Source organism: Drosophila subobscura, chromosome U, assembly GCF_008121235.1.
Source record: "Drosophila subobscura isolate 14011-0131.10 chromosome U, UCBerk_Dsub_1.0, whole genome shotgun sequence".
Lineage (NCBI taxonomy): Eukaryota > Metazoa > Arthropoda > Insecta > Diptera > Drosophilidae > Drosophila > Drosophila subobscura.
Genome location: NC_048534.1, coordinates 11,051,175 through 11,173,070, shown reverse-complemented (window position 1 = coordinate 11,173,070; position 121,896 = coordinate 11,051,175). Strand labels below are relative to the sequence as shown.

At 40.7% G+C, this 121,896-nt stretch overlaps 9 protein-coding genes and 4 non-coding genes across 21 annotated transcripts; 7 read left to right on the top strand and 6 right to left on the bottom strand.

Moving 5' to 3' along the window:
* Nucleotides 1-755: 755 nt before the first annotated feature.
* On the bottom strand, nucleotides 756-1,408 carry LOC117900257 (NADH dehydrogenase [ubiquinone] 1 subunit C2). Its single transcript, XM_034810556.1, has 3 exons — nucleotides 1,225-1,408; nucleotides 993-1,136; nucleotides 756-923 (listed from the first exon to the last, which is right to left on the bottom strand). Exons 1-3 carry the CDS (start codon nucleotides 1,385-1,387, stop codon nucleotides 874-876), a joined length of 357 nt encoding a protein of 118 aa, XP_034666447.1. The 5' UTR covers nucleotides 1,388-1,408; the 3' UTR covers nucleotides 756-873.
* A 951-nt stretch (nucleotides 1,409-2,359) lies between these two features.
* LOC117900571 (protein mothers against dpp) lies at nucleotides 2,360-18,973 on the bottom strand. Of its 2 annotated transcripts, none has more exons than XM_034810980.1 (4): nucleotides 18,842-18,973; nucleotides 5,410-5,831; nucleotides 4,657-5,347; nucleotides 2,360-3,796 (listed from the first exon to the last, which is right to left on the bottom strand). In XM_034810980.1, the coding sequence occupies exons 2-4, from the start codon at nucleotides 5,677-5,679 to the stop codon at nucleotides 3,390-3,392; spliced, it is 1,368 nt and encodes a 455-aa protein (XP_034666871.1). In that variant the 5' UTR covers nucleotides 5,680-5,831; nucleotides 18,842-18,973; the 3' UTR covers nucleotides 2,360-3,389. The 2 variants fall into 2 exon arrangements, with proteins under 2 accessions (XP_034666871.1, XP_034666869.1); XM_034810978.1 differs by lacking the exon at nucleotides 18,842-18,973 and adding an exon at nucleotides 9,785-9,802.
* Nucleotides 14,733-14,804, top strand: Trnae-cuc. Its single transcript has one exon. It is a non-coding gene; the product is annotated as a tRNA-Glu (tRNA).
* A 451-nt stretch (nucleotides 18,974-19,424) lies between the features above and the next one.
* LOC117901657 (probable tyrosyl-DNA phosphodiesterase) lies at nucleotides 19,425-21,542 on the top strand. Its single transcript, XM_034812496.1, has 5 exons — nucleotides 19,425-19,602; nucleotides 19,662-20,199; nucleotides 20,256-20,645; nucleotides 20,697-21,294; nucleotides 21,358-21,542. Exons 1-5 carry the CDS (start codon nucleotides 19,527-19,529, stop codon nucleotides 21,487-21,489), a joined length of 1,734 nt encoding a protein of 577 aa, XP_034668387.1. The 5' UTR covers nucleotides 19,425-19,526; the 3' UTR covers nucleotides 21,490-21,542.
* Nucleotides 21,543-22,327: 785 nt separating this feature from the next.
* On the top strand, nucleotides 22,328-29,131 carry LOC117900611 (abhydrolase domain-containing protein 2). Of its 2 annotated transcripts, XM_034811033.1 has the most exons (5): nucleotides 22,332-22,750; nucleotides 26,819-26,988; nucleotides 27,052-27,406; nucleotides 27,471-27,820; nucleotides 28,162-29,131. In XM_034811033.1, the coding sequence occupies exons 1-5, from the start codon at nucleotides 22,596-22,598 to the stop codon at nucleotides 28,332-28,334; spliced, it is 1,203 nt and encodes a 400-aa protein (XP_034666924.1). In that variant the 5' UTR covers nucleotides 22,332-22,595; the 3' UTR covers nucleotides 28,335-29,131. The 2 variants fall into 2 exon arrangements, with proteins under 2 accessions (XP_034666923.1, XP_034666924.1); XM_034811032.1 differs by having other exon boundaries at nucleotides 22,328-22,750; nucleotides 26,819-27,406.
* Nucleotides 26,607-26,677, bottom strand: Trnag-gcc. The gene has a single exon. It is a non-coding gene; the product is annotated as a tRNA-Gly (tRNA).
* Nucleotides 28,006-28,087, top strand: Trnas-aga. Its single transcript has one exon. It is a non-coding gene; the product is annotated as a tRNA-Ser (tRNA).
* A 377-nt stretch (nucleotides 29,132-29,508) lies between the features above and the next one.
* Trnas-aga lies at nucleotides 29,509-29,590 on the top strand. The gene has a single exon. It is a non-coding gene; the product is annotated as a tRNA-Ser (tRNA).
* Nucleotides 29,591-29,719: 129 nt separating this feature from the next.
* On the bottom strand, nucleotides 29,720-30,253 carry LOC117901187. Its single transcript, XM_034811840.1, has 2 exons — nucleotides 29,883-30,253; nucleotides 29,720-29,829 (listed from the first exon to the last, which is right to left on the bottom strand). Exons 1-2 carry the CDS (start codon nucleotides 30,220-30,222, stop codon nucleotides 29,720-29,722), a joined length of 450 nt encoding a protein of 149 aa, XP_034667731.1. The 5' UTR covers nucleotides 30,223-30,253.
* Nucleotides 30,254-30,371: 118 nt separating this feature from the next.
* Nucleotides 30,372-30,854, top strand: LOC117900612. Its single transcript, XM_034811034.1, has 2 exons — nucleotides 30,372-30,639; nucleotides 30,707-30,854. Exons 1-2 carry the CDS (start codon nucleotides 30,396-30,398, stop codon nucleotides 30,826-30,828), a joined length of 366 nt encoding a protein of 121 aa, XP_034666925.1. The 5' UTR covers nucleotides 30,372-30,395; the 3' UTR covers nucleotides 30,829-30,854.
* Nucleotides 30,855-31,831: 977 nt separating this feature from the next.
* On the bottom strand, nucleotides 31,832-59,650 carry LOC117900609 (ras-GEF domain-containing family member 1C-like). Of its 7 annotated transcripts, none has more exons than XM_034811027.1 (12): nucleotides 59,118-59,469; nucleotides 52,159-52,901; nucleotides 51,740-51,850; nucleotides 51,441-51,554; nucleotides 50,462-50,658; nucleotides 50,250-50,383; nucleotides 50,020-50,153; nucleotides 48,922-49,053; nucleotides 48,337-48,480; nucleotides 44,356-44,849; nucleotides 42,577-42,743; nucleotides 31,837-32,095 (listed from the first exon to the last, which is right to left on the bottom strand). In XM_034811027.1, the coding sequence occupies exons 2-12, from the start codon at nucleotides 52,525-52,527 to the stop codon at nucleotides 32,025-32,027; spliced, it is 2,067 nt and encodes a 688-aa protein (XP_034666918.1). In that variant the 5' UTR covers nucleotides 52,528-52,901; nucleotides 59,118-59,469; the 3' UTR covers nucleotides 31,837-32,024. The 7 variants fall into 7 exon arrangements, with proteins under 7 accessions (XP_034666920.1, XP_034666922.1, XP_034666919.1 ...); XM_034811025.1 differs by lacking the exon at nucleotides 59,118-59,469 and adding an exon at nucleotides 59,632-59,650 and having other exon boundaries at nucleotides 31,838-32,095; nucleotides 50,020-50,160; nucleotides 50,254-50,383; XM_034811024.1 differs by having other exon boundaries at nucleotides 31,838-32,095; nucleotides 50,020-50,160; nucleotides 50,254-50,383; nucleotides 59,118-59,468.
* A 38,172-nt stretch (nucleotides 59,651-97,822) lies between these two features.
* Nucleotides 97,823-98,298, top strand: LOC117900939 (MICOS complex subunit MIC13 homolog QIL1-like). Its single transcript, XM_034811505.1, has one exon. The coding sequence runs from the start codon at nucleotides 97,853-97,855 to the stop codon at nucleotides 98,273-98,275; it is 423 nt and encodes a 140-aa protein (XP_034667396.1). The 5' UTR covers nucleotides 97,823-97,852; the 3' UTR covers nucleotides 98,276-98,298.
* Nucleotides 98,299-102,753: 4,455 nt separating this feature from the next.
* Nucleotides 102,754-106,193, bottom strand: LOC117901185. The gene is made up of 4 exons (XM_034811839.1): nucleotides 106,056-106,193; nucleotides 104,086-104,579; nucleotides 103,977-104,019; nucleotides 102,754-103,032 (listed from the first exon to the last, which is right to left on the bottom strand). The coding sequence occupies exons 1-4, from the start codon at nucleotides 106,191-106,193 to the stop codon at nucleotides 102,754-102,756; spliced, it is 954 nt and encodes a 317-aa protein (XP_034667730.1).
* Between the last annotated feature and the right edge of the window lie 15,703 nt (nucleotides 106,194-121,896).

Genomic DNA, 121,896 nt, shown 5'->3' with positions numbered 1-121,896 from the left:
AATTTTTCGGTATATTTCTAAGAAGCATATCTACACGATCAAACTTGCTGTGTGGAGCGAAAAATCAAAAAGTTATATATCCAATATGGCGGGCGCAAATTAGAAGAGAACAGCTAGTGTGCGCTTGAATGATACATCAGCTTTCCTCTTGCTACGGAATCTTGGTGACACTCCTCAATTCAACAGAATTATTAATTTGCTGAGAATAATGGCAATCGATCTGAACGCATTTAAATGGAACTCAGCCAGCCAGCAGCAGGCTCTCACCCCTGCACAGGAGTTGGCGAAAATAAAACTGTTAAAGGCGAAGTTGCAAAAACAAAAGAAAGAGTTTGAGCTCAAGATAAAAAAACTGCAAATGAAAGCGGAAAAAAGAACACAAAACAATAGATTTGAGTAAAAATGTGGCTGTAAAATTCCTCAGATCAATTCATAATTACATAAATTCATCAACAACAGGAGGAATGAAAATTCAGTTTTACATCAACCGACGTGAACACCACATACCAAAATCCAGAAGAAATAACCAAATAAAACCGAGTCTCCAGTGCAAAAAACATCATAAAGAAATATCTCATTGAACCAGCTTTAAAGATACAAAAATAAAGACCTAAATAACAGATGAAGCTGATAGAAAATAACTTATGGCCGACCGGCCCTGTGCAGCTCTCAAAAAATAGTCCCATACAATAACAATCAAATATTTGTCAACCAATAACGAACCGATTCGTCAATAAAAATGTAAAGATTTGACCGAATTACTTTCATTTTCGAACTCATTATTACAATTAAAGCTTCTTTATTAACTATATGGACAATGCGCTACAGGGGGCATCGTTTGAGTCACAACAAAACCGACTGCTGCCTGCAGTCTTAACGCACTGGAACCCAGCTCTCCAAGACATCGCCGTACTTTTTGCGATCTGTAATGTAAACACGAGAAGTTAATTAGGTATCCTTAGGCGAGTTATACAAGCCACTAGTCCACTCACCTTTCACGGGAAAGTCCTCGGGATGCAGCTCAATGTAGTGCCGCAGCACGGCATCGCGTTTGGCCAGATACTCGTTTCGTTTCTGGTCAAAATAGTAGCCGGCACCACCGCCAATGGCCGCAAAGGCAATATGTTTCTGTATGCCTATGGGAGAACATTTAGTAACCGTTTAATTACAAGATTAAACACACAAAAACAATGTTACGTCACATGGAGACGGCGAGGAACTTACCCGACATCACGGGCTTACGGAAGCCCCAGTTGACGAAAATGGCCAGGCCGAAGCCGGCCACGGTGCAGGTGAGGGGATTCCATATGGGCGACAGGAAAGAAGCCTGGCGGTTGCCCTTATTTGTCAATAATTCCAGTGGATCGTTTACGGGCGAGACGTTCATGGTGTTGACAGAAAAAAACAATAGTGATGGACTATCGCTTGAAATTAATGCTGAGCAAGTTGTTAGAATATATCGATTATTTGGTGCGATTTTGTGTGCAAGGTATAATTAATTTATTCCATCTCAAATTGTTGTTTCTTTAGCTTCATTTTATTTTTAGCAATTTAACTTATTTTGCCAAGAAATAATTGAAGCACTGTTAGATTTTGCTACTATCGACCAACAAAGTTACGACTTTTCGATAGCATTCACCAGAATATCGATACTTGCGTGCAATAAATACTTCGACACAACTTTACAACATTTGAAATGAAACAAACAGTTTATCCTTTAATATATTTTATAGTTTTACAATATTACATACATTAATCATTAAATGGCAAGCAAGGCATTTCAATAGAATGTGTTTAAGGCAATTCATATAGTTTTTTGTATGATGGTAGCTGCTAAAACTGTGTAAACTTTAAGGCTGTTTGCATATATTCTGCTCGAGTATTTTCTGTAGTGTGAGGTTGCGGTAGAATGACCTCTTGGATTATTCCGATTATTCAGTAAAAACTGACTATATGTCGTACAAACATCAAAGGCGCAAGTAAAATTTCAAATAGGCACAATTATTACATTATAGTTTATATAAGTCCGTGTCCTGCCCAAGCCTCTAATATACAGCTAAATTTACATTTTCATATTTAGGTATTTATATTTCATGGTAAGTGTTAAATTTTGTTTGCAAAATTCCAACAAATAAATGTTAAAGTAAACTGATAAGTCAAAAAACGTTTTTATTTCAAAATAAGGCATTTCTTGTGGGGTTTTGTTTGATTCTTTTTTCAACTATTGGTTTGGAACACAAAAATTTGAAGGATTTAGTCAAGAACGGATACAAAAAATCATAAAAACTAACCAAATTCTAAATTTAAGTTTATTAAAAATTATACATATTTATTTGTAGAAAAAAAAGGGATTCTTTCCAAATGAATTGCTTCCTTCCTCAATTAAACGTAAATAATGTACTTAAAATAACAAAAGATCATTGTTTGCAAAAAGTAATTAATTAAAATTAAACATTTTTCAATTGCAGTGTTTTTTATGGTTTTAGTTTTTTTTCGTTTGTTTTTCTATAGTACTTTCAACTTAAAATTAGTTAAACCATAAATTTAAATCAACTCTTGTAAAACATTGAATTCGTTGATCAAAAGCCAACCGCAAAGAATGAGAACATAAATGGGGGTTTCTTCTATAAAAAAATCATTTTAAGAAATGTATTGCATAAAGTTTTCATCGTGTTCTTTTGTAAACTCTCTCTTTAGTTTATGTACTTTAAGTGGATAGGTATAATTAGGTGTTTTTTTCTTCTTTTTGTTGCTTTTTTTATATATTTTTCATTTTTATTTTAAAGCAGTTTTTGCAATGACACATAAGTAGCACTTGAAATAGACTTGAACAACAACGTTTTTGCCAATGGGCATCATACAGCATTGCATTGCATATAGGTAGATCATTATTTTATATAGATCATGTGTGTATATAGTTATAACCATTTTGTAGCTGGTTCCTTACATAAATGTTTGTTCATTTTTTTGCGTTTTTTCTCGTTTTGTTTTGTATTAGCGTTAGGAATGACATTCGCACAGAAAATCATACGATCATAAACTATAAAATATAGGCAAAGGGCGGGTTTTTTGAGTAGCTTTCCATATACATACGTCTGTATATCCACAAATATATGGATAGATCTGGATAGTGTTTATATGGGGCATATAGATCTATGCTTACACATACACATAATATAGACATCAAAATGTCAACTCTTATGATCATCTTCAGGCACTAAATATACTTCTTCTCTTCACTCCCCTTTAGATGGGATCTCTTTTATCTTTTCTGTCCTGTTTCTACGTCTTTTACATACTTTGCTCTTGCGTACACACACACATACTCATTTAGCTACTGGTTTTTTTTGTTTGTTTGTTTTTCTGTGTTTTTGTTTTGTGTCTTAAACTTAGGATACCGAACTAATTGCATTATGCGGCGACCCCATCTGGGTGAGCACCTTGTCCAGCCATTGCAGCGGGCCGTGTAAGTGGATCTCGATCCAGCAGGGCGTCGACGTCACATCCTGGCGATGGTACTCCGCCCCCCAGCCCTTGACGAACGACATGCGAATCGTGCACATTTTCGTCAGCTCGTAGACGGCCTCGAAGCCATTGTTCACCGACTGTGAGAGGAGTTGAGCAAATTCCTGATTGTTGAAGATCTTGAGCGAGCATCCGGGCGGTATTTTGCACACGGTGCTCGGATGGAACCCATGGTGGTAGTTGCAGTTCCGGGACTGCACGAATATGGCGGAATCGGAGAGACACTCGGCATACACCTCGCCGGTCACATAGTACAAATGAACGCCTTTACCTGAAGATGGGAGAAACGAGAGATACAAAATTAATAACATTATAAAACAGTTTACTTTGGAGATGGAAATATAAACTTTAGCATATCTATAATTTAATCTTTCTATAAGATTAAAACATTTTTTGAAGGACAAGTAATCAAAAATGAATACATTTATGTATGACTGCGAAACGCAGATGACAATGTAACAAATATAATAATATTTTTAGCACTAAACACCTCTACGACAATTGGAATCAGTCTATCAACGATGCTATTATTGGGATCTTCACATTTGCTTTTCCTCTGGGGCTGCGTATTTTAAATACAACTTTATCTATATTACGAAGGTATTTTCTGATGCTATTGATTGATTAATAAAACAAAAATTAAAAGTATCTGATTTAAAACGATTTAAATATTAGATCCTATCTTTAAATATACGAAAAAAGTGTAGTTGATTAATTCTTTTGAACCTACACCTACTTTCATCGTAGTTGGTTATTCATTCTCCTCATAAACTTGACCTATTTCTAGTTGAACCTACCATTCCATTCGGAAACACATCTCTGAATGAAGTGATAATAGCATTCGATGAGTGTTTAATTATAGAACCATTTTTAGTTTCTAATTTAAGACCATTCATAAAATAATCTAAATGAGTTATGGTGGCACTCGCAATCACTTTTACTTATCGGGAATTCTTATGAAAAACTGAATTTAGTTAAGTTCTAAGCAAAAGAATGATTATAAATTGAAAACTTAAATACTTAGAACTTCAATAGACAAAAATTTAGACCGCGTTTGCCTGGGAACAAGCTAAATATTACAAAATACTTAATTTGAAAACTACATAATTAAATCAAATAAAATAGACCCACCTATATGACGTCGCGTATTCTCTATGGTACTATTCCGATTCACATTGCTCAGCTGGCCGAGACAGCAGCGGTCCGAATTGTTGGATGGATTTGTGAAGCCATCGACTATGACGGAGTTATTGTTGCAGTGGAACACCTCGCCCACCCGACAATTGAGCTCATAGTAGGCAATGGAGGCCCAGAAGGCCGGCTCCGAGTAGCTAACCTGCGCCACATCCCCCATCTGGGCGTCGAGCAGCTGATTGCCATCGTTCGGATTGTTGGAATTGCCATCCTCCGAGGGACTGTAGGCAGGTGGTGGTGTGCCAGCCAGGCTGTCGTATGGCGAGTTCGGATTGGAGTTGACGGAGCTGGGGCTGCCCACCGATGTGTTGCTATTGCTGAGACTGTGCGAATTGAAGCCGGTGTTCGAGTAGCTCACATTGTGCGGCATACTTGGCTCGGCCACGTGATTGAACTGCAGCATCGAGTGTCCTGGTGCGAATTCCGAGTGGCGCGGCACTAGGACGGGCGGCAGGACGGGACTCTCCACGCGCTTGTAGTGATACGGATTGATGCAGACCTCTTTCTGTTTGGCGCTGAATGGATATTGGCAAATTTCGAGCGGTTTCAGTTCATGATGCGACTGCAGATCGGGCCAGCGCCACACGCGGCAATATATCACATGTGGCAGGCCTTTGCGATGTGAAACCTATCAAGAAACAATACAAATTAGTTGGATATCCATGGAGTAATGTATCTGATGGCACTAACCTGTAATCGTCCATCCAATGATCGTGGAATGGTCACACACTTCGACGGTTGGCCGGGACAGGACAGCGCTCGCTCCAGCTCCTCGATGGCTCCCTTGCGTTTCTTCAGCTTTTTCACAAGACTATCGACCGCCTTCTCAGCCCATTTCTCCTCCTCGTCGCCCTGCTTCCAGCCCAGCAGCTTCTTCACCGCCGGCGATGTGAACGAGAAGAGTGTCCCCAGGGTGGACATCGCGCTGCTGGTATTCGATTCCACATCGTCGGTGTCCATTCTGTGGCTGTTGTTGTTACTGCTGCTGCCGCTGCTGCTGCTGATGTTGTTGCTGTGATTATGGTTATGGATATTGCTATTGTTGTTATTGTTGTTATTGCCTTGGGGTGGAGTCACCCGATAACCGGTATAGCTATCAGCGGGCGGATAGTCTGTAAAAAAAGAGTAAAAATACAAAAATTAACTATAATACATTCATCATCGAGTTAAGATTGGTGCGCGGAAACGCCCCCAACGCATGCAAAAATCTAACGACTCTTGGCCATGTGCCAAGCAAGAGACAGCCTGCTGCTGCTGCTGCTGCATCATGAATGAAGTCGCTGCTGGGAGGGAGGTGGTTTCGATCATGCCCGATTCGACTCCTCCCACCTTTCGTTAGTTCGTTCCGGGCCGGGCAGCCAATTGCATGCAAATTACTTGCAACATTTTATATTTATTGAGAATTATTATTGTGTGTTGCCCCCTAGAGTATTGTTTGATCTACGGGCCCTCGTTCCCGTATTAATGGGAACTCTGTTTCGACAGAAAAATTACGTGTTTCTATAAAATACTGATCATTTGACCATTGAAGTCACATCTGTGACAAGGCAGACAAGGCCAGGGCGTTGTAGGGGAGATTGTGAGAGATCTAAAGAAGCCCATGGTAGAGGGTAAAGCTGGTTAAAAAAGATGCATATCTCCAGAGAGATCTATAAACCGACACCCAACAAATAACTTCAGCAAATCAACTAAATTGTGTTTGCCGATACTGAAACTATTCTGTCTGCTTCCCCATTAACTTTGACTCACTGTTTTCCTGTGGGAAATGTCAAGGATATCATTCCTAAAGGTTCAGAGTATTTATTTCTTTAACATTCCATTAAATCTTTGACTATCGGGAATTCCACCATCATTTCTTTCCATTAGAATATCTTTGGCAATCCCAGACCCCACCCATTACCACCGAGTATTCCCCTTAGAATTTCCATTTGTACAGCATCCCACATGTGATTCGCTTCACTGTACCCCGTTGAGAGCTGCCTGGCACTGGCATTTCATAATTAGCACAAATGATAACCAAATGGTTTGCAACTTGTCAGCACTACAAATGTGGGTCTGGCTGCTGCTGCCGCTGCTGCTATTTTCTACCTTCCACTACCTTCTCTCTATGTGTGTGGCATTTCCACCCTTGATACGTCATTAGGGGCAACGGTAAAGACAACAATTCAATTTCAATTATGACATTTCAATGTTAACAGCATTTCCGAAGAGATTTTTGTCGCCGCAGGTTGCAGCAGCCACCCATTTGCATGAAGGAAGGTAAGGTCTGGTCTGCCCCACCGCTGTAATCTCGTATTTCTCCGCGAGGTGTCAAAAGATTTTAATTAAATTTAAAAGTGACAAAATCTAATTGAATGAAAATTTGTAGTAGCAATTAATTTGTGCAGGCTGGAGCACCAAAAGTGTAGCACCACCACACACGAGGCGCCTCTGACTCTCAACTTCACATTCCCTGTATCTTTTTTGTGCTGCAAGTGGCAGGCAGTCAGCAGCAAGAGGCAGGCAGACAGGCAGGCAGGCAAGTAGTGGCAAGTAAATCCAATTTCAAAAGCAATTAAATGCCGTCTATAAATCAACAAGTGCAGAGCACTTCGGACAACAAGAAAACACCTCTACCCGTACCTCCCATGCCCATACGCCTCGCTCTATGGCTACCAGACCAAATGGCGCATATTTCTGGCCAAATTAGCCGTTGCGTGAATTAATTTCGATTTTTCTCGGGGCGTTGCCCGACTTTGGCTGCATTGACAATTTTGCTGCTGATAGAACGAACAGCAGCAAGAGCAGCCACGGTTCGGGGCAAGATCTCTGGGACTGCAAACTTCGGTTCTGGGCAAGTGTTTCAGTGTTCGCGAGGAGACTGGGCGGGACCCCAATTTTTTAATTGCCCAAAGTCACCCAGAGCCTGAGGCGTTAAACGAGTAGACAAGATACTCTCGATTGAATTGGGTGTACTCAGAAGATGAAGAAGTTTAGACATTGTTGAATGGGAATCGAATAAGGCGAAAAGGGATTTTAGGTTTTGAAGATCTATGGTTAAATAAAAGATTTAATTCCCATTGGGTTGGACTGTAAATTGTCACAAGAGAAGATTCATTTTTTTATTGAAAACTGCCTCCCGAAACCATCTATCAGCTCTTAAACTTAATGTCAGAGCATTCAACTACCGCTTATTTTTCCAGCGTTTCGTTTTTTAGAGACCCAAAGAGATACACCAAGAGTGACACTTGGCAGGGTGTCCGGGGACTCGAAGTTATCATACTGTGTGTGTATGTATGTAATTATGTGTATATTTGTCCAGCTGAATGGCTTGTTTCGTGTGGTTTTTAGTGGCAATTGTGGTGCCTGGTGGATTGTGGAATTCGATTGATTGTGGGGGTAAGCATACAAATTTTGATAATGTCTTTGGCATGTTTGTGCAAAGCTTTTGACGCAATTGATTGCAGGTTGAGGTTCTAACGTAGGGGGGAAGTTGTTTTTCTGGCAGTTCTTTAACAAGGGATCCTACATAGGAGTTCCTAGAAGCCATAGACCTTGTTGATTACTTAGATTCTTTTGGCTTTAAATGGATTTTATTGTATTTGACAAGGAATCAACTTTATGAATAAGTAAACTTATTCCTCAGACAGCATAAATGATTATTATTTCTTGTATTTTCAGTTCCTTAGGCCATTGCCTTTATGATACATTGTCCGCTGGGGGGACATTCCCCCAATCAATTAAAGTCCAATAATCGTAATTCTCAATTGCATATTACCTGAGCACGTCCACTCTTGTGCACGGCACAGCCCCACCCAAAACTAGCGCACTCTCTGTGGCTCCTCTTTTCGAAGAAGCACAACCACCGATCAGTGATCAGCGATCACCCGATCATAACTCAAGTGCGAGACTGCGACCAAGTCCCAGCGACGCCAGGCACATCTCCTGTATGGTGGGCACGCATTCGCGCATGCGTACGCCATACGACCGAGAGTATCATATAATTCCAATCAATAATCAATCATTAATGCTGCAATGACAATAAAGCGTAAATCATCCCACGGCCAGGTAGCAAACCGGCAGTCGCGGCAGATGGGGTAAATGCAGTTGCAGTCGCAGGGGAAGAGGGATTGGGGATACAGTAGCCAACTTATCGCAGCACTTCCGCTGCTTGCCATTGAAAAACGGGCAAAAAAAGGAGAAGAGAGAGCAGAAGTATCGACAGACAAAAAGATAAAGGGACTTGGACATGGCTGTTTAAAAATAAACAAACAATGCAACACACACTATCGAAAAGGCAGACAAATTATACAGATAAAGAACGGGAGAGCAGAAGGCAAAGAGAGGCAGAGACCGAGCAACGAAATCCCAGCCAGAAATTCTTTTCAAATCAAACAAAATTGAGGAAAAGCTGATGATTCAATCGAAGTTTAGAGACCTTAATAGCAATATAAAATTTAAGAATTTACACTTTTAATTTCTTATCGTACCCAAACAATGATTTCCGAATCACTTTTTTCATGGAAACTTGACCGATTACCAACTAGATTTCATATTTAGTCACTAAAAAAATTATTAGGTGTCAAATTGTATTTCAACTTTCTTACGCACTCATTCAATTTTCGTAGGTTTCTCTAGAAATGGTAAAAAGATTAAACCTTAGATAATGTTTAGTTGGCAAAACAAATAAGATTCTACAAAAAAAATCCAATCATAAAAAATCGTAAATTTACTTTTTGCTTTTCCTAAAAAAAAAACATTTGAAGCTCTTGATATGGAGACAGGAAAGAATAAATTCAGAAATCTGTTCGAGAATTTATAAGGTGGAAAGAGCAAGAGCAAGGGAGCAATTCTTCAATAGTTTTATCCATCTCAGATGATCCGTTTATATGAGGAAAGACATATTGCTGATGTGGATACCTCTAAGGAAATGTCTCCGTATCCCACTATCGTCTCTCAAGAAATACCTGTATTTTCCGCCCAAAAGAAGTTTTTTCCCTACGTATAATCTTAAGATTTGAAGGTACACAACACCTAATCCAACATAAGACAGTCTTTCCCCAAATGTATGGCAAGGGAAACGTACACATGATGAGTATCGTTGTTGGCTCTTGTTGTTGCTGCTTGACTTTTAAAATGAAAGACTGCAGATATAATATTATTTATTTATATTGCACGCACACACAGGCACACACGCGCTCAAAACACAACGCGCAGGCACGCACACTGGCGTGCTTGAGAGAGGGGCAGGGTGATTACACGATAGCGATACGACAGAGCGAGATGCACAAATCAAAAACGAAATCAAAATGTTATTTGTATGTAAATGCGACGACCCTCCACGATGACCGATTTGTTACGATCTGCATTTCCGACTCAGTAAAACCGAATTTCAATCACACGCACCAAATGTTATCATTTCATCTCACTTTTTAAGAATATAATTTATTAGCGCTATTTCAATATTTTTTGCGGGAAATTCCGCAAGTATTCAACGATCGCCGCGATCTGCGACAGCGAGAGAGGAACCGTGAGTCAAAAAAATCAACTGCACGACACGAACGATCAACGACGAATGCCCCCGAACGAGCCTGAACAGTGAGTCCGGAAAGTGTTGACTGACTCTCTTGACGAACAGAAAAATGCACTGCATTGGGTGTGCGCCCATGTGTTTGTGTGAGCACGACTGTGTAGAGGTGTTCCAGGGATAGAGTAAGTACCGAGAGCATAACAAACACGTTCTAAAAAATTAAGGAGATACATTACATATTATTTAAACTTAGGCTTTTTTCTTTGAAGTTTTTTTTTTCTAAATTTGCAACATTATGTTAATTAAATATTTCCTTTTTTATTTAATGTTAGTTCAAGCATTGAAAGCCCTTTTTAAATTGTTATTACCCAGCCCTGGACACCCAATCACCGTTGAGTGACGTATTCTTGTCGCTGCCTCTAAAGCTTACGTGTGTTGGTGCTTATTTGATTGACGTGAGACTGTGCCTGTGTGTATTTGTGGAGCAAAGCCACAGCAAAAGGCAGCGCAGCAGCAGCAGAAACAGCAACAGCCAAGTGCACACAAACATACACACGAATAAAGTTTAGTTTTTAAACAAATCAAATGCTCTATCGACAGTGGGAGGTGGCCAGGGGGCGCCTGCACGTGAACGCAAACGTGTTTGTGTGCAGGCGGCGGTGGTGGCGGCGGCGTCGGCCCACAATCAAACTGTAAACACCCCAACCGCAGCCACAACAAGTGAATGGAGGGGTAGGGGCAGTGGCAGCGTCGTGCGTGGGACGACGGATGGAAGGAACGACAAGAGAGGAATCAAAAATTATATGGATCCCTCTGGTGGCAGGGTGTACATTCTGTACAAGAACATATGTACATATGTAGACGTACGTGTGCATGCGCAATATGTATGTGTTGGTGTGCAGGGCGCGCATTACAAAAATAACTGTAAGAACAAAAGAAATGCGTTGCCAACTATTTTCGGTGGATGGGGTATGGCGTGAAACAGCTGATGGGCGTGCCGAAAAATAGCATTTAGAGTTGCCAAACCAACCATAAAATATGTACTACGGCAATCTTCGAGGTATTTAAAAGCTATGGATTTGTTTATGGATTATTTTCAGGATACTTAGTGCACTTAGTATAAATATGGAAGTCTCTTGTACTTGACTCCCATAATTCTACAATTGATAAAACATGTTTGCGCTTAAAATGTATGTGATATTCCTTTTTAAGGGGTCACACTGCCCGCTCCTCATATTTCCCAGTGTTGTTTTTATAGCGTGTTTAACACTACTAAACGCGAATTTATTGCCAACATGGGTAACATTACACAGTCGTCGTAAAATCGAAAATAGTCATGAGGCGCGTGCACCCCACGAAAAGAACGACAAAAAAACATACATAAAACTTTCAGTACCATAATTATGTAGTACAGCAACAACAACAGAAACAATAAAAATGTATGCACACAAATTATACACACATATGGAACGCTCTCTTGCCACAGCCACGTGCCAAAGTTCAAACCTCAATGGGTGGAAATATGCAAACAACAAACGGTAAAACAGGAAAAATCCTTTTTTAAGTAAATTAACTTCATTCAAATTGCAAATAATTGCTGCGATAATTGCAGTGTAGCACGCGCAACTCTGCTCGGGCTTTGTCATGTAATTGAGCTGTCAACACTGGCCACGCCACCTAAATGTTGAGGATGGTAAGGGATGAAAGCTACAGTGCATATCGGTTATATCCACCACACGAAACACAAGTTAAACATATTATTTAACGGTTCTATGCCCCAAGAAAATGACAAATTTCAAATTAAAAGAAATCATCGAAAGGCATTCGCAAGTATTGGATTCTAGTATTCTTCTAAAAATATTAAAAAGTCATAGAAATTTCAAAAAATTACATGTTTCATCAATAGAAAATAGATAGTTGTATGTCATACGTGGGTTTACATTGAAAAGCATCAATCATGAATGAGTTTGAAGTGCACGGAAGCTAGAAAATTATGGATATTTGCTTTTGAGCAGCAATCGATTGTGTAGAAATTAAAATTGCATTGTAGAGATCCTATATTAATATGTACCAAACTTATTTCAAAAGCATATTCATATTATTAGTATAGGAAATGATGAGTCAATTTTGACAATGGACTCAACTTTGCCGTTGATTTGTAATACAAATGACCCAAAAGATCTCCGTTTTGATCTTGGGTAATTTTTCCATAAAGATCATCATCTATTTGTAAACCAGTATCTACTGTATTTTCTATTACTGGGTGGTCAAGCTTCTCAAAATACAAGAAATCGACACAATTTGTATGTGAGCTTGCAGCCAATTAAATAAGCAACAAAATGCACGCCAAACATGTGACAAAAGGCAACTTCAACTGCCACAAACAGAGATTGTGGCAGTGGTGGTGGTGGCTGCTGCATCGTCATTGTCGACGCCTGTACATGCAACAATTGTTGCGTGTTCAACTGCCAATCAATGCCAATGACTGGCGGACCACAAAAGTAGCAGCAACTGCAACCTGCAACCAGGAGCAGCCTCCGCCACGATCATCATCTTCGTCATCGGCGGCATCCACGATTCGTTCGGTTCGCTTAAATAGCCATAAATATGTGGAGTATGCGCCAAGTCCTCTTAGCTGCACTGGCAGAAACTGCACTAGAAACGAGTTCTTGAATCTGGTTTTGAGAGCTCTGCAATCCTGAGAGATAGTTTAATCAAAGCAGGAGATAGTTTTTAAATTTTTCCTTACTGTTTTGAATGATTTGTTCATTAAAACTAAAAGTTTTAAATATTGGAACACCCAACGTGTTCCCCAAAATTTCAATGAATCTTAGCACGATATTTTCTCTCTGTGTGCGATTGCCCCTCTGCCTCCTGTTCCTGCGCGCTGCAGCTCCTCCTGGCTGGCGGGTTAAACGTGCTGCTGCTGTGTGGCGCCTAATGCGTGCGCCAAAACAAAACGTAAAAGAATTCTTAGAAAAGCGTCGCCGCGATGAGCAGCAGCGAGCTCTTTTAGATCCAAAGCAGGAGGTAGGGAGAGGGAGCTGCACAATCGAGTGGATTAAATGGCACAAACATGGCTAATTACATGTATTTAACACGCACACACATGCCTCTGTGTGTGTGTTTGTGAGTGCAGGCTGTACTTAAGTTGGCAACGCGACACAAAACAATGACAAGTACAACAATTATGGTCAAAAGCTCAAAGCGCAACACTGTCCAATGGAGGAGACACTAGCGCCAGGCGAAACAAATGCCCAAAGAGGAGCTAGAAAAACCAAAAGAATCGCAAAAAGTAGAAGATAACGACTAGATGGATGACCAATAAAGACATGATGGAATGGTGGAATAGAAAGTGATTACCAAAAAGAGCATGCTGGAGCTTTAGGCACGATCTGTAAGAAAACGGAAGAACAAACACAAGCAATACAGCACTAAAAAAATAATATTATGTCATATAAGCACTAGAAGGTATCCATGTGGTAGTATATACCCGCAGCTACTGCTGTAATTATTTACTACTGATGGATATCTACACTATTAAAATAGGAGCGGCTAAGTGTAGAGTTGATGTTGCCTCCAATCGAATACCCATCCTTCTTCCACGCGCACACAACATTTGTAGACTCCGCGTTGTCAATGCAAAAATTTATTAGATTTTAAATGCAACAATTATTAGTTTTATATGGACAATGAAGCGCCAATCCGAAGCGATGGGAGCAGAATGCCTGAGCAGTCCCCTAAAGAGGGAACCGGGAGCACTGTGTGTGGCTGTATGGATGTTTAATATGCAAGGGGGAGCGACTTCGTCTACGACTACGAATGCGAATACAAATGGATCGACGGTAGCCAGTAGCTGCACAACTGTAAAACTCTAGTTACGGGCTAATTTCATTCAAGACGATCCCGCAGCTTTGTGTGGGTGTTGGCTGACTGCCTGCCTGCCAGCCTGTTGCATGACTTGGCTCCAAGACCCTGGGTCTCCCGTTGCCCGCGCTCCGTACTTATTACCATTCCGATTCCCCCCACTGCAATGCACTTCACTGACAGTTTAGCGACAGAGATTTATGCGCTGTAATTTCCCACTTTATTACAGTTTAAAGTTGCGTTTTCATAAGTTTTCGCGCAGTTTGTCTCCTTTAGCTGCCATTTTCATCGATTTTGTGCACTGAATGTGGCACTTTTGCTGGTTTATAGAAAAAATCCAGAGGGAGTTTCTGCTTGAGGATTGAAGATTGAGTTGTTTGCAACTTGAAAGTCTTTATTCAACGTTGAAAAGGTTTTATCTTCAAGTTTATTTGAGTGAAATGTTGAAAATTGCAACATTTTTGGATTATTTTTTTTCGAGAAGATTAATAAGTAAGAGTAAGAGCCAATGCTTTTTGCCAATTTATTTAATCAGAGAATTTAATAAGTTACAAAATTAGTTCTGATTTATACTGCAAGTTTCTAGAAATAATTTCTGAGCTAATTCCATAGACCATTAGAAATGGGATATTTAATATCCCATATTGTCTAGTGGTTAGGATACCCGGCTCTCACCCGGGAGGCCCGGGTTCAATTCCCGGTATGGGAAACTGTTAAGTTTCTTTTGGAGTATTTTTTCTAAAATATACAAAAACAAACCCCAACTTTGTGTTCAAATGTGTTCAAATGTACACTTATTTAAAAAAAACAAAAAAAAAACACAGAAGTACACCAGCTCTATCGCTTTCATAACTCTAATTCTTATGCATATCCATTTGGTAAATGTTCAATGGCATTCACAATAATTGACTATACATTTAGAATTACTTCAGTGCCCAATTGAATTTATCACATTAAAGGGTACAATTCAAATCGACTGTTTCTAAAACCTAAAAACTCGTTTGATCTTCGATTTGAAGCCAATGTTCGAGTTTTGTCCCAAAAGCCAACGCCATGGATGATGATAGCAATCTGCTCCCAAGCACTTCTTAATAAAGTCGTTGTCGGCATTATAACAATAAAAGAGAAAATCCTATTGCGCCAGGGTCTAAAAATAAGTTCAAATTCGTGTTGACAATTTTTTTGTTGTGTTTCTTTGACGTTTTATTACCATTGCGCGAACGGATTATCGCGACAAGAAGATCAAGAGCAGGAGGGCAGACCCGGGGTCTGCGAGGAGCCCCAGCGGACGGAAACAAAAATATTTATATGGATATCAAAAAATAACAAGAAGTGGGCGGCCCACTGACACTGACTGGCTGACAAAAAAAAATATACTGGGGGATACTGAAAACTGAAAAGCGTAAATCACGCTTTCGATAGATCTAAAATTAGTTGGCAGCGATAAGCCATAGCCAGATATGCAAGGGACTGTGCGTTGCACAACTGTAATTACTTTTGCTGTTTAAGAGTTGGTAATTTAGATAAGGAATTATGGAAAATGGTGTATGGTATCTCTAGACCCACAAATTTGACAGTTCAAATAAATCTCAATCTTAAAATCATCTAACTTATAACGAAATCGTGCCAAACTTGCCACGAAATTGTTCTATAAAATGCCTTATAGTTTTCGTAACGCACTGTGTTTCAATGCCGCCCGACTTGCGGAGTGGGGATGTGAGGGGGGTTGAAATTGCCTTGCTCAGTGGCTGAATTTTTGGTTGAGTTACTGACATGAAAATTTGCATGTTGCATGTTGCACAAACTGCGCATAAATCCAATTAATAACATAATTATTTGGCAAGCAGCAAAACGTGGCAAAGCCGTCCCCGCCAAAAGTCAAAATCCATTTGGAGGCTCATTTCAAAAACAGCCGCTAAATTTTCCCGTTTTGCATTTGCAACTTATCTTTTTTTTTCAATATTTCTTTTTGAAGTGCGTAGGATGATGGCTGCCTCCTAACAGTGCCAGTTACATGTGGAAAACCCAACCGTATGCAAATTTTGCATACGACTTTCAGTAGATATCTCCTCGGTTTATGCACAAATTGAAATATTGACTTTGCGCACTTAATTTTCGGCCTGGCAAATTTGAATTGCCAATCAATTCTGCTGGCAAAGGGGGGGAATTTGTAACTAAACAATATGCATCGTAAATTAGAATAATAGTTAAAACATAAGACAAAAACCTACTGCATATGTAGGTGGGGTCTGCTGCAGTGTCTCTATCTACCTGTGAGCTGTGAGTGGGTGTAGAACCCATGGAAACCTTAGATCGGGGGCGTACCTTTGAGTAACCATCATTTCTTGAGTTGTGGAAGTTCTTGCGGCGTTTCTTGGAATGATTTATCATGTTGCCACGGAGATAAGTCTCCCGCTTTAAAAATATCAAGAAAAGGAATATCGCTCAAATCTATAATATAATTTTTTAGTTCATTTCCTAGAAAGCTTTATACGAAGATGAACTAATTGAAGTTATAATTCTTTGTTTATATACGAAGTTTAAAGATGAAACTTAGAAAAACTATTACAAAAAGATTATCTTGCTTGCATTTAATTCTTTAATACGGTAACTATAAGAGATGATCCAGTTATAAAACCCCTCAGATCTAGTAATCTCTTTTAGGCTCTTCATCATCTCAATTGGTCTTTTCTCTGCCCGCACTAAGGCAGTGCTCACTGTAGTAAAACAGCAAGCCAAACCGCAACAAAGAAATAAAATGAAACGAGACAGAACCTAGATCGGAACCACTAGAAAAATCAAACACACCTACGCCTCCGTCTCTCACCAACACCCCCCACTATAGGGTCCACCAAGTGGAATCGAGTGCACTCAAACACACACAATTGTGAGTATGTGTGTATGCATGTAGCATTTCAAAGCATCGTCTTGGGTTGCGCTTCAGTTACCTTCGACAAAGGAATAGTAGAATAGAAAGGTAGATTCGGGAGGAGAAGCTTATGATACCCTTGCAGATTCATCTCTATGGCGGGAAGTACTTTTTAGGTGATTTGAGCGAATATTTCTATGATTTTGGTATTATTCAGGGATATTGTTAAGTGTGAAAAAAGTGTATATGGCGCGTTGCATTCATATTTTCAAAATCAGAATCTGTTAGTGCTGCTACTGTATTGACCCCGACTGTACACAGACGAGCAGCTGCCTAACAGCGTAACCGACTGCAATTGATTCAGCTGACGCTGCGCTGCTGCTGTGACTACTGCGAGTGCAACTGCACACGGCGCCCCTCTTTCGTCACTATTCTCCAGCGGGGGATAGTATGGAGGTGGGCCTATGAGAATGGCGGAAAGGTTTGCGCGCGTTGGTGCTGACGCCTCCGTTGACAGCGCTGCTGCTGATAACAACAAAGAAGCGCAACAAAAAAGAGCAGCAGCGGAGCGCAGATAAGCATTCTCGCATACATGCATATTTACATACATATGTGTATGTGTGTAGTAGGTGCATGGAAAATAAAACAAATAAATAAAAAACAGAGAAACTGCGACATTTGTGAATGAGCAGGCGATAAGAGGGGGGAGGGAGAAGGCGTCTGGGTCCTGGATAGGGTTGTCAGGTAACAAGGCAAGGAGAACTACATAGGAATAGTGATCCAGTGGCTCAGAAAACAGTAAATTAGGTTCAGATTTTACATCTAAAATCAATGCATTTGGTATGCCATTTGCATCTTTGCTGGTTATTGTGAAATCGTTTGTAGATAATAGGAACTAGACAAACTGAATCACTTTATGTAAATGTATGGGAAAGTTTATAAATACTGACTCAATATTTACCACGAATTCCGTTTACCTGTAATCAAAACGGTTCACTCTTTGGAACTGGTTACCATCTCTTTCCAACTTTCGATAAGATTCTGTTTACCCGCGTCACCGTGGCCCAGTCCCAGTCCCAGAGCCCAATTATCAATAAAGCCCCAACGATGCGCGCAGGCGACACATACTTACACCTGAGTCATGCATGTGGCGCTGGCAAAGGTGAGCTCTAATTCGATTAATCATCCACAAATTTGTTTAGTTTTTCGTTTTGGTGGAGCGGTATGCACTTGAGAAATGCATTAGAATCCGCACCTGTGCTGCAGACTGAGACGCCGACAGAGGAAGCAGACCAAGCAAGCAGCAGCAGAAACACAGGCAAGCAGTGGAGGGGCAGAGCACTGAGCAGCGGCAGCATTCAAGTGGATTTCTGTCTAGGAAATCGGGGAAATGGCAGAAAATTGTTGTGCCCAAGATAAGCGTACATTCAAGTATTTTCAAAACATAATAAAAATATAATTTTATTGTGTGTATTTATACTTGTTTTACCCCCGAAAATGCCTTTTTCTCTGCTCTTTTTTTGTTCAATTAATGGCGCGCACACATATTTATACATACACAATCACACACACGAACACATATTGCAGCATAAAAACGGCGCACGACTCTGCAGTCGAGAATAAAACTGTAATCGTCCCTGCTGCTGCTGCAGAGAGAGGGAGAGGCAGCAGCTCTCAGAGGAGCAAGGCAATATATAATACCAACACCAACAACAAGGACAACAACACCACAGCAGCAGCAGCAGCGCGCGGTCGCAGCGAAGAAGAAGCGTAGAAAATTTTTTTCTTCTTTTTCTTTCACCCAGGTCCAAACGTAATTGCACTGATGTTGTTTTTGGCTGGGAAAAATCATGAAAAACTCTTTGAATGCTACTCACGCGTAGAATCGAACACTTCCGGCTGATTTATTTCGTCATTTTTAACAGATTAATGCACCGCAAATATGGGTAAATTGTTTTTAAAAATTGTTTATCACGAAAAATGCACACACAAGCAGTGTGCCCGCGGACTTGTCGATAAAATATACCGCGCAACCCTCAGATTATACCGTAATATACCAACAAATGATTTAAATATACACCGATATACCATACATCACGAGTGAATAAATAAACTTGGTCCACTGAACCCCCTGAAACAGGTGGACAAAATTAGTTCGAACGGCTGCTAAATCAGTCTTTATTGTTATTTGCAAAAATAAAAATAGCCTGATGGCAGTCAGCCGTACGGCGCTACAGCTCTTAAAATTTCATTATTTTTTTGGCCGACAATGGGCTAATCAGTGGGCTCTCCAAGATATTTCAAGTCAAAAAGCTAATATACTCGAAATTTAATAGATTTATTTAAGCAAAATATCATCTGAAGTAGGTCTAATATCAGCAATACCAACAAGTAGCTGCTGTTTTATATTTCACAAATTTCTCTTTCCCGTTTTTACTGTTATCGAAAAAGTGCCAGCAACAGCTGAGCGCGCTTGTGTTTCTGTCTGAAGAATTTGCGAATCGCGGCTTTGTTTTTTGGTTTTTTTCTACAAATATTACTAAAACTACTGAAATAAGAAACATGAAGGAATGTCCATATGGCGAGAAGTGCTACAGAAAGAATCCCATACACTTTGGCGAGTTTTCCCATGCGCACTGTAAGAAAATTCAACTTTCTGGCGATTTTCAAATTCTTATAAATGTTTGATTTCTGCAGTGGATGCCATTTACGAGAAAGGAAATGGAGGCGGGGACTATGATATACCTGACAAGTACTCATCAGAACTGATTCACACACAGTTGAAGCTACTGGAGAAGGTCTTACCAAAGCCTGCGGCCGCCAAAGCCAAGGAATCTGCAACCGCTGCTGTCCCTGAAGCATCTAGAAATGCTCCAACTACGAGTGCCACTGCCTCATCTAGCTCTTCATCGAGCACGTCCAACAGTCACGCAAGTACTTCAAGGGACAGCTCGAATTTGGCCAAAAAACAAAAGCTGGCAGAGCGCAACATCCGAGATTACATTCCCGTGGTGGTGGAAAAGGGAGGAATGGCCAAGAAGCTGGAGCGTGCCGCTCCCTACAACATGTTTCTCACGGCCATCACAGACTCGAAGCCCACGCACCAGGAGCCGCTGACCGTGACGCTCCAGGAGATACTCGACGAAAGCCTGGGCGAGATCGAGAGCAGCGTCCAAATCAACTTTATGGTGGACATTGGCTGGCTCCTGGGACACTATTACTTTGCTGGGATACTGTAAGATGTACCTAAAACCATGCAACCATCAGAATACTCATTGATTTATTTTCTAGGGACAAACCCCTGCTGGTTCTGTATGGCGACGAGTCGCCGGAACTTTTGGGTATTGGAAAATTCAAGCCCCAGGTGACGGCCATTGGTGTGAAGATGCCCACACCCTTTGCCACATCGCATACCAAGATGATGCTGCTCGGCTATGCCGATGGCTCGATGCGAGTGGTGATATCCACGGCAAATCTCTACGAGGACGATTGGCATAATCGCACGCAGGGCCTGTGGATAAGTCCGCTTTTGCCAGCGATGTCCGAGGATGCAGACACGGCCGCTGGTGAAAGTCTGACGGGTTTCAGGCAGGATCTCATGCTGTATCTGGTGGAGTACAAAATCAGCCAATTGCAGCCATGGATAGCGCGCATTCGGAAGAGCGATTTCAGTGCCATCAAGTGAGAGCTCGTAACCAAAAGCTGTGCCAAGCTAACCAGATTTTCCTTTAGTGTCTTCTTTGTGGGCTCTGTGCCTGGTGGACATCGCGAGGGCTCGGTGCGTGGCCATCCCTGGGGCCACGCGCGTCTGGGCTCGCTGCTGGCCAAGCACGCGGCACCCATTGAAGATCGCATTCCCGTCGTCTGCCAGAGCTCTAGCATTGGTAGCCTCGGCGCAAATGTGCAGGCTTGGATACAGCAGGACTTTGTCAACAGTCTGCGCAAGGACTCCTCTCCCGGTGGCAAGCTCCGCCAGATGCCGCCCTTCAAGATGATTTATCCGAGCTTCAACAACGTCTCCGGCAGTCACGATGGCATGATCGGGGGCGGCTGCCTGCCGTATGGCAAGAACACGAACGACAAGCAGCCATGGCTCAAGGGTCATCTGCAGCAGTGGAAATCCACCGATCGTCATCGCTCGCGGGCCATGCCCCACATCAAGAGCTATACGCGTTATAATCTGACCGATCAGTCGGTCTACTGGTTCGTGCTGACCTCGGCAAATCTCTCGAAGGCGGCCTGGGGCTCCTTCAACAAGAATGCGAGTCTACAGCCATGCCTACGAATTGCTAATTACGAGGCGGGTGTGCTTTTCCTTCCCAGATTTGTGGTTAGTCCGTGGATGGTCCCCTAAAATTAGTTGAATCTTTATTAATTGATTTCATTTTTTTAGACTGGCGAGGATACGTTTCCTTTGGGTAATAATCGTGATGGAGTGCCAGCATTTCCACTGCCTTATGATGTTCCCCTCACACCTTACCTGCCCGATGATAAACCATTTTTAATGGATTACCTACAAGGTTAAGGTTTACTGCATTTGTGATCTACCAGTGAAATTGGTTGTTTCATTCTTAAGAATTCCCAAGAACATCAGATTATATTACCATTCTCCAAACATAGTTATCCGCAAAGTCTTTAAATTACTCTTGGCGGTTTTGCTTCAAAAATAAACCTTTACAGATTTTGAGCAAATATTTTATAGTTCTTCAAGGGCCGAGCAGGGAAGAATGAGAGAGTAGAGAAAAACTGCAGATTCTGTTAAAAGAGGACGAAACTTCAGATCTCTGCGATCACTTTAAGTGCGTTTGCGGGTATAATGTTCTTTTGAATATAGCTGTGAAGCTATTTTCAAAATAAAACGTTGAATTCCGCGTATTGCACGCATGTGCATCCATTATGGTCGTATGACACTAACTGTTTTTTATTCAAGCAGGAAAAAAAGTTAGGCATCTTCGGAAAATACAAAAGTTGAGATTAAGACGTCTTATTGCATCTTAAATAAAATTGAAAAGACTCTGTAAAAGATTTACATACAGAATATTTAATATTTACTCATACAAAATTCACCAATAAATCCACCAACTCCATGAGAATCCATGGATACAACTCAGTAAACAGTACTTTATGGTTCTCTTCTATTTAAAGTGCTGGATTAATTTTTAATCGACAATTTAAAGTTTATTAATTCAGTTAACCACATGCAGAAAATATGCAGTAGCCGCTTAGTTTCTATATAAGCAAATTTAATTTTTCGGTTTATGTACAGTATATTTATAATATTATAAGGTATATTTTGGTATATTAGCTAGGGTCAGGTGGTATATTTGATAGATAAATCCACAGTCACACTGAACACAACCACAAACATCAGTCGCAAGTGTTTTTTTTGTTCGCCCTAAAATTCAAATCAAATCAAATTTCTCTAGCAAAGTGATGACACTTTTTGACGCTGCTACAGACATAAATACAACACAATATTAAACAATATAAAAACGAACACACAGCAGCCGGAGCGTTTCCACACAGAAAGGAAGAATAAACGAAGGCCAAACGGATAATTGGAGATTGGATGATAAGGCAGGCGTGCCGCTGCCAGGTCCAGGGAAAAGTGTGCTCTTCTCCGTCCCAACGATGTCCACCGCCTTTCTGACGCTGTTCGCCGTCATCGTGTGCATACTATTTCGCATCCTGAACGTGCACAGCCAGCCCCTGAAGCCGAGTGTATGGTGCCTGGACGAGCAGTTCCTCGATTGCCTCTACAAAATAGCGCCTGTATTAAGAGAGCCGTAAGTACATGACGAGATACTTCCAGCACACTGTATCCATCGCGCCATTATTCATACAGCCCGGTTGGGCGTCCCACAGGCCCACGCAGGCCTCATTTCCACCCCACACATACATACACACTTCTCGAGTGCGGCATCAAAACATAACATGAAATAACGGTTGTCTTGGGTGAACCGAAGCACTTGGTACCGTAGTCATATGATCTCCTGAGCATAGAGTCAGCTGAGGTTTTTTTTTAACCTACAAGTAGTTGAGGGAGTGAAGAAGTTTCTTATCTAAATAATTTAAATAATTTCAAAATAATATGCATACAAAATGATTGCCAAAATCTATGAAAATCTGAACCATCTTCTGCTAGGGTACCAACATACATATGTACATTTCCATTGACTCATGCCACCACTGCTTCGCTCAGCTGTTAACTGTGCCACCCCATCATCGGCCTCACAGCCAGGCCAAAATGTTGGATAAATGGAAAACATAATTATCTGTCAGTTGGCGTGCTGCCTAGCACTTCAGCGAATTGTTAGTAAACTATCTGCAATTACTGCAAATTGCTGCATTTGGTTAATCGACAGAGACAATTAGTTTTCATATGGGAATGCAAAAAAAAACTGGACAGCATTTCAGCAAAATATTAAAACATTTCAAGGTTCAACAAGCAAAGTTTAAAGAATTCCATTTTAGTGCCGTTAAAAATTATACATTTTTTTAAAGGCTTTTCTGCTTACAAATTTAATTACACAAGCGCTCCTCCTCTATTTAGGGGTATTGAACGGAATTTGCATTCATACCAGCCTTTGAAACAACTTTAGTTATAGAAATGAATGTGTGAAAAATTCGGATTTCTTGGTTTATTTGTTTTGCTTGATTGTCGATGAATCAGCCTTAGAAACAGAAACATTTCAGACTTAAATCTAGTATACTTTTGTTTCAATTAGAATGCAGAAATATAAAACTAAAAACTGACCATTTGATCCACAAAGAAAGTCTTTGTTTTAGAGTTAGATTCTTATTTCACAATGCATCGAAAATCCACGCATTCTAAAATATCCCCCTTTCTGAGCCACTGCTGTATTATTCAATGCACAAACACACATCTTTTTCCCAGGCAAACTTTTTCATCTGCTGAATGAATCATTAAACGTAATTACTTAATAATAAAACATGTCGCAGTTGTTTTGCCGCTTTAACATTTAATGAAACTTTTCAGTATCTGCCTGTATTGATGATAAGTTTTTGGCGATAGTCGACTATCTGTCGAGTGGTAAACTGCATTTGCGGTTTCACATATTGATTGGCTGCATTTCCTTGTTATTTTCACTATCAGGTTCCAATATTCATATCAATATTGTAACCACAGCTTTGTGAGAGAAATGCACATGGCAATAAAATTATAAATTCCTTGAGGTTTGCGTTATCGCTTGACTAATAAACCCCGACTAAGAAGAGTTGTCAGCTACTCGACTAAACTTGACTAAGAATTGTGCCAATAGGTTATCAAAACAAATATTGAATGATTATTTTTATTAAAAATTATCTCTTCAAGACTAACATTTTTCGTTGGCTGTTTTGGGCGTACGCCTGGAAAATTTCGCCCCGGTGTTTTATCTCTGGTAAATCCGTAAATGTTTTCGGCATTTCTTTTTGCCGTGGCGCTGTCCAATCGGCAAAAGTAAATGGAATTTCGCTGAATCTGTTTCGTACAGCTTTTGCTTTAATTTACTTTTTGCTCTATGTCTGCCAGAAATCGCGATAAGCGTGAGCTCTCGACCAAAGTTCACATCCATAATTACGCAGTGGGCTAAGAAAATAGCGACGACTAACGCCTAGCAACCAACCACATACGGATACGTGATACGAGGACCGCGTAGCGCTGCGCCCAGCAAGGGGGGGTATCGCGTGGGAGTTTTCCATCAAGTAAATGCCCATAGAATAGAATAGCTGGAAATGTACAAGGGTGTATGCTCGTAATTATCAAGAAGGCAACTAAAATCGTAGACTAAAAATGTTTGTTTTGTCCGAAACTTTGAAGATTATAGGGGGTAGGAGAGTGTCTTCTCGAAAATATGAGTGTATTTATTAAAAACCCCCGCAGATAAAGTTTGTTTGCATTTCATTTGGCATTTTACGAGTACGTACTCTTTGATCTACTTTTGAATTAAAGCATTTGAGGAAACCCCATTCAAATATATGTACATAAGTTCCTTTTCGTACAAAAATCTTAAGTAGAAACATTTTCTACCTCCTAAAGGTACAGACAAAAATTTAATTGGTCAGTTGTAGATAAAAATATATGCTAATATTATATGCCATGTGCATTCATCTGTACAGTACACATGAATATGCATAAAAATATGAATAAGAAGCCAATTCTCGTTTATTTTATGAGAGAGAGAGAGAGGTCTAGACCTGTTCTCACCTGTTGAACTGCCTTTAAATTGCTTTCTTGTTAGTGAGTGTTTAAGAATTTTTGGTGGAACTGATTAGGGAATAGTTCATAGTCAGCGCTTGATTTATATTCTGATAATGAAAAACGCCGGCTATATGTATGCATTCTCCGAGTTTCCCTTGAACATTCTTATAAACAATGAAGATTGTTATTCAAATGCCGGCGGGGATGCCGGGTGCTACCTGTTTTTCCCGCTTTGGCGCAGTGCCCAGACTTTTGTTTAACAACAAAGATTACGTAAGCGGAATACAGATGGGTTGGTCACCGGTCTCCCTGCCCTCTCCATATAATTCTCGCGTTCTATTTTGTTCAAAAGAATAAACGGGTTGGAAGATGATTTCAGGTAAAAGCTCGGGTGTCTCTGCCGCTTGTCACTCTTTTCTCCTCTCTCTTGCTGAACTGCTGCCTTGGCACAGTGGGTTGCAAAAATAACATCAACAATAGCTGAATGTTACTGAAAGGGGTGCGACATTATGAGTCATTTGCGCGTTTATTCCCTTCAATGGGGTATTTTGAGTTTGGAAGCAGAGAAGCAAACATTTGCTAGGTTTGTTTTTGGGTTTATCTGAAATACTGATTGAATCGCAATTTTATAACAAAAGTGTCTAATGGTATCTAAGCTTTCGGTCCCCTTAAACTTCCTTATCTTTTCTGGACTAGTTGTTTGTTTCCTTTTATGATGGCATTAAACTTTCCAGCGCTGGAAATAATTGCAGCTGTTATTCAGCAAAGACATTTTACCAGAACATTACGAAAGTTTTCGACACAGTAAATAATGTATGTGCATATGTACTCAACTATGTAAATGTGCTTTTAATTTAATGATGAATATTTGATGGCAATTGATTGGAGTTGGGGGGACAATGCAGGATAGGAAAATACATATTAAACATTTATTGCGGTGGTTACAGTCGAGCACATTTGTGCATGTTCCCAGAGGAGCTCCGCTCCGCCTTCTTCCGCTGTGCCTACCGCTCTCTTTTTGCCATTTCATTTGATTGATAATAATTGAATGGTAAGCGTTACTTGAAATAGTTGGAACACACAATGGAACACACAAATTGTTGCACGTTTTTGCACGCCTGACAACAATGGCCCTGATTTCAGGTCGTCTCTTTCTCTCGCCTCTATCTCTCTCTGTCGCTCAATTAGGTTCAATTGATTCTAATGCGGCTTGGGCTTTAGAATTCTATCTTTTATATCTTTATTTTGTTCTCTTTCACTTTAGTATACATATGCACAGCCCTCACAGTAACCAATTCTGGCCACAAATCAAAAGATGATTATAAATAATCAAATTTGGCAAATTGCCTGGAAATAAATAGCATTCTCATTCATTGCACAATGTCAAGGTCTTTTAAATAAAGCCCATAAAAAGAAATAAAAGCCAAAAAAGAGAAAGTTGCATCGGCCGGGAATCGAACCCGGGCCGCCCGCGTGGCAGGCGAGCATTCTACCACTGAACCACCGATGCTTGTGTGGGTTTGTCAGCCAACTGTTAACTTATAACATTGTTCGAACGAAGCTGTTAAACAAGTTTCTTTAAATAAACAAATATTTGCAGTTAAACTTTACTTTTCATACGCATACAACAAATGTATTTTCTCTCTTCCAGCTATGTCCCGCCGCGACTATGGGGTTTTAGTGGTCATGTGCAAACGGTTTTGCACAGCATTGTCGGACGAGTGCGTTGCCCGTGGCCTTTGGGAGAGCGGGTCTATCTCTCCCTGCAAGATGGCTCCACATTGACCTACGACCTCTACCAGCCCCTCAACGAGCAAGAGGGTAAGTCCAGCCATCAGTCAATCTCCTTTTCATATCTTAAACTCTTGTTACCGTATCTTCCAGATGATGTAACCGTGGCGATTTGTCCCGGCATAGCCAACAGCTCGGAATCGGTGTACATACGAACCTTTGTGCACTTGGCCCAGTGCAATGGCTATCGCTGTGCAGTATTAAATCACATTGGAGCCCTGCGCAGTGTCCAGGTGACGTCGACACGCATTTTTACCTATGGCCACACCGAGGATTTCGCCGCCATGGTGGAGAATTTGCATCAGAAGTATCGTCAGAGTCGTATCGTGGCGGTAGGATTTAGCTTGGGCGGAAATCTGGTTACCAAGTACATGGGTGAGATGCAAAAGCTTAAGCCATTGAGCGTCATCGGTGGAATCTCCATATGCCAGGGCTACAATGCTGTAGAGTGAGTGGGCGTGAAATTATCATTATGGAACTGAACGAATCTAATCTTTAATTACCTATTTTAGGGGCACCAAATGGTTGCTGAATTGGCAAAACTTCCGACGCTTCTACCTGTACATTATGACGGAGAATGTGAAGAGTATTATTCTGCGACATCGTCACATCCTGCTCTCCGATGAGGTCAAGACGCGTCATAATCTGAACGAGCGCGAGATAATTGCAGCGGCAACTTTGCCAGAGCTGGACGAAGCCTACACCAGGAAGGTCTATAATTTCGCCTCCACTCAGGAGCTGTACAAATGGAGCTCCTCGCTGTTCTACTTTGACACAATAGAGAAGCCCATGATATTTATTAATGCTAAGGATGATCCATTGATACCAGAGGATTTGTTGCTGCCCATCAAGGAGTTTGCAAGTGAGTATCAAAAAAAGCATGTGAAAGTGAATAGGAAGTGAAGTAGACGCTTCAACTTTTTGGCGCCCAACTTTAAAATAGCTGCTAGTTCAGTGTTGTGTAACGCAGTAGCGATAGTTTTGGCAAGGTTGTGTGTATGTGCTCTGCACGACATAAGTTACCACTCTGCGCCACCCCATCAACAAGCAGCCGTGGCCGAGCGGTTAAGGCGTCTGACTAGAAATCAGATTCCCTCTGGGAGCGTAGGTTCGAATCCTACCGGCTGCGATTGTCGATCCCTTGGGTCCTCTTCTTTTTTCCGATTTAAATATTTTACGCATGATATATTTTTATTTTTGCAGCCACACGACAGAATACAGCCTACGTGGAGGTGGCCCATGGCGGCCATCTGGGTTTCTACGAGGGCGGTTTCCTCTACCCGAATCCTGTCACCTGGCTGGATCGCACACTGGTGGCCATGGTGGGATCTCTGGTGATGATGCACACAGATGTGGGCAAGGTGACGCCGGCATAAACTAACAAATTGTTAAAAACACAACTATTAAGTGCTTTTGTGTGAAAGTCGGCTGGCGCTGTCTAAATGAATCTTAATCAAAGGGAGAAACCAAACGGAACCATATAGAACTTACATATAATGATTGATGATTGATCACCAATGGAAACAGGAAAACCAAAATTGATGTATACTTTTGTAAAGTGCATTTAAAAGTGAAAATAATTTATTACCAAGATGTTTTGAAAAGTTTTTATGGGACAACATTTTACGTTTTATGAAAAAGCGAAAAGCCAAGCATATAATGTGTCACCTTAAATTATAATTTAGTTAGTTTATGCAAGTAACATGTATGTACCCATGTACTTATAAGCAAAATTCCTATTTATTAGCATTCTAATTTGTAATCCCACAGGGTTTTAACTATATTTTTATATGCCAATTGTATGCAAGACACAAACACATACCACACAACCCCACGATATCCATGTATCCAGTAATTATAAATTATAAGTCCCCTGTCGCACAAGCACATACCCTCGCACCATATGTATAACAACCAAATGCCTTATTGTAGACTTATTTTATATAAGTGTGTATATGATTTTTGAATTATTTTGAATCATCTTTTACTACGATGCATTTCGAGTCAATGAAAGCAACCAAAAAGAAAATTCGCCCAACGATGGCCACGATTTTTTGTACTTTTTCTGATCTTTACCAGTTGTTAGTCGCAGACAGGATTTGTTTGTGTTTACAGTGTTTGCAAGCGGTGTGTGAGCAATGATATATGCATAAATATATACAAATATGAGTTTGTTTATAAATGTATTTGTAAATGTGTATTTATAAATGTGTATGTAAATGTATGAAATAAATAACAGTTGACTAAACAGTATTAAATAGCTTTTAAACCAGTGGAATATTTCGATGGAAGATTTCCATTATAGATTATGGTGCAAGTTCACGGAAACAGTTTTTATCTGGAATATTTGTTAAACATATGTATATGTGAATATATGCAAGAATGTTAATTTGAATCCTAACTAACTCTAATTTGTAAGATGCCACTGTCCACGCATATTTTCATCCTAAGCTTTTTTACAGTAACGAAATGTTATGTTAACAATTCCATGTTATTTAGTGGTTCAATTCTCTCCGTTAAAATAAGCATTATGCGCGACTTCACCAACAAGCAGCCGTGGCCGAGCGGTTAAGGCGTCTGACTAGAAATCAGATTCCCTCTGGGAGCGTAGGTTCGAATCCTACCGGCTGCGAGAACTAAAAGTAATCTTTTTGCTTTTTGTTTTTAGGTATTATTATATGTGTTGATGTTTAATATGTTTTCTTTTTTAATCTTTCATTAAAAGTTATCTGAAGTTTGACAGTTTTTTAAAAAATATTTATTAAAATTTACAAAACTGTGTCGGACAGAGCTCGCGGCAGCAGCAGTTAAGGCCACATTTTTTGTTGTGGTTGTTGCAAACGGTCTCCGTATAGGGAAAAGATAGCAAAGCTGTAAGAATAAATCGTAGTGAAAAAGTACATCCAATGTGGACATGGACTCACGTGCAAAACCGTCCGCGATTCTGAGTTGGTTCGTCGCCTGCAGGTCACAGCCGGACATGGTAACGAAGTTGAAGGGCTGTCCGCTCGAACAACTGGTGTCAAAGAGACAGCGGTCCTTTGCTTCCGGCTCGCAAGGACTTCCAGCATTGGGTGCCGTATAAACACAGTGTGGGCCGCAACAGGCATTATCGCGGGGCGGCAGTTTCGGCTCCGTGATGCCAGGGTCTTGGCAGGAATTTAGACCGGTAAACGGTTGGCAGGGCTGGGAGCAGCCCAAGACTTGGACCGCCAGAAGCGTCGCCAAAGAAAGGAGCAGCAGCAGAACGTGTGTGGCCTCCATGTTGGTTAAAGAACAGTTAATCGATCGTGTAAATTCGCCGTCTTTTATACCCTCCCAACCGATGGTTTCTCTGCTGTTTGCACAAATGTTGCCGGACAAAAATAGATCAAGAAATGCCAAGGGGCACTATAAAAGGAGCTTGTGCTCATCCAAAGAACCCAAACGTGATCGAAATGGCTGTGAAGGTTCTGCTGGGTCTGCTGCTTCTGCACATTGCCACCGAGTTGGCATTCGGCTGCTCAAACAATCTCTGTCCGGAGGTGACCAACACGAACACTTTGTGTAGCGGAACGCTGCGCTATCAATGCGTCTGCGACTTCACCTGTTCCGAGTGGGACAAACCCTGCAATTGGTGTCTCACATGTCCAGCAGAGATCCAAAATATCAACTCTGTTCGCAATCAAAAGAATAAGCTGCGTAAGTCGATCCCAGTAGTAATACATATTGGATTAATATCAATTATTATTCCTACTTCCCTTTTCAGCTCTCTTCAGCCTGCCCAATCGCAGTCATAAGCAGTGCCTGGACATTAATATCCTAACCCACAAGAACTCCAACTGCTGTGACAAGTTCTGTCAATTGAATTGTAAAGATGTCTGTTTCTAAATAAATTATTAAAATTATTTAAAGTATTTTTTGCGTCGGATTGAGCCTTGCTCTTTGTTACAAATTAATATAGCCAACAGGCAAGTAGGATTATATTTTATATCCCGGTGTGGGGGGCACTTTTGATCCAACCAATGTGGAGATCTCTTTCCGTAGAGTACGAAGGAATTCACATGGAATATGCTTCGATGTTTCCTGCTCTACTTAAGAGAATCTACAGAAGTTAAGAAACAAAAATTCCTGACTGCAATTGGCATACAAAAATGTCTCTAGTAAATCCATTTAAATAATATATAAGTGAATAATAGTTATAGATTTTCCTATATAGCATACGGAATTTATGCAAATTGATCTCTAAATATTTAAAGGATAAAAGGAGAACGTAACGTTATGAGTAAAAAATATAAATACTCAGAAATGTGCTAGAGGATGGAAAGTGGCGGCAAGTAATTAAAATCTATAAAATTCCTGCATATTAATTGGATAAGAAAATGTCTTGTTTAGATGTCCCAAAGGAGAATATCGGTGTTAGAACTACCAAGCTAAGTGGGAGCGAGTGATCTGTAAGGCTTTCAAGGTAACCCACCTTTCTGGTTGTATGTTTGTACATGTAAGTCGTAAATTATCATGCACATTTCTTTGCACAGATGTTGCTGTTGAGTTTGTTTGCTGAATGATGCATTTAACCTTCAAAACTGGGATACAAAAGTAGCAGCTGTTTAATTGATTAACTCGTACAATGATCGGCAAATAAATTCAGCAACAACCTGGCACGCAGTTCTTATTATTTCACAAGTATCTGAAATTATTTAAAATACTCGCGAGTTCGAATATTAAATTTTGATCGAATGATCAATATTCTAGCGTTTTATACCAAATTTCCTGAGAGAAAGAGTGCAGGAAATTGTATTGTTATTATTTAAGGAACGCTTCTTGTCTTGTATGCCAAATGTATTATTTATTTAGTTGGTTTATATATATTCAATGTCCATGCACACGCACATATTTGTGTGTATGTTTCAATAGTTCTTACAAATAATTAGATCTTAGTTTCTTATGGACTACTGATTAATGTCTGTTAGTGCTTGGCCTAACACATAAATGTTTACCTACATGGAAATACAAACACTAGTCGCTTTAGGTAACATTAAATGCCTTCTTAGTCGTTAAAACTAAAACATTCATTCGGCTTAGGGCTAGTTTAGATCATACATTAGCTTTTCAGCATTATTGGGTTCCTCGCAGTCGAACGAGGCCATCATTAGTTCTGCAAAACAAAACAAAACACAGTCATTAGTGGAATATTTGGTTGAAAATAGCTTGAGCAGTGGCACAAGTTTCGTTTTTTGCTATGATTGCGGGTCAACGAAAAATGGACACAGCTAGAAATTGTTATTTAAGTTTCTGTTTCCACTTGATTGAAAAGGACACTCGAGCGGACACAAGAGTGCTCACAAACAAGGAAATACTCGCACACACTCGCACACACTCCAAATTGTCCGAAAAATCTCAACGATGCGTGTCGAAATGTTTGATATTTGCATACCCTTACAAAGGGTCTAGTCATTTCAGTAGGAAAAGCAGCTTGCTCCTTGGTTTGAAACTATTTTAAATGGAATTTTTGAACAGCTTCAGGAGATTTCTGGAAGTGTGTGTAAATATTTTCTCACAAATCTGCGCAAATAAAAATACTTGAAGAATCGAAAGGGTATTTACGCCTACGACTATCTGCCACTAGCATTCCTTTTCCACTTCTTTTTTGCTTTGGCACGTGTTCGATGGCATGCGATGAAGCCTTGAGGGCTCGTCATTTGTTTAGTTATTTTTTCCAGGCACCCGGAGAGCGTGGAAAAACAAAACTTTTGGACAAACACACAGCTAAAATTGATGAAGCCAGCAAGCAGCAATATTTAAAGTGGATGTACACAAATGTACGTAAAGATTTGCCTCGCTCAATTATCAGTTAAATTTATGCAATTTTTTTGTTTTAAGGAATTTATTTTGCATTTAGGATATGAATTTTCAACCGAGATTTGCTTGACGATCGGTCATAAGCCCAAAAAGCGCTTAAGTAGAAAAACTTGAGCTGGAAGTCGCTGGGTGATGGGTTGCCTAGCGGTCAAGAGCTGACAAGTGGACAAGAAAAAATGTTTCTCTGTGAAGAGGAGTGTGGCATCGTGCGATGTCCAGTTCACACCATGAGCCCATTAAAATTTTACAATGTTTGGGGCAGCATCCTCGTTTGGCCAGCGCTTTCGGTCAACAGATGTGCGCTTGACTTGCCACAAAATGTGGCATCCCACTGCAGGCCATCCTCTGTCCTCTATCCTCTATTCCAGTTTATAGGATTTGTGTGCACAAACTCTACGTATGCTTGGGCTACAAAACATCCGCCTGGAACATGCGCTGAAAACTCTCTTCAAGTTGTGCCAACAGCAAAGCCCCTGCCACACTCAGCACCCGTTACAATGAAGGAAACGTTGCCTCTGGTTATGGAACAGCAAGAACCATACTTCGGCTTGCCAACAACATTTTTTCCCTTCGCCCTTTTTCCTCTTGTTTGGTTTCAATGGAGTCGTGTGTGGCGTGTAAATATTTTCCCCATTCCGGAGTCGGCTCGATTCGGTTCAGTTTGGTTTGTTTTTCTGTTTCTATTTGGTTCGGTTCGGTTCGTTCCTGTTTTGGTACTTATTTTTACGGTCTGCAAACATGGTAGCGAACCGTATCCGTATGGTATACTCGTGGTGTCTAACAAGCGGTTAAAAGCCTGGGAGTCGAATAGAAACTCTCAAAATATCAGAATATATTTTGGTGTGGAATAAGAAATTAAACCTCAAGCTGATTGCAATTCAAATACTCGTATGTATGCATAAGCTTGGGCTTAGATATTTTGATTGCGGTGGGAACAGCCAGGAGAGAGTTCATGCTCAGTTTTTGCTCAGCTCCTGGCTCAGTGAGGCAGCAATTACTTGCCTCCCGAGCACTGAGAACCAAAAGTAGACTCCACCGTGGCTGCTGTAAAATTGTTTTGAGAGGAGGAGAGACATGCCAGACAGGTGATAGATAACAAGGACAGTCTATGGTCATTTTTCCACACCCAAAATGAAAACTGCCCGCAGCTGAATACCAATAACGTGCTGCTGTCAGTCGGCTTGGGAGGGTTGATGCTGCAAGTATTGGGGTTTGGCCGAGGACAGTTACTAGGAGCCGTTTCCTTTTATCTATTTGTATTTATCTGGAATGTCTGAACTGTCGGCCGGACTGTCAGCTCCATGTCTACGAGAGTGAATAAAACAATATAAATCTGCACAATTTCCACTGTTTCAAGCGCGTTGGCACAATAGAAACACAGAAAACGGACGGCATTGCTTTTGAAATTCAAATTGTCACTTGAAAATTTAATGATATTGATTTTAAACATAGAAGAAGCTTTTTTGTATGTGTATTTTAGAGCTACTTCAAAGGCTCTTAAACATAAATTTGATTTCTTTATTTGGGATCAATATTCAATGATTATAATTCATTAAGCTAATGTGGAAATCTCTGCCTCTGGCACTACGAAAACCACTGCACGCACTTCCTATGTTTTCGCATTTATAATTTAATTTTGCAATTAAACAACAGACACAAACGACGAAGAGCTAGCAAAAGGCATCTCCCAATGCTAATAATGATAATGATGCTGAGACTTGGTCAATGATATTGCACTGCCATTGAGCTAAGGATAATTGGGCCAGTTGTTGGGCCAAACCAAAGGATTCACCCTAACAAATTGTTTATATGGACTTGGGTTGGCTTCCTCCCAATGGTCCTGCTGCACAAATTACCATATCTAAGGCCTAATGAGCAAAATTGAAATAACACACAGAAGCACAAGGCATGCAAATTAATTGCACTTAAATTCCCCATGCCAAGAAGCACTCGAATGTTTGTTCTGGTGTTGTGGGAAATTCCTTGGACCTGTTTGGCCTGCCTTCAAGCCACTAACAATTAATTTTAGATTCGAATTTAACTTTGGCCTGACATTTGACACTCGATATGATTATTATTTTACGAGAAACTTGTAAATTCCTTTCACGTTTAAACATAAACATTTTCATTTCAAATTCCCTCGTCAGCAAATATTATTTTTAGCAATTTTCTTCGCACATCTAAATGCAATTTCTGCCTGCTGTTCGCTTCGGAATGTCGAGAAATGGCTTTCGAGTTCCTGTGTCATGCCGGAGCAGACGTGCGCCATGCAATAGGCACAGCTGCTGTCGCCCCTTTGGGGAGTCGGGGAATTAAGGACCCGCCAGACAGCACACGAGGAGACTGTTCCCATGGAGACGGGCCTCCTAGCAGGATTTTCTTTATTTTTGTTTATGCAAGCGATGCATCCTTTCCTTTATTTCCCTTATTTTTCCACTTTTGCCAGTCGTATCACATGCCGTCACAAAGCGAGAGGCCATGGAGTGCGTTCCTGACATAACAATGCTCGTGTCTTCATAGCCAAGTGTGCACCAAAAGGAGTACAAACGAGTTAGATTTTCAAAGCAAAATAAATTAAATAAAATGTATAAGCAAGGAAAAGAACTAGGCAAAGCAAAGGGAGAAAACAATTAAATGCTTTTGTGATGCTTTGATGGCATTTCGAAAGCCATTTTGTTGTGCCTTTAATTGTTTGGCGAGGCTTTGAAAGTTTATCTTGTCTTTAGGTTTACAAATGTAAAATAAATAAAATAAAATATAATCTTTATTCTGGTGGAATCTCACTTGCCTAAACTTAATCCGAAGTGGTGGATTGAGGGGAAACGGAGGGTCTGTATCTTGTATCTATGAAAAAGTGCTCCTATGACCCCACTCTGGGCGGAAAAGGATAACTAAATTAGGGCTTTTAAAAAAAGGGCAATGAGACCTCCAACTACTTAAGGATTCGCATTCCATCAACATTTTATCCGACCTTTTCTCATCGAGGGTCTTAACTGGCAGACAGTTACCTCTGTGTTAAGGAATTGTTATTAAAAAATGCCAGCCAGGGCGAACATGAGAAGGGAATATATGTACATAGAGAGACCCTCCACTTGGTTCATGTTGCACTTCGCTTTTGTTGTTGTTTCGTCAGGTAAAACTTGCAAGAATGCGGCCATAAAGATTACGCGAATAAAAACTGAGCGAAACTGCGAAAAAACACATATTTAGTTGTTGGAGGAACGCAAGGCTTGAGTAAACTGAAAATGCTGTAAAATGGCTCCATCCGGCAGCCAAGTATAATAGACAAAGGAAGAAAAGCCAGCATGATGGAGTCAAGCAAGTTGATTAAAGACATTTTATTTGGCAGACAGTCGATTAAAGATTTTCCATTCTTCTTTTCTGCTCCCGTGGCTCGCTATCTGTGGAACACTCGTATCGCCCTTCTGCTCTTCTTACAACTCGCAACGATAGAGCCTTTGTGTGGGTCAGTTTGGTGTTTCCTTTTGGTGCCACCCAAGAAATTACAGCAACAAGAAATCTCTTCCCAGCAGGAGGGGCTTTTCTACACTTCCATTTTCTTTGGCTATAAACTGATTATGTCAAAATGGAGTGGTACCACATGATGGGACAGCTGGGGGTTATTCCCAGTTCTCAATGAATAACTACAAAAATACGACCTATGTAGCTGCAGATACGCGAAAAGTTCCCAAAGATTCTCAGTTTCCAAAGAATTAACATAGATATTTCTTCTGAAAAGCCCATTCCAGTTGGTCAATATGTTGGCTTGGCACAGAATGCGCTTACCATAAACCAGCACACTATGGTCCAGACGACCACTTTTCTTGGCCAAAAGGCAATTTTTAAAAGTTAAAACCAAGACGTGGTTTTTGGCGCTTTGCATTAGAAAAAGAGTGACCATCAAAGTTGCGTACCAGAAATTTGCATAGATGGCGCCACCTTCGCAAAATCAGCTGTGAAACCCAGCGGTCATTATTGCACAGCATGTGCAGTGAAAAAGTACCAATTTTATTGCTGTTTTAAATGTCTCATAAATTGAAAAATACGATTAACTGATCCAATTTTTTGGATGCATTTTATTCAGTAGGGTTTTTACTACGTGTTTTGTAATGTGAACGGTATCTAGTAGTTGGCGATGTCTTCGTAATTTTATGTCAAAGTGAGGCCTTCAATATGTGTCTGTTCGTAGTAAAGACTAATTTTTGAGAAGGTTTTTTTAATAGAGTGTCACCTAGTCCCACCTTGAAACCTATTGTGTGTCGTAGACCAATAAATGATTGTTAAAATGTATATAGTCACAAATGCCACATTTGACCACAACTCTAACAATTTGCATTTATAGATCATAACCTCAAATGAGAATTTTCAATGTTTTTTGCCCTTTGGAACACAATGAAGAAGAAAATTGTGAAGTAGGGTACCATTTTGCATTGCATTTAAGCCACAGTACTAATCACTAGCTATTTTGGAGGGCTAGAGTGGAGCCAGTGTAATATTGTTTTATAATGAAAACTTATAATGAAACATGCTCTGTTTGAGAAAAAATGCGATTATCTTAGATTTTTAAGTTGTTTTAATTCGTGCTACGACTTTTTTTATAGAATCTTGATCTGCTAAACATATTCCCATCCTTTTTTTGCTTCTAACATTTTGAGAAAAAAAATTAAAAACCGATTTTCCTTTAAAAAAAAGGAGCTGCCACGCCCATTTTTTCAAAAAACCTTCCTCTTCATATTCTTAACTTATATCAAAAGACTAAATCAAAAAATCTTGTTCGGTTCGCGAGTTATTCAATTTGGCCAAGAAAAGTGGTCATCTGGACCATAGTGCAGCATCCACTGTCCTCGAGTGTGTGTCTGTGCGTGAAGGACTTTGGCTACAAGCACCCCCAAAAAAAAAAGGTACATTTATTTATGCAGTTTTCGAAAGTGCATCAAAACTTGGAAATAAACTTTTATTCGAATTTTTCTCAGGGACTTCGTTTGCATTTACGTTGCTGACGTTGGCTTAAAGTTTAGCGAAACTTTTCTGAGCTGCTGGACAGTATCCTTAGTTTGGTGATATGCTGAGAAAACTGATTTAGAAGATGCTCGGTCGACTTAGCCAACCAACTGCAATAAGTGCAAAGGAAGCCCATTTAGCTTTTTGTGTGCGTGACAGCCAGAAAAACAAGTCTGTCATCGATGCGACATCAAAAACAAATATAACCACAACAACAGGACCAACTTTCAACTAAAACTTGTCTAAATCCTAAAACCACAAACAAAAAACAAATCTGGAACACACCGCATGCTTCAATCTATATAAATTCTTCACGTTTTTTGTTTAACCACAATTAAATTAATTAAATTAACAGCACATTCCATGAAATAAATTATGGTACTGTTAGTGAAAAAATGAATAATATTCTCGCTAAATTTAGCTGTTCAAAATAAAATATTATTTAACACTAAATGCTGATTAAATACTTCTCATCGCTTTATGCCTGCCCACATAAAAAAATGCCGCCCCTCAAAGGTGCGCAGAGTTGACTAGTTAAGCCAGAGGGACCCACACTCGTTTTGGGTTTTCGTCGTAAATCTCATTTGCCGCCATCATTATGCACTCGCCGATAAAGTTTTACCCCCCGAGGCTCAGGCCTATGCTGTGGAGGAGGAGCCTGAGCCTGCTGAATTACCAAGCATAAAAACACACCACAAAAAGTTCTCCTCCATAAGTTTTCATTCATTTATTTCTGAAGCTTCCGTTGCTGTTAAGATGCGTTTTGCCGCAACACCCGAAGACAACTTCTGTCTATGCTTCAGATGTGGGTTTAATACCCTCACAAAAAAAAGTATTATGAACTAGAGATATGATTGTACAGTGGCTCCATCGCATAATCGGACAGCGGTTTCCTCTTTACGAATGTGCCCAAAAACTATATAGAAATGCGTTAGACCAACCGTTTTTTCACTTTTTATACAACTTAATAGTATTACCTATCCAAATCATAAACAAAAAGTCATACTTTTTAGTGAGAACAGTTAGTTTTAATCGAAAAACCAAAAAAAGTCATGTTTTGAGACTCAATGCATAATCGGACAGGGCAAAAATGCCAAAGGAAAATCCCGTTTTTTTCCAAAAATCTTTTCATAGTCCCGGTTTTTCTTATCGAATGTATGCCATGGATGCCTGGATATATACCAGACAAAACAAAAACATTTTGTATGCCCCCCCCAGGAGAGCAATCCTTTTTCGAAATTTCGCTTGCTATAGACATAGAACACGGAAGAAAAACTGCTCGGAAAACCGCCAAATGGATTGGAAAAGGCTAAACTATGGTTCACTAAATAAATATAAGGATCCATAATAAGTTTAGACTGGTCAAAATTGTTCGGGACGGCCACGGCTAACTTTTATATGAGTCAAAAGAGCATTCGATATTAAAAAAAATTAGTAAAAATATCTTTAAAAATTCATAAAAATTAGAACGTACTGAAAAATCGATCGGGAAAAGTGGTTTTCCCAAAGAGGGGGGTCTTATACATTGAAAAAGTACCATTTGTATGAGAGATTTCCCCGACCTAGTACATTTGTGGGCTCTAACATTGAAATAATTAAGTCGAGAACTTGTACTGAGAAAATTAATTTATCGAATAAGGCATTTTGATGCTATATCATCGTAAAATCAAATTTTTTTGGTAGCATTCATTCAATAATATCTTTTAATAATAAACACTATCAAAAAAATTGGAATTTTAGAGGATATAGCATCAAAATGCCTTATTCGATAAATTAATTTTCTCAGTACAAGTTCTCGACTTAATTATTTCAATGTTAGAGCCCACAAATGTACTAGGTCGGGGAAATCTCTCATACAAATGGGACTTTTTCAATGTATAAGACCCCCCTCTTTGGGAAAACCACTTTTCCCGATCGATTTTTCAGTACGTTCTAATTTTTATGAATTTTTAAAGATATTTTTACTAATTTTTTTTAATATCGAATGCTCTTTTGACTCATATAAAAGTTAGCCGTGGCCGTCCCGAACAATTTTGACCAGTCTAAACTTATTATGGATCCTTATATTTATTTAGTGAACCATAGTTTAGCCTTTTCCAATCCATTTGGCGGTTTTCCGAGCAGTTTTTCTTCCGTGTTCTATGTCTATAGCAAGCGAAATTTCGAAAAAGGATTGCTCTCCTGGGGGGGGCATACAAAATGTTTTTGTTTTGTCTGGTATATATCCAGGCATCCATGGCATACATTCGATAAGAAAAACCGGGACTATGAAAAGATTTTTGGAAAAAAAACGGGATTTTCCTTTGGCATTTTTGCCCTGTCCGATTATGCATTGAGTCTCAAAACATGACTTTTTTTGGTTTTTCGATTAAAACTAACTGTTCTCACTAAAAAGTATGACTTTTTGTTTATGATTTGGATAGGTAATACTATTAAGTTGTATAAAAAGTGAAAAAACGGTTGGTCTAACGCAGTTCTATATACTTTTTGAGCACATTCGTAAAGAGGAAATCGCTGTCCGATTATGCGATGGAGCCACTGTACATTACATGGTGTGTATAAAATGTTGTCTTGAATCTTCAGAATATTTGTAGTTCTGACAGGGTACCATTGATTCGGCTACCATTTAGAATTTTTTTCTATGCCTCTGGTTGTTGGTTTTGCCAGTAGCTGGAGCCTTCAAAAGTTGCCTTACCCTGCCTGTTTTCAAAATGAGTTCGTGGGTCCTTATGTGCTCTGTGGCCTTTCATTTCTGAACTTTCTTGTTCCTTTTTGATGTCTTTGCCCGCTTTCATGCCACATGCTTCTGCTACGTGACACAACCTCTTCCTTCTCCCCAACTGTCTTTAGTTTGGGGCTTTCTTTCAGGTCTTTTTGTCATGTGTACATTCTGTGGAAAATATATCAAGTTGCTGGGCATTGCTGACAGCTCCAAGAAGGATTAAAAAAAAAAAACCCAAACAAAATGAGTAAGAAAACACATCACGTGGTGCACCTTGTTGCAATTTTTGTTGCATTTGTAACGTAGTTTTTTTTGTTCTCTGGAGCTCATCTCTTTTTCATCTCGCTTCTGTGTTGTCTGAGGCCTGGGGATATGTGAAGTTTTCCTGTTTGTATTTACTCTGCGAATAAAGTCTGCTTTGAGGATGCGCGGATTAATTGAAGTTCATGTTGGACTTTTTCATGGCTTCTTGGTGGAGAATTTCTTTTAAAATTCATTCCGCCAGCTGCATACTAATTCAAATTCAATTTCGCAACTTTCTGTTTGCTCGCGTATTTTTTTGTATATTTTTCCAAGTATGTTATTAATTTAATTTTGTGAAGACAACTGCATGGTTTTTAGTGTTTATTTTTTAAGTCGTTCATAAACCTTATTGTGTTTTCTCAGAGCTTGAAGGTTACTTCTCTTCCTGCATCTTCATACACAAAGAATTGAAGAAAAGTCTTAGGACACTGAGTCCACCGACAGTTGTACCCGGTTGGATTCACAACATTGAAAGGCAGAATTGTGCATGTCCGATCATGTCCGCTAACTCCGACTCCCCCACCTTTATTTCATGTGTGCTTCTCCCCAATACACACATTCACGCACTCTCACATTTGTGTACATATGTACATATATATGTACGTATGTATGTATGTACGTGCATTTCTCTGCACTCCCTCATCTTCGTTGCCTTGAAAGCAGCAACAACACGACGCTGGTCTCTGGCTACCTTCTCTCCAGAAATTTGCAAGATTGTTTACTTCGCTTTTGCTTTACTTCACCCAAAAGTCTAACGGTACATATTCCATGAGAGCAGGTAGCGACAAATCAACGTTGTGTTGTTGTTGCTTCCAAAAAATCGAATGCTTGCAATTGCGAGGGTGGGTGAGTTTGAGAGGCTGGAGACATGATCGGACATGCTCAATTCTGCCTTTCTACATAGTATGTACATATGTATGCATGCATGTACATATGTATGCATGTATGAATATACATAAACTGTACTATAAACTTTATAGTATAAAGTAAGCGTTGGAAAAGTAAAATCGCTTGGCCATGATCTGCTTGGCTTCCAGCTCTTTTACAGTTGTTGGCAAATTTAGCGAATTTCAGCGAACCATTTCAATTTTTTCTTCGGGCATTTCAACAATTTAACGAACACGCGCACATAAATAAAGCAGGGGGTTACGTAAGCATACAGTGGCAGCCATTGGGACACTGCACTTAAACTTTACACAAAACTGAGAAAAGCGAACCAAAACCAAACAAAGGCTTGCAGCGAGGGACGGAGTTCAGAAATACGCTTTACTGAGTGAAGAGCTCAATATAGAAAATCTAGATAAATATGGAAAATCAAGTTATTGAAATTATAACTAGTTACAATTGTAATTACAAATAACAAATTGGCTTTTAAAAGACTGCAAAGAATTTCACAGTGAAATATGCTAGAAAGTTTCAAATTATTAGATTCCAAATCTTAGTTCCAAGCATTCTAAGCATTGTACTAACTGAAATCTGTAATCAATGGACTATTTCAACTATTTTTCTTGCCCAAGAGTAACCATTTGTATCCGCTGAAAAACTTAAGGTCACAATAACCCCCTTCGTGAGGGTATCAAAACACTTTGCTGCACCGAGTGTCAGTGAAAAATGTGGAAAAATGCGATAAAACACCCAGAGTGGAAAAGCAGAAAAAACGAAAAGTGAAAAATCCAAACACTCATAGAACATACACAAAAGGCAGAGGGGGAGAAAAGGCAAAGTTTTCGACTTTTGCGAATTTTACTTACCCGCTTCACCGAGTTTTGTAGTTTGCTGCATATGCCGGCAAAAGTGTTCGTACTCCCCGCTGGAAGGCGTCTGTGCTGTTTTCATCGCCTGCATGTGCTTGGTGAACGCGCCGACAATGGCCGCCATTCGATCGAAGGCCACCATATTGATGTGGCCATTTTGCAAGCTGCACACATATAAAAGAGAGGAGGGGAAAATAACGTAGGTATGAGTGAGTGTAAAGAAGGAGTGGAAGGAAAGAGTGGCGGCGAGTGAGAAAAGTATGTTTTGCTCGATGATAAAAAGTCATGGGCTTTATTTGCAATGCAAAATGGCGCAGGACTCAAATGGTCAAAGTGTGGAGGCTTAACGGGGAAAGGATAAATGTGGAGGGATGGCGTTGCAAGGGTAAAGAGAGCCGAGAGAGGTTTACTGGTTGCCATGCAATCAATGCAGCATCGGCCCCGTTTAATTAGCTCATACAAACGTCGCTTTACGGTTCATTTCACTGCGAAACTCAATGCGACATTGAAAATAGATGAATGGAAGAGCAAAAGTTATATCGGTTTTTGTGCGAGGTATTTCAGAGCATCCTGTATTAGCGTGACGGTTGGTAACAGGCAGAATTTCTGAAAACCTTTCTTCTCGATGTGGATATACAAGTATGGGCATTATAAGATTTTCTTAAAAGCCCAAAAAGCAAACAAACAAAATTGGTATTGCTTAGTCGAAAGGCATTTAATTTTGTGCGCTCAGATTATATTCCAGTTTAAAAGCGCAGACTCCTCTATGAATTTATAATTTCTACGCATTCGCACATATGCATCGTACTCGTTTGAATGGTGTGCCTGCGTGCCTAATGAGGTCAATTGTGACCACTGTGCCCTGGTCGCTGGAGCATGCTTTATTGTTTGTTTCTGCTGGGTATCGTTGGTGGAACTGCAGGGGAACATGGGTTGTTTTAGTGGGCATTTACGTGGTAAATGGCATCCATGGAATAAGAGTCAGTCAGATGAGTTAATTGATAGGAAACTGCAGAGAAGCATATCGCGTTTCGCTGCACTTTAATTTAGTTTTCAATCAAATTTCTCAATTATGATCAAATAAATGAATTAAACCAACAGTATAATTTATAGGAAAATTTAACTTGAATATTTTTCCGCAATCCGCAAATAAAATAAAATACTTAAAGCAAATTAAACATATCATAAAAGCACAAACACTATTAGGCTTGAATATTAATGAAAGTGTTTTGTGCATCTGATAATTCCTTCACACACTTTAAAATTCATTTAAAATATGGGAAATACATTTATGTTCGTGTATGTATTGCCAGATAATTCACTCTTCAACGCGTCTATTCAATGACATAAAGAAAAAATCAATGTATTTAAAGTCCTTGTTTTGCATATTGTGCTCCCCTCTGCTGTGAATTAAATATAAAACATAAATAAATATAAATACAAATGACTGACTGAATTATTAAACGAAAGCCTATTACGAATTCCAATTGCTTGTGGATGTCGATGCGGATTCGTATGCGGATAAAAAATATATTAATCAAAGGACCCCTTCGCCAAGATATTTACTTTCCACTGCTATAACACGATACGTTTTCTGACGATGCTGCTTTTTTGTCGGATAAATTATTGTGATTTTCATACTGAATCTTTAAAGCGTAATGAAATTTTAGTGCCCTTGATTTTTTCTCATCGGCGGGTAAGGTATCGCATAACATCAGCATAAGTATTGGTGTAACATCAATCAAATTGTGAGGGTTCCAGACAAATTAAACTTACCGCTGCAAGCAGTTCTCACGTTCGCCCAGTGCCAATTTAACAATATCCGCAAACACTGGAATAACAACCCAATCATTGGGTTTGCCCAGTGCCGTTCCAGTTAATGGCGTGGCAGGGGCTGATGTTGGTGGCTGCTCCGCATTGCTGTTGCCAGCCACAGGCAATGTCGCTGTTTCCGGTGCCGACATTGCATTCATGGCGGAAGTGCCTGTTATGCCAACTGGATGCCCAATCACACTCGCACTGGTCGACGGTCTCTCATCTAAGTCCATTGATGTGGTAGCTCCTCCTCCACATTCTGATGTTGATGTTGATGTTGCTTCTCCTCCTATTGATGTGGATGACTTGTCCTTAGCCTGCTTATCAGTCTTGAGACTTTGTGGTTGGCCTTGTTCATTTAAGACGATTGCCTGTTTCTGCCACAAATGACCATGTCCCTCGGCATGTCGCTGCATGCAATCCAGTTGTTGGCACGTCACTTGCAATTTGCTCCACTGTAATCATAAATGAACATCATTTGTAGTTGTAATCTGGATGGGACCCGACCCTGCTCTGCCCAGAGCTTCCACCCATTTTATATTCTGTTTTGTATTTGTTTCTTTCCTTCTGTTTTTATACCCGTTACTCGAAGAGTAAATAGGGTATATTGTATTTGTGCGAATAACGGTTGAATGTAACGCACAGAAGGAAACGTTTCCGATCCCATAAAGTACATATATACATATGTATATTCTTGATCATCATCAATAGCCAAGTCGATTGAGCGAGCACTCCAACAGCGCATCTTCTTCATCTCCCCCTCTTTTTACTGACAATGGAGAATGTACCAAAAATCCAGAGACGGATAGTCAAAGTGCTCGACACAATACATGTGCATCCGATTTGCAAGTAGGAGAGCGAGTCATCAGCAACCAACACAAAGAATCCAATTGTCTTTCCTATTCACTCATACAAAGCAAAAAGAACGACAGAGCTCAGTCTCGCATTGTTTCGCCGTTAATTTGCTCTCTCGCTCTCAATGTTTTCTTATTCTTTCTCCTCTTCACTTCCTCATTAGCTAAAAGTAAAGAGAGCGAACATTCCATATCTCGTCACAATATATGTGCATTCGATTTAAGAGTAGGCGAGCGCGGCCTACGCCACCAACACCTACGCAGTTAACCTCTTTTGCAGCTTCTTCATCCCCATTCCAATAGTTAAAAATTTGTCAGCGCGTTCGGTTCGGTACGGATTCGGTCCGCTTAAAATCGGACAAATCTGGTAAAATCGGGAAAATACGGGAAAATTCGGGAAACTAAACGGGAAAAAGTATCGTTGTGGAGTAGTGTGCAGTGTACAACAAAAACTGCGTGTTAGTGAAGTGTAATGAAATGGTTGAGCATTTAATGGGCAAAAAATGCAAGATCAATTGCGGAGGAGCACAGCGAGGCTAGAATCAGCTCGTCGATGGAAATATGCGGCAATATGTGAAAGTGAAGTATGTGTTAGTGAAGTGAAATTAAATGTGGTGCAATGGTTGAACATTTAGTGGACAAAAAATGCGAGATCATTTGCGAAATATGCGACAATATGTGAAAGTAAAGTGTGTGTTAGTGAGTGCAGTGAAATATGGCGAGATCAATTGCGGATGAGCACAAAGAGGCTAAAAGCAGATCGGCGTTGGAAATATGCGGCAATACATATGTGAAAGTGAAGTGTTAAAAGTGTATTATTTTTCGTACAAATGTATGTACGTACATAGAGCAAAAATGTTTTAAATTTGCACCAAGGGCTTGCAATGTGTGTGTGTGTGTGAAAATGTGCCAAAAAAGGCGCGAAGTTGTCCCCTCCCTTTACCTTGCAATCATATAAAAGCCCAAGAAAAAAGAAGAGGCGCAAAAAGCAAAGAGCGAGTGTCAGCGCTCCCATTTCAAGTGTCTCCCAATAGGGTGAGGCTACCCAATTCGTGCTAGTCTGACTCTCTCTCGTTGAGTGTGTACGTCCGAACTTCCGTCCCAATGCCTCACCCTAAATTAATGTGCCCAAAATCTGTGCTCTTAATAGAATCTTTCGCTCGATACCGTTAGATTTGTTTCGTTTCGTTCGTTTCGTCGTTTCGTCGCGCGGGTTACGTATGCGTGTGTGTGAAGAGGACAATAAGTGCTTCACGACACATGCGAAAAGAAGAAGCGCAATGAGGAATAGAAGAACGTAAAAGGCAAGTGGAAATTGATGTTTTATGTTTTCTTTACAGTTTATACTTTTTTTCTCGTTAAGTTATTTTGTTTTTGTTTATTACCGTACCCTATGGCTTTACACTCTCGAAATTAACCAAAAACAATTCTCCTTACACTTGCACCTCTCGATAAGTGAGTGTGGGTGCGTGCAAAGTCAGTTTTTAATTACCCTTCCCTAGGGTAGGGGGGCGAGCTAAAGGAGCGTGTTAGCGTGAGAAGTGTTGTAGATGTAGATTACAGATGAAGAAATTGTCAAATTTGGCAAAAAACCGAAGAGGTACAGATGTAGTACCGAGTACCGGGTATAAAAGTTGTGACGCGTAAGAAGCGTAAGAACACGTCCCTTCTTGTTTTTTTTTGGTATCTGATTGTGTATTGTAAGAGTTTATGGTTGTGCTTCTTGGCACAAATATATTTACATATGTGTACATGTACTCGTACAGACGTCTCTGTAACACAATGCATGCAGACACTCCCACTCCCCAAAACTATTCATAGCTAGAATTTTGCATAGTTCTGTAAATTTATGAAATTCTCTTGCATTTTTTATGTGCAGTTGGGATTTTTATTTATTTATTTAATTTTATTCTTTTCTTGCTGCGCATTGCACCAGCGTCTAGAATTTTAACACATTTTATGATTCAAATTAAAGTAGAGAAAGTGTGGCGAAGGGCAGCATTAAATCTATGATAATATGCTTTGAAGCTGATGACCAAAACTAAGTAGTAAGTAACTTGTAGCTTGATTTTTTCCTCGTGAATATTTACTTATAAATGGCACGAGAAACCAAAAGCCTGGTGTTAAAATGTGCCGACAACAAAAGGAAACACCGCGCCAAAAAAGAGTAAAGTGAAAAAAAAGCGTAATCCATTAACAAATTAAACAGTTTTTTTGATGAAAACTAGCTGAATGCACGGCAACACGCTGCAGCCTATTGAAGGACTGTTGAAAGAGGGCAACCCGCCGAAAAGTGTGGGCGATGTGCCAAATAAGTGAGTAAATATACTCCTTATATGTATATATAAACCTGATGTAATTGGACCACAGCGAAACTGTGGTTACTTGGGCGTTGTCCTCGCCCTATTCATGCACATATTTTTTCCCATTTTTTGAGCGGGAAACCTTAGTGCTAGCAAAAGTGCTGAAAAGGTTTCAAAACTTTCGTTTTTATGACAACATGGCACAAAAAGTGTGGCACACTGAATAAAAAACTCAAATTTATTTGTAATATTTAATAGGAAATGCCAACAAATACCATTTACGGGGGAGTGCAAGTATTTCCATTAAATCTTTCAATATTTGACTAGAAACCGACTGACCAAAACCAGAACATGGTCCTAAATCTTTTAAGCTCCTTTTTGCCAAAGTGCATTAGACTGCATAAATATCTGCTGACACGAACAAATTTCTTAGGCGAAAAAAATTCACACACACACACACACACACACAAGAAGACTAAGAGAAAATGATGGAGCAAAGAGGAAAGGCAAAATTTCTTGAGGCAAAGTACTCCCTTGGCTCGCACTGTGGAAGAGGCCGAATCTTTATGGTTATGCCCTTGCTCAAGCTTTTGGGATGTAAGTTTGTAATGCATGGTAGAGATTTATATTTGACGACAGACGAAAGTTTTTACGAATTAAAGCTCTCAAAAGTTAAATAGTTGAACATATTCTAAAAGTAAAATATTCAAAATTACAGATTTATTCAGCAATTTGTGGTAATTATCCATCGTAACATTTGACAGTTGATTCGGCTTTGAACTCACCGTAATTTTCAGCCTTGCTATCGCGGGTGATTCCAGAGACTCCAGAATGGCTGTGGCGCTGTTGTAGTTGCCCACAAGCAGACAATACTGGGCTACGCCACTCCACCGCTCAACGGTGCGACTCCGGTCCTCGATGCCACCACACTGAAAGATTTATTTGATTACGGAAGTTAGTTAGACGTTGCCAATGGATGGCTCGAGTAAGAGAAGGCAGACGACGGCACACGGGAAAAGATGGACCCACGTGACTTGGCTGAAGTTTTAACGAGTCGCTCACATGGCCAACTGGCAAACTGTCAATGAGACAGTTACGAACGGCATAAATTATAAGCCATCTCGACTGTCCGCCTGCCTTGCTGACTGCCTGCCTGCTGTCTGCTTTCTGCCATGCAAAGTCATGTGAGTCCTGGACACGTAGTGCTCTGCATATTCAGCAGGCATGGGAATGTTAATTCAATCCACAGGGTCTAAGGATTCATGCGCTACGTTTAACTTGAGCACCGTGCCTGGTCTGACCCGCTGCTTTGGACCCCGACATGGTTATGAGCCCATTTACTGCTTGTCCTTCTGTATATCCACACTCACCTGCAGTATCTCATTGCAAACAAACAGACGGAGACGTGCCGACCAATCCAGATACGTTTCCAGGTTGCATGTCTTCTTTGGATCCTGTGCGCCGGGTGGTCCACCCGATGTGGATGGTTGGTCCCATTTCTTCTGCATTAAATAAAAAGCAAACACAATACAGAGAATGCTATAGTGAAGGGTTTTCCATTACTTAGCTCAACAAATATTAAAAATATGCTACAGGCTAGGGGACTGACTAAAGAAGATATTAATATGGCTGCCCATCTACTTTCGTTTATTAATCACTTCTATTAGGACAGAGATTTTGATAAAAATCTAGACCACATATTCTGTAGGAATTCACCCAATTTCAGTGGTAGAATATACCCCTACGACTGCAGGGTAGCAGAACAGCCAGTTAAAAAAAATAACTGTAAAAAGAGGTGGGAACTGCAGAGAAGTGAAACGGAGTGGAGTGGAGCGAGTGAACCTACAGGGGGAGCATTGTTAATGAAGCTGCTTGTCGTCATTTTAATTGCATGTCCTTGTAAGTGAGTATAAGTATGAGTGTTTGGGCGTTTGTCTGAGTGTGTATGAGTGTTGTACGAGAAGTGTATGCAAAAGTGCAGATTGTTCTTATGGTAAATGTTGACTTATGCAGAGGGCAACATTTACAATTACAATTGAGAGAACATTTATGTGGGCTGGGTTTTGCCAATTGCGATCCCTAGACAAAACACCAAAAACGAGCAAGGGCGAATTCGCGTCACTGCGAATTCCAAACGCGAGAGCAAACGCAAAGAGAAAACGAAGTAGAGCGAATTGAGAGCGAGAGCGGACAACCGATCGGCGAGAGAGCGCCTTTACTCTTAAAAAATAAACATAAGCCCCCACATTTATGTTAAAGAGTACGCTTGATTGTACTATTGAGATATTGGTTGAAGAGTATAGATCAACATTTTGAACACAGCCTCATTTAATTCTCTCTTACATTGGGAGTGCCTTCTTCGGAAGTAATTGCTTTGTTTGTTCTGCACTCAATAACTGTTCAGTAATCAATCTCTCGCAAAAATCTGCATTCTCCCTCTTGAAACAGGAATTTGTTCCACTACTTACCTGTTTATCCAACAGAATCATGCTGCTGCACTGCAAGAACTCCTCGCCGCCAATGTGTTTTGCCAATTTCTTCTCCAGTCGGCAGACAATTTGTGCGTATTGCGTGGCTGTTGGACAGTTGAATGTTGTTTCGACTGCGTTCTGGAGCCAGCAAGCAAGAGGAGAAAAACGAGACATTGATTTTAAGTGGGGATTAGGCAGATTTCTCTGCCAGAGGTTCGCAGCGAGACTTACCTTGTCGGCTGTGCTGTTGGTCTGTTGGCAAGCACGTAGGTCGGCCTCATGTCTCTCTAAATCAGTCAAACGTTTTAGTAAGGCACTCAGTATTTGGGAGACAACGGCCTCTAAATGCGAATTGGAACATCTGCAAGAGGGCGATTGAGTTCAAGTGGTCTTCTTGTTGAGTTCATGAAGAGGGGAAATGGAATTTTCGTCTGCTCACCTGGCAACGATATGTTTGACATGGCTCATCATGCGCTCATCCCGATAGTCGTAGGGGAACTTCAGTGTCCACTCGGCCAGGAGGGCTACTAGTGATTCTAAACATTCGCTATCAGGTACCGAGTCCAATAGTTTACCCAGCAGTTCATGGGGACGCAGAAATAAGCGTGACGATAATAAAAACGAGAATACAAATTCCTGCAAACAAATAAAAGACAAATAAAACTTAATTAACATTCATCCACGCAGCATAATAAAACTAGTGGGAACAATGGATGGACAAAGCGATACCCTATAACCAGTTTTGAATACAAATCTATAGGCAGGCCTCTTGAACTAGTTGAAAGATGTCGGCAATTAGCTTTACTCCTTGTTGTTCTATCTGCCTTTTCCCAGCACTTCTTTTGCCGAGGGGCATCGCACATCAGCTCCATAAAATAAGCGCAAATCTCTGGATTTGTTGGCAACGAATTAATTATTTTTGCACTTGGTCTTTGTGGTCCTAAGACAGCTCCTCCATACCGGACTGTCCTTGCATTCTGCACCCAGACCGCTGTTTTGTTTGCCCTTTGGCTGTGCCTGTGTTCGAGTTTTGAGGTTGGGCTTGGGTTTGGGTTTGGGTTTGGGTTTGGCAATTGGTCTGTTGGTCCGTTGGCTGCCTTTTGGTTTGTGGTTTTTTGGCTCGTGCCAGAAAATTCAACTTGGCAACTGTTCAACGGCTTTAAGTGTTAGCAACTAAGTAGGAACTGATTTGTTATTCATTTGGCGTTTACAAAATAGGAGAGGCATGTAAAAAAGTGTATTTAAGCTCCGCTTTTTCCTGTGATTTTTACCAATTTTTCTTATTTAAATATTATTTTTACCCCTTTATATTTACCAGAATTTTTGTTGCAAATTTAATCTGCTTTTCTTTGCCCATTTATTTGCTGTATTAATTTTTTGAAATAGCTGAAACATTTATGAGCAAAGATGATTCTTACCTTATCTAAGTCGATGACATTTTTGGGTATGAGCGTCTCGACCAGGGAGTCCAATGGCCCTGAAACTATTCTACCATTTATGTACATAATGCCACCGGAACCCAGCACCGAGCTCTGTCAAAAAGTATGCAAACAGTCAATATATATTTGAATTGGAAAATGTTCGGGAAAAAGCCAGGAAACAAAAATCAAATCAAATTTACTTAGCTAATTAAGTGCTTGGGTGTGGCACAGAAACTGAAAATTATTATTAAATTGCCAGTTGGCGAAACGTTTTGCTTAATTACCGCAGAGCGTACCTCAAAATTAATATCACATTGGCTGCGTTTGTGCCGATTTTTGGGGACATCGTACTGAACGACATCGTCACCGACACCCACGCGGTTGTGCCCGCCCGATTTTGCGGCAAGCTGCATACAAAACAAAGAGCAAATTAATGGATAATAAAGTGCCCGTCCTCCAAATGTGGATAAATGTTTGAGAATATGCATAAATGCAGGTGAAATGTGCGGTGAAAAACAAACTAAATGAGGAGCAGAACAGCTGCTCTATGGCTAAAATGTTGACATGACAATTTAGGGATTTTCCTGTCGTTTATTTGTGAAAATAATCACTGAACAAATGCTTTAAATTGTTTTAAAAATGTATAGAAAAAATGTATATGGGTTGCGAAAAATGATTGAACCATCCAATTCGCAATCCTCTCGTAATCACTCACCTCGATTTGCTGAAACCCCATTTCCAAGTCATAAGCACTCAACTGCTCGGCGCTGTGTCGCCGCCTGTAGCGTATGCCCAGAGCCCCGGGACCAACGCCGAGGAGAGCTGTCTCCGCTGTCAGATTGCCGGCATCCAGAGAGAAAATGCCACCATTTGTCGGCTCCAGAGATGGTAGCGGTTCGTTTTCCAGGCAGCAGTCATCGCTGTCGGAGCTGCTGCTACTGCTGGGGTGGCGGCAGCGACGACGGCGACGGTGGCGACATTTGTCGCGATCCCGCTGGCCGCGCGATTTTTGCAGCACGGTCTGCTTGCAACGCATGCCGCAGGCGATGGCGGATATCTTACTGGCATAAAAGTACATCGCCATGTGTCACGTTCGGGCAGCCGCTCCTGACGCTGTCATGTGTGTGTGGGTGGGTGGGTCTGTGTGGGTTGCCTGCCTGCGGGTTGGACTGTTGTCGCTGTCGGACTGGCTCCGCTCCTTCTTTAATGCATGAGCACGGATCGGGCTGGTGAAAAGTTACCTTTCCTCATGGCTGGACACGTAGGTGATAGTGGGGATGGGTTGGGTGTCGTGCAATCAAACGTCAATTTGGTGAAGGATTAGATGCTGAACAAGCAACTCTCGTATTCCGTTTCAGTCCTTTGGGGTAGGCTTAGTTGACACCTCATTCCGTTTATCGTTTGTGGATTTTCCAATTTTCAGGCCGGCACGCTTAGTGCTCGGGTTTTCCTCTCTTCCTGCAACAGAAAAAAAGAGGCAAATCAGAAATGGAGTTGGGGAAATCGGCGTCAAAAATTCAGGATTTCGCTCAAGTGCCTAAATCACTGACCACCGCCTATGTCTGCAACAGTGTCAGTGTATCTATGCGTGTGAGGGTTATGGTTAGGCTTATTATCCCTGTGGGACCACTTGCAACTCATCAGCCCATAGACATGTGCGCCTCATCAATAAGGGCGTAACCGAAACGTTCTGATGGGAAGGCAGAGCATGGAAACCATTAAATCACTGCAGATGCGTTGAGGCCCAACCAGCAGCAGAAATCAGAACTGATTTATAGATGCGTAAAGGCTCGCACATACAAAAAAAAGCATAAATGATGCCTAGCTGGGTTCAAGGTTATCCATGAATAAACATTTTTGACCTAGATTTTTCTTTGGAGGGAGTGAAAGGTTGAAACTTTGCTCTTGTGGCTATTACAGATTAGCTCTGAACTTAATCCGGAGAAAATATATAAATATGTGGTCTTTGGGGTTGTGTTTTTGCACCCGTATTCAAATTGATTTATGGTGGTCTTCCGGTTAGGGGTCGAAAGCATTGGCTGGGTTTTGCCAATTGCGATCCCTAGACAAAACACCAAAACGAGCAAGGGCGAATTCGAAACGCGAGAGCAAACGCAAAGAGAAAACGAAGGAGGGCGAATTGAGAGCGAGAGCGGACAACCGATCGGCGAGAGAGCGCCGAGGGAGCTTTCGATCCAACCTCCGACGTAAAAGGTTGTGTGCGAGACCAGAAGACGAACGACGCAGAAATCAACTTCTTGTACCGTTATCAAGTAGATACAATTCTTTCCTCCAAAGAAAGTTATTAAATATATTTTTCTCATGTTTAAAAAGCTGCATAAAGAAAACGGGGATCAACAGGCTGTGCTGGGGAAATTGTTTTAAATATTATGAGGGGATATCCACGTGCGCGGAAATTTCGTAGCTTTCCGTTGCGTAGATACGGAAATAAGAAAACGGCTTCAGGTGGCAGCCACGCACAAAAGATACCGGCAGCATAAATAAATATTAAATATATGTATGCAGACACATGAATTCATGAACATGTCCTCGCACCTGTCTGGCTGCCGCTTATGCAAAAAAGCGAGAAAGTTCCATTATGTTAACCTAAATAACAGCTCGTCATCTTCGCTTCTTGGCTTTTGCCAGCTAAAATTATACAGTTGCTGTGCGCCCATTCACTCGGAGAGGCAGCCATTGATGCCAATACCAGAAGCAGAAATCGATACAAAAGCAAATCAAAGTCAAGCACTTTTGCTTTAACGAATGTTCTTTGGCACTGCTTAAGATTCATTTCCTTTGACAGCCTCAGTTACAGGGCAAGGCGTTAAATGTTGCGTCAGTCACAAATTGCCAATTACGGAAACCAGATTCATGTGTTGTGTGCGAGAGTCTCTTTACCTTTTGCGTACTATTCTATTTTTGGGCTGTTACATAAGCCATGCATAGTAAATCATTTCTGTGAACAATCTGCATTTTAATGTGGCCAATTCCGAGTCACAAGAGAAAAGGGATAAAAGGCTTAGCGGTTCAACAAACACAAAGTGTGTGCTTTTGGAATGAATATAGTCAATTTGCAAATAGTCAAAGTGTATCATGAACGAGCTTTGATTGGCTATCTCTGGAGATTTGTCCAATAAGCCTTTAAAATAATTTTTGGGCTAACTGTAACGAGCTAAAATGCATTTTTGTATCTATATATTGCAGTTTATGCTGCATAATCCAGTGAAAATTTGTGAAATAACAATTGAAGAGGAAATCTGAACGGGAGAGTGTGCCAAAATAAATGTTGAAACAAGAATTTTGGCATTAAATTTACATTTGGATGCCCTGAAAGTGAGTATTTATAATTGGTGCTTAAGGACAAGTGAATGTCGTCTGTCCATGTGCACTTTTATGTGAAGTTCAGTTGGGATCAACAAGATTGGAGTTCATTTCTTATTTCTATTAAATATCTATTCCTGATGTATACCTGTATGGTTTCTGGTGTATCTTTCTTTGTCTGCTGTGCCATGTGCCACATGTTTTTGCCTTATCTGCCTACAGTTTTTGCTTTCCACATTTTGGGGCAGCCATACATGACGAGTATCATGCTCAAGTGAGCGTAACAAAGGCGGAACACACACAAGTCTCACGCCATATACTCGAACTCGACAAAAATTCTATTCAGTTAACTACAAGTGATGCTTGGCACGCCCACATCTTTCTGGACAAGCCCACATTGCTGGATAAACAGGACTATAGACAAAGAATAAAGTGAAATAAATCTTTCTTTCTTATTTTTTTTTGAGATTTTTTTGTGGCAGAGGCTTATTATAATGCCAATACTGTCGACAGTCCATGGGCTCAAATCTATGTGGAGGGCTGGCCCATCAAATATTTGCAATTTAAATATTGATAACGCAAGTTATGCTGGTAGAATGTAGATGTGGAGGTAGGGACAGTGCTTTGGGGGAAATGAAAAATACGAAAAATCAATAAGGTTGACACCCGAATATAAAGAGACAATGCCTGAGGCTTGCATCTGAAAGTCATATTAACTGAAGTAAAATTTCAAGGAATGTTGAATGCTCAACCAACCGCAGGGTCTCATAACATAGTCAAAGTTATGCCAGAATTTCACTCTGTGACCGCAACAATAGTTGATTGCTGCACTTGTTCGGGAATAAATTTCCTTCCCCATCGGCAAGCTTCACTATTTGTAATATAATTAGAGGAAAATGCATCTGCCTGCTGTTTTTGCTTATTGGTCTCTGTCCTTGCCATGGCAAGTTCAATAATTTGCAATATTTCATCTTGATTGTGAATGCTTGAAACTCTCAAATGCTTTGCATATTTTAAGACCCGCCTGAACTTTGGCTACACTCCAGCGGTTCGGAGGTTTGGAGACGAAGAGCAGCTGCTGCAAGTGTCCTCTAATCTATTAGCATAAAACTGATAAAAAAATAAACTGATGTCGTTGTCGTTGTCGCTGTTGTCAACAAGCAACAGCAGCAGAAGTGGCAACAAAGGAAGCAGAAATGACAACAATTTAGCTGGCAAACAAACAACAAAAATCTGCAAGCAGCAAAGCGGCAAAGAATTTCCGCTGTTCTAGGCTAAGAATCCGAACCGCAGACGGGTTTCAAGTGGGAGTTGCAGGAATTTCTTGGGCTTTACTTGGGGTGGATGTAAATAGGTTGCGAATGATTAAAGATTAAAGTCTTGTATTTCACTTGTGATTTATATGGATTTTTGTTTGTATGTAAGACCAAAAGAAACGTGTGAAACTCACAACATTATTTTAACTACAAATATTTACACATTATCTGTCATTAAAGTTTTACTCTGTTAAGAAAATATTTTTGTTAAAGTATTTAAATTAAATTTATTTTAATTATAAAATCGATTTCACTTTAAATTCGTTTGCTTGTTTTTCCCCGTTTTCCATTAACATTTGATTTGATCGGCTTGCGTTTGTTTGCTTTCACTTTGCTCGCTTTTTTGTTTCGTTGAGTTGTTTTCACTTATTTTGCACATCGGATTTAAAACCAATTATATTTTTGCCATTTATTCGACCCTGCAGTTGTGCATTGGCGTGGTTCTACCTCAATTTATTTTCATCACTTCATATTATTTATTTATTAATACAATTAATTTATTGGAGTATTATATGAGTGCGGCATTGGTATATTTGGTTAATGGGCGTTGTTTTTTTAATGATTTAAGGGGCGCAACGTTTGGACTTTCTTCTCACGAAACCGTTTATTCCATCATTCAAACCATTGCACAGTCAAAGTGCTAAAATCGAATACTTTTGTGTAATTATCATCACTTTGAATAGATTTTTCCTTCCTTGTGCGTGGCACTTCTGCGGAGCATTTCTGACGCTTTTATTTGAGCACTGAACTGGGGGAACGCGCGCTTAAAGTCCTGTTAAATTACGCTGACATTGTTTCTATAAGGTTTTTAATGAAAGCAAAATTAAAATAATTCTTTTCACTTGATTTTCCGCTGACCCCCAAGCCACACAGTTCTGGCAGAATGACACCAACCCATTCAAGGACAATTTTCCAGCGTGGCTGTTAACTTTGCTGCCTGGCTGACTTTCTACTAGAAACAGCTTAAAAGAGACAGCGTTCTGGTGCAGCGACTCGACAATAGAATACTTGGTAAAATCAATAAAAATAAATTTCTAAAATGAAATATTTCATATTTCTTCCTCATTTTGTCTTAAAATAATTATCTGTCTACGACAACATTTCTTCGAATCCGCTGATAAAAGTAGTGTAGGGTCGGAACCTATTTTTCTTGCGTGCCACGTTTAAGCACTTCTACAGCTACAGAATACTTTTCCACTCCACGGTTATAAGTTAAAAATCTGCGAAAAAAATAAATAAAAATGCGACAAGAAAAGTGTCAACGCCATGGCTCTGTTTGTGTCATAAAAGTGGCGCAAAAGAGAAACCGAAATTAAATTACTTTGACTTTCGTTGCTGGACCATAAAAAAATGCATTTGGGTCAGCTCTTAATTGTGTGAGAGAGAGAGAGCCCGTATCGGACAGGATCCTACACCCACATTAATGTGAGTCCTCCTGAAATTGGTACAATGCCAGCGACAGCAAAATTTATTTAATGACTTTTAAATTGTTTTATCGGATAATACATTACAGCCACCGCATCGACTAAGCCCACGAGCAGGCAACCGCAATAAAACCCAAACCCTAGACATGCAAATTTCTTATCCATCACTTTTTATGGCAGCCGTAAAAATACGTCAAGAAAATCGGCTCAAAGTCTGAAAGTATTTGGGCATCATCATCAATCTCTTTGGCCAGAATGTTAGCAACTGCATTGCCAAGACAATTGACAAATCGGTGATGGGATCCGCAGCTCTGGCGGATGTATTTATGCAAATGCATATGGGATCGGTGCAGATGGCTTTGGTGCTTTGGAAATTAGCCTAGAGAGGGGGAAAAGATGTTTGCAAAAGTCTTTTGGGAATATAAAACTCCAAAGAAGTGGCATAAAATCCTCAAGGAAATTAAATTAAACTTTAATTGGTCATTTTAACTTATAGTATGATTATGTCTTTAGCTTTTATAATTTCCATTTGAATGCTTTAATGTTCTAATTGCTCAGCCGCAAAATGCATTATCATAAGTACACAAGTCCCTGAACAATTGTCTGAGTTACCAAACAATTGCATTATGATTAAGTAAAGCAAAGTTTTTGCTCAACTTAAGGCAAGTAAATTACCGAAACTCAACAGCGCTTCTCCCTCAATTATGCTCATTGTCAAGTTATGATTTAGGGGTTCGATCTAACACTAAATATTTACCAAGGCATAAACATTTTGATTCAATTAAAATTACCCTAACTTTCTATTAACCGAAGTTATGCAGAATTTGAGATGTGTAGCTCCATGTTCAATAGGCATCGGATTTATAGACTCTCGTCTTATACGTAATAATCAATAAAAATACATTTTAGGTTCACAAGTTAAGTTTTCTATTCGTTACAGATTTATCACAATACTCTCCGAAAATTACTTAACTGAAACTTAATTCATTTCATTGATTGAAAATGTATTCTTATTTAACAGCCATAAGTTCCAATCCAATATCCGAGCGGACATGCACAACGTCAATGAGAAAAACGGGAAAAAGAGTCCATAAAGTCGAACAGCAACACCGAAAACAGCAAACAATGCTCTGGGATATGTGCGAGAAGGCCTATCCTGTCGGTGGCAAACAGTTTCGGGCACATATTGGGCAACCGGAGGCATTGAGGCACGGCACCCAACATTATCAACATTATCGGTTAATGGTAACTGTGGCGTGGAAATGTCGGCAGAAACTCGTAAATTATGCATCATTTTCGAGAGGAACAGCGCGGGGAGTTGGTGTCACGGATATGGCTTCGTTTGTCGATGAGCTGCTTGTAGTTTCTCTTTACATTTTGCGTTTATACCGAATAAAAGAAGGTGAGATAACCGACGCTGTGGACACTCTTTCAGATACAACAAAGAAAATCATTGCAAAAAATAATATCTCCATTGATTATTTGTTTTTGTGAAGTGTCAAAATATCACAATACCCTCTGAAAGTGTATAAAGTACGAGAAATCCTCTTCATGTCTGCGAGTGTTTGGGAATTCTGAAATTACAAGTTAATCGAACGTTGCATACTTACTGGCGCAGCCAGTCGGGCGGAACCATATGCGATACTACTTATTTATGCCCGTTGAGGAATATTTTCGGCAATTTAAATTCATTTTTATTGATTTTTGATTTTGTTGTTGTTAAGAAATGGCCAAATTCCGCCAAGGGTCCTCCTGCTGCTGACAGCTGTATTCGATATTCCATAAATACAAATAGCTCTCAGTGAAATTATTCGCGTGCGGAGCTGTGGGTGTGGTACTCCTTGCATACATTAATTTTTACGCTGGGGATCCATATTTAAAACTCACTTTCCATTAAGATAATGGCGGGAACTGATTTCGAACTGATGCCTATTTTTGTTATCATTTCTCACGCACATTTCGTCACACATTCAACTTAATTCTCACTTAATGATATTCCTAAAATATTATTTCCATTATTCCTTGTTTGAAGATGTGTTCGCAGACTAGTTTAATTTTTTTTGGGATTATTTTTTTTTTTTTTTATAATGCGTCTGCTTAAAAATATATTAGTATATCAATTACCGATTTAAATATTTCACTAAAAAACGCCGATCTGATTTATCCGCTCCCTAAACCGCTCTTTTACAGAATCCACGACGAACTGAAGTGCGCACCCTCATCGGGGGGCATGTTAAAAGCTGTTTGAAGCTGCCAAACCCCTAACAGAGACCAGAGCGCCAAAAATGTTATAAAGGAGGGAATTCACTGTGTGATTCCTGATGGAGCATGTTGCCATCGAACATGCTCGAAGTTCCAAGAGGTTCGCTTATGCGGAACAAGCACAACTTCTGCATTACATTTTACACACTGTCTGGGAACGCTCTGCCTCTGTTAATCTTTTTTTTGCTGTGAAAAATGTTTATGCAGCGATTGGGTTTGAGCTTACAAAAATCCGTATTTAAATGGGAAACTAGTGTTTGTCTTAAAATAAAAGCCCCGACAACAATTTAATGAAATCAATTTAAAACTTGAACTTTGTCTTTGGGTCAGCAGTATTTAACGCTCAAGTTTAAATCCGTCCAAGCATTTTAGAGTGTTTGAGAATTTTGCAGTCACAAGGCAAAAGTTTTACGTACAAAGTAGCCTACATTTTATATCACTCCCAAATGTTATTATTTGCAGCGGTTGTTGCCTTTGCCTTTTGCTGTTTGGCAAGTTGAAATGTTTGAAGAGAAACTTCAATTCAATTATAAAATATGCTCGGCCTCTGACTGGACCTGCATGACCGGCAACAACTCCTGGCCGACTTTTAAATTAATGAAATTCTGTGTGTTTCCAGTGTAAGTTAGCCTTGAGCTTTCTGTCTTTTCACCAATTAGCAGACTGTAGCAACTGCCCTGAAATAAAGGTAGTGAAACTGCTTTAGAAGCGTCTAGAGTACAGTGCTGTTCCTACGGCAAACTATTGTTTCAAAAGGGGAACGCTAGGGAGCTCCATCAGTTCCAATCAGTTTCCTCAATTGCCACTCCTTTGGCTGTGATAATGTTTGCTCTCTTGTGGCTTTTGATACGTGGACTGTCTACCATTTCAAATGCAGTTTCAAAGTTTCAAGTTTACTTTCCTTGGGTTTTTCTTGGTCGGAAAGTAAAATGTTTCTGTGCCACAACTTTTTAAATGCTTTTACGTTTACTTACTCTGCGGTGGATTGGAAATGAATGCTACACATGAGACCTCCCCCTGAAGACAAATTGATAAATGTTGTTGCAGCTGGAAATACTTTCAAGATGGGCAATTCCTACTTGGGAGGTAGCCTTAGTTTATTAACCAGATCCAAAGTGATGCAGTTTCAGTGGAGCTTACTGCTGTATAATCCTGGGAAATGACATGTCAGTTGGTTGACTCAGCAGAGAGCGAGCGAGAGAGAGAGCGAGTGTCTACGTCTAATCCAATTTCTATTGCTTAATCCACCATGACAGACACTAAGAGCGAGGTTGAGACGGAAGGTTTGGGGCGAAGCGGAATGTGGGAACTCTTTACGCACCAGAACACTTCAAACACTTGGGATTGCGATGGAATTACGCACTCGCCCACACACGAACAAATTAATGCACACCCACATATGTCAACATATCATGTTACACCCTTGCTGTTTGTGCTACTGAGCTGAGGGAGATGTAGTTCGGTGGTCGAAAGCCCTCATCCTGCCGGAAAGTGCAGTAAGAAACGGAAACTCTGAACAGAAAATCACAATGTTGACCCTTTTATTTCGACTGGAAGCTTTATGGCCAAAAAATAAAGAGCCTCAAGCTGTGTTTGCACAAGTTTTTTGGGGGGAGAACAACAGCTTCCCACTGCTAACATAGAACTCCTCAAGGATTGGCTTAGTGGACTCTGAACTTTGGTCGGACCATTCCAGTCGATTGTGGATTGCATTTACAACGAAATGGATTCCTTTATGTACAAAAAAAAACGGAATAAAAAGTAGCAGAAAAGTCGGCTTGCAAAAAAAGAGAAGAATAAACAAAGGAATGCAATTCATTAAAACTCATTTAACGGGTAATTGTTTTTCATACTCTTGCCTGTGGGAGCTGTCGATATCAGACTCACTTCGGCTCCCCAAGGGTCTGGTTGTTGTGAAGTGAATAAAAAGACAGGAGTCGAGGCTAAGTATGCAAACATGATTTTTAATGAGCTTTAATGAATACACACTGCAAGTAAAATGTTTCTGATTTCGGTGCTGACTCTATTTGAAGTGTATTTTTCTTTGTTTCTCTTCTGACAGAAGCGCAATGCGTTTTAATGATTGAAACTGGCAGGGCGAGAATAATGGGACCAGTCTGCTGATCCCCCCCGCAACGGAATGAACGACAAAATTGCCCAACTTAAAGAGGATTGCACTTAAAACACGTTTTCAATTAGCAGCACTTTCTCAGCAGCAGCAGCAGCTCCGATAAGGGGCCAATAATGAGTTGACAAATGACTTGTGTCAAACAAAAGCCGCGAAGAGCAAACAAACAAACAAGCAAGCAAACCAGACCCCGGGCATGAAGAAACTATAAAGGAGGTCTCGTCGGCAAAAACTAGGGAAACTTGCGAGTGAAAAGTGCGAGTGAACGGGCTCTCGCTGTAAGTTTGAGGGCAAAATTTTGTCGACAAGCAAACGAGCACTGAAAATTGGGGAAAGTAGCGAGTAACTCTGCCACCGACGAGATCTCCTTTTTAGTTTCTTCATGACCCTGGGTACGATGCCAACAAACACGTCTTGCTGTCTGTTGTGCGTGACTTCGTGGGAATGTAGGCAATTTTCTACGGCAGCCCAGACTGTCGCTTAAAGTGGGTACTCGTTCTCGAAGCAGAACTCCATCCCACACACAACCGGAATGTCAACTTACGAGTACAGAGCTTGGTAAAAGTGTCGCGTAATTTATTTTCCACCTCGCGCCGACGACAGACAAATGAGCTGATAATTTCCGCAGTATCCTGCCATTGTCAAGGACTAAGACTTAAGCAGAAACCCCAGCGAAATTGATGGGCTAGTTATCAAAACTTGTCTGACTTAAATGTATTAATTCGTGAACTTTCTTATGAGATTTTGTTTGAAATTTCCTTTTTGGGGACATAGAATTCCAATAGAAAATAAGTTGATTTATGAGAAGGCAGTTGAACGGAAATTGAAGTTGGAGAATAATATGAAAAATGATTTCCCATTCCGCCCAACCGTGATTGAAAAATTCTCTTGTCTTGCCTTTTAGTCCGACATTTTTCCACCAGCAAAAAGGCGTAGGATGCCTGACGGAAATGAGCAAATCTCTTAGCGGTCGTGTCTCGAAAAGTAATTAACTTTTAATTGATTTGAGCAACTCTTGCAGCTGAGGTATAGATGCGGGCACTTAGTTTTCTTAATGTGTGCAGCTAAATGTACAATGCAGGAAGAGTGCAGTGAAGAGAGACTTCATGGAACTACTATTTGAGGTGTTAGCTATTTTGATTTTCTCTGAAATGACAAGAGAACTCTCTTAGCCATGGCCGCTTCTTGTAAGCCTGATGCAAAAATAATGTCACACAATTTCAGTGGCTCAACACGGAGCCGGAAATAAACCCAAATGAAATTGTTCTCTTGCACAAAACTCGTAGTACATTAAGCTTAAAGCACAACTGCCACATCACATACAAATGAGAGCTGCATGGTTGGGGTTCCGCCAACATATTTCAATTGTGCTCGAGGAGAGCTGGCAGCAGTTTTATAAATTAAAAACAGTAATTTATGCAGCAGCAACGACAGCACTCATAATAAATTCAGTTAAACTTTTGTACATACTCAGCAGCAACAATATCAGCAACAATTACAAAAACCACTCGGGCAAGTTAGTTGCATGTAAAGCCCATAGGCAGCCACCCATCAGCTGTGGCACTGGGGCAGGGAAAGAACTACCAAAACTATGCATGTAAATTTATAACCCAGACACAGTCGGGTCCCCCTACACACCTACACACTTCCTGCTACCCCCCCTACAAGGACACCGATCAAGACTTGTTTATGGAACAAGTCCCAGCGAGAGGTTGAGCAGAGTTTGGCATGAACGGAGAGGCAGCGTCCTTCTTCTTTGGCTACTTCTGCTGCTGCTACTACTTCTGGCAACAGCTGACAAGTACAGAAATGTAGCTTGAACTCCATCGCATAGCTCAAAAATTTGCCCAGCCCGGTCCTTGGGACCGACAGCGCCCGAAGGCGTTGAAATATTAATGCTAATGGCTAGAGGCAAACACATTTCCTCTTGCTCGCCAAACTTTGGGTGTTGCTTAGTCCTGTCAGCTCTGGGCGAAAGGCGCTGCCAGGCGATGAGTTTCCCAATAAATTAATGAAAATGCAAAAAACACTTGCAGCAAGCAATTTTCCTTAGAAGCAAAGCAGCAGCAAGCAACAAAAATTCAACAAAAATGTTCCATCCCCCCCAAGCAGATGTGTTTTTTGTGTGTGTGGAGAAATGCCAAAAGTTTGTTGCGAAATTTTCTTCTTATGCAGTCGAAATTACAACGAAATGCCAAAGTATAAAAGGATATTGAGATGTTGGGGGAAATCATTCCACTCAAACAGCAGAAGGAACTCTTAGACTGCTGCCACCATGGAAAACAAAAGTTTTGAGCCATAAACTCTTGAGTGTAGCCATCTCGTTGGCCAGAGGAATATTGACAGCTTTAAAGCTTATGTGCACTCAAGTCCGGTGGCCATCAATTCCACTTTTTTTTTGGCTGACCAACCGCAGTGTCACGTGCCAGAGACACGTTCTGTACCGAGCACGCCAAAAGCTAAGAACCTCCGAAGCCAAAAGACTAACAGAATGAAGACAACAAAGTAACAGAAACAGCTTCGTAGGGGAAGGTTGCAGGGGAACTAACCAACGTATGAATACAAAAATGTTGCATGTGGGATAGTCGGATAGATACTGAAGAGATTCCCCTAAGTACCAGATATTTAATTGTCAAATTACTCCACAACTCAGTTCCCTTTTTGTTATTTTTTGGAGTACATAAATTGCAATGCAGTCATGAAATTTGTATTATTTTTTTTTTATAAAAATTCAAAACCCATCGCCAGATGCTGCTTCTTTGGTTGCCATAAAAATTAGCATAAATTGGCAACTGCCTTAAGAATTTGTGAGAATATCACCACAAAAATGTAAGACAGCATCTGTGTGCTGGCCCTTCCTGCTGGATACATGCTTGACAAGACATCAAACTGCGATTGAAAGTTTTCACCCTTTTGGTACGGCAGATGCTTGGCCCTAGTCATGTGGAAATGCCCTGCCACGTCGGAAGGTGTGTGAAAGTTTTTCGGCGCCAAAACTTTGTCGTTCAGCAGAGACAAAAAGTGTGTCTGCTTAATGCAAGTCTTGGGTGATTTTAATGAGCTTTTCCTTGAGCCCGAGAGAACCAAAGTTTTGACTATAATTAGGAAGGGGTTACTAAAATCCACTATTGCCTGTCTCGTGTAGCGATAAATGAAGAATTTAGAGTGCAAATAGTTAAAGTCATATTTTAAAAAATTTCCAGCTTCCTTTTCCATTTTCATGGAGCTTGCTTAAACATTTTGTTAACATAATTTAAATAATTTACCGTCGACAGGGCAGCTCAACGCAGAAACCTTCCGACAAGCTGACGACAAAAATTAACAAGTGCGGTCGCTCCGTCGAGCATAATTATGATTATAAATAAATAAAGCCCCGTAACGAGGAGGCAATCGTTGTCTGCACTTGAAGGTGGTGGAAGTTGCTTTGCAAATTTTTGCCAATTATCTTCGTTTATCTGCATTGCGCTTGTAGTTTTGACAGCGCCAAAACCAGGCACGGCCATGACCAGAAACTTTTGGAACAGCTCGAAGTGAAGACCCTTTCTCTGGTCTCGCGCACCACCTTTTACGTCGGAGGTTGGATCGAAAGCTCCTCGGCGCTCTCTCGCCGATCGGTTGTCCGCTCTCGCTCTCAATTCGCTCTCCTTCGTTTTCTCTTTGCGTTTGCTCTCCCGTTTGGAATTCGCAGTGACGCGAATTCGCCCTTGCTCGTTTTGGTGTTTTGTCTAGGGATCGCAATTGGCAAAGCACAGCCCACATTTATATTTAATTGCTATCTTGAGAATCGGTTTATTTTGCTACAAAAAGTGCGGGTTTAAAAGCAATGTGAAACAACCGGATAAGGTGTGTTAAAACTCGAGGCCACTTTAGCATTTCGTTATCAGACCTGCATGTTAAATTGTGCAATTCCTTTTGCTTGCCCAACGCCTTTTGGTTTTGTATTTGTATTCAATTTGTGTGTGTCCCTGTCCACACTAGCAAAAAACCAATAAATTTACATATAAGAGACAGGCAAAAGTGCGCAAACCGGGGGAAGCATTTAAAAATTAATTAATTCAATTGCAATGCGACTCTCTCTCTCTCTCTCTCTCTCTCTGCAATGTGCTGCAGGTCCGGTCCGGTAAGGGCCTTGGATATGGCAACGGCACAGAACGCTGTATAATTTGCTCATGTTCTTTAAATCCTTTTGCTGTTCCTTCTTTTCAGTGTCCTCTTTTTGCCTCTCTGCCTGTTACCAATGCATCTCTGGAACCCTCTGTGCGATGGAAATTGCGTGCGTGGGTGCTCTGTCATTGTCCTTGCGAGGAATTAAATTGCATTTTAAATAGGCAACGTTAATTTTATAAATAATTTATACGCACACGTAATTTGCAATCGCGAAATGTATTGAAACAGGTGCGAAAGGGGAATGGGTATAATGTAATAAAAGATCGTTGATATTAAATTCGTTGCATAAAATATTTTGGTGTCTTAGGCGTTGGAAAAACATTGACTTAATGTAAGTATTATTAATACTTATTAATTATTATTATTAATTATTATTAATTCCAAAATGGGCCTGTTTATTCTTCTAAGTTCTAAACAACTTTTGGTAATCATTCGTAAATAAATTATTGTCATTGTGCAAACATTTATTTTTCCAGAGTTGGAAGTAAATGCCCCATTTGCATTTTATTTATTTCTCTTCTTAACTAATGCCTGACACATTTGAATTATCTGCCGCATTATTTATGTGCCTCATTAATGGCAATATTTATGCTGCAGCAAAGGCGGGGCAGTAAATTATTTTGACACCATTGCGTACAAATGCATTTAAATTTTAATTTCTGCTGCGTAATTACAGTCATTATACCATTGTGAAGGTCGACCATTTCTCTCCTGTTTAATGTTTGATCCAAGTGAAGTCATAAAATTGAAGTTTTCAGGTATTAAATATTCCAGAAGGTAAAACAAAAGTCAGAAGACAAGAAACGAAAAAAAAAGAAAAGGAAACAATGCCTACATACATATACATATTTTTATAAGATATCCTTTTGCTCTGAAGGGAAAGCGCTTGTGAGGTGTTCCAAGAGAGATTATTTTCCTTTTGTCGTGAGCTCAAATGAGGAAGATTTCCAAAGAGATTTTTTCATAAGAAGATGAGAGTTTCGCGGGTTTTTTGTTTTAAAATAAAAGCTTATACATTCCCCTGAAAATTGTCATTTATTTATTTAATATTTTTGATCGTAAATTTAAAGACATTAAATATGAACAGTGGATACATAAATAGTCCAAGAACCCAGAGGCCAAAAGCAAACTTCTTGGGGAAAATTAAATTTTAATTTCAGCGAGACAGGGCAATATTTTACTCAACTCTCTTAAGCTTGAATTCGGTATTTTTTGCGCACTTAAGTTTTGACTGGAGCCCCGACAGCAAACGCCTCCGTTGACAGCTCAGACATGCATTTCACTCCTCAAGAACGAGGGGGACAAGACAGTGTCAGGTCTTTGCATACTTTTTAAATTTATATAATGATAAGTGGAAAGCGGAAAAAGTTTTGCTGCTTTTTCTGGTGGCTGTCAGCCGAGTACCAGAGGTCTGAAGGCGGCCACAGAATGGCGCCAATAATGAGGATGATGAGTGAAAGCAAACTCCCAACGATGCGGCGCCCCCTTGGCTCCTGTGTGTATTTTCTGGTGTGAGCAATTGAGTGGGTAAACGGAATTTTCAAACAGATGATTGCACTCGAAGGAGTACGGACAAGTGGCTGAGTCGAGGGCAAAGTCCAATTCCATAATTACGATTATTCGTGACGAGTTCAAGTGGAACTGTCGAATTTCCTTCTGCATGCAAAGCAGAAAAGCAAAAACAAAGAACGCGCAACCCAACAAAAAACACCAAACTTTTTCCTCTTAAAGAGTTTTTAATGTCCTCGAGCAAAGCATTTCAAAGAGCCATAAAAAAACGTTTTATTGTCTCAACTCGACTTTGTCCATTTGCCAAAAACATTGCCACAGAGCATTCGCCTCCTTTTGGCTTTTGTTTGGTCTGCCTCTGGCATGGCCTTTGTGGGTTCGCTGTTTTTTTTTGCTGGCCAAAAGGGCATACTTGAACAAACGAATAAAACAAGAGCTGTGCTAATTAAATTAGAGCCAATTCGCCTTCAGGCGGAGGCACAAAATCACGAAAACCTTTTCATTGATAGGGCAGCTTGGCATTGTGTCGTTTCACCGAATGATTGTCACACAATAAAAGTTATTTGAAGTTGATACAGTGGAGATTGGATCTTTGGAGGCAGGAGGATACAAAACTTAAACAAATTCTTCCTGATTACTCGGCTTAATCAAGTACAACCCAAGCTGTTTCTTAGCCCTTGCTAAAAATGAATATGCAAATTATTTATTTTGAGTCCATTTAATTTGCTGGCAACACAGGGAGATATCCGAATCCCAAACACATATGCATACAAAAGGTTGAGGCTGGATGAATGAGCACCTAAACCTCTAACCCAAGATTGCTAGAACTTTGCTGTCATTTGTCCCGCCTAATGCGGCATGTAACCAAAGTCATTAGGCATTGACTTGTGCACATCCAATGGTCCGATGGCACAGGGATCAGTTCTGGTTCGAGTTCAAGTCCCTCTTGAGGGCTTAGGAACCTGCCAGGGCAGAGTCAATCTCACACATGTTTACATTTAATCCACTTTTATTGCAGCCCTTTGGGGCCACGGTCATGGTCTTATTATGCTGATTGTGTTGACACACACTCTTCCCGTTGTTTGTACGTATTTTCGGAGGGATTCGGCCTCCCCATAACAACTTTTATGTTTGTGCTGAGCTTGTCACTAAATATTTTATAAGCGCTCAGGGGAGTGTGTGTGTCTGTGTTGACCAAACACCTGGATAGAGTCCCTCCGTCAGGTCCCAAAATAAATAAAAATTCAATTTTAGTTTTACACTCAGCCACGAAAGCCATTTGAAATCAGGGTCTGGCTTAGTGCGGCAGTAGCACGTGCCAAATGGAGTCTCTTTCCATCACTCCAAGTGGTCAAACACTCTCAATCACTGACCTCACATCTTATGACAAATTGATTAATTACCCTGTGTCAAAGTTTCCCAAAAAGTTCTCAACTCAACTCTACCGACAGCTGTCAAGTGCTGGATCGCCAGAAATCATCTCAACCCTTGCGACTTTTCTTTCTTTTTTTCTTTTAATTTAATCAATGCAAATCACAGCGTCACACACCAAACTCTTTGGGTCCAATGACAGTTTAAGTTCGGCCGAACTGTGACTGGCCATAAAAAAGTTTTGTCTGTTTGGTAATGGAAGTGGAGACCTTTGAGGGCATTGTGTTGGCTGAAAAAGTGAAAGTCAAGCACATTTAAAGGTTCATATTTAATGTTTTTGTGTGGTAGGTTTCGGATTTGGTATATCCTTTCAGACGTACACAAAGACTGCCGCCCATAGGGACTTTCAAATTCCAAAAGTGCTGTCTGTGAAGACGGACTTTTCTTGTCCCTGGATGAGAGTCAGAAAACTCAAAACAATCCTCTCGTTTTGCGCTTCCTTGAAGTTAAGTTGAACGAAACGATCTGTTGTCTGGCAACAAAGATGAAGTTTGATTAACTGTCGTTTTGTATATCTATTCAGATGTCTGTTGCAATATTTGCAAAGAATTTTTGGAGATTTATATTTATTTTCTCTTTTATTTTGCCGTTCCACTTGTTGGCTTCCATTTCCGTTTTTTGCACGAGGCACAGTTGCAGGTACGAATGTTTGTACGTACATTTTTATATGTACTTATATATTTATTTTGCAAATGCTTATTTGATATGCTGTTAAAGTCTTCGTTGAGTTATAAAGTCATGAAAATTACACAGAATATTATGTCAGCCACGCATTTCCCAGTGTTGTTCTCACACTTTTCTCTCACAAATATTTTCATTACATAAAAACTTTGCCAGTTTTTACATTGTTTATTATGCAAAACACAAACTCTTTTGTATATTCTGCTGTGCTTTTACTGGCAAAATAATGCAGCAACTATGCCAATACAAATATGTGAACATTTATTGAATTAATAATCGAGTTTAAACAGGATATCGTAATCCACTTAAGTGTGCTCTACCAAATCGTGCAACTAATTAAACTTGCACTTATTCAGACTATCATAGCCACACGAGTTATTAACTATTGATTACAATTGACTCCTTCAAGTCTTCCTTTGCTTAATGTTCAACAAATTATGTACACATGAATGGTCATTAAGCACTTTGGCAACATGAAATGAATGGGATAATTCGCATTATGCCAATTAACAACTCAGGTGTAGACCACATGACTTATTAGGGCCACGAATCTTTCAATTGAATAAGCTTTAAAGAGTCTGGGATATACATATGAGGCTCAAATGTATTAAAAACTATTTACTTATAATGTATTTTATTTTTTTAAATATTTAAGTTTGGCAAAACGTCTTAGATTCGGTTGAGATTAACGTTCCTTTTGTCCCACAAGAAAGCTGAGCTGTGCGTCAATCAAAAGTAAATAAACGCTGCGTAAACCATAATGGAGGGAGAAGCAAGAGCAGCCGCAACAGAGGAGAGGGCTGGGGCTCCGGACACCCCACAAGCCAGAGCACCAGTACCGTTAAGTCTTGACGCTCGAGCGTGGGTTTTTATGCTTTCACTGTTCTTCCCTTTTGCCCTGGCAATTCGGTTGGCATATGTATACGGATGGGCTCACACTTGGAGACTCTGGTAGAGACAGCCACGCAGAAATAGAGAGAATGCAAGATGAAAAGAGATATGTACATGCATACATATCCATACATGCATACATACATATGTATATACATACATATGTATATACTCGTGTTCCTTCGTGTTTGTCTTTATGTGTCACCCCTCTTTGCTCTCTTTGTTCGGTTTTGCACTCCGTTTTGTGACTTCGCGGCACGCGGCTTGCATCTTTGAGTGCTTGGCGGTCATGCGATATGCCCGATTTTACTTGCAAGTACGCTGCCTGCATTTTTGGTCTCCATTTTCTTCTTAATTTTGCTGGGGTTTAAATCTCCGCTAAATGGACAGCCCCATGGGTGTTTAAAATTCGGATATGCGGGGCAGCGCCTGAATATTGAAAAAACTTATTGAAAAAAGTAGACATATATTTTTTAAGCACATCTAATTTGCAGCAATTTGAGAGCCCTTTAATATGGTTGGGGAGATCGCTTCTCATTTCTGACCCCAATCCCAATGGTAGCTCAACGGTGCAGCACATGCATGACCGGGGAAAGGGGAAGAAGTCATAAAAATGTTTATTCTCTTTTTATTAGCACACAAGCTGCGGCATATCACACAGTTAAACATTGTTTTGCCGTTGTATTGTTGAACCCTTGCAGAGAGTATGGCGACTTTTGCAATATTATTGCAATGCAGAGAAATTAATGGAATAAACAGTAGAATCAATCAAGCCATTTCTCCATCTGTAGATCTTTAAAGATCTGAGTCTGCAGTCTACCAGCTATCGCATATGAAATTATAGTCTAGGAAAGTGTATTACAAGTGTCGGCCACCGACTCTCGATATTTTTACTTTCTTGTTGGTCTCTGTTTTTATTCCTTGTTTTTCCTTGGGACATTTGCTTTTATTGTGCGACTGGTTCCAGGTTCAGGCATTTTGATTATGATGTTAGTTCTAGGAGCACATACAACGATGGCTGCAGGGCAGGTCTGCTTAGGGCGAAACGGGCAGAACGAGAGTCTACATTTATGGCAGAAGAGATCTGCCATTGGTGTCTGTTCTTGTCTGTTGGCTGACAATTGCAGCAGCCAAAGAGGAAATGTTAAGTGGAACTTTTACTTGAGAACAGAGGAGGATGCTCAAAAGATACTCGCTCGCTGTGTTCTGGCCAGTGTTATTTTATCTTAATGCGGAAGTTGCTCAGCTCGGAAGTGGCGCAAACGAAGTTCTTAGCTCACCAGCAAGTTGTCGGTGCATAAATTCTTAGTGTTATTTAAATGCTCTACGCTTTAAGCGTTTTATGTGGCAGAATATGAATACCATTGCCCGACCAACTACCGCAGACAGAGACCAAGTATCAAGTGCTAGAGTAGGGGAAAAATATCCCCAAAGTTTATCAGCTTGTTAGGCGACCAAAGCAGGGGCGGGTGGACAGGCGCCGTCAGCTGTCACCGGTCTCATTCGTTCTTGCCGAACAACGGAATTGTTCAGTTGTCTCCGGCATTAGCGGACAGGAAGTCAGCTGTTGTCCTGTGCGCTGTGGCATAAACTAAACAAAAACATGCCCCATGACTCCTCCACCTCCACATTTCATTCATTCTGGCAGATGGAGTGCTCCAGAAATGAAGCTGAACTTCAGGGAAGTCACGTAAAGTGTCGTGTCCTCATGAAACTCACAGGAGAAAGATATTAAGAAACAGCCAAGCCGAATAACAAGAGGTTTACTTAGGGATAATATGGACAACACTTTCCTCCTAAATGTTCGAACTTCTATCACATTCAAGGCCAAGGTCCTTGGATCTTTCAAGTAAATATTTGAAAGACAAGCCATTAGTTGGGCCTCGGAAGATAACATAAAATATTAAATGAGCATATTGACAGAACTGGTAGAAAATGGCTGTAATCTCGGCCTTAAAGCCATCTCTCATGACAGCAAACTTAAGAGCAAACTTGTGAGTCGCCGAGAAAAAGGTTAACCCTTTTCACCCTTGCACGCGTTTCCTTTTTGTGTGGGTTTTACGAGTGTCCCATTAACGCATCGCAAAGTTGCGCAGTTTTGCATAATTACAAATGCCTTACGAGACATGGAGAGGGAGTCTCCTTCAAGCATCCTTCCACGCATAAATGGGACCTAAAGGTAACATAAATTACACATCCCATTATGTCGAAACAACCGCACAGAACTGGGAGCTGTCCCCACACTGAGTCCCGACTGTAACTGATAGCTATGTTTACTCAGACGCCGCGGACACCATTCTTCTGTCCGGACACTCGCCTGGGATTCCACAAACAAGTGGTTAAGTGGCAGAATCAGGTACTAAGAGCAATGTGGCTGGCTGTTGCTCTGCTTGTTTGTGGCTTTTAGTTACACTGAGTGAGCTCGGAACCTTTGTGTTAGTTGCCCTGTAATTAGTACTTTCTCAAGTGCCCTTTACTCTTTGACTAAAATAAAGGCTGGTGTTTTTATTCAAATTTACTGAATGATACGATTTCCTTTTACACACTTTTTATTATATTTTTTTCTCGTTGCCACAAATTAACCCAATTAATTGGTAAAATCTTTCCGTTCTTTGGTTGCTTTCCCGCTTAGCTTTGGTGTAGGTTTCAATAGAGAATTTAAGAGAATAATACAAAAGTATTGAAGAGGTAACCATCACGTAAATTGAAATCATTGTTGCGCAGAGCATTAACCAAAGTCTTTTATATTGCTGCTGTTTCCAGAGCCATCTTGGCATCCTCCCCACGTAGTAGATTCCCTCCATCTCAGGCACAATTGAAAGTCATTAAGGCAACCCGGCAAAGGTGAAAAAGAAGAACTGGCCAGACAACTTTTATGGCGGAACCACACACACAAAAATGCCATCAAAATAGCCACAGAGTCATCATTCAATCCCCACGGCAACGTGAAACGTGCCAAGTTTTGGCGAATGCGATGGGGGACTGGGTAAGCCTTTAATCCGATTCGACCCCATTTCCCCGAGGTGAAGTTGAAGTAATTGAAATTCGAATGCAACTTCCACTCGTCATGCGTCTCGGGCAAAGTTCAATTGCATTTTAATGAATATTTTCGACTGCTGCCCCGCTGCTGTTCGAGGTGAAAAGTTTGAGCGACTCCCTCGAGCTTTCCGAAAGATACAAATAAAAATGCAACTTTGTCTGTCTTGTCCCCTGTGCCTTGCACGAGCGTATCTATTGGTAAGGCGAAAAACTCACTTCGAAATAAACTAATAATGTTTATGCAAGTTCCTGTTAGGCTGTGTGTCTGTTTGTCCACGGGCTAGTCCTTCTCCATCTCCGATATTTTCTGTGGAAATGGGGTTTTCTGTTGACAATGCCACATTCTTCTAGAGTAGGTCGAGAGGTCCTCTGAGTCACAAAATGGATTTCCATGCAGCAGTAGCAAAATTTGTGTGTTCTTCCTGCGATGTGCCACACACAAATTTCTGCCGTATGCTGTCTGCCCGTTTGCCTTATCCAAGTCAAGACTTTCCATTATTTCCAAATGCCATTTGGGCAATCAATTTGTGTAAGAGCCAATAAACACAATTTAAGCAAGACCATGTCGAAGTTTGCCTGAAAGTTTTTGCCTGTGGAAAAATTAGTTCTTCCGTTTTGATCAAATATTCTCTTGCTCCTGCTCACCTCTGCATGAACAGAATTATTCATAAATTTTTCACACTCAAAGCTTGACAAGAGGTAGAGGTCACATGAATATTTCTGTGAGTAAATCCAGCAGGATGAGGGGATATAGGTTTTGTGTGAAATATGTAAAAGCACAAGAAATGAGACAAAACACCAAAACGAGCAAGGGCGAATTCGCGTCACGGCGAATTCCAAACGGGGAGAGCAAACGCAAAGACAAAACGAAGGAGAGCGAATTGAGAGCGAGAGCGAACAACCGATCGGCGAGAGAGCGCCGAAACAATGAACATAAACCCCCACTTAATACATACATATGTATATAAATTACAATATTTGTACAACTTCCACATGACATACTTTGTTTTTTCAAAGCTTTCATTTTGTTGCTTTCTGAGTGGAGCTTTTGTGCCGTGCTCCAATTATGGGTGTTATTCTTGAATGTTAATCGAGCGTGTGAATGTCATTGCCAGACAACATGGGGATATTTTTACACAAAAAAAGAGAATAATAATAATAAAAAAAGAATAGCGAAGGAGTCTACTCATAGCCACCACACAAACAACAACAAATGATGGCATCGATTTGATTTAACTGAAGTGTGAGGCGTACTCTGTAGATGAACGGAAACACTCACGTTTTTCCTACAAACAAATGCCATATTTGTGAAGGGAAACTTGGGGTTCCATAAATGGAAACATGTCGCATCGATACGATTCGATTGCTCTGCTAATAAGTTGTTGACTCGTTGCATGGAAGTGGAAAACCAATTTTACTGCCGCCTTTTGGCTAATTATTATGTATTTGTGTTTGGGGCTCATTAGTATGAACATTTTGCCACTGCTGCTGCATGCAAATATTTGCAATGATGTTATGGAAATGTTTGCAAATATTGAATTCATTTCGAATTATTTAAGTTCTTGACTTATTTGTGAAACTCACCTGAAATTCTTCCATGGCTGTGGTACGTTTTCGATGCCCTTAAGTTCTGTTCACTGTAGAGATTATTGTAAACTGATAACTTTTTGAAACAAAGACAGAAGCCAATTCCAGGCACACACACTTGAAGGTGTGTTTGTCTTCAATCTTCGTAAGTTCTTCTGTGCAAATCGTCAACTGGGGTATCACTAACAGACAGTCGCGAGTGGATTTTGCTGTCATTCTGATAAGCGTTATACATTTTTAAAGGCTTCTCTTTGTCAGATTCCTGCACCTGGGCAGACAGCTCCAAATGAAGAGATGAGCGCTTCCCCGCAGCATTGTTGGCAATGAATCAACATTAATATGCGCACACATCCAGCTTTTATATTGTGTCAACTTAATTTAATTTGCCAGCTGACAATTCCAAAGGCGCAAGGAGTCGTAACCGAATTCTCCCTACCACTCCACGCTGTTCTTGAGACGGGGGACACTTGACGACCGCAACCTGTCAACTGAAACTTATTAAAACGTTATTTACACATGCAATTTGTGTGTGCCCAACTCGAGGGTGTTCTGCAGCTTCCCTTGAATCTGAGAGGGCGTGTGCAAAGGGACGTTGACGGGCTTGTTAATTGCGTGAGCACAAGCAGCGCTAATTGGTCGGCGCTCAGGTACAACGATGGCGCCCTAATTGCCCCACATTCAACAGTTAGCTACATCCAAGCTGTTTGACAACTGCCCAATGGTCAGGGTTTTTCTTTCAAGCTCACCGCAAAATGCATTCCCTGAACACATGCCAATGGCAATCGTCGTGAGAGTGTCCTTTAGCAACGCGGGACAAAGAGCAGCCACGGCAGCTGGCCACTTCTGCTGGCAATGCAAATTTGTATCGCACATACCCACGGAGAGGGACAGTTGACAAAAAATCAAAAGCACACAATACGAGAACCCATTCGAGCTCGAGGCGAAAGAACACGCATTTGAAATCGAGTTGCCTTTCTTGTTTTTTTGGCTGAGCCCAGCAATTTTCAAATCGAATTCAGTGCGACGTTGTGCGCACTTGTTTAGGTTTTTTGCGACCTCTCCATTTGCATGCTGGCTGTGGGCGGTTTTGTGGCGTTGAAACGCTTTCAAACACTGGAAACAGGCACAATTTGAAACACAAGGAAGTGGAATACTTTGAAGAGATTTCGGTTATTTGTTCGTTTTGTTTGTCACTAGAAATGTGGCTTTGCATTAGATATTGATTGTAATCACGCTACATTCATTTTTATTTACATAAAAGACTGCTTTTTGTCCTACTTTTAAAACACTTTCATCCTTAGGAAGCTGTGGGCACATACTGAAGCCACAGGCAACCCAAACATAATGCATTCGCGTACGAGCTCCTCGGTGAACTCATCTAGAAAGTTAAAATGACACAGGAGAATTCCCGGGAACACAACTATTTTGTGAGTGCAGTTAGCAAACATGAGCTGGGGGTTATCCTGTCATTTTGGTGTCTCCATTCAGGTCTGAATTCTATTTTCCATGCTTCAACGTCTAGCAGTAAGTAAAGTGAATTGTTCAAATATTTATGAACCAAAGAAATTTCAAATGCAGACAGAAAATGTTTCATTTCATTGCACATTCTGAAGATATACTTTACTCAAGCAAACTTTGAGCTCAAACAACTATTATGGAGAAATAAACTAAAATAAATGTTTATTTTTATTATACACATTTTTATTGTACTTATTGTATTGTTAAATGCTCCCATGAAACACCAAAGTGCACTTAAAGAGAGAGGCTTGAGCGAGATCATCCAAGCGGCTGGCCAGAAACTTCTATTGAAAAATAGTAGAAATTTATTTCTTCTCAGTCCAGAAAATGTTCCCAAATCTAATTAAACCAAGCAGGTATCAAAGGTGTGTTACACATATCAGTATTAACATTATATTGTCATTCCCCTCAAACCCTTATATTTTCAAAGCCTCAATAATGTCAAGGGGAATCGATTTCGCTTGAAAGCCTCGCTCCTCCACTTTGCTTGATTGCAGCCTTCGTTTTCCTCTGCCTTTGACTCAGTCACATTTTCCGCATAATTGCTGATTTAAAAACCAATTTGAGTGCAATCGCAATCGACTGAATGCAGGAGACAGAAAGGATTTCAGTCTGTCATTATTCGTGTTCCGTTTGGTTCGGTTTGGTTTGGTTTGGTTTGGTTTCCTTTTCATATTTTTAAGCAGTCATCTTACCCAGGTACAAGAAACTATTTTTGTGCTATTGCTTATAGTTCGGTTTTTCGGCTCTGTTATTTTACGGCCCATATCAGTTGGCACCTTGAGCTGGCAAAACCTGGCAGTAATTTCTTAAAAACAAGCACTCACACCCACTCTCTGTCACAGCAGGTGGATAATATGTCTCCCACATGGGGGTATAAAGTAAGCATAAACTGACCACACTTACTGCCACATAAATATTCGGCTATCAACGCTAGCGCTTGGCTTGGAGAGAGAGAACAAGGTGAAAAGCCTTGGGAAAAACATATTTACTTTCTGGGAAGTCCAGGTGTTCATTGGCAGACCTGTTCTGCTCTTTGATGTCCACGGAGTGGGCGCAGTTTGTGAAATTGCATTGGGAATTATCGCAGCAGCCAGCGAATAAATGTTCAAGGTTATTTATAACATTCCCACTGAGCTTAGCCGACAGGAAAACAGTCTGAGATCCTTAAAAAGGAATAAAGGAAATGGTGCAAAGCCTGTGACAAGGGGGGCATGCCGATCAGGAGCGTGGCCTTTGTCTTACCGAACCTATCTGGTGCAATAAATATCATTGAGCTCCATCAGAATGTGGCTCGAGGTGGAGTCAAAATGTTTGTTATGTCCCAGCGTAGTCGTCCCAGATTTTGTACTCCCTTCTGCGATACTTGCTGCATACCTTGTATCCATCTATTTATTTGTTTTCCATTGATGGTTTTGGTGCGCTGCAATTCCATGTCTGAGATTTTCGCTTGAAGAATGAACGCGTGCACGGGAGGGAGCATATTTGTCCCGGTTATATATTCATGTCAGAAACGTGAACTGAAACTACAAACTATTGTACAACAGTCCAAACTCCCTTGAGATGGAGGGCGCTTTGTCTGATTTCCATTGAGCAGGCACTTCCCATGCTGCGATTTTCAACTGTTTCTGTTTCTGGTTGGAGTTCTGTTTTCATTCCGCTTTTATTATGCTTCATTACACTATTGCAGGCATGGCACCCGAGGTAGTGAACCTCCATTTCTCCATTCAGAACACTCAATCATGCAAAAGGGGGAAAAGCCGAGAAAAAACCAACCGAATCACGTTGAGGAACCCCATTCAAATTCAGAAACTTCTGCTGCCAGTCTGTGGGTTTCCAATTAAAATATATCGCAATCGCAGGGATTGAGTGTGATTAATCAATGGTTTTATTGGACTCATCGTCTGATTATGCGCTAATCAAAGTCAGCGCTTTGTTGGCAGCTCTGTCCTTCGCCCATCGTTACGTTTTCGTTCCTTTCTTTTAGCTCGATTTCTCGATTTTCTCCCTGCTTGAATCACAAAGGATTTAATTAAATATTCTGCTAATCAGGCGAAAGCATTGTTGCACAATCTGCAGCTAAACGTCGGATTTCGGATTCACTATTCAAAGCCCCTCGAGATGTCGACAGACAAATGATTACCAATTAAATATGCAAATTGTCTATTTTCTTCTCTCCCGCTGGCAATTAAAGTGGAACCGAAAAAAAGCAGCGGCCAAATCCCGTGAAGACGTTGAATATTTGCTCTTTTTTTCGGCCTTTATCCAAGTTCTAATTGAGGATAGCACTTTTCACATTGATATTTAATTAACGCTGGGATTTAGCCTTGAAGCATTGCATTAACGGAGAGAAAAGGATTCGAGGCAGCTGCTAAATTTCACACCAAAGTTTTTCCAATTTTTTTTTATAATTCTACTCTAGCAGAGGGGTGAAAATAATGTTGCAATTATGCCTTAAACTGAGATTTCAGGCCAATTTAAAGTTGAATCTGTCGTGAAACTACCCACCTCTTGAAGCTGCCAGCAGTCATCAGCCTGATGACCAAGTTCTAGCCGCAAAACTGCTCCCATTTCTTCCCTCTCAGTTGACACACAAACCCGCACACAGCGAAAGTTTTGGCCACAAAAACTGTCGTACGAACGGCAAAGCGCCTGAGGATATAATTCCTTTGCCACCGAAATCAACCCAACTTACTTTAGTTGGTTTCTTGGGCAACTACGTCAGACGGATGACTTGAATTGAAATGAGTTCAGCAAGTGACCACGAGCTGAGGGTACAGCTGGTGCTTCATTTTATTTCTCCCATATAAAGTCTCACCAGAAAATCTCATTATAATCTAACAAATGAGAGAAGCGCGACGCGGCACTCAAAATTGCTAAGGTAAAAGGATTAAATCGCTCAGTAAACGAGTTGTAAATCGCGCTAGCGAGCCGTGTAATAAATGCGGAAACATACGCTCCACCCAGGTGGAGATTCTGCCATCCTGGAAAGGGATACGAGTGGGGCTCACATAGCAGGAGCAGCAGCCGCTGCCACCTGACGAGCTATGCTGATTTTTGCGGCTTTAAGTTGCAGCCGTAAAGTTATGTCCAACGTCGTGTGGATATGGTAATCCAGGCTGGGATTCCTCGCACTCCTGTTCGTGCTTTAACCACCAGACAGCGTTGATTTATGCAAACAAGCAGCGTGATGAGAGTAAATTAACGCGTTTGAGAGTAAAATTCTTCTAATGGCAGTGCCAACAGACGGCAGCCAGGCAACAGCCCTACGGCAGAGGGGCAGTGGGCGAAGCGGCAACGACTTTGAAAACTAAAATTTGTCCACTTTGCTGGTGGCGTTGGCTGGAGTGGCGGAACCGCATAGTAGCAACAGTATGGCGAGGCTGGGACGAGTGCATAACGTTTTGAGCCGGAGACTGTCAAAGGGAATCGCCAGGGACAATTAAAGTGCATTGGGGAAACAGATGCAAATTAGTTTTCTTATAATTATAATAAAGTTACAGGGAAATTTACATACATTAGTAACATTTACATAAGAAGAAACAACGCTAGAGTTAATTGGCTTCAAAATAAAACTTCGCGCACCTGATGGAGGAGGACATGGAGTAAGATCAGAAATGAGTGTTGGCTTTCCAGATTTGTTTATGGGATACACTTAACACAAATGTGGTGCAGAGTGCAGACCAATCCGCATAAATACTTATACAACATATGTACATACATACATATGTACATACATACATACACATCTACAAATATATGCACGCTTACACCGCAGCAGACAACCGACAGCAACGGGAATGAATTTCTGGAGCCGTAGCAGAGCCACAGCCGAAAGATGAACTCGTGTTGTTGTTGTTGTTTCAATTCTGTGACCGTTTGCTTCGCATTTGTCTAGCGACGAGCCAGAATAACGGTGCCTGACAAACCAGAGTGAGAAAAAACGATCACAGAATTTAAGCAACAACAAACACAGCCGAAAGCCGCAGTAAATGAGACAAAAATTGCCTTATCTCTGCTCTCATCTCGCGCGCAGTTTTGAGCTACCGCTCCGGCTACGCAGAGCACATCTTTTCTTGTTTTGCTATGACTATTGCTTTTGCTATTGCTCCCGCAAAGACAGAGCAAAAGCTTTTTCGGTTTTCGGCTATGGCTTCGCTACGGCTCCGTTCAAAGTCAGAGCATAGCAATATTTGTATTGCCTTTGCTGCTACGGAGGAGTAAAGGCAAACGCTGCTTAGAGGTTAACACACTTATCCTAAGGGAAGAAGACCTGCATTTTTAATTTCATTTACTTTCGAGATGGTTGATTTGTTATGCCTCCTCTCAAGAGCTTACGAATATCTCCTTGGAATTGCCTACCTTTTTTATAATTTCAGGCTCTGCCTCGGCGCTTGGATAATTTTGTTTGACTAGGCAAAGTATCCATCCATATTCATCAAAGTAAAGTAAATTGCCTGCCGCCCCCCTCTTACTTACTGCGAATCCAATAAAGCAATTTTGTATTGTCAATTTAATAAAGCCTTTTATCGAGTGTACATTTATAAACGGATTATGCTTGTGCCTCCCAGCTTTTATTAGAAAAGTTTTACGCTTCGCTCAACCCCAAAGTGGAGGGTTGGCAAGGGTAAGTCTTGATAAGGAGTTATGAAATCATCCAAAGAATTGATATTTATGGCAATTTTCTATTAATAAAGCTTCTCAGACACCGAGGCATGACTACGACTGCTTAACCACTGAAAGGTAGCATCAGCTGCATGTCAAATAGAGGCAATAACGGGCCAAATTTGAAGGAAAGTCGGACAAAAACAGAGTCCATTGTCCTCAGACGACTCCCGTCACTGGCATGTCCGTTATGGCAATAATTTTCGTCACGTCAACAAAAGAATGTCTTGACTTTCATAACAGAGTGCGCCAAGGCAATCATAATATTTGCAGTCAACTTGTCTGCAGTTGCAGCTCCACCAGCACTGGCAGCTGCTGCACCTCTGGCAGCCGAGTTGTTGACAATACAAAAGAAAGGACAAAGGATACGAAAAGCGTTGCCTGTTCTAGTTCCGTAGCAACTGGAGCACCATCACCGTCCTACCCTGCAGAGCCAATTGGAGGGTGGAATTGTTTAACCCACATTGCGGACGCTGGCACCCTGGCAAGGTTAACTGGCTGCACCGAAAGTGTTAAAGGTCGTGGCATGTGCGTAGGCCCAGCCCGGCCCCAGCCCAGTTGAGCCGCCTCCCCCTCTTGCACTCGTTGGTAAAAGTTGGCCATTGCCGGCAGGCAGAGAGGGTCATGCAACGCCTGAATGCGCAATGAGTGAAATTCAAATACAAACCGTGTTTGAGTGAATGCGTCGAGAAGTGGAGCTTGGTATGGGGAAGGGGCAACTAGGAGTCCCAACCCCTAGCCTAAGTGATTGCCAGAACAGTTGACTGAGTAAATAAATGAACAGAGGCCAAGTGTACGTTGCTTTTAGAAATGTCCTTGTACCATGTGCCGTGGCTGCTGATAGCTGCATCGATGTAGTACTCTTCCACTCTTTCCTGCTCGCACTCTTCATTTTCTCTATCAAGTTAATGTGAAGTTGAGTTCTGTTTATTTGATGCACATTGAATGCAACTGCTTATGGTGCGTCTATCAACCACATCCCCATAAAATCTGATGCCAACGGTTGCAATTCAATTATCTGGCCCAAGAATCGAATGGCAGAAATGTGGTCGCGTTTTCGCATCAAATTTTAGCTCTCGTGAAGTTTCTCGAAAGCTTAAATGATGTTAAGTCTCATATTTCGGAGCTGCGAAATCACGTTATGCAGCTGGGGAGATGAAGTTGAATTTAAAAATAAATCAATATTAAATTGCCATCAGTAGTTCGAGCCTGGTGGAACGTTCTTCAGAGTTTTTGATGCCACAGAGTATAAATAACCCTTGAGCAGCGTGCGCCAGAGGCACTTGAGCATAATACGCGGGGCAAATGCTGAAAAGTGGAGCATAAAACATGTGCCTAAGCCATGCCTTTTAGGATAATCCAGCACAGATCCAGCCCCGCACAACCCCTCTACCCCAGTTGGCATTCCTTTGACTTTTGTATTCCCTGATCCCAGCTCTCCAGCTGTGGTACTGGTGCTGCTGCCCCTCGGCAACTCATGTGTTATGGCATTCTTTTGTCTTGCGACAGGCCAAATCATACGCTGCTTTCGCGATATTTTCCTTTGAGCCACACCCTTGGGGGGCTGCATTTTAATAAAGGGAATTCGAATGGATTTCCACGGCAACAGTTTGACTGGGTCTTTCACTCAAACACTATCCAAATCATGGACGAGACAGAAACTTGCACAAAATTGCATCAACAGCAACAATTGTTGGTCAGACTTCAATTTCAGAGTGCGGTTTTTTCGCCAAGAAAAAAGAGAGCAACCAAAAACCGCAACAAAGTCGAACTGAATGGCTGCAAAATCAAAAGAAATATAAAATACCAATGCAAATTGCAAAGAAAATTGCATAAAAGTGGGAGCCGAAAAGAGAACGAGAGTTGGAGCGGGAAATGTGGCCTGAGATGATCTGTAAACTTTGCGAAATTTGAGCTTGATAAGGGAATTTTGTTGGACGCAGTGAGTCATGGAAAAAGCCAAATAAAATTGGATTCGTAAATTTCGTAAATTCTGAATCCAACTTCATATATGAGGAAATAAAGTTACAAGCAACTTTTCAGTGGAGTTTAATTTTCAACATTGCTGACATATTTTCAACTAATGTTTTTAGACGTGATTTATCACACTAAATATTTATTTTATCCGTTTACTTTTTGAGTCATGAACACTTCAAGCAGAGGGCAGAAAAAGCTCCGACATTCAATCTCCTTTGACACACAACTTCACTGCAGAAATGTTGTGCACAGCTGAAAAACTTGAACGAAAACTCTTTAGACTTTAGTACTCTTCTCGTTCTACGAATTTTTACCTGTGCCAGACACAACATCAAAGGTGAATTGAGTGGACTCTGAGTAGTGGCTGCAATCAACTGCTGTGAAATAGCTCCAGTGGCCCCTGGGGATCCTGGGAGATGGACATCTCTCTCACATATTTACACAGTGTGGCCAAACACCAACGGCTAGAAGAGGGTAAATAGATGTGGCCACAACGGCAATCCAATAAGGCCAAGGGGCAGATGCAGGCTCCAGCTCCATCCATCCATTCAGCGGCTGTCGCACTGTCAGCTGCACTGCTGCCCTCCGGCGTGTTCCCCTTATCCTGGAGGTAGACATAGACTGTTGACATGACATTGTTTGTGGGTCTCGGATCCGCTTTAAAAGTATTTGATGCAAAAAATCCCTTCGTGAGAGTATTTTCCATCGTTGCTCTGGTTTTTTCTCCGCCCATTTCTTTTCTCTGCGTCGGCCCATCGGCGGGATCCAATGAATTGCTGTACACACACGGGGCGTCATTCTGTTGCCATTGCAAATGATTTCTGCTGCCATTTCCTGACATTTTGCCAGCAGCGCTTAGACAATGGTTAAGCGTCGCCTGTTGTCTGGTGAGGGTAACAGCCTTTTCCACAGCCTTTTGTGGGGTCTGCCGCCAGGGAATGCATTTTTAAAAGTCTGATGAATGTTTATCTGCAGCATTTTTTAATCTATTCCTGCTTGGGTAAGTGAGACTTGCACGCAGACTTGCAGAAGCAAGCACACAAGTAAGATGTTGATCTGAAACCGAGTATGACTACTGCGACATTTATGCAAATAATTGGACGAAACCCAAAGCAAGTCAATGACTTTTCGCAACTACAATTATGAGCAAACATTCTGCCTCAGCTCATAATGTGTGTGTGTGTCCAAAGGTCAGCCGCCGGAAACACAAGACACAATTGAAATGTCATCTGCACACCTGCAAATTAGTTACATTTTAATTCCCATATCATTCCCATATCGGTCGTCCAGCTTAAGCAATGTAAGCCCCAAATTGACAACGTATCTAATGAAAATCTAAACCTACAATTTCCTGTGGCTGTGCAATTCCATCAGGCTGTCTTTTAATTGAAATGAATTGCATAAAATTATCATCAAGTCTGGCAGTATGCAAACGCTTACGACACTTTGCCAGATTATTTTAAGGGAGGACAAGATATATGAGACGGCCATGAAATAATTTGCTTTTGTCTAGAGATAAATTTACTTTAAGTTATGCAACTAATCGAAATTAAATGTTACCTAAATACATAAATATTTTACCTATGCTTCAGAACTTAAATATTCGTCAAAGCTTTTTTTGTATAAGAAAATCTAAATCTGCTGAAGAATGATTTTCCTTTTCCCTGCTTACATTTAGTATCCATATCTGCACCATATTTAACTTCCTCAGAGGCTTCCAGGGCCCAGGCTTTTCCTTCGCCAACAAGTGGCTCCATGTGCTTGTCGGAAATTGCTTTTAATTATGCAAAAAAAAGACAATAAAAAAACAAAACCAAAAGGAAAACTTAAACCAACTCATGAAAGCTTCCCGCGGTGCTTTTCATGACTCATGGTATGCGTCACAATGGGCTGCAGACTGGGCAGACGATTGGATGGTGAGGACCCATGAAGGAACTATATAGGAGGTCTCGTCGGTGGCAGAGTTACTCGCTACTTCTGCCTATTTTCAGTGCTCGTTTGCTTGTCAATGCGGAAGGTTACAGCGAGAGCCCTTTCACTCGCACTTTGCACTCGCAAGTTCTGCTTATTTTTGCCGACGAGACCTCCTTATATAGTTTCTTTATGGTGAGGACCCAAGACCCCGGTGCTCCGCCCTGCCACTTGGCCCTGGTTCTGGTTTTGGTCGGGTTTGGTTTGGAGCGAAAATGAATTGTTGCAAGAGAAGGGTGAAGGAGCAACAACTTTCCTGTGTTGCTTTATGAAACAATTCTTGCCAAATTTGGTTGTTTTATTGCCATTAGTATTTCATTTGTTTCAATTAGCGACAGCTAATTTGGCGGGGACTCAAAAGGCAATAATAAAATTAAGAAAATATGAAATAAAAGAATTATTTCCAACTCCTTATGAGTTACTGCAGGTGAGCGGTGCAACTTAGTTTGGTTCAGACAAGCGCCATCCTGGAGGCTCCAGTGATATAAAAGCACAGACCTACCCTAGCCAGCGATGTGGAAACGGAGAGCCGTACGTGTCCTCGGATGGACTGGTGCAACTTTTGCATATTATTAAAACTATTTGTTTATTATGTTCAAGGTTTGCAGTCAGGTCACGCGCCTTCATACATCGTCTTTCGTTTTTGTTCAGCCTGTCAACAATGTGCAAATTTATAAACTAACTTCCGGAGTCACAATTGCACAAAGTAACTGCCGAGCAAAACGAATCAATATAGGACTTAAAATTAGGCTTGACTTAAACAAAGAGACCAAGACTAGTGTTGATTTAGTTATGAAATTGCGACTTGGCTTTTATGTCCACAAACCTCCTAAGTCAGCTGTCCATTGCCTAAAATATCTATAATTTGTTACATTTGTAATCTAAAAACACCCAACGACTAGTTGTAATTCGCAACATGCTTTGCTCATGTTTACTTTAAGTTCTCCACTTAAAAACATGACTGGAAGTCGGCAAACAACAGGCTCGCCTTGGCATTGTTGGTCTCCTAGTTGCTTACCCTCGTCTGTCTGCCAGCTGACAGCCAAAAGTGTCGAACAGAGAGACAGGCAGTCAGGCACGTGCCCCGACATAAATATGTATGCAAAACAAATGTTGGAAATTAAATTGACTGAAAATACGTGCAGGGCAGCGAAATGTTTGCATAATTTGTGAACAAATTACAAAAACCAGCAGCGGGAAAGTCGAAAATATTTGCTTAAATTTTGGTGTCCTGAAAACTTTAAGACGAGACATAAAGAAGTTGAATCAAGGTCTTGCGAGTATTACCACAGCCCCATAAAATGCACTAACGATCTGTAGTCAGACAAAGGATATTGCGACTGTCAAATGGCACTGGCTGCTGGGTGCTGGGCGCTGGGCTGCCGGCAGTAAACCCACCGAAATTATCGTAAACGAATGATATCTCTGGGTAACATGACAACCAGCTAAAATAATAAAATTTCATCTTCCGTTGTCGAATGGCAGGCACCCAACCCAAAAGCAGCCAGCGGGCTGCATTTTGCTTTTATGTGGAAATTTTTGGTGCGCCAAAAAGGCACGGGATGTGATGGTGGAAAGGCAAAAGCTAAAAGTGTTTGTGAGAGATATGCACACACACACATATACACCAGATTGTGTGCGAGCGTACTTAGTGCCTGTCCATGACTAGAATTATGTTCGCATCAGCAGATATTTATGCAGCCTAATGCATTTGTAGATTCGTGAATTTATGGCCGGCTCCATGTGAATTTTGATGCAGCATTGGCTGGCAAACAAGAGAGTTACTGCCATTGATTTCATCAAATTCCCACTATTTTTACAGTTTTATATTTTACTCTAACGTACTCTATTTTGATAGCAGCTTACTTTTCCAAGTAACACCGTGATCTAGGAGAAAATTCAGTTTGGAAAACCATTTTCGTTGCATTTCCGTGGCTTTTTTGCTGCATTTTCCTGTCATGTTCTTTTGGCTGTGATGTTCCGCTGACCGTGAGACTTTTGGCCTTTCAGAAAGCACACAAGAATGTGTCACGCTGGCGTTCGGGATTCACATGTGTCGCCTGGTGGCAAGGTGTTGGCTTACATCTGGATTTTAGCTATAGCGCCGAGCCGCAACGAGCTCATCACATGTATCCGCCACTCGAGGGTTCGTGGCACTGTGATTAGACCGACAGCACGTAGAGAGGACTTGGCAGCCAGCCAGCTGCTGCTCCTCCAATCAGATGTCAATTTCATCGCAGATTACCGGCGACTTGCGGCTCCTTTGTTCCTTTTTTAAGAACTATGATTGCTTTGGGACCGCTATATTCAGTTTTGAACGAACAGCTACATTGGGCTGTGTCAACAAGTCTAATGGTTGGCATAAATTACTCTTACGCCTCGCTATCATTCTTATTATCCCCTGGGGACCACTTAAGCCTGTGCTCAATAAAAGTGTTTACATTTCTTTGAGACAGCGATAAATAAGGACACCCGTGGATGCGACCTTCAAAATGACTCACATTTGTTATGCTTGGAACGACAAAATGTGTTAAATTTGTCCCCAATAAGTGGAGTGATTCCGCAAAAGATTTGTCAAGATTAATATGTGAATAAATAAAATAAATATATTTTGCTTGCCAAAGTTTTCTGTTCGAGTTGTTGCTTTAAAGAGTCAGCTGCTAGCAGCAACCCGAGTGAAAAAATGTTTAAAAATCATTGAAAAAATTCCCCTTGCAATGAAAAAATATAATCAATGTACACAGTGCCATAAATTTCACAGAATATAGCCAGCAACAGTTGGCTTTAATGGAGCTGATCCACAGCCATATCCGCTGGCGTAAAGTTGCCAACTTTTTTGCGTTTTCCTTTTTGAGTGTGGATAAATATGTGCTCCTGTGTGTATATTTTATTCGATACTCGTATATGGGCCACCTGCTGGCTGGCGGCAAATGTAAATAAGCATAAAACCAATTTTCTGTTAACTCTCTGAATGTTTGCCATGCTCCCTGGATTTCTCATCCTTGGAGCTTCCTCGCATGTCTTGTCAATTTTTTGCGGGTGCGCTGTCAGACCCACTTGTAGATTAGCAATCAACGCCACCAGCAGAAGGCGGCAGGCAGGTGGGCATCGATGGCACCGTTCTTTTCATCTGCTTCACGTTCATTCGCTCTGACAGCCAAAAGCTCACTGAAATTCACCCAATTTGGGCAACGCCATGCAAATATATTTAGTATGGTTTCAGCCTCAAAGCGGATATGGCACATTGCGTAATACTTTATGATTGGGACACAACAAATGGAAATGACGGTCAACTGACGGCAGAATTTTGCGGCTAATCTGCATAACATATTCAGTTGTGGCAGGCAAAAACAAAGAATGGAGAAGTGACCTGAACTCGCATATGTGGCACATGTCGGTTATAATTTAAGTATGGAAATACATGCATATGTGTAGCTAGGATTGGAAACAGCTGCGAAAAATGTATTCTAATTGGGTTTTTAAAGCCACAATTATCTTTGTTTCACTACCCTCAAGTGAATTCGTTTTTGGAAAGAATAAGAATAAGAATAATATAAGTTTACATTCCTGAAGCAGTCGGTCGGCACGCCCCTGTCTATTGTGAATGAGCAAAGTCGCTGCTGCTGCGGTTGTCACCAATACAACGTTCCGTTCTGCATGCGCACGAACAAATATTTGAATGTGTGCGTGCAATGTTATGAAACTGACAAAACTTCGACTAAGCTTAAGGCTGCTTTTACTTGCGCACGCTTTGTTCTGCTTGCGTTGAGCGAGCAAAAACAAAAGCAATAAAAACAGGAGAAAGAGCAGCTCTCAAGACCATTCTCCCCCTAAACACTATTAGGCCTCAGCCTGCGGGCAACCTTTTTAGGGTGCAGGCTGTCAAGCACACTTTAGCCACTCAAAGATTTTAATCAGTTCAACTCTAAATTATTATGATGGCAATGCCCCTGCCACCCCTCGATTCCGCCCGGTAAATTACGGTTTGTCCTTGAGCAGAGATTGCAAATGGGCACCAAAATAAAGGAAGGAAAATATTTCTCCTAATCGCTTCTGTTTTCTGTGTGGCAAACATCTTCTCAAAATCATCATGCCCTCTGAATTGGAGTGTCAAAAGGGAAGGGAATATCAATTTGTTGTTGCCTTCTACGCGTTTATCTACGTTTCTGGAGCAGCAGTGTTGTTGGTGTGCTGGGTTTATGGTCAGCTCTCTTTTTCCTTTTGCTTTGTTCTCCCCTCTCCACTCTCCTGCAGTCGTTTTCGACGTGCAATTGAGTTGAATAGCGGTTTTATTTGTGTATTTGTTTTCATGTTCCATATGATTTTTTTTTCCGTTGTTCACGCCACTTGTTTGATTTCACCTTGCTCCGCTTTTGTTTCAGCTTTATTGGTTGGATTTTATTTCAATTTGGGGTTTTTATTTTGACGCTTGCTTTAGGGCGTTCAACGGGTACATAGAAAATTATGTTGTTCTTGGCTGTGATACAGTTCACAGTCACAGTTCAGGTAACAAATAACTGATTGTTTAACATTTGTAGATATTTTTTTCTTTTGTTAAATTTTTAACTGATGTTTTAGCTTCTTTGTTTCTACATTCCACTTTTTATAAGCTCGTATAGAATTTTGAACAATTTGAAGCTTCAAAGGTATAAGGAAGAGAAGAAGAGAGAATGCAGAAAATAATTAGGGTTCCATAAGCAAACAAATATGGCAAATGTTGGATGGGGGCCCACACAAAGGAGCAGGTGTCGGGAACAGAGCGTCGCCCATCAAGTAACGTTGCTTGATAAGTATTATGAATGCGGATTTGGGTTGTGGCATTTATGAGGGTATAATATAATTTGAGCGTGTTCCTAAACCCCTTTTCCATTCCTATAAAACACGCTTTGGGTTTGTATGTTTTGTGTGGACTTTTTCTGTGTGGAATTTTGCAATAAATTTGTTTTACAACAGAATTTACGTGTATTCGTTTATGCATACTCTTAATAGTAAAGAATTTTATTTTCGGTTGGTAAACAGTGCACAAAATAAAGGACATTTGTAGGTAACATGTTTGAGATCCACATACAAAGAAAAGTGGACCAACTCTTGGCAAGTGTGCCACAATTAAGTCATTATGTCGTCAACTTTTTAATTGAAATTTATGAGAAAATTACTATCGCCGCCTAAGTGCATAAGTGTGTTGGCTCCTCAAATGTGTCACACTCACACCATCTGTCCTTAGATTGATGTGTGTGCGGGCATGGAAGCCCAGAGAAACCCAGCTGGTAATGACTCTGACAGACACGCAGCAGCCTTCCTGCGAGACACTGACGCGCACGGCCACATTTTCTAAGCGAAACTTTTTCATTGCCCTTGGAGTGCAACTAAGTGGGGAGAAGGCCCACTTATGTGGCAGGCACTGAAATGTAATGTCAGTGTGGGTGAATAGAAAATTAAATTACCGCCCCCTTTAAACGGCGACAGCTCCATCAACAGAGATGAGTTCTAAACTTTATTCGAGTACATTCTGCTTGAAATTTGACATAGAGGATAACTTTTAGCGGTCTCACTTTCCTGTAGCTTCCAATAAGAGCTGTTTTCTGATGTCAAAAGATAAACTTCACCAAAAATACAGCGGGAAACTGCTTCATTTCGATAAATGAAGTAATCTTTTTAGGGACAAAGAAATGTTAATTTGCATTTTTATGATTTCATTTACCAAATGCATTTCAATCAGTAGAAAATAATCTATTTTTATGGCTTGCTTTTCGCCAACCAAGCTTTCGGAATATCATTAAAGGCTAATAAAAACATTTTATATCATTCATTTCGATGAATTTGTTCGAAAAATGTGCGGCAATTTGCAAAACGTTTTTTTTTGAGAGAGCATGAAGTAAACATTTTAATAAACAGCACAATACATTAACAAATAAAATGTCAAAAGTATTTACTTGATAAATATACAAAAATCAAACCACAAAATCGAGTTTGTGTTGAGTTCAATCCAATTATTTGCATTCTGCTGATGTATTTAATCATTCAGCACGCATTTCAATGCTAATTTATTTTGTATTGGTAATGTAAATTATTCTGTCCATTCGATTACTCTAACTTCATTATTGACAGTTAATTTTTACACTTTATGGAACATTTATTACAGGAAATAAATTCAGCAAAACGTTGACGTTGAATGGATTGTGTTGGCTGGCTCTTTAAGTGGCCCAAACGGATAGTGTCACATCACAGCTCACAAATAATTTGCTGTCCCCTGGGGGAATACGGAAATCTTGGCTGATCATCTCAACCGTGTGGCAGGGTTCGCCTTTCTGGGGCAGCCCATAGGGACACACCCAGCAGCCAACAGATTTTCCGTTGAATGCAAATTGTGCTGCTTTCACATGCATGCTTACTTACATGAGTATCGTGTAGCTGTACTCCATTTTTATCTTTTGCAGCAATTCGATTCGATTTCCATCGAAAGTAATTTCATTGCTACCTTTTGACTGCTGCACAAAGGCAGTTGCCATGCCCTGCTTTTGAAGTGCTTGTCGATTGCATTTCCCATTCGAAATCAGAACTTTGAAAGGAGAACATTTACCTCTACCTGTCCCAATGCGAATCGAAGTTGCATTTTCCTTAGATCTACGTAGATAGGCATTTCATTTGATGCCAAGCCAACTTAGTTGAATTTCCAGCTAGTTGTGGCTTTGAGGTTCGAAGCTAAGCCACCACATGTGAAATATTTTATCCGTTATTTAATATCCATGTAATTCATATCCTTTTTGGGTCGGTTGCCTGTCCGCCTGCGGTTAAAATTCAATTGAATTCATCTGCTGCCCATGTCTTTTAAACTGTGAGCGAGCCACAACTATTTTTGTTCAACAAAATTAATCAAACACGTGCCAAAAAACGTGAGGATAAAAGCCCAGAAATATTCAATTATTCATAGCCAATTTTAATCCAAAAGTATGGCACGCAACCACAAACAGCCGTCGTCCAATATAATGTTGATAAGTGTCAAAGCCACATGCAAATGCTGGGCATGCCTCCGGTTTGCTGCCGAATCAAATATGCGAACAAAATGACTCGCTGTAACGTGGTGCATAAAAGTTGCCTCAGTGTTCATCGCTCTGTTCATGAAGAAACTATAAAGGAGGTCTCGTCGGCAAAAACTAGGGAAACTTGCGAGTGAAAAGTGCGAGTGAAAGGGCTCTCGCTGTAACCTTCCGCATTGACAAGCACACGAGCACTGTAAATTGGGGAAAGTAGCGAGTAACTCTGCCACCGACGAGATCTCCTTTATAGTTGCTTCATCGTTCTGTTTATATACATTTTTGCATTCAATTGCAACAGATTTTCTGCCCGCTGCAGAGGCTTAAGAAGCTGCATATAACATGTTTTTACCATTTATTCTTTCATTTAAACATTGTGTATGTATATTTCAGTACCAATAGTCGAAATCAAAGGCCCAAATAAATCGTCTAGGGTGCAACATTTGTTGACTTGCAAAAGGTTCAAAAAAATTTCAATTTTTACCCATCCATTGAGTACGTGGTGCGTCCCTTCCAACAATTGTCCATCACTCAATGACATGGTTTCGCAATCATAACCCTATAAAAAATATACAAAAGTAAAATCATACTAACCCAGAACTAAAATTATTTGTTTCCCATACGCCTTAGGTTTTTTTTTATGTTGCATAAATATTTTACCATTTCCTTCACTGCATTTATCTGAAAAACATATCCCCGCGATCAACTGCCAATAAAACGAAGGATTTTGCATGACTTTTGTGCATCTCTGAGCTTGGGATTGTCAGTTTTTCACAAAGCAAATTGTTTTATTTTACTTTTTTCTATTATTGGCACAGAAATTCATGAACGACAAGGGCTAGAGTGGACTTTTGCCGGTGGTCAACGTTTGTGTTTTCATTATTTATTACCACTTCGAAGCCCGCTAATCTGCTACTCGTTTTGAGAGCTCTTGCTCTGGAAATATAAGTTATTTTGTTCATTATTTATATTTATTTAACCAACAAATATTCCTATTCCATAATTCATTCGGCATGGATCACGTGGACCAAATAAAATTCCGTGACAACGATTGACAGCCTTGGGAATTTATTCACTTCGCAATTGAATACTTTTGTGGGGAAAAGAAAATAAAACATATAAACTATCGTACAATAAAGTAAAAAAAGCAATGCAATAAGCAGACAGAGCCCCTCCCTTCCTCGGGGAAAAAAAGAGAGTCTCCATATCCCTGATAAGTCTATGATGGCATGCAGAGAATTGTTTCAGTTTTCAATTTTCATTCACGTTTGAGAACTAAAGAAACCCTCGTTCACAAACAAAACCCCTGCATGGAAATTTCTCTCTGCTTGACTCCACATGAGCTGGGAAATGGGTTGGAAAGCGACTGCCCTGGGGGCTCAGAATCACAGTTGCTGTACATTTCTACATCATTAGGTGAGGGTGGCAGCGTGGAAGCCTTCATATATGCTAATAAATACATAGATGTGTGGCAGTCGGTTGTCAGTCGGTGGCTATAAAGAAAACAGCAGGACTCAAGAAATGGAACATGCACCACGTTGTCAAGTCCAATGGCCAGAGCCTAAGCAGTTAAGACACTTGGCTGTACGGCTGCCTCGGGGACAACTGCTTATCCGAAAGGCTTTTGTTGAAATACTTTATCTCGCAGTAAATTATTATGGCCGAATAAATTGTGGAAAAGAAATAGAAGTCCGCACAGCAGGCAGGCAGGGAAATAAAATGTATAAACATTTGCACCCGCAGCAAGGTAAGCCAAAATTTAATAAATATTATCTGAATTGCTTCAGAGAGATGGCATCTGCAAAGTGCCTTCAGTTTCCCCATCTTTTGGAAGTTTTATCAACGAACTCTGAGCTGACCTTTTGCTCCAACTAATTTAATACTTAATTTAACAACTCAATCATAGCTCTGAAGAGTGCCAAAGACATTAATGATGATGCCATTCTCTGACTGCATTAAACTCATCTTTGATTGACAATTTCCCCGAGCAGATGCCGTTTTAACGGCTCTGGCATGGTCCGGCATAAAAATTGCATTAAAAGTTAATGTCCAAAAATGCAATCAATAAATATGAACAAAAGCGAACTCATTAACGACCGACAATTGAGTTGACGATGAGTCAGAAATGAAAGAGATAATTCGCAATGCTTTCTGCTTCAGTCATTGAGCATTTTTCTCTGGACTCAAAGATTCTTTGTGGAAAATGAAGCGAGAGAGCAAAAAGAACTCGTTCTGGCAGAGAGAAAGGGGAGCTTTCAAATAAAAGCTTTCAAACTTTAAGGTTTCTTGCGTCCCTCTGAGGAGAAAAGTTAGACAATTAAATCTGTTTATTTTGTCTCCTTTATTTACATAATTTTACACATAACTATTTTCTTTTGCACTTAAATTAGATGCTCCACTCGAGTGGGAGTCCCCTCCCAGAAAATCCCAGCAACTTGCATATTAAATAAAGAAATATAAATTTTAAATGGAATTTCTCACTTCCAATTATTCTCTAACACTTCTTTTAATTAGATTGAATCAAAAGCAGTTTTAAATTCTTTCAATTTATGAAAAATGTCTGCAATCTGCACATTCAATTAGGAGTGGAGCGCGTCTGTCACACGAGTCATACGAGCAATGCAATCAGAATTTTGCTGTGCAGTGAACTAATTCGCATTCTACACCCGACAGTGTCAATTAGTTAGCTGTTGCCTCTGTCGGCTACTCTTTCAATGTGGTTTCATTAGAGGCCAACTTAATGGCTGCCTGCTCTATCTGCTCCTTTCCTCCGACTGCCTCAATTTTAGCGGCTCGCTTTTCCATGTTCTGCAAAACTTTCCAGCAGCTCAAATTTTCTTTTTGTATGAACTTTTCCCTATTTCTGTCGACTTTTTTGCACATAGTTTGTGTGACTTTGCTGCGTATAAATTGCCGGCAATTAGTTTAATTGTTTTCCTAATGTTTGCTCTCATTTCTTTCCACTCTCATTGCACTCTCTCCTGCTCTTATTGGCATCCATTGATGGCTCTTATTGATTAGTTGTGCAATTGTTTCGCAGCTGTCAATGCCTTTGTTTCATTTTACACGTTTTTACTGGCCATCAAATAAAAAAGCTGCTGGGTTGTTATTGAAACCATTGTTGTGGCAAAAGCCCCATTGAAATAGGAATATTGGCTGCGAAAGTCCGAAGAGCGGCATCATTTTGCTCTTTTTCGATTTTTCGCTTAACTACATTTCCACTTTTAGGTAAATTTAAGTCAGTCCCAAGTGCATATCGAGCCAAGAAAACTTTCTCCTAGACGATGAAAATGCACATATGTATGTATGTATGTGGGGGTTTATGTTTATTGTTTATAAGTAACAGTTAATAAGTAATTAAATATGTTATAACGGTACAAGAATTTGATTTCTGCATCGTTCGCCGTCAACCTTTTACGTCGGAGGTTGGATCGAAAGCTCACTCAGCGCTCTCTCGCCGATCGGTTGTCAGCTCTCGCTCTCTCGCTCAATTCGCTTCGTTTTCTCTTTGCGTTTGCTCTCGCGTTTGGAATTCGCAGTGACGCGAATTCGCCCTTGCTCGTTTTGGTGTTTTGTCTAGGGCAATTGGCAAAACCCAGCCCACATGTATGCACATGTAATGCTGGGGCTGAAACGATAGACCAAGAAGATTTTATTTATATTTATGATGCTGTGATTATGATTTTCTCTTTGCCAGCTGACGCCTGAAAAATTCCATAAATCTTTGTCAACTTTTTGAGCGAGTCAAAACAAACGAAATTAATTCACTGAAATTCATATAAAATACCATTTGCAACCATCACTCTTATTTTATTTTAGAGCTAACAATTAGTCAACATTTTCTCTGACTATTCAAGAAACATTCGCAAGTCCAAGCTTGTTCCATAATCACTAGAAAATTAAATATTCTTTAAATTATTGACTGTCGCATGATTCAATATTTAAGAGCGGACTGCGTGTTGGGTTTTCTGTAGAGAGCAGCAAATTGCATTTAATGCAAAGTTTCCAGCGCCACAGGCGGACTCTGAACTCCGGGCTCAATCCAATTTAAGTCTCCGCCAGACAAAATGTTTTGACAAAAACATCTCTGTGGCGGAGAGCTGCTCTTGCGTCTGCGAACATTTTGCCAAGTTATTATTTACTTGTTTTGATTTAATTTGCATTTTCAAAGAAATTAATTTCCGGCATTGAGGATTTTAAATGGAACTTGATGCGGCTTCTCCCTGATGCTTCCTGTGAAAAGGAATTCATTTCAGCAACAGTGTCCCCAAGAATATTGATGCCATTCAAGGTGAAAATTAAAACCTAACCCTCGCTACCCACACCTCAGGGACTCCCCTGCACTGATGGCAGTAATGTATCGCAATTTCCTGGATGAAGTAGAAAATTGTATTCCCACATTAATTGCGACGAGGGTAGAATTTCTCGGAGCTTCCTGTTTCCTGCTGCCGAAAGCATTTAAAACGAGCATAGGAGTCAATCAAATGAATCACTAATCACATATTCGGGGACACCTGTTTCAATGAGCATGAGGCCTCTCTGGCACTGGCTGTGGAAAAAGAGGTGAAGGCTGCCTCGTCAGGTCTTAGGACTGATTTAATTAAGAAAGCCACTCCAAACGAATGATTGGCAGGGCTAATTGCGAGTCCAATTAAGGTTTGAAGTTACACAACAAAATGATAAATTTTCTATGAGATAGTCTGAAATCCTCCATTTATAAGCCTGATTAGAGAAATCTTAACATAAATATCGCCTTCGCAGCTAATTATAAAAGTTTCCCAACCAAAGGCAAAACTAACACTTGCAACTAACAAGAACTCGCTTCTGATTGATGTCCCAGCAGTTTAAATTTGCTAATTTATATAATGGATTCTGTGGCACTCCAAGCAGCTGGTTCGGAAAATTGCTTGCACATTTCATGAAAAAAGGAGTATTATAACCCAGCAAATTAAAGTACACATTTATAAATGGGAGACATTTAGACCATACTTTGAAATGGCACACAAAGTTGTGGCAGACAGTGAGATTATCCCTTTAGTTCCGCTGGGAGAACTTTCCCATTACCAGGATAGCCACTCTCTTCTGCATCTTTAGTTTGGACCAAGCCACACTCTCCTTTGACCACAGAGAGGGGCACTCTGAGTCCCCCAACCAGTCCCCAGTAGCCAGAACAATAAAAACGAGTGCCAAAAAACACAAACAGACTACAGGCTAGTCGGTACATTGGTTCCAGCTGTGGGATATTCCTCGGTTTTGTGTTTGAACAGGAGGACCACTTTCGGCTCTAAAAGAATGAGCAGAAATTATTCTGAATAAGATGCAGAAGTGTATTTACATAAATAACTTCATCACACGCTTAAAAATTGATAGTTGATAGCCAGAAAATTCTTATAGCTCCTAACATTGCCAGACTTTTCAGTCAAAATTCCAAAATCACACAAAAATTCGTAACATATTATTGAAATTTTTTGTTGGCTTTGTGGCAATGGTTCTCTTGGTGATCGCCAAACTGGGAGTGGTAGCTGGAGTTGCATTCGCTACCAAGCAGCTGGGAGTTTGGGAGAGTTCAGAGCACTCGGCTGTGCTCCTGGAGAATGCCAGAGAAAGTCTTAGGCCTTACGCACAGGACCTGAAGGATCGGATCTGCTGCTGGAGATGTCAGGAGAAATGCATGGAGGAATTCGAGCCGAAGCCATGGCGAGAGTCTTTCGTGGACTCCTGGAATGACACCATCAAAAGGGCGTTTCTCTTTCTGAATCAGGTACCCACATATTTTCATCACTTTGCGGAGGATGTGGAGAAAGCCGTGACCGATTTGGTAAAGGAAAAGGACCAAAAGATCCAAAAGATGAACCCAAAACAAACCAGCTCCTCCACGATGGACAAAACTTTAGCTAAATCCAATTGAAAACTGCTCTCCCTAAGTTTGAACTGTGTTTGATATCAAATACATTTAAATGTTCCTCTACCAATAATAAATTGATGGAAATATAAGTGGACCAAACTTTGCAAAGTAATTTCTGTGTGCCGCAAGTGAAACTCAGTTTCAGTTTTAATTAGTTATCAAAAAACCAGGGTACCAATTAAGTTCTTGTGAGCAAAACCAATATTTAATTTCAATTGCTTGAATGACAAATAAACTTTGTTCACTCTTAAGTTCAAGTGCCACATGGCCGCCGTTGCAGTGCAACAAAGTGTTCCATAAATTATGCCCTCAGCTGTTTGTGTTTGTGCAACAAAATAGGAGAAACCAGCGGCATCGATTTGTCTTGGCCACTGCACCCGTCCGGCATGTCGCATGTGCAGCAAGTGTGGCACACACATACCCAAGGTTGCAGGACTTCCTGCAAAACTAAATGAAATAAAAAACAAAAACCGTTTCGAGCACTTTTACCAGATACTGGGAACTTGATTTATACGAAAACAGGCCAAGTTTGCGCTACCATTTATAAAATTCCCACCAGCAATTTGTTCGCATGTGCAAAAGCATTAAGCAGAAGCTTTAGTCCAGCAATGCGAATGTGTGAAGAGTGTGAAATAAATGTAGGAGGGGTAGAGCCCACTGTAAGGAGAGAGAATCGTAAAGAACCAAAGCTCATTTGAGCAGAAGAAGCTTTAATACTTTATGCTCACAAATATTCAACCTGAACTTCAGTGATTATTTAGAGGAATTTGTAGCCTAGATTTGGTTGCGATGGGGCACACACATCTTCATACCGGCGAAAGCCGTTCAAGTGGAACCACTTGAGCTGGAACTCGAGCGGGAAAGGGTAAGCAAGCGGTCAAGTGCTGACAAGCGGGTCAGCGCTGCTCTCTGGCATTTTAATCTAAGGAAATGTAATAAAGTTGTGCGAAAAAAGTGCGAAAGTGGAGAACGAAATACAGTGAAAAGGAGAGCAGTGTAGAATGTTGCGACGTCCAGTTCACACCATGAGCCCATTAAAATTCTACAATGTTTGGAGGAAGCGGCCTCGTTTGGTCAACAGATGTGCGCTTGACTTGCCACAAAATGTGGCAAGCCTCTGCAGGCCATCCTCCGTCCCTGTGTTCTCTATTCCCGAGCTTATACGATCTTTGTTCACATACGCCACGTACATATGTTTGAGCACAAAAATAAAAGAAGACATCCGCCTGGCACAGGCCCTGCAAGTTCTCTCGAAGTTGTGCCAACAGGAAGGCCCCTACCACACTCAGCATTCACTCCTTGCCATATAAGAAATAGTGCCTCTGGTTATTCGTGGAGAAACAAAAAGCATGGGTAAACTTTTTTCCCGTAGCCCTTTTTCCTCTTGTTTAGTTTTCATAGAGTCGTGTAAATATCGCCCCATGGCTGGGTCCTGAAGTTTTCTGCGGCGGCTCGACTCGGTTCAGTTCATTATGCCTCAGGTTTGGAAGTTGTATTTACGGTCTGCAAACATGGTAGGGTACAGCATTCCGTACCATTACTCGGGGTGTTCAACGAGCGGTGAAAAGCCTGGGAGGCACTCAGTTAGAGTTTAAATGGAAAATTCTACAAAAATGAGCGAGCAGATGTTTGGAAATTAAACCTTAATCTAATTTATGCTGTTAAAACTAATATTTCTGATACCCAATTATCAAAAGCATATGTTCCTTATAGAGTACAAAATGATTTCCCTTTTCTGTCTGAGAGTGGCATCAATTACTTGCCTCCGCCTCTTATAGCATCCACCCGAACACAGAGACAAACAACAGCTGATACCCGTAACTACTGCAAAATTGTTCCGACTCAAAAACAGAAGGGAGCGACTGGTGTGGTTTGTCCAAGAAGAATGACACACCAGACAAGCGATAGATAACAAGAGCAGTCTATGGTCATTTTTCCACACCCTCAGAAGGAACCAAGTCTCATTCTCTGAAGGAAGAAAACAAAATGAAATCTGCCAGCAATTATAGCAATAACTTCCTTCTCTTAGTCCACTTAGGAAGGTAGATCGTACGAGTATTAGGGTATGACGAGGACAGTTACTAACTGAAGTTTCTTTTTATCTATGTGTATTTATTAGCAATGTCTGCACTGTCGGCCGGAAGGATAGGCCCTTGCCGAAGACATTGACTAAAACAGTATAAATCTGCACAATTGCAACTTTTCAATGGAAACGGTTCCAAATGAGTTAGAGCAACGGAAACGCTGAAAGTAAAAGGAAGTTTCAACACAGTTGACAGACATTACGCTCCTGGCATGTGGAATCTTTTGAGCTGTCCATGAAAATTTAATGAAATCTATTCTGAAGCAGGAAATCTGGAATAAAGGTATACGTTTACACCCCTTAATGAGCGTAATAGCCTTCAGGTTGAAGGCATCCATTGAAATACATTTTCAGTAGTTTGTTTGGTAAATTTCTTATTGTTATTTTGCTTAGCCTGGAATCAATATTCATTGCTAATCATTTATTATGCAAATGTGAAAATGTCTGCCAATTTATAATTTAATTTTGCAATTAAACAACAGACACAAAGACGAAGAGCTAGCAAAAGGCATCTCCCAATGCTAATAATGACAATGATGCTGAGACTTGGTCAATGATATTGCACTGCCATTGAGCTAAGGATAATTGTGCCAGCTGTTGGGCCAGACAGGAGGATTCACCCTAATAAATGGTTCATATGGACTTTGGTTGGCTTCCTCCCAATGGTCTTGCTGCGCAAATTACCTTATCTAAGGCCTAAAGAGCAAAATTGAAATAACACACAGATGCACAGGGCAGACCCAAACAAATGGACACAAATTAATTGCACTTAAGTTCCCCATGCCAAGAAGCACTCGAATGTTTGTTCTGGTGTTGTGGATGCTTGTGGGAAATTCCTTGAACTTGTTGGCTCTGGCATTCATCTACTAATAATGAATTTTAGATCTACATTTAGCTTTGGCTTCGCTCTGTGGTCCTGCCATTTGGCCCTCGATATGATTATTATTTTACGAGAACATTGTAAATGCCTCTTGCGTTTAATGATAAACATTTTCATTTCAAATTCCCTCGTCAGCAAATATTATTTTTAGCGATTTTCCTCGCACATCTAAATGCAATTTCTGCCTGCTGTTCGCTTTGGAATTTCGTGAAATGGCTTTCGAGTTCTTGTGTCAGGCCTGAACAGACGTGCAACATCCAATATGCATGGCTGCTGGGGCAGGCAGGAGAGGCAGGACCCGACAGATAGCACTGAACGAGGCTGTTCCCATAGAGACGTGCCCCAATGTCGATTTAAAGTGGTAGCTGGTTTTTCTTACTTTTTGGATGTTATTTTATTATTATTATTTTTTATTTTCCTACTTTTGCCAGGCATATTCACATGCCCGTATATGTGGCTCGAGAGGGCCTGCAGTGCGTCTCTGGCATAACAATGCTCATGTCTTCATATCCAAAACAAGTAGAGGGGATGGTTGGATTTTCAAAGCAAAATAAATTAAATAAAATGCAAGAAACAAGCAACGCTAAAAGGAAAACAAATAAATGCTTCTTTGATCCTTTGAGAGGATTTCGAAAGTAGTTTTGCTGTGCCTTTACTCTTTGCAGCATTGTTTGGCAGTGCTTTGAAAGTCTTCCTTTGGCTCTTTTTTATCTGGGAGTTGCTTCTAATCTTTATTCTGTTGCTTGTTAGTCTTGAGAGTATGGCCATGTTTGTTGAAGTTTTGTGAGCTTTATGCCGGGGGATAAGATTATACATCACCTAATAGTTGTCTTTCAGTTACTGCCATAGAAAACATGCCAAAGGATCAACATAGATCTTCCTGCCAAAAAACGCATTTACCATAAACCAACATCCACAGTCCGCGAATGTGTGTCTCTGCGTGCCCAAAATGCATTTATTCAGCTTTCGAAAGTGCCTCAAAGTTGGAAGTAAACTTTTATTTGCATTTTTCTCAGGGACTGCGTTTGCATTGACGTTGCTGACGATGGCTTAAAGTTTAGCTAACTTTTCTGAGCTGCTGGACAGTATCCTTAGTTTGGTTATGTGCTGAGGAAACCGATTTAGAAGATGCTCCGTTGACTTAGCCAAACAAAGAATGGAACCCGAAAAAGAGAGGAAACCCATTTGGCTCTTGTGTGGAAAAGAAACAGAAAAACAAATTTGTCATCGATGCGACAGCAAGAGTAAATCAAGCCAAGTAACAAGCCAGTAAACAAAAAAAATATATTAATTCAGGAACCTGTTCCTTTGTTCCTTTTTTGATTTTTTACCGCTTTCAAGCCACAAGCTTCTCTAACTTGCCACAACCTCTTCCTTCTTCCAAGCACCCTTTTAAGGGTTTCAAAACATCATTCGAGAGCTATTGAAAAATATGAAGAAATGTGAGAAAATACTCTGAAAATACACACAAAAAAAGGCAGCGGAGGAAGAAAAGCAATTGTTCGACTTTTGCAAGTTTTACTTATTTGCACAGCTAAGTTTTGTAGCTTGCTGCACATACTCCCCGCTGGATGGCGCCTGTGCCGTTGTCATCGCCTGCATGCGCTTGATGAACGCGCCGGCAATGGCCGCCATTCGATCGTAGCCCACAGTGGCGGTGGAAGATGAAAAAAAGGGGTAGAATGAAAGAGCGAGGAAGCGAGTGAGAAAAGTATGTTTTGATGGATGATAAAAAGTCAACGGCTTTATTTGCAATTCAAAATGATGTAGGACTCCAATGGAAAAGGGTGGAGGAGGCTTAACAGGGGATATGTGTGGGGGTTTATGTTTATTGTTTATAAGTAAAGGTTAATAAGTGATTAAGTATGTTATAACGGCACAAGAATTAGATTTTTGCGTCGTTCGTCGTCAACCTATCACGTCGGAGGTTGGATCGAAAGCTCACTCAGCTCTCTCTCGCCGATCGGTTGTCCGCTCTCGCTCTCTCGCTCTCCTTCGTTTTCTCTTTGCGTTTGCTCTCGTGTTTGGAATTCGCAGTGACGCGAATTCGCCCTTGTTCGTTTTGGTGTTTTGTCTAGGGATCGCAATTGGCAAAAACCCAGACCACATATGAATGTATGTATACACGTCTGGGAGATGGTGTTGAAAGGGGAAAGAGAATTGAGAGACGATTTCAAGGTACAGGTAGCCATCACTTTATCTTTATTTCTCTCTCTTTAATTGAGTTTTCCATAAAATTGGTAAATTACGTTCAAATAAATTACGCACTCCAATAAAATAAATAACTTAAGCAACAATTTTTCCCAATGCAATATTTATATTCACCGAATATTTAAAGCAAATTAAACATATCATAAAAACACTAACACCATGAGGCTTGAATATTTATTGATTTCTTTTGTGCATCTGGTAATTCCATCGCAAACTTTAAAGTTAATTAAAATAACTGCCCCAAAATATGGGAAACAAATAAATTTACATAAATGTATCGTGTGTTCATTGCCAGGGATAATACTCTTCAACGCGTCCAATGACATACAAATAATTTCTGGGAAGGAGAAAAAAACGACTTTATGTATTTATATTCATCGTTCCTTAAATTGAATTGCCATCAAAATGATTTTTTCCTCGTTGCTTGGCACATAATCATTTTATGGCCGCTCTGCGGTAAATTATATTTAAAACATAAATAAATATAGATTTAAATGACTGAATGATTTTTTTAGGCGAAAGCCGAGTACGAAATCCAATTGCTTGTGGATGCTGATGTTATGCTGCTGTACGCTTTGGTGGTCTATTTAATATGTAACATCAATCAAATTGTGAGGGTTCCAGACAAATTAAACTTACCGCTGCAAGCAGTTCTCACGTTCGCCCAGTGCCAATTTAACAATATCCGCAAACACTGGAATAACAACCCAATCATTGGGTTTGCCCAGTGCCGTTCCAGTTAATGGCGTGGCAGGGAATGATGTTGGTGGCTGCTCCGCATTGCTGTTGCCAGCCACAGGCAATGTCGCTGTTTCCGGTGCCGACATTGCATTCATGGCGGAAGTGCCTGTTATGCCAACTGGATGCCCAATCACACTCGCACTGGTCGACGGTCTCTCATCTAAGTCCATTGATGTGGTAGCTCCTCCTCCACATTCTGATGTTGATGTTGATGTTGCTTCTCCTCCTATTGATGTGGATGACTTGTCCTTAGCCTGCTTATCAGTCTTGAGACTTTGTGGTTGGCCTTGTTCATTTAAGACGATTGCCTGTTTCTGCCACAAATGACCATGTCCCTCGGCATGTCGCTGCATGCAATCCAGTTGTTGGCACGTCACTTGCAATTTGCTCCACTGTAATCAAATCGAAATCCATAAATGAACATCATTTGTAGTTGTAATCTGGATGGGACCCCACCCTGCTCTTTGTATTTGTTTGTTTCCTTCTGCTTTTCTGGTGTCTGATTGTGTGTTGTGAGGGTTTAGGGGCTTCTTCCGACTTTGTGACTTGCATGTTCGGATCGAATTCTATGAGCAACATTTGTCCTCTCGCTGATAACATATTAATTAGGATTTCTAAAGACTTCATGAGAGTACATTCCCTGGAATGTTTTTAGCCATTAAATGCATGTCACCCTGTCGTATAAATTAAAGTAGGGAAAGTTTGGCGAATGCCAGAAGTACATACATCTACGATGAACTGCTTTGAAGCTGGTGATGGATTAAATGGTACATCAAAATTGAGCACAAAAAATGCATTATCCATAATTAATTAAATATAAACCAAAGGCATTTAAGTAACTTTTAACTGCATTTTTTTCGCAAAAGCAGCTAAAGCCTAGTGTTAAAATTGTCCGACAACAAAGGAAAAAACCGCGCCAAAAAAGAGTAAAGTGAAAAAAAAGCGTAATCCATTAACAAATTAAAAAGTTTTTTTGATGAAAACTAGCTGAATGCACGGCAACACGCTGCTGCCTATTGAAGGACTGTTGAAAGATGAAAACCCGGCGAAAAGTGTGGCCGAGAATGAGGGAATATACTCATTATATGTACAAACCTTATGAAATTGGACCAACTGCAGCGAAACTGTGGTTCCTTGGGCGTTGTCATCGCCCAATTCGTGCAGATATTTCTCTTTTTTCCATTTTTGGAAACTTTAGTGCAAGCAAAAGTACGGAGAAAGTTGTTAAACTTTCGTTTTTATAGCAACATGACAAAGAAAATGGCCGATCTAACAAAGATAAAAAAAAAAGTGCATCCCAAATAATGAAAATAATTCATTTCGGTTGCCAACAAATACCTTTTAAAGGGAGTATGAGTATTTCCATTACTTCTTTCATTATCTTTCCACCACACTGGAATGGTGGTGTCCATGGTACACGATTCGAAATGAAAGATTTATTTGATTACGGAAGTTAGTTAGACGTTGCCAACGGATGGCTCGAGTAAGAGAAGGCAGACGACGGCACACGGGAAAAGATGGACCCACGTGACTTGGCTGAAGTTTTAACGAGTCGCTCACATGGCCAACTGGCAAACTGTCAATGAGACAGTTACGAACGGCATAAATTATAAGCCATCTCGACTGTCCGCCTGCCTTGCTGACTGCCTGCCTGCTGTCTGCTTTCTGCCATGCAAAGTCATGTGAGTCCTGGACACGTAGTGCTCTGCATATTCAGCAGGCATGGGAATGTTAATTCAATCCACAGGGTCTAAGGATTCATGCGCTACGTTTAACTTGAGCGCCGTGCCTGGTCTGACCCGCTGCTTTGGACCCCGACATGGTTATGAGCCCATTTACTGCTTGTCCTTCTGTATATCCACACTCACCTGCAGTATCTCATTGCAAACAAACAGACGGAGACGTGCCGACCAATCCAGATACGTTTCCAGGTTGCATGTCTTCTTTGGATCCTGTGCGCCGGGTGGTCCACCCGATGTGGATGGTTGGTCCCATTTCTTCTGCATTAAACAAAAGGAATAAACAAAACAAAATAATTATTTACAAAGTTATCCATTTGCATTGCGACAATATACCCCTACGACTGCAGGGTAGCAGAACAGCCAGTTAAAAAAAATAACTGTTAAAAAGAGGTGGGAACTGCAGAGAAGTGAAACGGAGTGGAGTGGTGCGAGTGAACCTACAGGGGGAGCATTGTTAATGAAGCTGCTTGTCGTCATTTTAATTGCATGTCCTTGTAAGTGAGTATAAGTATGAGTATTAATAAGTGCGGTTGTGTTTGTCTGAATGTGTACGAGTGTTCTGCCAGAAATGTATGCAAAAGTGCAGTTTGTTCTTATGGTAAATGTTGACTTTGGCAGAGGAAAACATTTTCAATTGAGAGAAATTTTAACATTGAGTACAGATTGGAACATGACAGTAATAAGCTTTAATCCTTTATTTGGCTCTACAAAATTAGCGCTAGTCTCGGCATTTGTAGGCAACGAATTAATTATCTTTGCCATTGGTCTTTGTGGTCCTAAGTCAGCGCTTCCATAACGGATTGCTCATAACTCTCAAATCACCGGCCACCTCTTATATCTGCATCAGTATCAGCGTGGGTTTTGGCCAGCACTGTAATCCCTTTGGGCCCTCTTGCCACTCATCAGTGCATGGAAGTGTGCGCATCATCAATAGGGGCGTAACCGAAACGTCCTCATGGGAAGCAAAATTACTGTTCAGCATGACTTGGGTCGATGGCAATCATTAAATCACTGCAGAAGCGTTAAGCCCCAGGAGCAGCCAAACTCAGAACTGATTTATGTACGCGTTAAGTCTCGCAAATACAACAAATAAATGATGTACAGATTGGTTCAAGGTTAACCATGAACAAACTTTTTTGGCCTAGATTTTCCCTTTAGTGGAGGGCCAGAGAAAAACTTTGTTTTTGTGGCTCTTAAATATGAATTATGATTTTAATCTAGATGAAACATAGCAGATTTCTTTCCCCCAAAAATGGCCCTTTAAGCATTTGTTGCGCTCATTTTATGCAGCACATTTAATTCAAGAAACCTTTTACGCGGCAGAAGCGAATTAAAAAGCGGCATTAAGAATACGGGGATCAACAGGCTGTGCCCGGGAAACAGTTTCACACATTATGAGGGGATTTCCACGTGCGCGGAAACTTCGAGGCATGCCGTGACGGAGTTGCGGAAATAAGAAAACAGCGGCAGCTGGCTTCAATGTGGATTAACCACATGAATGTGGATTCATGTGTAAATATATTCCAGACATTAAATAATAAATATATGCAGAGACAGGTCCTCGCACCTGTCCGTAAGCTGCTTATGAAAATAAGCAAAAAAAAATTAATATCTGTTAACCTAATTCCGATTTGTCATCTTCGAGTCTTGGCTGAAATTCACAATTCCAGAAGCAGAAATCGATGCAAAAGCAAAGCCACTTTAACCTGCCTAAGATTTATTTTCTTTGACAGTTTCCGCTTCATTCCAACGTAAGGATAGATCCACAAATCTCAGGCGCCAAAGGTTGCGTCAGCCGCAAATTTCCAATTAAGGAAACCTTATTCATGTGCTGTGCGCTTCGTCTGTTGCCGGGAGTCTCTTTATGCTATGCTATTTAGATTTGGGCTTTTCTATGATTTGTTCATTGCACAAGCCATGCATAATAAATCATTTCTGCGAACAATCTGCATTTTGATGTTGCCAATTTCAGGTATAACAGAAAAGGGATTACAGGCTTAGCGGTTCAACAGATACGAGGTGTATCCTCTTGGGTGTCCATCTATATGGAATTCATGTAGTCAGTTTGCAAATAGAATCAAGAGTGAGTGCTGAGTGGGCCTTGGACAGCGAACAAAGTGAAATAAGTAAGGGTCGAAACCGCTATTTCTGCGCTTCCCCAGCTACAGTTTACTTTTGCACTCCACGAAGAAAGGGAAAAAAAAATGAAAAAATGAAATAAGCAAGCGAAATTAAAACTGTCAACGGCATGTCTCTGGTTTGTCATGGAAGTGGCGCAAAAGAGAGACCGAAATTAAATTACTTTGACTTTCGATGCTGGACCATAAAAAATGCATTTGGGTCAGCTTTTAATTGTGTGCGTGAGAGGCCGCATCCGCCAGCATTCCTTCTAATCATTAATGAGAGTCCTCCAGCAAAATGTCTTTAATGACTTTTAAATTGTTTTATCAGATAATTTATTACAATCAACGATGCGGCTTCCATTAAAGTATTGGAGGGTAATGATTTCTCACTGAAAGTTTGTCACGCATAAAGTATAATTTTCGGCTTATGATGTTAAAGTATTTATTATATTATTCCTTTTGTGTATTCTCGCAGATTTGATATTTCATTTTTTGTAATTTCCTATAAGAAGTTGGCTTTAAATAAATAAAAATATTAATTATTGCGTCAAATGTTTCACTTGACAAAACCGTTCTGACATATCCGCTCCCGATGCCGCTCTCTTACAGAATCCACGACGAACTGAGAAAGTGCGGACCGTAATCGGGTGACATGTTAAACGTTGTTTGCAGACTCCGAACTGTTAACAGAGACCAGAGCGCAAAAAATGTTATAAGCGAGCATGATGGAGCATGTTGTCGTCGAACATGCTTGAAGCTCCAAGCGGACAAGACTTTCGGTTGTTCGCTCGTGTGGAAGAAACATAATTTCCACATTTGTTGTAAACATGGCAGCTGAGCTGCTTTGTTAAAAATGTGTGACAATATTTTATGGGTTGGGTTAGATGTCTGGGAAAATATGTCCTTGCCTGGATGTAGCATGAAAAGTAAAGTTCCAATAACAAATTAACGAAATCAATTTGAATTTTTCATTGAGCTTGCCCTCTAACTTTGTCTGTGGGTCAGCCTGTGGGTCATATGTACATCACTGGTCATTGGCTTCATTGGCTTTTGAGCTGGATAAACTTTCCATGCTAAAGGAAAAAGTTTTAAGTAGTAACTTAAATTTTATATTTCTGTCCAATTTCATTTGGAGCAGCGGCTGATGCCTTTGCCTTTTGCTGCTGCTGCTGCTTGGCAAGTTTAAATGTTTGGAAACAAATTTAATGTAGTTGTAAAATATGCTCGGTCTCCGACCGGCCCTCTGTTCATGAAATTATTTTGCTTGAACTTTTCGTCTCTGCTCCATTGGCGGTATGCTGTCGGGAAACACTTTTATTTCTGCGGTCGATTGGAAACATCTTGGACGAAGTCTAAGCTACATATCAGTCCCCACCCTGAAGATAAATCGATTAATGTTGCTGTAGCTGCAGCTGAAAGTACTTTCAAGATGGGCAATAATTTAGGGCATCAAACTGGGAAGGCAGCATTAAGCAGATCCAAAGTGATGCAGTTTCAGTGGAGCTTACTGCTGTTTAATCCTTGGAAATGACATGTCAGGCGGTTGGCTCAGACACCAGCAGATGCAAATTGAAGTTGTTTAACAGAGAGCAAGCGGGTGTGCTGGCTGGTCTACGTCTAATCCAATTTCTATTGCTTAATCCACCATGACTGCCACTAAGAGCGAGGCTGAAAGATGGATGCAGACGGAAGGGTTTGGGCGAAGCGGGATGTGGCGAATGTTGCCCCAGCATCTTTCCGCACCAGAGCACTTCAAATACTTGCGATTGCTATTGAATTACGCACTCACCCACACATGAACCCAGGACCACACACGCAAACACACCCATACATGTCAACATATCATGTTACACTTCACTGTGTGTGTGTTTGTGTGTAGATATGTACTTTACAGGGTCGGAAACATTTCCTTCTGTGCGTTACATATGTATGTATGTACATCCACTTCGACCAGTTCTCCGCTAAGTAAGATGTAGTTCGGTGGCGAAAAGTCCTCATCCGTCTAGAAAGGCAAGTGCAGAAAGAAACGGAAACGGCTTCCAGAACTCGTCTCTGAGCAGAAAATCCCAGTGTTGAGCCTTTTATTTCGACTGGAAGTTTTATAATCAAAATATATTGAACTTCAAGCTGTGTTTGGGATAAGCGAATAAATTCGATAAATTGGTAAACAGCCGAAGACTTTAAAAACATTTTTAATTAGCAAAAATTGGCAACTTCTCGGCAGCTGAAACAAGGGACACAATTTTTGCCTTGTGTCAAACGAAAGGCGCGTGGGACAAACAAACCAGACCCCGGGTATGAGTCGATAACAGGGCCATCAAACACGTTGCCTGTTGTGCGTGACTGTGTGGAACCCAGCTTGTCGCTTTAAGTGGTATTCTGACAATCATACTCATACCAGCACTCAACCCACACTCCAACCCTCAACAGAAATGTCAACTTACGAGCCGAAGGTTTATCTAAAGTGTCGCGTAATTTATTTTCCATCTCGTGGCGACGACTGACAAATAAGGTGATAATTTCCACAGTATCCTGCCATTGTCAAGGACTACGACTTAAGCAGGAACCCCGGCGAAATTCATGGCCTAGTCAACAAACAGGTTGTGTCTTGCCACTGACAGCTCAAATTAATTTGTGTGTTGTCTGCCTGTTTGACACTTCTATTTTTATTGATGGACGATATGCCAGTAGATGGAAAAATTAAACAAATCCTAAATTAGTTCATTTCCGATGAAATTTGTTAGAATGGGAAGGGAAAAAATATTCAAATTTTTAATATAATTAAGCAATCAAGCATTCAAATAACTCGGTAAATTATAAAGTTGCTTGCTATATTTTTTGCGTTGGTTTAAGCAATTCAGAACATAAGCAACTTCTTTCTATGCTCTGCTAATGGATGGCACTTACATCTCCGACACGCACTGTCCATACCAACATGTTCAACGGGTATTCGAAAGCTCCACGGCAATTTGACTTTAATGCATTTTTAATTTGTGCTTTGCGTATCTCTCTGACTGCATCAGTAACTGTGCGAGTATGAGGGTGTGTGTGTGTGTGCATATAGCAACTGAATTTACCGTTGGGTTACTTTGCAGCCGCCTCCACCAAGGCCAGCTGAAGGCAGTTGCGGAATGGAAAATGGAGCAGGCACAAGAAGGCTGAGCGTGTGGTTCTTGTGGCGCCATTTTTATGGTACATACGAATTCATTCTTTTTGAATTTTTAATTTGTTTTACTTGTGCTATTGGAATTGAATTTGAATTTTAGGGAATTTTTTTTACCATTTCTAATTGAAATTTGAAAGCTCAGCCTAAACTGTGATTGAAAACTGTTCTTGTCGGCCGTTTAAGTCCCTCGTTTTCCATCAGAAAAAAGAGGTAATATTCCAAACGGAAATGAGAAATTTTCTGTGTCTACTGCTTCCACTTTTGCGGTGGTCTTTGGCAAAGTAATTAATTTTGAATTGATTGGAGAGACTCCATCAACATCACTTCAATTTCCAACAGTTTGGTTTATGCAAATTACAGAAAGGAGTCAGGGAACTGCTGGATAAAGTTAATGTCACGCAAGGCAGCTAGCGCGCTCCTCCACCCTCCACAACCAACTTTTCCCTTAAATAGAGGTTGCTGCAGCAAAGCTCTTACAAGGCAGCTATCTGTGTACTTTGAAGTATAATGCAGCGAGAGTGTGTGTGCTTGCTGCAGTGAAGTGTAAAATGGAAAATGAGTTCGCACTTTAGATTAAAATCTGTAAACATGAGCCAGGGCTCAGATCCATTTGCCAAGATGCTTGGCTGCAACTCGTTTAAGGGCTTATCGCTGGTCTCTCAATTAATCCTCAGAACAAAATTTGCTGAGGTGTTAGCTATCTTGATTTCCCCTGAATACTGAGTACCACGTGTGGAAAGTGACAAGATAACTCTATTAGCCATCGCCGGTGCTTGTTAGTGTGATGGAAATATAATGTTTCTCGAAATTAGGATAGGGAAATGAACCCAAAAGGAACCTTTTGTTAATCCGTTGTTGTAATTTGTTGGCATAAGCAACTGCTTGCCGATTCACTGAGTTTTCCCAATAAATAATAGCAAATGTGAAACGCTTTGTAGCAAGCCAGCACCCAGCATATGGAAGAAATGTTCCTCGCCCCAAGCCTCTGTTTTTGTGTGTGTGTGGAGTTTGGCATAACTTTGTTGTGCAATTTTCTGCTTTTGCATTCCAAATTGCAACGAAATGCCAAAGTATAAAAGGCTATTGGGACGTTGGGATTGGGAGCTGATGCCTGAATTAAAAATTCTTGCTGGTCTTCACCCTGACAGCATGGAAGACAAAAGTTTTGAGCCACAAACTTTATGGTGCATCCATATCTTTGGCCAGGGGAATATTGACAGCTTTAAAGCTTATGTGCACTCAAGTCCGGGGGCCATCAAGCTCCTTGAGTTTCCCTGACCAGCCACAAACACGTTCTGTGCCTTACAGTCCAAAGTTTAAGAACCTTCGAAACTTATTCGAACACAGAGTCGGCCATAAGAGGACTGGCAGGGTAAACGAAACAGCTTTGAAGGGAAAATACAACACCTGCGGGGGACCTTACCATCGTCAACGTCAACTGGTGGCCATTATGGAATATTTGCTGTCAATTTATTTTAATTTTAATTTAATTTCTGTTACAATGTCTCATAAATAAAGGGGTTAAGTCCTCTTCATTATTGGCAGTGACATGGACAAGCGCATCGGTCTGGAGCTGGCTCTGAAGCGGATTCTCTTGATAAAGGCTCGACTTTTGAGCTGTGCAGATTCCCTTTAATTTAACAGATTCCAAGCGGAAAGAAATGGTCACTCGGGGCAACCTTTGTGGGGAAGTCAAGCACTAAAAGTGTTGCCAATTAAGAACTGATTTCGGGCATCGAAGTCGCGAAAAGGAATCGGCAGGAAAAACAAAGTTTTCGTTTCTAATTAAAATCGTATTAAAGCGGGCGATAAAGAAAATGAAACGTTGCTAAGCCCCAAAGTTCTGGTCGAATGGTTTCTCTTTATTCCATGGCAAGCAATACAATTGGTTTTGATTATTTGTTGCTCGTCCTTCATGGCTCTCTCTGGCAACGAGCACACACAAGTGAATTGGTTTCTAGTGCCTTCGGGCAGGGGTCTACCATTTTGACTCAATAATGTTATTAGTCGGGCCACTTTCTGTGAGTGTTTTGCCGTCTTTTGTTGCGGGGCTTTCTTCTCTTTTTCCGGCAAAAAACAATTTCCGTTACTTAGGCCTCTGGGCATTCTTGCTGATTTCATTGTGTTTGATCCAATCGGGCTTACCCCGAGACTCACCTACTCGACTGTAAACAGGTTTCCAGGTTGGAAGGATATTTTCACTGCCCAGAAACCAAAAATTATCTGACTAGAATGCTTCGCGCTACGCATAAAGTTCTGCCATAAAGAGCTGCATTCATGATGCAGATAGTTCTGGGAGCGAGCTGTTGAAGACAATAGCAGAAAAACTATTTTTTCACGCTAAATTGCATTCACCGGCAAAACAGTTTCATTCAACGACTTCGCACAGCCTGATAAATGGGCTTCCCGACAATCGTCAGACGGATAACCATAGCAAAAAGTTTTGCCTTCCGGGCGTCTCTCTCGTTTTTCGCATCATCCCCGTGCATTTGTGTGCAGTTCATCAGGCGGAGAGGCCTATGCCTCATTTGAGCCAGGGACCACGTCAAAAGCAATAACAATGATAGTTATGAGTTTTTTCCTGATGGTCGTTCGATGACGGCGAAAAAACTTCAATGGAAAAGAGAGTTTGCGATGCCAGCCGCAGTATACGAAACAATCGAAATCAATTAAATGGCTAAATGGAATGGTGGGGGTTGCTCACCATAAGGGGGACATGAATAAAGAGGAAGCGGAAAAAGTTGTCCGGCGGTTGCAGGTGGCTGCCAACCAAGTGCGAGAGCACCACAGACGGCCACAGAATGGCGCCAATAATGAAGATGATGGCAAGAGCAAACTCCCAACGATTGCGGAGCCGCCTTGGCCCCTGTGTGCATTTCCTGGTGTGAGCAATTGAGTGGGTAAACTGATTTCGAGTAACGGAATTATCAACAAGTTCATAATTATGATTATTCATGATAACCAACTTACAAACGCCAAACTTTTCACCATCCTGAGGACTTTTTAATGTCTTCGAGCAAAGCATTTAAAAGAGCCATAAACAGCCATTGCCCCAGAGCATTTTGGCTTTTGCCTTTTGTTTGGTTTTCCTCTGTCAACGCATTTGTGGGTTAGCTGCTCTTTTCTACGCTGACCAAAAGGACTGTGGCCAAGAGAAGGTCATACTCGCACAACCAAATAAATCAAAAGCCGAGTTAATTAAATTAGGGGAAATTCACCTTCAGGCGGTGCCACATAAGCACGAACACTGAAAAGAAATCTGACTTACCACAATATGATTTCCAATAAATAGGGAAATCACATCTTGATGGTCTGTCACGAAAGATTGAGGCTGGATAAACTTCAACTTCTAACCCAAGATTGCTGGAACTTGGCTGTCATTTGTCCCACTTATTTCGGCATGTAACCAAAGCCATTAGGCATTGACTTGTGCACATTCAATAGTCCAATGGCACAGGGATCAGGAGGAGGGCCTAAGAACCTGCCAGGGCACAGGCAACCTCACATTTTTTTACCTTTAATCCACTTTTATTGCAGCCCTTTGGGGCCACGGTCACGGCCATACGTGCCCCCGGCTATTCTGCTGATTGTGTTGACACACTTTCCTTGCGTTTTTAGCACGTATTTTGGACGAGTCCGGCCTCCCCATAACAACTTTTATGTTTGTGCTGAGCTTGTCACTAAATATTTTATAAGCGCTTGGGGAGTGTGTGTGTCTGTGTTGACCAAACACCTGGACAGAGTCCCTCCGTCAGGTCCCAAAATAAATAAAAATTCAATTTTAGTTTTACACTCAGCCACGAAAGCCATTTGAAATCAGGGTCTGGCTTAGTGCGGCAGTAGCACGTGCCAAATGGAGTCTCTTTCCATCGCTCCAAGTGGTCAAACACTCTCAATCACTGACCTCACATCTTATGACAAATTGATTAGATTACCCTGTGTCAAAGTTTCCCAAAAAGTTTTCAACTCAACTCTACCGACGGCTGTCAAGTGCTGGATCGCCAGAAATCATCTCAACCCTTGCGACTTTTCTTTCTTTTAATTTAATCAATGCAAATCACAGCGTCACACACCAAACTCTGAGGGTCCAATGACAGTTTAAGTCCGGCCGAACTGTGACTGGCCATAAAAAAGTTTTGTAACCTTTGACCTCATTGTGTTGGCTGAAAAAGTGAAAGTCAAGCACTTTTCAAGTATTCGAAGTTTGGGTGGTCGATTTCGGGTGCGGGTGATCCATTCAGATGATGTTACAGAGAATGCCGCCCGCAGTGGTTTCCCAAAAGGAACTTTCAAATTAGAAAAGGGCATTGTTAGACTTTCCTGGTCCCTGGATGAGAGTCAGAAGTTATTTTTTCAGTGTCATAAGTTGCGCCTCATTAGGTGCAGTTCATCAGCATAATGAAAGAGCTCTGAAAACCAGGGACCGTAAATAAGATGTAAACAGAAATGTACATATGTATGTATGTATAGCATTGAGAAAGAATCTCAATTACGAAGAACAGATACTGCGCATTAAGTTATCCATTCCTTTTATTCGCTTTGTTACTGTGAGCTATGTACATATGTAGGTTTAAGATCGAGAGAGTACCGTTTCAGCCGAGTGTTGCGTGGTGGTGCATTGCGGTGAGAGAGAGGATGATCAAAAGGGAATTGCAAAGAGAGAGAGAGACACCAATTGGATGACGCAAAACGGTGTAAAGCTTTGCGTAGGCAAAGAGAGGATGGCACGCTCACTGCGCTCCAAAAACAAAATGCAAGAAGAAGACTACAAGCTACATATGTATGTATGTACATATGTATATATGTTTACATGTATATGTATGTATATTGAGTAAAGTGCTGGGGGCACTATAAAATGTTCCATGGCAAGACGGGAGTACTTGTTGAGCTGCTCTCTGGAGTCTAAAATGAGAGCGAAATAAATAATTTAGATATGGAATAAAAAGCTCATTAAATTATTTCCATTAGACCAGTCGTTTTTTAAGTACATCTAATTTGCAACAATTTGAGAGACCTCTTATATGGCTGGGGTTGATCTCTTCTCCTTTTTGACCCCTTGAAAAGGAGAAAAAGTCATAAAAATGTTTATTCTCTTTTTATTAGCGCACAAGCTGCGGCATATCACACAGTTAAACAATTGCTCTCGACTAGCCAGGACTTTGTTTTGCCGTTGTATTTTGCACACTTACAAGGGGTATGGCGACTTTTGCGAAATTATAGCAATGCAGTGAACCTGATAGAATTAACAGTCAAATCCATCCAGCCATTTCCTTCTGTCTGTATTTGTAGACAGTGCTCTAAAAGCTTTAAAGATTTGTGTCTGAAGTCTCGCAGTTATTTCAAATGAAATGAAATTATGGTCTACGAAAGTGTATTACAAGTGTCGGCCACCGACTCTCTATATTTCTACTTTCTTGTTGGTCTCTGTTTTTATTCCTTGTTTTTCCTTGGGACATTTGCTTTTATTGTGCAACTGGTTTAAGGTTCAGGCATTTTGATTATGATGTTAGTTCTAGGAGCACATACAACGATGGCTGCAGGGCAGAGTGAACGGACAGAACGAGAGTCCTTCTAACGTGGATACATTTATGGCAGAAGCGATCTGCCATTGGTGTCTGTTCTTGTCTGTTGGCTGACAATTGCAGCAGCCAAAGAGGAAATGTTAAGTGGAACTTTTACTTGAGAACAGAGGATGCACAGAAGATACTCGCTCGCTGTGGCCTGGCTCGTGTTATTTTATCTTCATGCGGAAGTTACCCAGCGCGGAAGTGCCGAAAAGAACATCAAGGCAGAGTAAGTTTGGCGAACATTCGCTTTAATCGTTTTATGTGTCAGTGTGTTAAACCTATGAATACGAATGACCGTCCACCCACCCCAGATCAAGACCAAGTGTGAAGTGCTCAAGTAGGGAAAAATATCCCCAAACTCCATCAGCTTGTAAGGAGACCAAGACAGGGGATGGTGGACAGGCGTTTGCCTGTCTTCCGCCGTCAGCTCTCACCGGTCTAACGGTGTCTTTCGTTTTTGCCGAATAACGGAATTGCTCAGTTGTCTCCGGCATTAGCGGACAGGAAGTCAGCTGTTTTCCTGTGCGCTGTGGCATAAACTAAACAAAAACATGCCCCATGACTCCTCCACCTTCACATTCCATTAATTATGGTAGATGGAGAGCTCCAGGAATTAATATAAAGTTCACCCACAAACAAATTGTTTTTGGGAACCCACAGAAAAACAACAGGCAGCCGTAGGACCCAACGTAATCATCGTCATCATCTGGTTTTGGCCTTTAAGATTCTTTATTACAGGCAGATTTTCTAATCTTAATTTAAAATTCAAGGTAAGATTAGATAGCAAACCTCCACTCGACCCTTTCGGGAGATTCATGGGATTTTTAAAGTGCGCTCTGCTAATTAAAGTGCGGCGCTCTCATTCCCCTCAACTCGCTGATGGCCACAAAATATGCCACCACCACCGGATTCAGGCTAAGACCATGACTATTATGAGCACTTTTGCGAAAAGCTCCTGGCTTGGCTCTGGCTACCATTGTTCCGGGATTATTAATCGAATGAGAAAAGTAATTTTTCAGAGGCTGGCGTTAATTAAATTGGCTTGCCGCAGGCCGCAGGGCAATGAACTGTTGAAAAATATATTTATCTGTCTTGGGATTTGCGGGAAACAGTCTGTATTTAATATGGTTTAAATATTTTATTTTGAGGATTTCAATAAATACACTTCTTACGGGTGACACGGCCATCGCGTAGCTCATACATGCTTGAACCCTTGCAACATTTGGTGTCTCCTTATACTCCTTTCAAATCGGTCAAATAGCTTATAACTCGGATATGGAGCGGCCTTAAAGTTTTGACATTAATTAGCGACAGCAAAGTCGTTAGTCATGGGGAAATGTTAACCCTTTTCCCGCATTTAACCCTCGCACGTGTTCCCTTTTTGGGTGGGTTTTATGAGTGTCCCATTAACGCATCGCAAAGTTGCTGAGTTTTGCATAATTAGAAAAGCCTTACGATAAACACAAACATGGAGAGGGTGTCTCCGTATGCCATGAGACCTGAAGGTCATAGAAATTACTATGACGAAAGCACCGCACAGAACTTGGGACTGTCCGCACACCGAATCCAGACTGTAACTGATAGCTGTGTTTACTCAGATGCCGCAGACACCATTCTCCGGTTCGCACACTCTACTGGCATTCCACAAACGAGTGGCTAAGTGGCAGGCTCCTTGAATCAGACACCAAGAACAATGTGGCTGGATGTTGCTCTGCTTGTTTGGGGATTTTAGTTACATGGTGTGGGCTTGGGATCTTTGTGCTATTCGTCCTGTAATTGATATTGTTTCAAGTGCCCTTTACCTTGAGAGGAGCATGAAGTTTTGTGTATTTGTTGGAAATTTTCTGAAATTATTTAAAGAAATTGTTTTTTTTCCTCAGCATTTCGATATATTTCTCATATTCGTTTCTTCTTGCCATCTTCTTTCATTCTTTTATTGCTTTACGGCTTAGTCTGTCGATCATTACAAAAATTATTGTGGCCATAATTTGTTTTCAATTTGTTTGCAAAATTTATTTGTTCTAATTTGCATTTTTGCGAGTATTTACATTGAGTTCTATTTTATTACACAAATCGCATTAAATCGGGAGGGTGTTGGTCTAATGGCTATGTTTATTCTGTCTGTAAACCAACATTTATGAAGTGAACATCTACTCAGAATTATTGATGGCGTCTGCCACGACTCAAGGATAATATTTATCCAATTTGGCTTTGTCTGGACTTGGCCTTTCCTTCTGCTAGAAGTAGCTTTTTGTGTTGTACCTCGTTAAGTCACAAATTTCTTTCGCATTTTTTTAAATGAATAATATTTGTATATGCAATCTGAATGACAGGATATGCCATAAGATTACCATAAGCATGCTCTGAGCAACTGCCATTAGAACGTATATTTTATGTAAATATCCTTTTTGCGGGAATCATTATTACTCTCATTATACGTAACACACAACTTTTAGCAGCGTGGCTGGAATTTTAATTAAAATTTATGTTGGTATCCTGATTACGTGCACTCTCTATAACGTTCACATGTGTGTCTAGCTTTCGGCTATACCTACATGTGCGTCCTGAAAAAGTTGCCAAATTTGGTGCAGGTTTCACCTTTTTTTGAAAGCACTTTTTTGTGCCACTGTCATATGGCTAGTAATTTTAGGTTCATAATGAGATGTGAGTTTTGGATAGCTTTTCGTGCAACTAAGCCATTAGCAGTGTGGAACTTCCATTCAGGAACTACCTTTCATGTGTCTGTTTTCCTGCCAATTAAATTTTGAATTTCGAGCCTTTTGGTATGACTTTCCTGGTAAAAAAAAGCTTTGAGCCGCAGACTTAGTGCCGTTTGGTTTCCGTTTGCGGACTTGGTTTAAGTTTTGCAGCAATATTTTTAATTAAATGCTGAAGAGACAGGAACAAGGCGGGACATCCCTTGTGTATTAATGAAGCAATCCTTTGCATAAATACTTGAATATTCATACGCCACTTTGACCACACCACGTTCCGCCACAAAACAGCAAACACAAACAGCACACAACAGCGGCAAAATGTTGTGAAAAAGATTTATTTGTAAATGATTGGGTGAGAGGAAACAGAAAGCAAAGCAACTACAGCAACAGAGAGAGACATAAAATGGAATAAAGTATTTGTGCGCAAATAAACGGTGAAAATAAAGTGAAACAAAAAGCGATGACAGGGCCATGTGCTCGGTCGTCGTGAATCATATAAGTGGGTATTATGATGTGACAATAACGACACACTTCATAGCATATAATACTTTGCAGGAGACTCACGCGAAAATCTCTTCAAATTGCTTGCCGAGTGTCAATTAAGTCTGACAGATGCCACAGCGGAGGCTTCTGCGCGGTCTGGTGTTTGCTTATGAATCATAAGGCAGGTTCTACCATTGAAAAACACTCGCAAGAAAAACATATTTATTCCAAGGAAAAATGTATAATATTTTGGGCAGTCTAAAAAATTGTATTACTAAATTCAAAGTTACTATTTGGATGCCAGGCACATAGATTCACTATTGGATGTCGCCAGAAAGGTGTTTGGGCTTCGTTGTTGCCTACTCAATCTCGCTTTATTGATGGACAGTCTGTGCGCTTCAATTATGATTTGATGGGTTTTCGCGAGAGTGTGTGGCACGTTGCACACGGGGCAGATGGGACCCTAACGAAGGTTCAGCCTCAATGCATGTCATTTGGGTGCACTAAAAGCTTTTACACAGGCTCCAGGCACACCTTGCCACATTTTATGCGGGCTCTTTGGTGTGTGAATGCAGTTGAGCAATGCTGAAGGCTGATTGGTGATAAGTTAAGGAAACTCTGTTGCAATCAAGCAGACGATACAAAAGTAATCAAGTGGGAACCAGCACGTAAATTGACATCATTGTGGGAGAGAGCAATAACCGAGGGCGTGTCTGTTGCAGTAGTTTCCAGAATCAAATGGCAATCACGCCGCGCAGCAGCTTCCCTTCTTCGGCTTGGCTCTGCCATTTTAAAGTCATTAAGACAGCACGGTTATGGTTTAATGGAAGAATTGCCCAGCCCATTTTTATTTCGAGACCCCACACACAAGAATGATATCAAAATAGCATTCCCCTTCCATATCCCGAGGTGGCATTGAAGTAATTGAAGTTTGAGAGGAAGTTCAATTGAATTTCAATGAACATTTTCGACTCATGCTGTCCGAGGTGGAAAGTTTTCCGAAAGCAGCAAATAAATTCGATGCCATCTCATTATTGCTGCCTGTCTATGCCTCGGTTCTGTGCCCTGGCAAACCCACTGGTATCGGTATGGCAAACAAATGCACTTCGGGCTAAACAAGTGTTTATGTGAGCCCCTGTTAGGCTGTGTCTGGAATTTGCTGTGGAAATGGCAAAAATCCAAAGCCAGTTGACAATGGCTGAGTCTTGTGGAGTACGTCGAGGGCCTCTGGGTCACATAATGGATTTCCATGCAGCAGAAGGAAAATTTGTGTGTGCCATCTGCTGTCTGCTCGTATGCCTTCTCCATGTCAAGACTTTCCATTATTTCCAAATGCCATTTGGGCAATCAATTTGTGTAAGAGCCAATAAACACAATTTAAGCAAGACCATGGCGAAGTTTGCTTCAAAGTTTTTGCCTGGGGAAAAATTAGTTCTTTCGTGTTGAACAAATATTCGCTTGCTATTTTTCCATGGCCACATTTCACACTTAAAGTTTCAAATAGGATTTGAAATTAAATTATCAAATATAAGTCTTTCTGAGAAAAGTTTTTACATTTTAAAGTTAAGGTGAGAATTTAAATTAAATTTTAGTTTACACATTGCAAAGATACCCCAGAATCCAATCCCATGTATGATAAATCCATGACAAGAGCAGCCATTATTGCAAAGCGGTTAATGAAATTTTACTAATTTACTTTGTTTTGATAGTTCAATGAACAAATGGCACTTCTATCAATTATGAGAGAGCGTTCCGGAAGAGTTGATTTGTTGGAATGTTCCCTTAAAATGCACAAAGAAAGAACCCGGCGTTACTGTTACTGTTACTGTTATTGATGTTTGATTTGGATGCTTTTTTTAAATTTAGATACAGTTGAATGCTATTTGCTTTTGATTGCGTACACAATACGTC

Coding starts and splice junctions, on each gene's coding strand:
- LOC117900257 (XM_034810556.1), bottom strand. CDS start 1,387: ATGAACGTCTCGCCCGTAAACGATCCACTGGAATTATTGACAAATAAG. Junction 1,137..1,224: donor CCGTAAGCCCGTGATGTCGG/GTAAGTTCCTCG, acceptor GTTCTCCCATAG/GCATACAGAAACATATTGCC. Junction 924..992: donor CGAGGACTTTCCCGTGAAAG/GTGAGTGGACTA, acceptor TTTACATTACAG/ATCGCAAAAAGTACGGCGAT.
- LOC117900571 (XM_034810978.1), bottom strand. Junction 5,348..5,409: donor CATTGGATGGACGATTACAG/GTTAGTGCCATC, acceptor GTTTCTTGATAG/GTTTCACATCGCAAAGGCCT. Junction 3,797..4,656: donor GAATACGCGACGTCATATAG/GTGGGTCTATTT, acceptor TCCCATCTTCAG/GTAAAGGCGTTCATTTGTAC.
- LOC117901657 (XM_034812496.1), top strand. CDS start 19,527: ATGAAGGAATGTCCATATGGCGAGAAGTGCTACAGAAAGAATCCCATA. Junction 19,603..19,661: donor CGAGTTTTCCCATGCGCACT/GTAAGAAAATTC, acceptor TGATTTCTGCAG/TGGATGCCATTTACGAGAAA. Junction 21,295..21,357: donor TTTTCCTTCCCAGATTTGTG/GTTAGTCCGTGG, acceptor TCATTTTTTTAG/ACTGGCGAGGATACGTTTCC.
- LOC117900611 (XM_034811032.1), top strand. CDS start 22,596: ATGTCCACCGCCTTTCTGACGCTGTTCGCCGTCATCGTGTGCATACTA. Junction 27,407..27,470: donor CAGGGCTACAATGCTGTAGA/GTGAGTGGGCGT, acceptor TACCTATTTTAG/GGGCACCAAATGGTTGCTGA. Junction 27,821..28,161: donor GCCCATCAAGGAGTTTGCAA/GTGAGTATCAAA, acceptor TTATTTTTGCAG/CCACACGACAGAATACAGCC.
- LOC117901187 (XM_034811840.1), bottom strand. CDS start 30,222: ATGGAGGCCACACACGTTCTGCTGCTGCTCCTTTCTTTGGCGACGCTT. Junction 29,830..29,882: donor AATCGCGGACGGTTTTGCAC/GTGAGTCCATGT, acceptor TTATTCTTACAG/CTTTGCTATCTTTTCCCTAT.
- LOC117900612 (XM_034811034.1), top strand. CDS start 30,396: ATGGCTGTGAAGGTTCTGCTGGGTCTGCTGCTTCTGCACATTGCCACC. Junction 30,640..30,706: donor CAATCAAAAGAATAAGCTGC/GTAAGTCGATCC, acceptor TTCCCTTTTCAG/CTCTCTTCAGCCTGCCCAAT.
- LOC117900609 (XM_034811025.1), bottom strand. CDS start 52,527: ATGGCGATGTACTTTTATGCCAGTAAGATATCCGCCATCGCCTGCGGC. Junction 50,659..51,440: donor ATGTCATCGACTTAGATAAG/GTAAGAATCATC, acceptor ATTTGTTTGCAG/GAATTTGTATTCTCGTTTTT. Junction 48,481..48,921: donor TTTGCAATGAGATACTGCAG/GTGAGTGTGGAT, acceptor TAAATCTTTCAG/TGTGGTGGCATCGAGGACCG.
- LOC117900939 (XM_034811505.1), top strand. CDS start 97,853: ATGGTTCTCTTGGTGATCGCCAAACTGGGAGTGGTAGCTGGAGTTGCA.
- LOC117901185 (XM_034811839.1), bottom strand. CDS start 106,193: ATGCAGAAGAAATGGGACCAACCATCCACATCGGGTGGACCACCCGGC. Junction 104,580..106,055: donor TTTGCAATGAGATACTGCAG/GTGAGTGTGGAT, acceptor ATTTGATTACAG/TGGAGCAAATTGCAAGTGAC. Junction 104,020..104,085: donor CGTGAGAACTGCTTGCAGCG/GTAAGTTTAATT, acceptor AGACCACCAAAG/CGTACAGCAGCATAACATCA.